At 41.7% G+C, this 144,179-nt stretch overlaps 2 protein-coding genes across 2 annotated transcripts; one reads left to right on the top strand and one right to left on the bottom strand.

Moving 5' to 3' along the window:
• The first annotated feature begins 91,089 nt into the window (after positions 1-91,089).
• Positions 91,090-100,641, top strand: IL12B (interleukin 12B). The gene is made up of 6 exons (XM_052644135.1): positions 91,090-91,177; positions 94,368-94,643; positions 95,234-95,351; positions 97,370-97,587; positions 98,989-99,146; positions 100,516-100,641. The coding sequence occupies exons 1-6, from the start codon at positions 91,090-91,092 to the stop codon at positions 100,639-100,641; spliced, it is 984 nt and encodes a 327-aa protein (XP_052500095.1).
• Positions 100,642-122,282: 21,641 nt separating this feature from the next.
• UBLCP1 (ubiquitin like domain containing CTD phosphatase 1) lies at positions 122,283-141,944 on the bottom strand. The gene is made up of 11 exons (XM_052643933.1): positions 141,900-141,944; positions 138,067-138,264; positions 137,171-137,262; positions 136,468-136,553; positions 136,271-136,386; positions 135,167-135,265; positions 132,830-132,867; positions 132,170-132,268; positions 129,242-129,358; positions 124,740-124,867; positions 122,283-123,215 (listed from the first exon to the last, which is right to left on the bottom strand). Exons 2-11 carry the CDS (start codon positions 138,218-138,220, stop codon positions 123,188-123,190), a joined length of 957 nt encoding a protein of 318 aa, XP_052499893.1. The 5' UTR covers positions 138,221-138,264; positions 141,900-141,944; the 3' UTR covers positions 122,283-123,187.
• Positions 141,945-144,179: the final 2,235 nt, after the last annotated feature.

Here is a 144,179-nt window from a genome sequence, read left to right as displayed (position 1 = left end):
CATCCTGCTGGTCTTGGATGGTAGCTTTTCCCTTGTCATTCCTCCTTCTAAAGTGCTCACAGCTGATTGAATAGTAGCAAAGAGCATGCAGGTTTTCTTCCCTGTGACTCAGCATCTTCCTGGCTCTGCTGATCCTGAGGCCCCAACCGTGGCTCATCCACTCCACAGTAAAGGCTCTGCTATGACATCACCTTAAATCACATCACAGTGACCCCCATCGCTGGCACCTGACTCTGACTTTTTAACTACCTTCCTCTCCTCTATTAAGGGACATTTTCAGATCGCATCCACCCACTCTGTACTCAAAAGAGACTCAGAGGCAAGATGCAGGGGAGATATCACAAGCCTCTGCTACTCAAAAAATGCTGCCATTTCTCCTCTACTGGTGTCACCCCATGTTGGTATCAGGCACCCAGCCAACAAGTGGTTTCTTTCCAAAATTTTGGATCCTTTTTAGATCTCTAACCCTTACCCCTCCCTCATGGATTCAACTTTAAGCAGAAGGTGAGTGAGTGGTTGGGTAAAGGGGGAGATAAAAGATCATTATTTTATCTTCCACCTGTCTCACAGTGCTGTTGTGAATCCTCAGAGGATCCAAGGAGAAAAAGTATGTATGGCATTAAGCATGGGGCTCAGCACAGAGAAAGTGTTGTATCAGTCTTACAAAAATGAAAACAGCCCCATTAGCTTGCACACTCTAATCAAACATTTAATCAGTTCCTTAACTGATTTAATATCTTGTGTTCTTGTCATCTGTGCCAGCATAGTACTTTATACATAACAAGGGCTCAGAAATCAATTGCTGAATTTGTTTTAAGGGATGAAATATAATCTGCTTGAAGAAAAATCCTTTCCCTCACATGGGACCAGGAGAGAGGGGGTTACTGATAGCTCACACAGGGACCCAGAAGAGACCAGGATGTGAGCTGGTAAAAAGGGGCAAGTGTGTATGGGGCTTTCCCACTCACAGCAGTCCTACTTCATGTTCTTCTTTCTCAATTATTTGTCAGGGCTCCCCTTGAAAGCAAGTAGCTGAGTCGAGATTATTAACAGAAAATGGTTTTGAAATTGATGGGATCAGGGAATTCCCCTTGAGTCAAAACCTGAAGGAAGTGAGTACTTCTGAGCAAAGGAGCTCATCCTGCCTCAAGACTGGAAGAAGTTGTATGAAGAGACACAAGATCAAGAGGTTCAAACTTTGCATGGTGCCTAGCAGGCAGTCAGTTGAATGAATGAATACTTGATTCTATGTAGGCATTCTATCCTCACTTTTTACCCTGCTTTTTTCAGAGAGAGACCACAATCCATGTTTACTAGACCATATCTTGGCTATCTCTGCTCGGAAAACCAATGTATACAAAATAGCAGATGACCCAAAGAATGTGATTCACTACTGCACACATGGGGACAAATCTCTGAAGTATCATATCCCCAGCTCTACTAGCAACTTAAACAAAAGCTGGCTGCCTCCCAAACCCTACAATCTATTCAACATGAGCATCTACTCTATGTAAGAACAAGTAACAAAGCTTTGAGGCAGAGATGCAGGAATAAAACATTATTTCTGTCCTCAGTAAATTTTTAATCTTGTTAGGAGAAAAAAATAAACTGCTGAGGTATAAATTAGTCATACCAGCAAACATATGTTACATTACATTTGAGTAATGTAGTAGTTATTTTGTGTTACAGGTTTTCAAAAGAGCAGGTGATGCCTTTGAGGACCAGAGAAGTGAGGAAAGACTTTGTCTAGGAGCTGAGATTGCCTGAGTCATGAGGCATGAGTCAGATTCAGATGAGCAGAAGTTAGGGGGAGTCAAGTCAGTGAGGAGTCTGAGTCTCCACTGGCCACATTACTGGGGGATCCTCCTCAGAGAAGACATTGGAAAGAGTTTCAGCTGCTAATGATAGTTACATGTCAGGCATTGGGCCAAGAACTTGACATTTCTCAGGGAGTCCTCTCAACAACTCCCAAGATTGTGTTGCAGATATGCTGGGGTCTGTCCTTCTTGCTTCCTCACAGGACTTCAGTTATGTTTGAGACAACAGTATGTCCAGTTAAAATACTTGATATCCCAGATTCCTTTGCAGGTAGGGTTGGTCATCCCAGCATAGCTGTGGGCAATGAAGGATAAGATAGAATAAGTAGGGCTCTCCAAAAAGCTCTTCAAAGCTGACCTCTTACCATTTTGCCTGGTGCTGGAATTGCCCCCTTGTGGCCCTGGATGCTGGGGCAGCAAGACCCTGCATCCTTGATGGGTCCCTTGAACAATGGTATCAATTCCAGGTTTCCTACCCCTGAACTACTTGTTCCATGAGAAAAACATGCTTTTATTTGGTGAAGCCACTGCCATCTGATTTCTGTTATTTGCCACAGAAAGCAATCTTAGCACATACAGAGAGGTGATAATACTACCAGTTACAGACTAGGAAATTAACCTCAGAGAGTGTCACTACTCTTAAGCAGTGAATCCCACAGTCAAACCCAGATGGGAGAACAAAGCTGGTTAACTCCAAAACTACTACACAGAATCACATATAAAATAAGTTAGAGAAAGAGAGCAACCTTTAGCAATTTTTCAACCTCTCACACAGCCCTTATCACAGTCTACCTTTTATCAGATCCTGGTAAGCATTTTCTCTCCCCGCAACCCACTCCCTCCCATCACCAGCATATCACTATGGAATCTCTTGGAAGGTAGGACCAGGACATGACCGTGCTGAATGCACCCCGTCTCTTCCGCTCCCTCAACACTTGGTTCAGGCTAACAGGACACTGCCAAAAGGCTGGCTTGGTTGAGTTTTTAAAAAGTCACTCAGGATAACTGTCTGAGAAAATCCACCCCTTTGTGTACATATGTGTATGGTTGTGCTGGTGCGTGCTTGAGGAACACATGTCTGAGTGTCTCAGAGGGAGGGCCAGAGGAGGAATTTTTTATTGCTGTCAAATCCCATTCTACCCCCTCCCAAATCCTACAGCCCTGTAGTGACAGCACAGATGATTGTATTAGTGATAACTAAACTTTTGTGCAGGACTTGAAAATTTAATTTCCTTGTGGGAAGCTATAGAGAACTAAGCTTATTTAGAGCCAAGAACCCATGAACTTTGCAGAAAGAGAAGAGTGAATACCAGATACAGCCACTGGCCTCTAGATTTTCTTGAAAAATTAAAAAGGCACCAACTCATTTTTAATGCTTCCTTTAGAAATAGCTCTCGAACCTTTTTTCTCTATACTTACCCTATTGCAGAGTGGGTGGGAAGACACAAGTAACCCTTGAGAAATGTCTAATTCATTCCAATTTATTCCATGATTGTTACTTTCATTTACCCACTGCTTAAAGAAGTAAAACTCCATCAGTTATTTTTTCTCAAGTTGCTTGAGTGGTCAAGACCCAGATAAAATTTACTGAGTGCTCAACATGTGCCAGGCACATGCTTCTACATGCTTTAACTCATTGAATCCTTGACTGAGGCACAGAGAAGACAAGTAACTTGCCTAATGTCATACAGCTAAGAATTGGAAGAGCTGGAAGTGAAATCAAGCAGTCCAGCTGCCAAGCCCAAGACTGTAAACACATCAGCATATGACCTGATAAGTCTGGTGTCTGAGTGTATCAGTTTTTTTATGCAAGGAGCAAGCACTACCTCTGATCAATCTGAGGGAAAAAAGGTAGAGAGCAAGGAACGGGGTACATTCTCCATCATCAGTGGATTTGAGAGGCTGATTCCCAGGGAAAAACTGATGGTCTCAGCCTTGGTCATGGTTCACTTCTCCACTAGGGATGAGGTGACCATCCCTAGTCTGCTTCCGAGGAAATGGAGTGGATGCTACCAGACCAAGGTTGCATGGATAAAGGGTGAGAGAAGATGACTCATGTATAAGCTCCTAGGCCTCTCAGGAAGGAACAGATTCTGCTAAATTTAACAAATTTGGGGTTGAAATCTTGACATAAACTCGGTACCATGGGGTTTTCTGGGTTCCCTATCCTTAGGATTCATCCAATCACTTAACTACACAGATATTTATTCACCAGAAATCTCCCTTTATGTGCAAGCATTGTGCCAGGAGATTCACTGTTCTCAAAGACATTTATGGCCCATGAAAGGACATCAGACATATCCACCCACTCATTTCCCAAGTACTATTGCACACCATTGCAAACCAGGCACAGCGGCAGGCGCTGGGAATAGAGCAATGAACAAGCCAGACACAACCCTTACCACGTGCTTAGTCTCCCAATGGTGGTGGTTTAGTCATTAAGTCGTATCTGACTCTTTGTGACCCCATGGACTGTAGCCCACCAGGTTCCTCTGTCCATGGGGTTTCCCAGGCAAGAATACTAGAGTGGGTTGCGATTTCCTTCTCCAGGAGATCTTCCCAACCCAGGGATCGAATCTGCATCTCCTGCTTGGCAGGCAGAGTCTTTACCACTGAGCCACCTGGGAAGGCTTAATCTCCCAATAGAAACAATAAATTAGGATGAGCATTATGACGAGGAAATGCAGTCATCTGGAGTGGCAAATAGGAGAGGGACCTAGTTTGGGATGTGCTGGATGTTTTCCATTTGCCTCTCCCAGATTCAATTTCCATCTATCTCCATCCTTTTCCCTCAGGAAGCTAACATATATGGACTGTTTCAACAGCATCTCTTGTCTCCTGGCTTCTAGTTAGATTCAGACAATCAAGGCACTGGCAGGAGTCTGGAGAGGAGGAGAGAGTGAGGCCGAGATATTTACTTTCCCAGCTGCTTCCCTAGTAAGTTAGCTGCCTCTCTGCACCTGAGGCCACAGGTCCCGCCAGGCACCCTCTACACAATCCCTACAACTCTGACCACTTTCTCGACTCCAAAAGCTGCTCCCACACCTACCTATTCAAGTATAGCAGAGGTAAGGCTGCCAGCTTTTGCTAGCTCCAACAATACATTAACTTCCCTGTTAGATTCCCTTAACTCTGCCCTCACCTTTAGGAAAGCGCCCTTCATTAACCTTGCTTGAATTAAGGAAATGCTGTTTCCTCAAGGGATCAAGTAAGGTTTACTGAGGAACTGACATTTAGGCTGATCATTCCATTTTAAGCAACAACACTAGACAATAATGCATCGGGTGGCCTGCAGAGTGGTTGGTCCCAAAAGAAACTACCATGTTGGTCCTGCTAAAGAACTTTTTTTTTTAATTTTTTTAAATTATTATTTTTACTTTATTTTACTTTACAATACTGTATTGGTTTTGCCATACATTGACATGAATCCACCACAGGTGTACATGAGTTCCCAAACATGAACCCCCCTCCCACCTCCCACGCCATATCATCTCTCTGGATCATCCCCGTGCACCAGCCCCAAGCATCCTGTATCCTGCATCAAACAGACTGGCGATTCGTTTCTTACATGATAGTATACAGGTTTCAATGCCATTCTCCCAAATCATCCCACCCTCTCCCTCTCCCTCAGAGTCCAAAAGTCCGCTCTACACATCTGTGTCTCTTTTGCTGTCTCACATACAGGGTCATCATTGCCATCTTTCTAAATTCCATATATATGTGTTAGTATCTTGAAATTTATTGATTCAGTATTTCAAAGGATGTGTTAAATTTGGGGAGTTTGACAAAGAAATACCCTAACATGCCTGTGATAAATCCCTGTGCATGTGCCTTTTGGGGTGGTCTGCCCAACCTTCACAGCTACTTGTCTGAAGACACTTTTCTACTGGCCAGTCGGCCCCTGCGGCTGCTGCCTGAAGCACAGGCAGGTGGACACCTGGCCCAGGCTGGACCAGAGTTTCTCTGGGGTTCAGACTCAAGAATGTTGGTTCTTCTCTGTGGCTGCTTCTGAGGATACCTGGAGGCACCCTTGCAGTCATGGCACACAACACTATAAGCTGTTCATTAAACAGCTCTGGAGTGGATACTTACATCTTCAATCCTCCCTTGTTTATGTATTTTTAATACGGTATTCAGCAGATGGTAATAAAGTGTTTCTGTGAAAGGGCAGCTTTTCCAATTGGTACAAAGCACCATCTGAGCTACAGGCAGGGCTGGGGATCCATATGTCATATGCCCACCATAGCTGCGTGAAAGCCAGTCCCAAGAGAGAGGAGCCAAGTAGACATTCCAAGAGGGGCAGAGATGAGAGAAGGTGGGACCCGTGCAGTGACAATGGTGAGCACACCTTCTTCCAGCTTTTCATGTTCCCTGGCTCCTGAACCCCATCATTTTTGACAACCAGATGTTTCTCCCCATGCCTTGCCTAAGCCTCACTCTTATCATAAACTCCTCTAATTTGCTTAGGCTAGGTTGAAAAAGTTTCTATAATTTGTGCAGTGGGATAACATTTCTAAAATATGCACCAGTATGCTTTTTCATTCTGGCATTTCCTTATAGCCCTGTGTTTCTCTTCTTTTTTATTTAGCCTAGCAGTCTGCATTCCTTCCCTTAAGGAAGCGATGGTACAAAATAAAGCGGAAGAAAAGAAAAAAAAAGTTAATAACTAACTTCGAGCTTCAAAAGCCAAGGCACAGGCAAATAAGAAGGGCTTATGCATAGACAATATATTTGAGAGAATATAAGTAAGGGTGAACTTACATCTCCCCAGAATAGAAAGGTATCCCTAGACTGGGGCCTGAGGTGGGGAGAGAATAGGGGTCAATTAGGAGACAACATGCAGGATTCAAAGACAAGGCAGAAAAGCATCAGGGGTGGCTCAGCTTCTACTTGAGTCAGCACTGCCCTCCAATACTGTCCAGGAGCTACACAAAGAGCCATAGGCATAGCAGAGTCCATTTGCCATTTACCATATGTCACCTAAGCAAAGGCACCTGGTGGAAATGCACTCACGGGAGTTAACATCCCACCACTGACTGCAAAAGGGATGCCCAGTGGGCTCTGGGGTTGGGTTCCATCCACTCTGACCCACCTACCCACGGTGGGGCCCACAGACCACCACCCAGTGACTATCTGAGCAAGTACCACACATAGTTTTGCTAGACGAGTAGGATCCAGCAGTGTGGCCACTTAGAGAAGTTGTAGTTCAGCAAGAAATAAGACATGACAAAAATATCATTTCATCCTTGTGGGCAAGCTGGAAAAATGTGGGTTAGACAGCAGTACATTAAGGGAGCTGGGGAGCCATCTGAACAACAAAAAAGCTTGAAGCCTGATTAATTACACCTGTGTCCTCTTAGAACATAGTCTCTTCGCATTCAGGTGACAGCTGATCAAAGCTAAAGTCACACCCAGACTCAGCAGGAAAAACTCATGATCAACCATAACACCAGCCACAGCATTGGATGTGGCCCATGGCACAGGCTCCCAGGGCTTGCCTTCTGGGCACTCCACCATGCAAGACATCCATGCTACACCTCCTTCCTTCCTACACATGGGCCACCCAGAAGCCAGTCCATCCCTTACTTTTTTGGTTATAAGTAACAGCAAGCCACTCATACGAACTTAAGAAAAAAAGGAGGGTGTATCAGAAACAGCATAGGGGCATTTCCAAGTACCCAGGGAGGAGGAGCTCATCTGGGTTCTTCTACAAACAGCAGATGTCAACAAAACAAAATCTTTTGTAACAAACTAATGATGCCATAGTCGGTTTTGTTATATCTCCACCTGCGTCAGTCCTAGATGGGTAGGAATGCAGCTTGACGTGAGTACCTGTGGTAAGAACGCTTCGGATTTTTACTGCCAACTCAGGATGTCAATGGTATGCTCTGACTGCAAAAAAAAAAAAAAAAAAAACCACACAGCAAAATCTTGGACTGCACTAAAACAAGAGGGTGATGGTGCGGCCTTCAGCTCGGGCATCATGTAATCAAGGCACAGTGGGCAAGGCGGACTCAAAGTTAGGCTCTCCAGGGAATAGTGGAGAAGCTGGAAAATGTCCTGGTCGCATATTGCTGTTCGACCTCCTTTTGGAGGATTGGTAGGAATTTCCGGGACTTGGGCCTACCAGTGTGGAATCAGGAGTTAGACTCCCTGATTTGAAACCCCCTGTTCAGCCATTTCCCAGCTTTTCCAAACTGTCTAGTAATGCCCTAAACACTTCACATGAAATATGTAAATTAATCTTCACCACATCCCTATAAAGGAGTACCATTTCAATCCCTATTTTATAGATGAGAAAACTGAAGCACAGAAAAGTTAAGTAACTTGCCTAAGGTCACACAGCTAGCAAGCTGAAGAGCTAGGCATTGACGGCAAGGAGAACACACTTTCTTTCCTCTGCCCCTAAACAATTATACGTCCCTGAATTCTGTCCCCTCCCCTCACTGTACCTCAGTTTGCTCAGCTAGAGTATGGAGTAAATAACTCTTGTCCTACTCCAGCCTGGAGGTATATGGTATAGCTGAAATGAGATTACTGATATGGAAGTGTTGGGGGAAGTGTAAAATGTTGCACCAAAGGATGTCTTATTCCCTTAGCTTACAGAGGCCTCTCAGGGAAGAGATGAGGGAGAATGCCCCTCCCTCTGCTGCCATATACAGGGCTCTCATCCTGATTGCCCTCATTTGCACAGTCCAAACCTTCTGGTATCAGGCAATCCAATTAGCCTTTATGATTACTCATAAACTCCCAGTCAGTAGGAATTGACACACTTTTTGGACATACTCAAAGGTCTGGGGGCTGGAAGAGCTGAGGCTCTATTTCTGAGGGTTCTCCCCACATGCACTTTCCAGCACAGAGGCCACAGGATAACCAGACAGCTTACATATTGGTTCACGGCTCCCTGGGCACATGTCTCAAGACAGACTGAGACAGCCAGGCAGACACTTTTATAACCTAGTCTCAGAAGTCACCTAGCGTCACTTCCACCCTAGCCTGTTGGCCAGGGTGATTACAAAGGTACCTCCTGGTTCAAGAGGACGGGATCTAAACCCAATGGTCAGTGAAGAAGTGTTACCATCACAGGAGCAAAAGAGCCTATGGGACAGGTACTATTGTGGCCATCTCTGAGTAGAACCATCTGCCACAGGCACTTACTATGTTCCAAGCATGCAGCCAAGTGCTTCACAATCATTATGCCTCATTATCACTACACTCACTCTGAAGTCCCATTCTAGTGGGCATAATGGTCTCATTTTACAAAAAAAGGCAGACTGAGATACAGAGAGGGTAAACAACTGACCCAAGTCACATGCCAGCCCATGGGGTGAGCTAGAAACAAGCCCCAGGAGTGTGTCTGACTCTGAGGCCAGAGAAACAGGGAAGGTGTCCCTTCCATGAAGGAACACACCAGCCAGTAGCTAAGTGACAACATGGGAAGCTTCACATCAGCCTGCTGGGGTTCATGTCCAGGCCCCTCCACTGCAAACTACACAATCTCACCCAAGCTGCTTCCCTCTCCAAGTTTTTGTGTGTTCATTAGAAAGATGGGCACAACCATCTGTGAGGATGGAGTGAGACAGCACAAGAAAAATGCTTCATACATCACCTGGACTCGTGAGGACTCTATACATGTCAGCTGGTATTACTTTAAAAGCAGTCCAAGAAAGACATCTTAAAAAGACAAACCTGCTAAGACTACCAAAACTGTGTGTCATGCATCCTCAAAGTTCAGCAAATACTTTTCCTTCACTGGCATCATTAGTGACGCTGTGTAAATCAGCCATTGGATCTCGCTGGCCGGGGACGTCACACCCCCATGCCTGGTAAAGCAGGTGGTTCTGTCTTGGAGGGCCACTCACAGCCCATCCCAGGAGGGGGCCCTGGGCTAACTCAGCTGCGAGGGCGTCCAGTAACTCATTAAGTCTCAAAAGTTGATTAAACACCCTGTGGGCTTGCGAAGAGAGCTGACACCCAGGAGACCAGAGGATCTCTCCTCACCCTCAGTCTCCAGTGACTCCTCAGACAGAACGTGGGCGTAAAAATTAGCGGGGTTTCGTACCAGCAGAGCACTTGTCATTCTGGGTACACACATCTCCAGCTTTAACAAGAACAGTTTTCAGCTCACTTCTGAATCTTCAAACTCACAGCCAGCACCCTTCCCTCGTCCATTCCCATGGCTTCAATTACCACCCAAGCTAATGAGTCCCAAATCCATTTCTCTATCCAGATTTCTTTCCAGAGCTGGAGATCGGCCCCCACTCAGATGTCCCACTGATCCCTTAAACTCACCATGTCTCCCCACCACCTTGGACCCATCTTCACCCCTTTGCGTGGGCCACACTCTCCTCCAGGACTCGGTTACAGGACTCCACAGTGCACCCAGTAGCCCAAACCAGAAATCTAACTCACTCTGTCAAGCCCCTTGCAGGTGACCCATGACAAGTCGTTGCTTTTGCCCCCTGCATCTCCCCTCTGCCAGGTGCTCTCAGAGAGTACCCCCAGAACTTTCAAACCCATCTCCACCCTCCTCCAAGTCTTTCCCCTCACTGCTTCCATTAGAACTCTGTAAAAATGTAAACATGAGCATCGTCGCTCTGTGTGAGGCTTCAGATGAAATCCATACTCCTCACACAGCTCCCGGGCCTTTCTTCATCTAGCCACTGCCCATCCACTATGGGCTGAACTGGGTCCCCTGCAAAATGCATATGCTGGAGCCCAGCCCCTAGTACCTCAGAATGAGACTGTGGAGCCAAAAGAAAGCCATTCTCTCATAAATCTGTGTTTCTTGGGCCTCCCTGTGGACTGTGAAAATAGAAGATGCTTATGGGCCCTAAATAGAAGGTGACTAATGCTGATTTGGTTCAGGTACCAGAGCCCCATTTAGCATGTAACAACATGGTTGGCCTATAGCCATGTTTGTGTTTATAGTCTCATGTTTAGGAAACTCAAGCCCCAGAATGCCCAGCCATGTTAGCTGCCTGGCCACCTCTCCAGGGCCCAGGACATGCACGCATTCTGGCCTTGCGCACCGAGATCCACTGATAGAAGTGTTCCCACCCCCACCATCCCGGGCTCCTGGGCACGTCCCCTGCACCCTGGCAGCTCAGCTCGGTGTGCCTGGGCCCCGTCTGGAACAGGAGTAGCCTCACTGTTAAGTCCCCTCTTTCACTCTGGGCGCCAGATATTGAACTTGCCTGCATTTTACCTAAATGGAGTGAATCTGAATCTGGCATCTCTGAATAATGACCAGGTTGATTAGAAGAAAAAGAATCTGATTCTAGCTCCACCTGGAACTACAAGGAAGATCCATATATAGATAAACTCCACCTCACCAGCCTTCCATGCCCCCTTCCCAGGCTTGCTTTCCCCCGTGTCACTTGCCACTGTCATCTAATTTACTAGGTATTTGCTTTATTTGCTCACCCCTGCCCCCGCCCATCATCTCCAGGAGAATGGGGTGAGGGCACCTTGAGGGCAAGAATTTTATCTTTTTTTCCTGCTTCAACACTGCTTGGTACAGAATAGGTGCTCAACGTGTACATGTTGGGGCTTCCCAGGTGGCTCAGGGGCAAAGAATCCACCTGCCAATCCAGGAGACACAAGAGACACGAGTTCAATCCCTGGGTCAGGAAGATCCCCTCGAGGAGGAAACAGCAACCCACTCCAGTATTCTTTTCTAAAGAACCCCATGGACAGAGGAGCCTGATGGGCTACAGTCCATAAGGACACAAAGTTAGACACGACTAAGCATGTACGTGTGCGTGCTGAGTGAACGGATGAGTAACTGAACGACAGAATGAGTGCACACGTTCTTCCTCCCTCTGCCAGGAAGACACGGAGGTGAGTCTCCACTCTTCCCACTACCTGGGAAATTCCCCTCAGTCCACAGCTAGAATACCCTCCAGTGCCCCTCACACCTCACCTCCCTCTAAATGAGATTTCTGTCTGTGCCTTGTCCATCTGTGGATACACCCCTGCCCTACAATTGTCCAGAGCCAAGGCAGTTTCTGGTCACAAATGTAAAGCAAGATAGGATTCCATGGATCCTGAAACCCACATAAATAGATCCACCCGTGGCCTGGGGTTCCTGTCCCCTGTAGGCCAAGTTCTCAGGGGACAAGAACCTGAGGCTGAGATCTGTGGTGGTGTTGGGGACACTCGCAGTCCATGGGCAACTGCTGACTGCGGACAGACAGGAAGAAGCAACAGAGGCCCTGAGGGCAGGGGCAATAGAGACAGCCCTGGGCCAAGAAGCAGGCTCCAGTCTCCCAGGCCAGTTCCACAGTCTCCGGCGTAGCAACACAGACTCCTTGAGCTGCAGAGAGATCTCTGGAGCTGTTGTGAGACTAGGAAGAGAACCACCAGGAAGGGGAGCAGGAGAGCGGTCAGCGGCACTGGCTGCTCTTGAACCTTCCACCCACTTCCTAGCTATGACACCCGACCTCCACCCTGTCTTCATTATCTCAGGGTTGACAGGTGGTTAATGAGTTATTATTGTTATTCAATGGAAAAGAATGCAAGATAGTAACTGAATGCCAAGGCAGGAGGAAAAGAAAAGCAAGTATGGTGCAAAGGTACAGTCTTATTATAATTCTCCTTCTCCCTAGTATTCTCCCCTATCCTGGCTCCCACAGACTTCTAGGTGGGGGCACATGGTACGGGGCTTGGGTGTGGCTGGGCTGCTGGACCTGGAATCCTCCCTAAAGCCACCATCTCTTAATGACTGAGTTAAGATCCACAGGTGATCTCCACCTTAAAGATGGTCTAAGAGACATGTGGCGGTTCAAATGCCAACTCTGCCACTTAGCTGTGTGAACTTCCCCAAGTTAGTCACCTTCTCTGAGCTTCATTTTCCTCCTCCATGATGACAGGTAGCACCAACGTCATATGGTGATGCTTTACTGAACATATCCATGTCCCCAGAGCAAACCCATGCTTGCCAGCCTCTCTGCCTTTGCCTTCGTCTGTAAAGGCTTCTTCCTACCTCATCTCTGCCTGCTGGGACCCTCCCTAATCTTTAGGTCACCCCTCAGAAAGCATCACCTCCACCAAGTTTTTCTCAGTCTGTCTCTTACATGTGCCTCTCCTTCCCTTTAACCTCCCGACATGCTACATCTTTCTATGATGTCGACGTGGTAGAGTGCATGAGTGATGCACATATTTTTATTTCCAGTTTCCTTCTCAACAGCAAGCTTTGGAGTCAGACCTGAGTTTGACTCCAGTTTTGCCCACTTAATAGCTGTGTGATCCCAGCCCAAGTTCCCTAAACTCTCTGATCCTCCATTTCCCCATCTGTAAAAAGAACATGATAAAACACCTACCTCACAGAGTTTGTAGTGGGAATTAAAGAAGATAATGCATATAAAACATTTAGCACAGTGCAGACCATATTATATGTGCCAGGAAATGTTCTTATACTCATCATCATCATTAGCACCACGTAGGATTTGATTCTGAAAGGCCACCATTCTTTCCCTCTCCAATTCAGACAAATGCAAATCTTGGGGTGAGTTAGTTGTAACACTAGGGAGGTTACATTCTCACTGAAGATCTGTCTGTGCCCTATGCAAAAGGAGAGAAGGGCAAAGAGCTGAAGCCAGGGGGAGTTCCCAAGGTGACTTGCGCCTACTTCTCGGTCTTGACCGTGCTCCCAAGCAAATGGGAGCATAACGTGAAAGATGGCTCCCATGAGCCGAGGGCTTTGCCTGAGGCTGGAAACTTTCTGGGTCTTCTTTTTGGACGTCATGACAAATTTGAAGAATAACGCTCTCCCTCTTTAGGCAAAGATTGTCACTCTTCAGGTGACAATTCTAACCTCCAAGAACATAAGTGACACAAGCTTATGGCAACATAAGGTCACACAAGCTGTGGCAACATGGCCCAGATTCAAAGCCAGCTCTCTCTTACTCCAGGGCTCACGGAGACGAGCAGGGCAGGTGGAGGAAGAGGAGAGAATGTTCATCCACCAAGAGTACACACCCCCATGATAAGGCAGGAAAAGCGATCTGGGGAAATGTATGGTTTTATTTACGGAAAATTAATTCAGCATGCAACTTCATCATAATACCATTTCTCGAAACATTAACTCCCATCAATGTTGTAAAAGTCTGGGAAACTGCAAAATGTCTTTTCTTTAAAACGCCTATTATCTATAAACATCCACTTTCCAGGCCAACCAAGATGTCCCCCCTCCCCTTGATCTGTTGATTTTAAATCTAGAAAGGTCAGGGGTGGCCCACATGTTCCTGTGGTTTGAAAAAGGTTCTCAGCAGCCTGCAAGCCCAGGGGAAAGCAATGCTCACTTTAATTGCTCTGTGAATTAGAGCCTCCCCTTTTGGTTTAAATCTACATGAGAAATGTATTTTTAATATTTTCTCCAGTCCTGGAAACAACAGTGAAGCATCTTTTTTCCTTTCTCTTGTCCGACATCGCCCTCTAGTGGTCACAACTCTAATTGAAAAATGGAGACAGGAACCCCACCAGAGACACAAGGGTGCCACCCAGACCCCTTCACTCCCTCACCCGCTCACCCAGACAGCTATCCCTATGGCTACTCATTTAGGCATCATTGCTTGAGAACCTACTCTGCACCAGGTGCAAGCAACAAATATTCTAGCTGCTTAGTGAGTTGTTTGCTAATGTGGAACTTCAAGGTCTGAAAGAAATGGGCCAGATCTAGAATCCAGAAACCAAGGTTGCAACGCCAGCTCTGCCCCTTATAGCCTGACTGACCCTAGGGATGGAGGTCAGTTCCCTGCTGGACTTATTTCTTCCCCATGCGGGTAGTAGTACCAACCTGCCCATCCTCAAAACAGCATTACATGCATGCACCTTGTTAATCTTTAATTTTCACAACCACCTTACCCTCTGCTCCTGGAGCAAACAGGTTTTCATTACAAATGAAAGGCAAGGGAGCTAATGGGTAAGCCCAGACCATGGCTTCAGAAGCTCTGGGTTCAAATCCTAGTTCTGCCAGTTACTTACCTTGTTACTTTAGACAAACTATTTAATCTCTCTCAGTGCCTATTTTTCTTGTCTGTAAAATGGGCATAATCATAGCGTTCAACAAGATAATTTACATTTTTAAACTTTAGTGTGAGCAAAATCCCCTGGGAATTTTGTTACCAGAACAACCCCTTCTCAAACTTACTGGTTTCTGAATTTCTGAAGATGGCCCAGGCATCTGAGCAGTAGCCAAGCTACCCAGGTGACTCCAGTGTACAACAGCCTTTAACAACAAATAGCATACACCTGGACCCCTGGTTGTCAACCTTTACCTCACATTGGAATCTTTAAAAATACCTCCCTGTCTAGATTCTGATAGAATGGATGCAGGGACAGCCTGGCACTGGGATTAGTAGGAATTCCTAGAGGGATTCTCATTTGTAGCCAGGGCTGAAAATCACTGCCTTAGCCCCGTGCCTGAAACAGCTGCAGCTGCTATATAGTCACTAATTTGTGTCCAACTCTTTTGTGACTGCATAGACTGTAGCCCACCAGGCTCCTCTGTCCAAGAGAGTTCCAAGGCAAGAATACTGGAATTGGCTGCCATTTCTTTCTCCAGGGGATCTTCTCGACCCAGGGATCGAACCTGCATCTCCTGCTTGGCAGGCAGATTCTTTACCACTGAGCCACCTGGCTTCCCATCTGATACAGAGAAAGTCCTAACACATGTTAAAAGAAGCCCTACTAACACATCCACATCATGACTTGAACACTGAGCCTTTATTCAACAACAACATATCGTGAGCCTCTACCAGGCACCAGGCACTGGCAAAAAAGTGGCCACCCAACCAAAAGAGACAAAACTCTGCCCTCAGGGGAGTCCCGATAATGCAGGGGCCGACTTGTCATTCTGTACGGGGCCCCCAAGATTATGGAGCCCACCCAGGGCATGGAGGTTACATATCATACAGGGCCTTGTGGGTCCAAGTAAGAACTTTTTCTTTTTGAGATGGAACTATTCACACATCCCACAGTTGTCTCTCTTGGTAAAGATTTCAAGATGCCATTTTACCTTCGTGAAAGTGTCAGCCGCTCAGTCGTGTCTGACTCTTTGTGACGCCATGAACTGTAGCTCACCAGGCGCCTCTGTCCATGAAATTCTCCAGCAAGAATACTGGAGTGGGTAGCCTTTCACTTCTCCAAGGGATCTTCCTGACCCAGGAATCAAACGAGGGTCTCCTACAACACAGGCAGATTCTTTACAGTCTGAGCCACCAGGGAAGCCCCAGAGAAGAGATTTTAAGATGCCATTTCACCTTTTAAAAAAGGGCCATCTGATGGCAAGATTTCCATCGGGGGACCTAGGTTGGGGGAGACACATTTGGTGCACTGAGGCCCGTTCTGACTCACTGTGTCCCATGTGTGTCTGTTCCCCCTTGAGAAAGGCTGTCTGAGAAGGAGATAGGTGACCACCGGTTGGAATGTCCTCTGCCTCCGCTGCTCGCTGTCCAGCAGCCAACACCACCTTCCTCCCAGCAGACTCAGCTGGTCAGATGTCTCCAGCTGTACAGGCAAATGGGAATACTTACTCTTAATTAGAATTTCAGCTCTGCACCTGCTCCCCTTTGCAGGGTTGAGCCTACTTCAGAGGCCAGAGCTTGGAGGGAAAACCCTTTTTCAATCCCTGTAGTTAGTCACTCAGCCAACCCCCAGCTGCTCGTTAGCACCCATGAGTGAGGCCAGGGAAGCCCCGTGAAATCTCCTTAAATCACTGAGAGCTTGGGGGAGGGACAGTGGAGAGGCCTCTCTCAGCCTTCCTACTAAAATAACTGCCTCCCTGGCTCTCCTCTCTCTGCGTTATTTTTATTCACAGTGCCTATGTAAACTGACACTTTATGTTTGTTTACTTCTAGTAGTCTGCCCCTCCCACCAGAATGTAAATTCTGTGTTCATCACCCATGGTGTCCACAGCACCAAACGGTGTATAACACCTAGAAGTAGATTTGTTGAATAATTGTTGAATGAATGAATGGATCAATGAATGACTTGTTTTTAGTTGACTCCAGTTAATACCAACTTGGTTGTTATTAAATGCTCCAGCAAGAACAAGAGGTTGGCGGAGAACTGACAACAGCAGTTCCGTGTAAACAAGACGGGAAAGTATGTTTCCCTTGTGAAGAGGGAGGATTCATTCCTTAAGTTTGCAGGGTTTTTTCACTGGAAAGAGGAGGGGGAAGAGGAGGGATCAAATGGGATCACAAACAGGAAACCCAAGTACAGCCATCAGACATGTCCTGCTAGACCTGCAGCTTTTCTGTTTTGTTGGTTGGTTTTTGCTTTTCTGCAAATAGTGTGTTTCCATATCAAAAACCCAGCCTTCCTGGAAAAGCCTCCTGGCAGAGAAGGAGCCCAGTTCCTACAAGGGAACAGCAGCCTGTTGCTGCGGGGCCACTGCCCCCTTTACCCGAGCAGGACTCTCCAGGAGCCCCCTCCTCTGGGCTGCCTCCTCCTTGCATTCCCTCCTTAGCCCGGGCTCTGCATGGCTGGCCTTTCCTGCCTCTGCTCTGCTGCTTTACTCTTGGTCTGGGCCTAGGGACTTCCGTGCCCACTCCCAGCGACTGGCCCCAGACTGTACTGGGCAGTGGACTCCACCTGGTTCTCTGCCCTCCCACGGCTGCCAAGCACTGTGCAGTCTCCCAAACCTGTCCACAGAGCCACAACCCTGAGCAGCCAAGGTCACCTGAGGGACACTCAGCATCACTCCTGTGTAACCACAGGCCCAGCCAAGGTGGGTTTAGTCTTTCTCCTTCCCTCATGTGGGAGTTTGGCCACCAGGGTGATTTCATTCAGGTCACCTTCCCCAGCTCAGAAAATTCAGTACCCTCCTTTTTGCTTAGTCTGATAGACATGAACCCCTGCCTTCATGATCTCTGGTCCCCCTCTCCCTTTTATCCCCTGCTTAAGTATTTCTCAACCAATCTCATTCCTTCTCTGCACCCTCAATCATCCAGCCCTGCAAATCGACTCAGCTATCTCTGGCACACAGCCTGTTCCTCCTTGTTATTAACAAGGTTGAGAAGAGTGGATAATAAATGAGACCTTGCTTTCAAAGGGCTTTCACACCATCAACTCAGAGCCTCCCAAGAACCATACAGGTAGACACTGACAGGTGGAGTTTAACTTTGTCTACGATCAGCAGCTAGATATCAGTGGAGCCAAGTTGGGAACCTATTTTAAGTGTAATTATTTATGTCCTATCAGGAAATTACCATTTTAAAAAATAAGTGAGAGGAAGAGACAGTCCAGATTTTAAAATATGACTTTATTACATGTCAAGGGCAAGATTTATTCCCCCTCCTTAGTATTGTAATTAAAGTAGATGGAATAAGATTTGGTATTATATTTGCCTTTCAAACAACCTTTCAGAAACACCTGCATTGCTCTGCAAAAGGAAAACCATTTGCTTATTTATTCACTGCATTAAACAACCACTCATTCACTCAATCAATTGTGTTGTACTCTTACTACGTGCCAGGTCCTGGGCTTGACACAAGACAAACATTGGTGAGCAAAGCAGGCCGGCCCTGCCCTCATGCATTTAGAGTCTGGTGGTAAAGTGACGCATTAAACCAAGATTCACACCAAGAATGTATAATCAGAAAGAACCACCATATGACTCAGCAGTTCCACTCCTAGGTATATATTTGAAGACAGTGAAAACACTGATTCAAGAACATATGTGCACCTCACTGGTCATAGCAGCAGTATTTACAATAGCCAATACATGGAAGCTATCCAAGTGTCCATCCACAGATGAATGGATAAAGAAGATGTGGTGTGTATATGTATATGCACATACATACAATAGCCTGTTGCTCAGCCATAAAAAGAAGAAGGAAATTCTACCATTTGCAACAACATGGATGAACCTGGAGAGTTAAATGCTTAGTGAAGTAAATCTAACAAATACTGTATGATATCACTCATATGTGGAATCTAAAAAACAAAACATGAATATGATAAAACAGAAACAGACTCATAGCTACAGAGAACAAACTAAAGGTTACCAGTGGGGAGGGATTGGGGAGGGGAGCAAGATAGGGGAAAGGGATTAAGAGGGCCAAACTACTAGATATAAAATAAGATACAAGAATGCAATGTACAATTTAAAATGGATAACCAGCAAGGACCTACTGTACAGCACATGGAAGTCTGCTCAATATTATGTGGCAGCTGGGATGGGTGGGGAGCTTGGGGGAGAACGGATGCATGTATATGTCTGGCTGAGTCCCTTCACTGTTCACCTGAAACTATCACAATGTTGTTAATAGGCTAAACCCCAATACGAAATAAAAACTTTAAGAGAATACAATGTACAGCAAAGGGGATATAAGCAATATTTTACAATAACTTTTAATGGATTATAACCTAGAAAAATATCAAATCAGTAAGTTGTACACCTGAAACTAACATTATACCATAAATCAACTATACTTCTCCAACACTGTGAGTCTGAGCCTCCCTTTGCCTCTCCTAGATTATCGTAGTCGCTTCCTAATTGGTCTTTGGGCTCTACCCTTGCCCCTCCACACAGCAATCAAGGGGCAAGTATGCAGTTTGTGCACATAGAGTCTGACCTGGGTGCAGATCTAGGCTCAACCCTGGGACAAGTCACTTAAACTTTGTTTCCCCATCTCTCAATCAGGAGTGACAAAACTGATGTCAGAGCTGACTGAGCATTCTGATTGAGCATTCAGTGGATGGTGAGTGTATCCCGCTTAGCTTGACTCCTGGTTTATAACGAGTGCTCCATCTCAGTTCAGTTGCTCAGTCATTTCTGACTCTTTGCAACCCCATGCGGCATGCCAGGCTTCCCGGTCCATCACCAACTCTCAGAGCTTGCTCAAACTTCTGTCCAAAGAGTCAGTGATGCCATCCAACCATCTCATCCTCTGTCATCCCCTTTTCCTCCTGCCTTCAATCTTTCCCAGCATCAGGGTCTTTTCAAATGAGTCAGTTCTTCGCATCAGGTAGCCAAAGTTTGGAGTTTCAGCTTCAGCATCAGCCCTACCAATGAATATTCAGGACTGATTTCCTTTAGGATGGCCTGGTTAAATCTCCTTGCAGTCCAAGGGACTCTCAAGAGTCTTCTCCAAGCCACGGAAGATGCTTCTCCTTCAAAACCATCAATTCTTCGGCACTCAGCTTTCTTTACAGTCCAACTCTCACATCCATACATGACTGCTGGAAAAACCATAGCTTTGACTAAATGGACCTTTGTTGGCAAAGTAATGTTCTGCTTTTTAATTTACTGTATAGGTTGATCATACCTTTTCTTCCAAAGAGGAAGCATCTTTTAATTTCATGGCTGCAGTCACCATCTGCAGTGATTTTGGAGCCAAAAAAAACAATAAAGTCTGTCACTGTTTACACTGTTTCCCCATCTATTTGCCATGAAGTGATGGGATCAGATGCCATGATCTTAGTTTTCTGAATGTTGAGTTTTAAGCCAAATTTTTCACTGCCCTCTTTCACTTTCATCAAGAGGCTCTTTAGTTCTTCACTTTCTGCCATAACGGTGGTGTAAAGAGCAATATTGGTTAGGAACCTGGAATATTAGGTCCATGAATCAAGGTAAATTGGAAGTGGTCAAACAGGAGATGGCAAGCATGAACGTTGACAAATTTAGGAACCCAGGAACTAAAATGGACTGGAATGGGTGAATTTAACTCAAATGACCATTATATCTACTGTTGTGGGCAAGAATCCCTTAGAAGAAATGGAGTAGCCATCATAGTCAACAAAAGAGTCTGAAATGCAGTACTTGAATGCAATCTCAAAAATGACAGAATGATCTCTGGTCATTTCCAAGGCAAACCATTCAGTATCATAGTAATCCAGGTCTAGGTCCCAACCAGTAATGCTGAAGATGTTGACCATTTCTATGAAGACCTACAAGACCTGCCAGAACTAACACCCTAAAAAGATGTCCTTTTCATTATAGAGGACTAGAATGCAAAAGGAAGTCAAGAAACACCTGGAGTAACAGGCAAATTTGGCCTTGGGGTACAGAATGAAGCAGGGCAAATGCTAATAGAGTTTTGCCAAGAGAATGCACTGGTCATAATAAACACCATCTTCCAACAACACAAGAGAAGACTCTACACATGTACATCACCAGATGGTCAATACAGAAATCAGATTGATTATATTTTTGCAGCCAAAGATGGAGAAGTTCTAGACAGTCAACAAAAGCAAGGCCAGAAGCTCACTGTGGCTCAGATCATGAACTCCTTACTGCCAAATTCAGATTTAAATTGAAGAAAGTAGAGAAAACCACTAGACCATTCAGGTATGACCTAAATCCAAGGAACAAGCGTCTTTTAATTTCATGGTTGCAGTCACCATCTGCAGTGATTTTGGAGCCCAAGAAAATAAAGTCTCTCACTGTTTCCATTGTTTCCACATCTATTTGCCATGAAGTGATGGGACCAGATGTCATGATCTTCATTTTCTGAATGTTGAATTTTAAGCGAACTTTTTCACTGCCCTCTTTCACTTTCATCAAGAGGCTCTTTAGTTCTTCACTTTCTGCCATAAGGGTGGTGTCATCTGCATATCTGAGGTTATTGACATTTCTCCCGACAATCTTGACTCCAGCCTGTGCTTCATCCAGCCTGGCATTTAGCATGATGTATTCTGCATATAAGTTAAATAAGCAGGGTGACAATATACAGCCTTGACGTACTCCTTTCCCGATTTAGAACCAGTCTGTTGTTCCATGTCCAGTTCTAACTGTTGTTTCTTGACCTGCATACACATTTTTCAGAAGGCCGGTCAGGTGGCCTGGTATTCCCATATCTTTAAGAATTTTCTACAGTTTGTTGTGACTCACACAGTCAAAGGCTTTGGCATAATCAATAAAGCAGAAGTAGATGTTTTTCTGGAACTCTCTTGCTTTTTTGATGATCTAAGCGATGTTGGCAATATGATCTCTGGTTCCTCTGCCTTTTCTAAATCCAGCTTAACCATCTGGAAGTTCACATACTGTTAGAGCCTGGCTTGGAGAATTTTGAGATTACTTTGTTAGCATGTGCTGCTGCTGCTGCTAAGTCACTTCAGTTGTGTCCGACTCTGTGTGACCCCATAGACAGCAGCCCACCAGGCTCCCTCGTCCCTGGGATTCTCCAGGCAAGAACACTGGAGTGGGCTGCCATTTCCTTCTCCAATGCATGAAAGTGAAAAGTGAAAGTGAAGTCGCTCAGTCGTGTCCAACTCCCAGCGACCCCATGGACTCCAGCCTACCAGGCTCCTCTGTCCATGGGATTTTCCAGGCAAGAGTACTGGAGTGGGGTGCCGTTGGATGAGTGCAATTGTGCGGTAGTTTGAATATTCTTTGGCATTGCCTTTCTTTTGGGATTGGAATGAAAACTGACCTTTTCCAGTCCTGTGGCCACTGCTGAGTTTTCCAAATTTGCTGGCATATTGAATGCAGCACTTTCACAGCATCATCGTTTAGGATTTGAAATAGCTCTACTGGAATTCCATCACCTCCATAGCTTTGTTCGTAGCGATGTTTCCTAAGGTCCACTTGACTTTTCATTCCAGGATGTCTGGCTGTAGGTGAGTGATCATACCATTGTGGTTATCTGGGTCATGAAGATCTTTTTTGTACAGTTCTTCTGTATATTCTTGCCACCTCTTCTTAATATCTTCTGCTTCTGTTAGAAACATGCCATTTCTGTCCTTTATTGTGCCCATCTTGTATGAAATGTTCCCTTGGTATCTCTAATTTTCTTGAAGAGATCACTAGATCTCTTTCCCATTCTATTGTTTTCCTCTATTTCTTTGCATTGATCACTGAGGAAGGCTTTTTTTATCTCTTCTTGCCATTCTTTGGAACTCTGCATTCAAATGGGTATACTTTTCTTTTCTCCTTTGCCTTTTGCTTCTCTTCTTTTCTTAGCTATTTGTAAGGCCTCCTCAGATAACCACTTTGCCTTATTTGCACTTCTTTTTCTTGGAGATGGTCTTAATCCCTGCTTCCTGTACAATGTCACAAACCTCCATTCATAGTTCTTCAGGCACTCTGTCTATCAGATCTAATCCCTTATTTGCCACTTCCACTGTATAATCATGAGGGATTTGATTTAGGTCATATCTGGATGGTCTAGTGGTTTTCCCTACTTTCTTCAATTTAAGTCTGAATTTGGCAGTAAGGAGTTCATGATCTGAGCCACAGTCAGCTCTTGGTCTTATTTTTGCTGACTGTCTAGAACTTCTCCATCTTTGGCTGCAAAGAATATTGTCAATCTGATTCCTGTATTGACCATCTGGTCGTGTCCGTGTGTAGAGTCTTCTCTTATGTTGTTGGAAGAGGATGTTTGCTATGACCAGAGGATGTTTGCATTCTCTTGGCAAAACTGTGTTACCCTTTGCCCATAAATGTGAGCTATTGTCACGATGATCCTCATATTCCCTCAAGGCCAGTTCTGTGAGTTGGGCATCAGTTATTGCATATGCTGGTCAGGAAACCAGGCAATGCCTAATTCATTATATGTCAGTCTCTCATTCTTCCCCAGCCTATGATGACTACTGAGCAACAATTGCAGCTCCATCACTGGTGTCTGTCATGCATCAGGGATGGCACCGATACCGTCACCTTGGTGCAAAGTTTTGAAACGTGATGTGAGATAGTGTTTGGACAGCTGTTTTCCTCACTCACAATGAAACCACTTCCTGAAACACCTATTCTCCAGACCCAGAGGGGAGCCCTGACTTTTGCAGGCTCCAACTCTGAGGCAAGATTTTGCCGTAACATCCTGGAAGCAGTCTTGGCCAAGAGAGGAGGCGGGTGTGGCTGGGGCAGAGCTGTTGCTCATGATGTTTATGTCCTACTGTGGGATTTCCAAACTATGAAAATAAAACTCATCTTTTTGAAGAACAAACATCACAGGCTGGGGAACACAGGCCCTCTGGTGAGGGATCCCCAACCAGGCCCCTATACTTACCTTATATCATCTTTTCTCACTCCATCTCCTTCCTGCAAGGCTGCAGGTTCAGACTGCAGAGTCTGAAAGATGTGAGTTCAAGTCCCAGCTCTGCCACTGGCTGGCTGTTTGACCTGGGGCAACTCTGAACCCTCTTTGAACCTCGGTTTCTTCATCTATGAAGTGAGAAACAATAATAGGAGCTGTGTTGCAAAAGTAATAGACATCATACTGAAAATGGGGAAGCAGCAAAGGACAGCAGTTAGGATGGGCTCTGGAGTTTGAATCCCACTGCTTCCGCTCACTGGCTGACCTTGGAACAAGTTACTTAATCTCTCTGTTTGTCTCACCTGCAAAGGAGGGTAACAATTGTTCTTCCCTCGATGGCACACTGTGGGAACTAAAGAGCCTTGGACAGAGGCTGACACTTAGGAAGTGCCCACCCTTGCCTTTATCTCCACCCACTTCCTGTAGCCCTTAGGGAACTGACTGGTGAGGAGCCTGGGCAGAAAGGAGGTCCCAAGATAGGTATAACCAATCATTCCTTCCATAACAAAGAGAATTCATTGCAGTCTTCCTTGCTTTTCAGAATGCTTTACAACCAGTCGTGAACTGACTCCTGAAAGAGAAGCAGCTGGGACCTGCCTAGGACGAGTCTTCCTGCAGAACTGCCAGGGAAGACAGGCAGGCAGTCACAATTTCTGAAGGGACAATAGACTAACACAGACATATGGAAGTCTCCCACAGTGGTGCCAGGATGTGTGATTCCAGGCCTCTCTGTGAGTTCCTGCTCTTCAGGACTCTTTTGAAGACAAAGTCCAGCAGGACATAAAGGGATGTCTCATCAGACAGCATGCTGATGGTCATTGCCATATCACAGGCACAAAGGTGAGCCAGTCAATGGGTGGCTGTCATCTGATACAGAACACGCACAGACAAGACATGGCTGGATGCACAGACAGTACATGCCAGATGGTCTGTGTGCTGCACACAGAAGATAGGTTCTCCAGAACCCTGACAGCTGGGACATTTGCTCTCTGGGGTTGCTCTGGGGCCTCAGAACAGAAGGGACCTGGGGCAGGATCACTTTTGTTTGGGCTAGGGGGACACCAGTCCCCTCCTCCCTATGCTGTATGTTATTATCAGTGTCTTATCAGAAAGACCTGGGTATAAATATGGCTGAGTAATCCTGGGGCCCAGGCATTTCCTTTGTAAGGTTTAATTTCCCCCATCTGTTGAATGGAGTTGATGGTGGGACAATGTCGTAAGATTGTTAGAATTAAATGACTCACTCCACATATGTGCTAAGAACAATGCCAGGCACACTTTTTTGCATTCAATAATTTGCTTTTGGTAAGTGGTTATTGCCATTGTAGTTGGAAATACTCTGTTTTTATTCTCCAAATTCCAGTGTACATCCAGCCTCTCAATTTCCTGACACAAAGCAGCATCCAACTCTCTATAAGCCTCACAGAAATTGAGGGACTGTCCAGAAAGACAAGGCAAGCTAAAAGTGAGGTCCAAGAAAATAATAACAAATGAAACAACAGACAAAGGATTAATTTCCAAAATATCCAAGCAGCTCATATGCCAGAAAAACAAACAGTCCAATCAAAATGTGGGGAAAAGACCTAAACAAACATTTCTCCAAAGAAGACATACAGATGGCTAACAAACACATGAAAAGATGCTCAACATCGCTCATTATTAGAGAAATGCACATCAAAACCACAATGAGATATCACTTCACACCAGTCAGAACAGCCATCATTAAAAAGTCTACAAATAATAAATGCTGGGGAAAGCGTGGAGAAAAGGGAAAGCTCTTGCATTGTTGGTGGGAATGTAAGTTGATACAGCCACTATGGAAATTTGGAGATTCCTTAAAAAACTAGGAACAAAACCACTATATGACCCAGCAATCCCACTCCTAGGTATATACCCTGAGGAAACCAAAATTGGAAAAGACACATGTATCCCATTGCTCATTGCAGCACTATTTACAATAGCAACTTAGATGTCCATCAACAGATGAATGGATAAAGAAGTTGTGGTACATATACACAATGGAATATTACTCAGCCATAAAAAGGAATGCGTTTGAGTCAGTTCTGATGAGCTGGATGAACCTAGAACCGATTATACAGAGTGAAGTGACTCAGAAAGAGAAAGATAAATATCATATTCTAACGCACATATACAGAATCTACAAAAATGGTACTGAAGAATTTATTTACAGGGCAGCGATGGAGAAACAGACACAGAGAGTAGACTTATGGACATGAGGAGAGGGGAGGAGAGGGTGAGATGTATAGAAAGAATAACATGTAAACTTGATAGCCAATGGGAATTTGCTGTATGGCTCAGAAAACTCAAACAGGGGCTCTGTATTAACCTAGAGGGGTGGGATGAGCAGGGAGGTAGGAGCAAGGTTTGAAAGGGAGGGGATATATGTATGCCTATGGCTGATTCATGTCGAGATTTGACAGAAAACAACAAAATTCTATAAAGCAATTATCCTTCAATAAAAAAATAAATTTAAAAAAAAGTGAGGTCCAATCTATGTTTACAGGGAATAGATAAACAGATGCAGGGGAGGATTGGATTTGGTTATTCACGTATTCATTGATTCATTCATTCAATTATCCAATAACTATGTACTGAGAGACTACTGTATGTCAGGCCCTGTTCTGGCTCCTGGGACCTTAAGAAAGGATGAGAGGATAATTTAACTCCCTCAAGTTAGCTCTATCAATTGCTGTGGTGCCCCCAAACTCCTGCATATACAGAGTCTGTAAGGCAGTAAAGGAAAGCAGCCTAGAAGCCAGAAGACCTGGTTCTTTCAGCAATGTTTCTGCCTGCTAGCCGTAGGATATTGGGCAAAGCCCTTACCTTGTCAATTCCTTTAAATAGAAAATTAAGATGAAGACAATGATTCAGCCTCTGGTTTTCTACAGGGCTATTGGAAAAATCAAATAAGTAATACATGAGAACCTGCTTTTCAATATGGGAGCAGTTTACATATGTGAGAAACTTATTATTGTAAAATTTGTAATAAAGACCTTCTTGACAAAAGGACCATATTTTGCAGAAACCTAGAGCTCTCAGGGGAAAATCAAGAGGCAATAGTTCCATGTCTGTGTGATTCTCAGCCACCCACACTGGTCAGCGTCACCCTGCCTTTAGGCTCAGGGCACCAGTAGTCCATTGGCCTCTTAGGCTCAGGGGGGCCACCATCAGCCCAGGTGCACCCTCACTCACACTCCCATCCCCTCTGAGCCCCCAGAAGAGGGTCTGGCCTGTGGGCCTTTCTCCTGGAGGCACTTGGCTCTTCACTAAGAACTAAAGCCCCACCTGAGTTGGAATGTATGAAGCACCCAGGTGTAATCCAAGGGGTACTAGCTAGATACGTTGTTGTTTTTTTTTCCTTTTTATGGAAAGTTTAAATAATGAAACTTGAGAAATGAAAAGAACTACAAAGTGAAATCAGAAAAAAAAAAATACTGTAGTATCTCCTCCCAGGATGTTTCTGTTCTCTCTAGGAAATACCCCAAAATGTAGACTTTTCCTTTCTAACTCTGGATTCATCCTTACACATCATCATTTCTGCCAAGTTAAGTTAGTCAAGACAGTCACCAAAGTCTGCTCGGGTTTGAAGCGGGAGAATACTGACCCTCCCCCAACCGCAACCCATCTTCAATGGAGATGTGTCACATTACAAAAATATCCATCAAAGAGCAGCATCTACAGTGGGGTATACATTGCCATGGCTATCTTTGGAAAATTCTACCTGCCACACTAGCTTTTTAATGAAAGCAGAAAAGCTCTCATTAAAAACTAATGAATCAGGCTGAAAAATAAAATGCAAAGCAATGAATTATTATAGGCATTACTATTGCAAGAAAACAGCATGCTTACCACACCATCCCCCTGGAACATATTTTGACAATAATGACACCAGTGATGTTTCTCACCCTATAAAGTTTCTCTGTATCATGATCTCTAATCCAGCAATGCTGTCAAGCAGGGGTATCCACTTCCCAGGGGGGGAAACAGGTTCCCAGCAGTAGGTGCCCTGCCCTGTGTCACACACTGGTTAATGACAGTATTAGTTTGAACCCAAGGCTTCTGACTTCAATTGTGGTGTCCTTTCCACATCTGACCAGCAACTAGATTGAGTGATATTTAGCTCCTGTTTCAGAGAGCACAAAAGCCCTCTGAAATTTTCAGTCTAGTAATCAGGTTCTAGATATGGCTTTGCCGCAGTTTGAGTTGGAGCAAATCACTTTCCTCTCTGAGACTCAGTCTCTGCATCTACAAATGCAGAGGATTCCACTGGAGGAGTTTAAAGTTCAAAAAAAATTTTTTCTTAAGCAACCACACCCTTTCCCCAAGTGAAACCTTATCAAGATTCCCATTCCAAGAAACATCTATTCAAAAGCAAAGCTGCTCTACCCACCAGAGCTAAACATGCAGCCAAGCTATGCTTCATTCATGAATATACACTCGACACAAATGCATTCATCTGTCCGCCACAAAGATCAAACCAGTCAATCCTAAAGGAATATTCATTGAAAGGACTGATGCTGAAACTGAAGCTGAAGCTCCACTACTTTGGCCACCTGAAGCGAAGAGCTGTTTCGTTGGAAAAGACCCTGATGTTGGGAAAGACTGAGGGAAACAGGAGAAGGGGGCGACAGAGGATGAGATGACTGGATGGCATCATCAACTCAATGGACATGAGTTTGAGCAAATTCCAGGAGACCGTGAAGGACAGGAAAGCCTGGCGTGCTGCAGTCTATGTGGTCACAAAGAGCTGGACACAACTGAACAGCCACAGTCCACCACAAGACTTGTGCTGAATGTTCATGGCAGCTGTGTTCATAATACCAAAACCTGGAAACAACCCAAGGGTTCAAGAGTGAAAAAGATCAACAAATTATGGTGTAGTCACACAACAGAATTCCACACAGCCATGAAAATGAACAGGCTACTTCTGCCTGCAAACACATGGATAAATCTCTCAGATATAATTTTGAGTGAAAGAAGCCAGACATGAAAGAGCATAAACTTTGTAATTCCATTTATTTAAAGGCTCAAAATGGGCAAAATCAGAATGGTGGTTACCTGTGGGGAGGATGTTGTTCTGACAGCATAGAGCCTGCCCAGGGGTGCAAAAAGGGTTCTTTACCTTGATCTGAGTAGCAGCTACACAGATGTATACATATATAAAAATTCATCAAGCTTTATCATTGAAATTCCTATACCTTATGTCATGTAAGTTGTACCTCAAAAAAAAGGTAAAAAAGTGGAGTTCCTATGGCTGAAGTAAGACAGAGGGTTTTGAAGATCCATTAGCTAAGGCTTTACCCCATTATTTCCATCCACCCACCCCTTGGGGGACCCTAAGGGACCACAGAACACAGTATTAAAGATCACCAGACTCGACCATCTCTAAGGAAAGAGCAGAGCCAACAGATTCACTTTGAGAATTCAGCTTTAGTCACTTTGCCTCAACATCACCCTACAGTTGACAGCTGCTTCAAACACCCAACTTTTCATGTGATGTTCTTACCCTTGTTCTCACCACCTTCTTCCCCACCCTGCAATCCCCAAAGCCCATGTGCTGCTCCTGGGACCAAAGCTCCCTGTTCACCCTCCCTAAGCATCACTACCTCCCTCCAACTTCCTAAGAAGGCCCATGCAAGCTTCCCTCCTGGTGGTCAGCACAAGCTTTCCTCCTGGTGGTGAGCATAAGCTCTCAGGCCCATCCACTGAGGTTCAAGTCCTGGCTCCTCTACTTGCAGCTTCTTGTGCTATGAGGTTGTTAATCGTACAGACCTCACTGAATTGTTAGGAGAATGAATGAAGATAATACATGGAGAAGACTTAGTACAGTGTCTAATCTATCCTGGGTGCTCAGTAAGTGTTAGCTATTGTTCTGATCATTATCCGTTCTTTAATTCTGTCCTTGGTTGCTCAAGGCTAGAGAATATATAGCTTTTAAAAACCAAAATAATCTTGTAAAATGCTTACCACATGCTTCGTTGAACTTCATCCTCACATCCTAGCCTCATGAGTAGACTGAGGTTAGGTTTCCAGAGTCACACAGCTGATCAATCAGTGATGGAGTCAAAACTCTAACCCAAACTCTCCTGACCCCAAAGCCCATCACAGTCTGAGCTCTTGGCTACTTGTTTAGTGAACCACATAACAGAATTGACAGAGAAGGTACCCAATCCTAAGAGATTGTATACTGGAGCCATCAGTGTGATCGAGTTTGGAATCAAACAAATCCAGGTTCTAATCCTGGGTTGTGTGGTTTACTAGTTGTGTGAATTTGCACTAATTATTTAGTTTCCCCCAGCCTCAATGAGCTCATCTGTAAACTGAGACACAGTAGTGAAATGCATTAAAGGAGCTTCCTAATTGTAGCCAAAAGGAAAGAAGAGTCAACCCCGGGGATTTCCAGCATCATGGGATACTGAGGAGGAGTGATTTGGGGAAGGGACCTTATACTTCACCCATGTTTGTTCAGTTCAGAACAGAACCTCTTATCCAGGGACAACCCCTTCTAAGATTAGGGAGTTTTTTAAAGATCAAATGATACTGAAGTACAAAATGTTAAATTTGTGTGTGGTTCTGGTCTCTCTTCCCTTGTCAGTTTTAAAAAACAGTTGCTAAAAACTAACCTTCCCTCTCAGCCTATCTTCCTCTTCTTGTTTCTAAGTCAAAGACTATATTAGAATTCAAGTTGGTTTTAGTTTTCAATTAGCCCATCTTTCAAATTCTCTGTTTCTTATCAGTCAGGACATTACTTTCTCTCCCTACCTCCTTCTGGACAGCTATGCCTTAAGTGAGAGGAATTAGGGTTACATCTTAGACCTTGTAAGTTCGGACTCCCAGGTTGCTCTGAGAAGCAAGTGGTTGGAACAGTGACTCAGAGTCAGAAGGGAAGGATTTGGCAATAAATGTGGGTTTAAAAGGTCTGATATCCATACACACTCACTTCAGAAACTTTCACCACCCCCAAGAGGACATTGGGGCAATCATGCTCTCTCTCTCACCTCCACATACATTACTGAGGCTGCAATTCCTTCTGTTGACAGCCCCATCTTCTTTCCCCTGCAGCATTGCCTCTGATGGCCAATGAATCAAGATTGCACCTCTCCAGGCCTGAAAGAACATCATCATGTGAACTGAGCATAGTCAAGCAACTGGGGACAGTCCAGTCTACCTGGAAGGGCAATTTGGCCACCAGAATTGAGTCTTTAAAAGGTTGATACTCAGTGTCTCAAATTATACTCGGTTTATTAAGGAGCCCCAGCTTGCAGGGTATCAAACACAAATTTATCTCCAATTATGTACTCTCAAATCCTCTTTAACAATGCTTAACATCATTTTGGTCCAATTCTATTTAATTCTAGTTATTACAGATTATTCAGTCCCATTTTGTTTCCATAGAACTCTGTAGAATTGGATGTTTTTGCTGATCACAGAGTTATAACGATCAAATGTCAGTGACAAGTAAACCTCCCAAAGGATCTAGAAACCTGGAAAAAGAAAACAGGAAGGTTAGAACGGGAGGCTAAGAAGCGACAAGGATTTCCAAAAAGAGTTCAGTTAGTGCTGTCATCCTGCTGCAGTCCTGACAGCTGAAGGTAGGCAGGCACTGGTTAGGGACACTCTTCCTGTCCTGGGGTATGAATCCCAACTATGCCACTTGGATAAGTTAATTTCCTTTGGACTCAGTTTCCACATTTGGGATGCTGTGGGAATTAAAGAGGCATCACAACTGCAGTGTCTGGTACACAGAGGGATTTCAACAAGTAATAACCAGCATTACTATTTGTGCCCTGAAATTTCTGAATAATTAATTGTGACTGTGAACTCTTGAATGAGTCTGTTATTGCAATTTACACAGAGAAAGTGCTTTATGGTCTAAAAGCAAATCTTTGCAATAAAAATTGAAATGTGTCACCATCTATCTCCCATCAAATTGGAAAATAATACTGCCCAGTGCTAGTGAGAATGTGGGGAAGTAGACATGGCTTTGCTGTTGATGGGAATGTAACTGAGAAGTGCTCTTTGACAATATGTATCAGCTCCCTTGAACATCCACTCTGGGACAAAGCAGGATAGGGAGAAAAGTAATGTAGTGGCAAAGGGTTGAGCAGAGATGGGAGTAGGATGTCTGCTAGAGGCAAAATGCAGAATCTAGGATGAATCCATGGAATTTACAGATCTTTAAAGAGTTCCAGACATTCCAAGGAGCAGATGTAAAATGTGTGGTCCAGCAAATCAAGTCTCACAGGATTATTGCTTGGATGTTAGGAAAAATGCTAATCTCTTAAGACTGGAAACATACAAAAAATACATCTCTAGCTGCCAATTGCATGTCCCCACCCAGAGATCTCAGTCATCTTCGCCTCAGCACACCCAGGTGGGACCAATTGACTGACCACACTCCCCACCCAAAACTATTTGTCTTCCAGCAGAGCCCAGTCTCAACAAGCAGCATAAAAGATACCACAACTTGCTGGTTGTTCCAGCCCCAATCTGAGTGGTCATCCCTGAATTCCATTTTCCCTTCACCAATGAGGCACCTCCCCAAAACCCTACATTCAATCATTCAACAGATCGGGTTTCTTCTCCTTCCAAAATATATCCTGAATCCAGTGACTTCTCTCAGTCTCCTCTGCTACCATCTGATCTAGACCACCATTATTTCCCACCTGGACAAGCCTTGTTGATTATCTTACTTCTACTCTTAATCCCTCTAAGTCATTTTCCAGGTAACAGTCTGAATGTTCTTTTAAAAAGATAAACCAGATTGAGTCACTGGATCAACCAGATGAACATTCATCAATTTCATGCTGTCAATCTCTTCATCTTTGTCTACCATCCACCTTCCCTTCACCCACTACCCTGTAGACACACAGACCTACTTTCTCCCTGTGAACCCCACACACTCATGGCCTTTCCCCTTTGCTCTTCCTTTGGCCTAGGAAACTCCACTGTTAGCTCTTCTCAACCTTCAGATCTTTCCTCAAAGAGGTCTTCCCTTGATAGACCACCCAAAAGAGCCCCTCTAGTCACTATCACAATACCTGTTCAATTTCATTCACAGCAGTAATCTCCAGCTGAAATTTTTTTATTTGTTGACTTGTACACTGCTTGTGTTCCCTACCACCTCATACCACTAGAATGTGAGCTCCACGAAGGTAGAAGCCTGCTTATCTCATTCATTGTTTATCCTCAGCATCCAGGGCATGAAAAGTACTCAATAATTAGGGGGAACAAATTAGTGAATAAATTTAAAATCTGGGTCAAACAAGTTCATGGTGCCTCCCCCTCTAGGGTCCTCTGGCCATTGATGACTTCAAGGTTGGTGGTGGGAGAAGAGGGCAGAGAAGTGGGAGAAGAACAGGCCACCAGTTCTGATGGAGAGACAAGGAAGAGTGCTTCTTGTTTAACCATGGGGAGAGCCACAGGAGAGCTCAAGATGTGGTCCAGGCTTTCACGGCAAGTTGATGGCAGGAGGAGAAGCTAGTTTCTGCCCCTTGGCACTTGTCCAGGTGATTGCTCCAGATGTGTCTTGTCACTGTCTCTACTGGGCTATTTCACAATGGTGTAAAGTGGATGAGAAGTAACTCCATCCCAGAGGAAATTCTCTTGGGACATCTGGTCATGAGGTATGCAGGAAGTTGATTAATGTATAAGCATTAAGATGATGAAATGCTAAAACATCACTGCCTGGCATGCAGCACAACAGAGATCCCTTAACTTAGTACTGAAGGCACACACTCTTTAGCCTCTTTCCAGATCTGAAGTCTCTTAGGACTTCATTTTCTGCAAAAATGGGAAATACAATGAGAAGCAAATAATCAGCAAAGTCCCTTTCAGCCCTGATATATAGAGAGAGAGATATAGAGATATAGATATAGATAGGCTGTGCTGGGTCTTTGTTGCTACATGAGGGCTTTCTCTGGTTACAGAGAGCAGGGGCTACTCTCTAGCTACAATGCATTGACTTCTCACTGTGGTGGCTTCTGTCATTGTAGAGCACAGGCTCTAGAGCATGCTGGCTTCAGCAGCCGAGGCACGTGGGCTCAGTAGTTGTGGTGCATGGGCTTACTGCTCTGCACCATGTGAGATCTTCCTGGACCCGTGTCCCCTCCATTGGCAGGCATATTCTTAACCTCTGGACCACCAGGGAACCCTCAACCTTGATATTTTAGAATGCTCCTCTTAGACATGAGTTCCTTCCCTAAGCCATATTGATGTACTTACTATTCTTCCTGTCCCCTACCTATATATGTGTGCATGCTACGTCCCTTCAGTCATATCCAACTCTTTGTGACTTGATGGACTGTAGCCTGTCAGGCTCCTCTGTCCATGGGATTCTTCTACCAAGAATACTGGAGTGGGTTGCCATGCCCTCCTCCACGGGATCTTCCCAACCCAGGGACCAAACCCATGTCTCTTATATCTCCTGCATTGGCAGACAGGTTCTTTATCACTAGTCTCATCTGGGAAGCCCCACCTACACATAAACCTAAAAATACTTGCTTTTGTTTGTACTGCCCCTCTATTAATAATTCTGTCATGTCCTCTCTGCTCTCTGAAATACTGTATAAGCCTCAATAATCAATGGAATTTCTACTTCCACTCTTCTTCCTTATTTGTCCCAACTGAAAATATTATCCTTTTATAAACAATCAGGCATTTATTGTCTAATCCAGGACTTGGTAAACAGCAGCCTGCAGACCAAATCCAGGTCAAATCTGTTTGTTTTACAAATATAGTTTTATTGGAACACAGACATGTAATTCATTTGCCTGTTGTTTATGGGTGCTCCTGCTGCACTGCAAGACAAGATTAAGTAGTTATAACAGAAACAGTTACAACTGGATTTAGAAAAGGCACAGAACAAGAGACCAAATTGTCAACATTGGTTGGATCATAGAAAAAGCAAAAGAATTCCAGAAAAACAACTACTGCTTTATTGACTATGCCAAAGCCTTTGACTGTGTGGATCACAACAAACTGTGGAAAATTCTGAAAGAGGGGAATACCAGACCACCTTACCTTCCTCCTGAGAAAACTGTATGCAAGTAAGAAGCAACAGTTAGAACTGTACATGGAAAACCGGACTGGTTCCAAACTGAGAAAGGAGTACGTCAAAGCCATATATTGTCATCTTGCTTATTTAATCTCAATGCAGAGTACATCATGTGAAATGCCAGGCTGGACGAAGCACAAGCTGGAATCAAGATTGCTGGGACAAATATCAATAACCTCAGATATGCAGATGACATCACCCTTATGACAGAAAGTGAGGAGGAACTAAAGAGCCTCTTGATGAAAGTGAAACAGGAGAGTGAAAAAGCTGGCTTAAAGCTCAACATTCAAAAAACCAAGATCATGGCATCCAGTCCCATCACTTCATGGCAGATAGATGGGGAAACAATGGAAACAGTGACTGACCTTATTTTCTTAGGCTCCAAGATCATTGCAGATGTTAATTGGAGCCATAAAATTAAAAAATGCTTGCTCCTTGGAAGAAAAGCTATGACCGACCTAGACAGCATATTAAAAAGCAGCGACATTACTTTGCCAACAAATTCCCATCTAGTCAAAGCTATGGTTTTTCCAGTAGTCATGTATGGATGTGAAAGTTGGACCATAAGGAAAACTGAGCGCTGAAGAATTGGTGCTTTTGAACTGCAATGTTGGAGAAGACTCTTGAGAGTCCCTTGGACTGCAAGGAGATTAAACTAGTCCATCCTAAAGGAAATCAGTCCTGAATATTCATTGGAAGGACTGATGCTGAAGCTCAAGCTCAAACTCTAATACTTTGGCCACCTGATGCGAAGAACTGCCTCATTTGAAAAGACCCTGATGCTGGGAAAGATTGAAGGCAGGAGGAGAAGGAGACAATAGAGGATGAAATGGTTGGATGCCGTCACTGACTCAATGGACATAAGTTTGAACAAGCTTCAGGAGTTGGTAATGGACAGTGAAGCCTGGCATGCTTGAGTCCATGGTGTTGAAAAAAGTTGGACATGACTGAGCGACTGAACTGAACTGTACTGGAATGGGTAGCCTATCCCTCCTCCAGCATATTTTCCCAACCCAGGAATCAAACTGGGGTCTCCTGCATTGCAGGTGGATTCTTTACCAGGGAAGCCCTGAACTGAACGGAAACAATATGGCCCACAAAGCCTCAGTGTTTACTGTCTGGCCCATTACAAAAAAAGTTTGCCAACTTCCGACTAATCTGTGCTTCTCAAACTTGAGTACACAAAGATCCAGAATGGGTTCTATACATAAGATACCCAACAAAGTCACTGGGTCAACACAGGGTATCTTGTTGAAGCACAGATTTTACTAGAAGACTAGGGAGAAAAAATGGATAGTAGAATGTAAATGTGGATATTAAAGCAAAACATATTTATATTAAGAAGTGGATTCCAGCATATGCATGAAATATTATGTAAAATCCCAAATGTGACCAAAGCTTGGGAAGGGCTGCTTCACATTATTGCTGCTCCTCCACTGTTACAAATATTTTGCTATAAAATTTTGGGAAATACCTATCCATGCCATTTAATTTGAAATGAAAGTCCATGAATCTTATAGGGTTTTGTATCCTCACCACTTCCGACACAGTGCATGATTATACGAACTCCAGAAGGTCTAGGGTCATTTATCAAGATAAACCCTAAAAGGTCCTCACCTGTCAGGATGGTTAATGGGGTCCTGCCTGATGGCAGAGGAAGGAACCAGAGAACTTAAGCAGCAGTGGTCTCTTTCACTGCAGAGGAGCAGGGCAAGGGGCTTATTAGTGCTGTGACTGTCTCTCTGGCAACAAAATGTCTGAGAGCATTCTGTTACCTTAACAATATCTGCAATAATACCATTATCAGGGCTTCCCAGGTGGCTCAGTGGTAAAGAATCCGCCTGCCGATGCAGGTGACACAGGATTCCATCCCTGGACTGGGAAGATCCCACGTGCCAGGAAACAAATAAGCCCACGGGCCACAACTACTGTTCTCTAAAGGCCAGAAGCCACAACTGCTGAAGCCTGTGCACCCTAGAGCCAGTGCTCCAAAACAAGAGAAGCCTTCACACCGCAATTAGCAAGTACCCCTACTTGCCACCATCAGAGAAAAGCCGGCACGGCGGTGAAGCACAGCCAAAAATAAATAAACAATCAATTAATTAAAAAAAAATACCATCACCAACTCAAACCACTAATTAGTTCCTTCCTGAACTGAAGGTAGAACCTATCTTCGAAGTGAGTGAGTGATGACCTAGTTGTTTTCTATTTATATCTGCCTTTTCTTTTCCTATTTATTTATTTTGGAAGAGAAAAAGGGAGAGGAGATACTAGAAAGTTTACTCCATCCCTGGTGGCCGACACCACCACATTGGCGTTCCCACCAATCATTCCCCTCACCTCAAAGCATCTCCCTCTGACTTCTGAGATCAGAATGACCCCTACTGGATAAAGATACTCTCTATGCTAATATGGGAATTTCTCCAACACATATTAAGTGAAAACAAAAAAAGTGCAGAAAAATGTGTGAGTATACTACATTTTGTGCAGCAGAGGGGAAAATGAGCCTAGTTATCCATTGTTTTCTATATGTGCATAAAGAAACTCTGAAAGTTTACATACAGAAACTAATAATAGTTTGTTGCTGAATGTTGTTGCTTATGTTCGTTCTGTTTTTTGAAGACAGATATTCCTAGGAAAGGATAACACATAAAGTTATCCTGGTAAGAATCGGGAGATGGTTTTGGCTCTGGGCATTGGGGTAGAAGGCAGTCCCAAACTCCTGTCAAGGTGGAAAGATCTAAGGCCAACCCCAATTCTGCCACTGACCTGCCAGACAAATTACTTTCCCTTTCTGCACCTTCAGTTATCTTTCTTGTAATGTGAAAGTTGAGAGCTGGGAAATACCCAGGAGTGTTTGCAGTTGTAAGATTCTACAGTTCAAGGCAGCATAACTAATGGAAAGATTAAGGTCATGACCACGTGGCTAGACCTCAAAAATATAAACCAAACTGGAAAAGGTTAGTTGCAGAATGACATGGACTGTATGACACCACTCTAACTTTCTAATTTAATTTTCTCAAGTAAGTAACATAGTCCATCCACATTGCTCAAAAATCTTTAAAGAATACATTTAATATCTTCCTTCCCATCTCCCACCCTTCTGTCCTCCCACATGCAAAACTGTTATTAGTTTCTGTATGTAAACTTTCAGAGTTTCTTTATGCACATTTTATCTCTTTTAAAAGACAATATGAAGCAAGCATGCTCTACTGTGCTTAGTTGCTCAGTCATGTCTGACTCTTTGCAACCCCATGGACTGTATGTAGCCTGCCAGGCTCCTCTGTCCATGGGGATTCTCCAGACAAGAATACTGGAGTGGGCTGCCATGCCCTTCTCCAGAGGATCTTTCCAACCCAGGGATTGAACCCAGGTCTCCCTCATTGTGGGCAGATTCTTTACCATCTGAGCCACAGGGGAAGCCCAAGAATACTGGATTGGGTAGCCTATCCCTTCTCCAGGGGAACTTCCTGACCCAGGAATTGAACTGGGGTCTCCTGCATCGCAGGCAGATTCTTTACCAGCTGAGCCACCCAGGAAGCCCAGGAAGAAAACATGGCAAAGGGGAAATAAAAGAGGAAGGAAGGAAAAGAAAAAGAAAATAAACTTTAAAATCAATGAACCTGAACTTGAATCTCAGCCCCACCTCAGCCCCAGGCTCTCTTTCTCAACTTCAATATCTGTGTGATACAGATAATGCCTACCTGGCAGAGAGAATTAATGTAATAACTAAAGATAAGCCATGTGAAACCATGATTAGCACATAACTGTGGCTCAACAGCCTAGAGGAGGGTATGGCAACCCACTCCAGTATTCTTGCCTGGAGAATCCCATGAACAGAGGAGCCTGGCAGGCTACAGCCCATAGGCTTGCAAAGAGTCAGACACAACTGAAGCAACTTAGCGTGTGTGTGTGGCTCAACAGTCATATTATAATTCTTAACACTAATTTGCTTATTTTATTCAAATATAAACAATACTTCAAGCCAAAGAAAACTCTAGTAGCTTTTGTCAGCTCCACTGCCTCTTTTTCCTTTGGGTTTCCCAAGGAGTCTTCTTGATGACACCATAGCAACAGTTTCAACCCCTGTAGCACCTTTTCCAAATGTCCTGCTCAGAGTTGCCTCTGTCTGAACAAACCACTTGTGTGACTGGGTGAAAGAAGCTAGGGTGTGGTCAGGGGCAGAGGGGGAGTTTCCTCTGTGTCACAACCTCTGTTCCCAAGAGTTCTGACCTCTACTAACACCCAGTGAGACTCTGGCTTCCCACTGTGTAGCAACTAGAAAGTCCAAGTCCGACACATACCTTCTCTGGGAGCAAACCATGGGCAAGAATCTCCACCCTGACTCTGCCCATCCCTCTGCAGGATGACATGGAGAATTACAACCATGATTTACCTGAAACCTATAACCACTGTGGCCTCAGAAGTGGCCATTTCCTCCCTTGGGCCTGAGTCTGTGTTACATCAACAGGCAGCAAACTGCACACACTCCCCAAGACAGCACTGCTTCAGCCTCTTACCGCTTCACTCTCCCAAAGAGAACCAGGAAATATTTGTCTTTGCTGTAAATTCCTTTTATCAGAACAGAGGAGATTAGAGTAGTCAATTTTGTTTTGTTGGGGACAAATTATGCTCAGAGATTGAGACTGTCTCTGTCAATATTTAACACAGGTTCACTGCAGGAATTAATAATTTCACAAGCAAATAGCATAGGATAATGTCTCTCAATAAACTAGTAAAGAAATAACGTAGCTCAGCTGGTAAAGAATCTGCCTGCAACGCGGGAGACCCTGGTTTGATCCCTGGGTTGGGAAGAACCCCTGGAGGAGGGCATAGCAACCCACTCCAGTATTCTTGCCTGGAGAATCTCCATGGACAGAGGATCCTGGCAGGCCACATACAGTCCTTGGTGTCATGAAGAGTCGGATACAATTGAGCGACTAAGCACACACAAACCAATAATATATTAATCACACTTTTGTTCCAGGTAAGATGAGATGAAAGGAATAAAGTCCCAATTTAGCTGAGGTGTCCCTTTCTTCACGAGCTGGTTCCTGGGAAAGTCAGATTAACCAACCAAGAGCCTGACATCCAGCTCCCAGCAAAACATAAGTCCCCTGTTGCTGGAGCAGGTTGCTAGGGAATCAAGATGCCAGTGTTGACAGACAAGATGACCCCCCATGCAAGGAGCTGCACTGCTTTTCCCCTGTCCTTACCCCATTACCCACACAAGACCTAACGCCTCAAGATCTAGCTGTTTAGATCTGTGAAGGGTTGCCTTGCCCAGACCAAAACTTTCAGATTGTCCTCATAAACTCTGAGTGTTTATAGTCTAAATGTCCCCTCACCATAGATGCTTCTTCATATTATTGCAAAGCCCCCAGGAACCCGTGGACAGCTGAGCTGCTGAGGGCTTATGGGCAACCATAGATGTCAAGAGATGTCTTGATGTAGCTTCTTCATATCAAAATGACTTTCTTATAAAGACAATTTCATTCATCAATCAAAACAACTTCACTCTTAAAAACAATTTCATTTTTGTCATAAGCAAGTGGATTTGACATCATATTAAACCACCACATAACAACTGAGCACATTCCTTCTTACATCTCTGGATTATTTCCAGAGTTGAATTGGTTTCTATTCTTTTTCATTATTTTGACCCTAAAACATCACAAAACTAGAGAGAAAAGAAAAGAGGGAAAGGAGGATGGCAAAGATACAGAAATAAAAAGGCTCAAAGCAGACAGCATCATAGCAACATAACTTACTGGACTCTTTAGGGAGGAAGACCCAGAAATGAAATAAAGATCTGTGTCACCAGGTCCCTGATTCATGGCCGAACCCACTATAGAAACCAATGAGAGAACGCAGAGCCAATGCTACTAGCTGGGTGAGCTGAAGTCATGCCTGCTCTAATACTATCTGGAAGCTTCACCAAGTCAGAAAGAACACGTCCTTCAAATATTGGTAGCAATGAACCAGTAACAACTCATCAATCAACTAATTAAAATCATGGGGAAACATATTATGATTATTCATGGCAGCTGAAGATTACTTTCTCCTTGGCAGAACAGATCAGAATCAGAAAGGAAACTGCAAGATACATAAGCTTAACTTTCTGGAACTTGCAAGTATTTCTTTCTGCTTTTAGGGGCCTGGATTCCATGAAGCCAACATCCTCTTCCTGTCACATCCCTCGCAGGACTGCCAACACATTTACTGCCAATGCCTCAAGTCTCTTCCCTTTATCCAACATTCTCCTTCGCTGGCCTCATTTCCCATAGCTCTTCACTGAGAGACAACTACCTGCTCTGAGAAGCCAATCCTTCCAAAATGATAATGGATGCAGTGGTAGACAGAAAAATAACCCTCCAAATATATTCACGACTCAATCCCCAGGATCTTTCAGTCTTTCAAGGGGATTTCATGAATAGCATTAAGGTTAAGGACCTTGAGATGGGAGGAGTATCCTGCATTACCTGGGTGAACTTAACAATCTAATTACTTGGGTCCTTAAAGGTGGAGGGGCTTCCCTGATGATTCAGACAGTAAATAATCTGCCTGCAATGCAGGAGACCCAGGTTCGATCCCTGGGTCAGGAAGATCCCCTGGAGAAGGGAGTGACAACCCACTCCAGTGTTCTTGCCTGGAGAATTCCATAGACAGAGGAGCCTGGCAGGCTACAGAGTCAGATGCACAAAGAGTCAGACATGACTGAGTGACTAACACTTAGAGGTGGAGAACCTTTCTGTGCTGGGTCAGAGAGATGAGAGGGAAGAAGAAGAAGAGTTGCTAACTTTGAAGATGGAAAAAGTGGACACAAGTCAAGGAATGTAAGTGGCCTCTAGAAGATGGGAATGACCCTCAATGACAACGAGCAAAGAAACAGCATCTCAGTCCTATAACCACAAGGAATTGAATTTTGCAAACAATTCAAGTGTGGAAGGAAACAGATCCTTCCCTAGAACCTCCAGTAATGAATACAGCCCTGCTGATACCTTGATTTTACCCTGCTGAGACACACAGCAAAAGTTTTACCTACAAAACTGGAAGGTAATAAATTGATGTTGTTTAAACCATTATATTTGTGGAATTTTGCTTTTCTAGCAATAGAAAACTAGTAAAGATGCTAATATGAGACCCTGTTGGAAAGGCTTTCAGTTAGTTTGCTTGCTGAAGCAACTATTATGGTACCAGATTTAAAAATCTCACATATATTTTATTTATTTTTTAATATAAATTTATTTATTTTAATTGGAGGCTAATTACAATATTGTATTGGTTTTGCTATACATCAACATGAATCTGCCATAGTGCACGTGTTCCCCATCCTGAACTCACCTCCTACCTCCCTCCCCGGACCATCCCTCTGGGTCATCCCAGTGCACCACCCCCGAGAATCCTGTATCATGCATCGAACCTGGACTCGTGATTCATTTCATATTTGAAATTAGACATGTTTCAATGCCATTCTCCCAAATCATCCCACCCTCTCCCTCTCCCACAGAGTCCAAAAGACTGTTCTATACATCTGTGTCTCTTTTGCTGTCTCGCATACAGGGTTATCGTTACCATCTTTCTAAATTCCATATATATGCGTTAGTATACTGTATTGGTGTTTTTCTTTCTGGCTTGCTTCACCCTGTATAATAGGCTCCAGTTTCATCCATCTCATTAGAACTGATTCAAATGTATTCTTTTTAATGGCTGAGTAATACTCCATTGTGTATATGTACCACAGCTTTCTTATCCATTCATCTGCTAATGGACATCTAGGTTGCTTCCATGTCCTGGCTATTATAAACAGTGCTATGATGAACATTGGGGTCCACGTGTCTCTTTCAATTCTGGTTTCCTTGGTGTGTATGCCCAGCAGTGGGATTGCTGGGTCATAAGGCAGTTCTATTTCCAGTTTTTAAAGGAATCTCCACACTGTTTTCCATAGTGGCTATACTAGTTTGCATTCCCACCAATGGTGTAAGAGGGAGAAAATCTCACATATATTTTAGAACAGGCAGATTGCTTTATGACTCGTGGCTAGATGAGTCATCCACTTTGTTCATTCACCTGTTCCATTACGGAATGCCAACTATGTACCAGTATACAGTTCCCTATCCATATGGCTCCTTCAAGATTATATCTGCTATACAAGCATTTATTTTTTGTTTTTGGCTTATTGCATTTAGCATAGTGTCCATAAGGTTCACTCATATTGTAACAAGTATAAGAATTCCCTTCCTTTTCAAGTCTGAATAATATTCCGTTGTATTTATATACCACATTTTGTTTATCCACTCAACCATTTGGGTTGCTTCCACTTCATGGCTATTGTGAATAATGCTGCTATGAACATGGATATACAAATATCTCTTCAAGATCCCACTTTCAGTTCCTTTGGTTATAGGCCAAAGGAGCTAGAATTGGAACACAATTCACTCTGACTCTGATGTTCATTTTCTTTCCAGGGTGCCACACAGCCTGGGGTGAAGTTATGGCTTTCTGTGCTATAACTAACCAGATACGTGAAGTTTTTTGCTCTCGGTCCACTCTACACAGAACTAGTTTTATTTTACGATTTTTCAGTGATTCGAATACAACCAGATAGTCTGTGCTTAGAATAAAACTCTAACTCCTTGGCCCTATATGATCTGGCCCTTATCTTCAATCTAACCTGATTTCCAACCACTTGATACACTTTAGCCATGCTGGCTCTGTTTCTGTTCTTCAAACATAAACACTTCCTACCTCAGGGCCTTTGCATTTGCTGCACATTATCCCTGGGATTTTGTATAACTGGTTCCTTCCTATCATTCAGGTCTCAACTCTAATGTGACCTCTTCAAAGAGACCTCCCCCCACCACACTTTACAAAGTAGCACCACCTAGCACCATCTGGCACATTGTTCTCATTTGCTTTCTTCATAATGATCTAAAACTTGTTTTGTTGTTGTTGTTTTCTAGTTTATTATCTATCTCCCTCACAAGAATGTATTTTCCATACAGAGATCTTATCTGTCTTGTTCCTCCAGTATCCCCAGAGCATAGAGCCATACCTGGCACATAATAGATGCTTATCAAATACTTGTTGAATAAAGGAAGTATCAAATGCTTGTTGAATACAGGAACTTCATTGCAGTTTATCATATCCAAAAAAATGGAAACGGTGACCTGAATCAAACAGATCTTATAATCTGTCACCTAGTACAACTCACCTGTGGCTTCCCTGGTAGCTCAGACAGTAAGGAATCTGCCTACAATGCAGGAGACCCAGGTTCAATTCCTGGGTTGGGAAGATCCCCTGGAGAAGAAAACAGCAACCCACTCCAGTATTCTTCCCTGGAAAATCCCATGAACAGAGGAGCCTGGAGGGTTGGAGTCCATGGGATCACAAAGAGTTGAACAGGACTGAGCAACTAATGTCATCATGTCACAGATCACTTAGAGAATGAAAGAGGTTATTGTTGATACTTATACTACATCTGTAGGCAAAACCAGGATTGCATGCCCAATCTACCTCAATCATTTATTCCAACCCTCTCAATTTGCCGATGAGGACATTTACGAGACCCAGAGAAGGAAAGTGATCCAGTGAAGGTTGCACAGCAAATTAGGGGAAGAGGTGGAAAAGTCTCAACTACTGACACTCATGCTGGGGCCCTTTATTCCTCACCACTTGGTTGCTCTGAGACTCAGCAAAACATGCCCAAATTTGTCACTGTGCCCTCACATGACTCTGGGGAAAAAAAGAGAGCTCATTTTTCCGTCCCAAGAAACATGCGGTTTGGAGCTCTTCTTTTTCTCTTATTTTTTCTTCCCCCTTTTTGTGGTCATATATGGGCTGGCTAGAGGGGAAGCACTTAGGTATCGTGGGGTTTCACTGCTGTTCCATTACATAAGTGAAAGCTCTACCGAGGGGAGAATGAAATGCAAAGCAGGGCCATCTGACCAGCTCCTTGGCTGGTCCCAGGACTGCTGGGGTCACCCCAGGGCTTGGTTCCAGGAAATGCTCATTTCAGTACATTCCTCATCCAACTATTTCTGGAGCATCTTCTGGGTTCCAGGCACTAAGCTATACGTGTGGTATATAAGAATGGATAAGAAAGACATGATCACTCCCCTCAGGGAGAGACCATTATGGAAAAAAGTGAGGGTTGGATAATAAACATACATACAGATAAATTAATTATAGACATGGTTAGTTCTCAAAAGGAAATACTGATGAACAGTAATAATAGTTGACATCTCCTTAAGTCATCTTTGTCTATACCACTTTGTGAGATAAATATTATAATGATCTTCATCTCATAGATGTGGAAACAGAAGCACCAGGTCACACAGCTGGTATGTGTCAGAGCTGAACTTGAACCCTAGAGACGTGCTTCAGAGCCTGGGTTCTTAACCATGAGCTATCTCGGGCAGCAGTGGCTCAGAGGGGAGTGCATGCTTTCAGTAGGTCAGGGAAGGCCTTTCAGAGGAAGTGGCATATAAGCTTAGATGAACTATAGAAAGAACTGGCAAAAGAGTGTTCTAGGCAGAAAAGGGAGCACACAGGCAAAGATGGGAAAGAGGCCAATGTGTTCTATAACCCATCAGAAGGCCTGGGAGACTGGGGCAGAGGTTGGATTTTTATTAAGGTGCCCCCCAGAAAGAGCCTTTACAGACATATATTTTCTCATTTGATCAAACAGCTTGGTTAGGCCATATTTTCTCATTTGATCAAACAGCTTGGTTAGGCCAATCAAGCAAGTGTTATCATCTATGTTTTACAGAACACTGTACATTGTTTCTAGGAACTTGGGGAGGGAGATGAGACTGGCCCCAAGACTTTGAACTTGGGTCAAATGCTCTTTCTCCTCAATCTCCCTGCAGCTTCCTCTTTGCTGCCCAATGGTCCCTTAACTATAATGTACCCCTGTGTCTCTAGCACCTCCTCCTCATTTCAACTCAGAATTTACCTCTTCAGCTGTGCTAACACCTTAATTTCCAGGGGACCCTGATAAGCCAAACCATTCTCATCCGCTAGTGGGGAATGGAGCCCTGTAGAAACCTAGAAGGAACTTGCTCTTCTATCTCTATGCAAACCTACAACAGCCTTCCCTTCTTCCAGTCATAAAATCAGCCTCCAGCTAACTAGCATTCCCTTCTGTGCCAAAGTGGCCATCATTATATGATTCATGGCCTCTTCCCAGAGGAGCCTGGCAGAGTTTGAGCCTTGGGCCTTTGGTTAACAGGTAGCAGTTGACAGATGGCAACAATCCATGCATTGTTCAAATCAGTTAATTCCTGGTCTGAGAATGTGATTGCATCCACCCTCAGAAACCAGCCTCACGAGATGGGGCTCTGGGCTGTCGTCTCGTCATCATGGCACATGGGCCCTCCAAGTCCCAGACACCACCTTCCTCTCCACCTCAGCCTGTCCTCTTTCCTACCTTGACCTTGGGGACCAGACTCACCAGAAGCTTCTCACCATGGGCTCTGAGTACACATCACAAGCTTTCATACCTACATGTGCTCTGCTTATGACATCCTCCCCACCTTCTTCACCGGCCCCCCACTTTACACCCACAAACACAACCCAGATACCACTGGTCCAGAAAGCCTTCCCTAACTTCACCTCACTGAGTCTTACACTCACCTTCTCCATGCTTCCAATCACAATGAGTAATGTTCTTTGAATACCTACGATATACTCAGCACCCACGGCTGAGCAGAAAGTCCTGTAAGTAGGTTATAAGCCAGGCAGTCTGAGTTCTGGGTCTGGATCATCACCATCTGCTGTGTTTGCCGTCACAGCTAACATTTCTAGGGCACTTACAGTATACCTCCCATAGCTCTAAGATACTGACATACATACTCTCATTAGATTTTCCTAAGTCCTATAAAATTTAGTCACTACAAGATGAGTAGTATTATGCCCATTTTGAAAGTGAGAAAACCAGGGCCCAGAATGTTTTAATTATTTAGCTAAACCACACATTAAGCAGAATGCATGGATTGTACTATCATGCATTGAAATTGCCCAGATGAGTTGAGGCCACTAGTGATCTACCCAGCACGCCTTCTCCTCTTTTTTCATAATATCAAAGAGTGTATTGTCAGAAATAAAAATTGTTCAAATTAAGTTAAAAAAAAAAGATAAACAAAACCTCTCCCAGTCACCTCTGCAGATGGCATAGCCAAAGATACATAAGTCAATACTTTGGTGTATCACTTCCAGGTAACTGATTCAAAGAGGGTATACCCTACTATTACATACCTATTTGCATTTGGCCCTTTCTTTTTCTTCCTGTTTGAGACATGAAGACTGGATCTCCAACAGCCATCTTTTGACCATGAAGCAGTCCTACAGGGAAAAAATAAATCAGAACAAAAAAGGAATCTGTGATCCTGGTGACACCACTAAGCAACCAGACCAGCCTTGGGTTGCCCAGCTCCCAACTTCAAGGAATTTCAAAGAAAAAATAAAAGTCTTGTTTAAATCACTGTTGCCTTGATTCTTTGTTCAGTTCAGTTAGTTCAGTTCAATCATTCAGTCATGTCCGACACTTTGCGACCCCATGAATTGCACCACACCAGGCCTCCCTGTCCATCACCAACTCCCAGAGTCTACCCAAACCTATGTCCATGGAGTCGGTGATGCCACCCAGCCATCTCATCCTCTGTCATCCCCTTCTCCTCCGTCCCCAATCCTTCCCAGCATTAGGGTCTTTTCCAATGAGTCAACTCTTTGCATGAGGTAGCCAAAGTATTGGAGTTTCAGCTTCAACATCGGTCCTTCCAATGAACACCCAGGACTGATCTCCTTTAGTATGGACTGGCTGGATATTCTCGCAGTCCAAGGGACTCTCAAGAGTCTTCTCCAACACCACAGTTCAAAAGCATCAATTCTTCGGCACTCAGCTTTCTTCACAGTCCAACTCTCACATCCATACTTGACTACTGGAAAAACCATAGCCTTGACTAGACGGACCTTAGTCGGCAAAGTAATGTCTCCGCTTTTAAATATGCTATCTAGGTCGGCCATAACTTTCCTTCCAAGGAGTAAGTGTCTTTTAATTTCATGGCTTCAATCACCATCTGCAGTGATTTTGGAGCCCAAAAAAATAAACTCTGTCACTGTTCCCACTGCTTCTTTGTTACTTAAAGCCAAATGCAATTCCTAACTGTCTTATTTTGCTACGTATATGGACCAACCATCCCATTGAACTATGTGGTCCTCAAGGGTGAATTCAAAGTCCCTTTTGCCTCTGTACCAACATCAGGAGCACACCACCTGTATTGACCTCAAACAATTCTAACTTTCTCGCCATCTTATTCGCCCTCCCTGGAGGCAAAGGACATGAAGTTAGGAAACAAACATTTCTGATTTCATGGCACAGAATTAAGGGAAGGGTTAAGAACAGTGTGGAGAGAAGTTGGCTCTAATGTGTGAAGTACACACACTGGGAAGAATTGACCCAGCCTCCAACCTGCTCAGATGTGGGAGGCCAAGGCTGGCTGAGTACCATGTGCTCCACCTGCTCCTCTGCTTCCAGCAGTGGTGGTGTCATTTCCATGCCTGGGAAGCTCAGGGCCAGGAGCCAATTTAAACCTGGAAAGAGAAGTCAGGAGAGTACCTGAACCAGAGCTGGCTGTCAGCCTATGCAAAATAGCCAGCCTCTCCACATATTACAAATTGAGGAATTACCTTACATCTCCACCCTCTGCTCACCACATCTGAAATCCAACCACAAGACAGTTGATGCCAGTAAGGCTTGCCATGCCATGCCCCTGAGACAATGAATGCACTGGATGTTGGGAAAGTCAGCCTCTGGGAACCTTGGTTTCCTCATCTGTACAGTGGAAATAATACTGTCTACCTCTGCTTCCATATGGGGAGTTGGTAAGAAGGTCAAAAATAATGATGAACAGGAAAGTCCTTTTGTAAACAGTAAAGCATTATAAAAACCTGAGATAGTGCGTGTATTCATTTTTCTGGGGCTTCCACTTTCACGATTATGGAAAATTCCTTCTAGATCCCTCATTCTATATTCAGTACAATATTTTCTACATTCAAGTGTATACAGTATTGAAAAGTTGTTAAGAGACAAATCCTAAATTCATCATAAGAATAATTTTTTTCTTTACTCTTTTCTTATTTTCATTTTATTGTATCTATATGAGAAGATAGATGTTAGCTGAACCTACTATGGTAATCATTTCACAATCTATGTAAATTGAACCATCATGGTGGGTACCTTAAACTTACACAGCAATGTATGTCAATTATTTCTCAATAAAACCAAGAGAAAATGACTTTAACATAGTTTCCCCACGCCTGCCATCTCCCACCTCCTGTGGGGCCACCACATAATACAGAAACCAAAATTTTTAGTCCAGTCATTAGGCTTTGGCCATCTTATTGATGCCACAATTGCAGGGAAACAAGTCTAGGTCACATGTTAGTTCCTGCCCAGCCCTGGGCTGGGTGCTGTCCCCAGGGTGTAATTGCAGAGACACTGGGTACGGAAGTGTGAATCCCCATCATTTGTCAATCCCCCAGGTCAAGATCAGAAGGAATGTACTTTAATCCAACTATAGCATTAAGTCATGGGAGGAGTTGCCCATTAGCTAATCTGCCCTAAGAGATGATTTAATCAGGACACCGTAAACCCAAAGGCTCTAGCTTTATTCTGTTCGCCAGTGTAATGGGGGTGTTTTCCTCACATTTGAAAGTCTTTATATGTACTTTTCATTTATAGCTCTCCTCTCCCTGTTATCCTTTTCCTGACTGCCTGCCATCGCCATGTTATCTGCCTGGCCCAATGAGTGGCCCTGCCAGGACTCAGTTCAGTTCAGTTGCTCAGTCATGTCTGATTCTGTGACCCCATGGACTGCGGCACCCCAGGCTTCCCTGTCCATCGCCAACTCTCAGAGCTTGCTCAAACTCATATCCATCGAGTCGGTGATGCCATTCAACCATCTCATCCTCTGTCATCCCCTTCTCCACCCACCTTCAATCTTTCCCAGCATCAAGGTCTTTTCCAATGAGTCAGTTCTCTGCATCAGGTGGCCAAAGTATTGGAGTTTCAGCTTCAGCATCAGTCCTTCCAATGAATATTCAGGACTGATTTCCTTTAGGATTAATTTGGTTTGATCTCCTTGAAGTCCAAAGGCCTCACAAGGGTCTTCTCTAACACCACAGTTCAGAAGCATTCATTCTTCCGTGCTCAGCTTTCTTTATAGTCCAACTATCACATCCATACATGACTACTGGAAAAACCATAGCTTTGATTAGACGGACCTTCCTTTGTTGGCAAAGTAATGTCTCTGCTTTTTAATATGCTGTCTAGGTTGGTCATAGCTTTTCTTCTAAGGAGCAAGCGTCTTTTAATTTCATGGCTGCAGTCACCATCTGCAGTGGTTTTGGAGACTCAAAAAAATAAAGTCTCTCACTATTTCCATTATTTCCCCATCTATTTGTCATGAAGTAATGGGACTGAATCCAGCTCTTTGGGCCCTATCCTGGGGCCCTCTGGTTAGGGCTAAGCATCTATAAGGATATAGGCACTAAAGGAGAAGAGGACAGAAAAAGGAGTGGAAGAACTGGACAAACAACACAATCTCTCCAAATCTCAGAAACCTCTGAATATTTCTTATAAAATGGAGCTAATACTGCCTAATGGAGCTGAAGCTCCAATACTTTGGCCATCTGATGTGAAGAACTGACTCATTGGAAAAGACCCTGATGCTGTGAAAGATTGAAGATGGGACGAGGAGGGGACAACAGAGGAGAGATGGCTGGATGGCATCAGCAACTCGATGGACATGAGTTTGAGCAAGGTCCAGGAGTTGGTGATGGACAGGGAAGCCTGGCATGCTGCAGTCCATGGGGTCACAAAGAGTCAGATACTACTGAGTGACTGAACTGAATACTGCCTATCCTTAAAAGTCTAATTAGAGAAGTCAGGTGAGCTGCCTGGGATACAGCATGTCCTCATTGAATGTTTCTTTCCTTTCCTTCCCAGAAGCTGCAAGATGCTCTCCAACACTCCTGCCTGTGACTCCACATCACAAGTATGACCAGGGTGCTTCAGAGGGGTGAATGGAGGCAAAACATCAGGAAGTGATCTGCCCCTCGCCACTCAAGCAGCCACTTCCACTACAACTGTCGTCCAGTTACCCAGCCACATCCTAACAATGGTTGGAGTTATGCTGCCAACTCTACCCACAACCTGGGTGCTGTATGGTATCAATACAATGATATTGGCCACTGATTCTACACAAGTAAACCAGCCAAAGGCAGAGACCAGTCACAACAAACAAGCCAAGAGGTTTCTCACTGGTTTCTTTCCCTTGCTTTATTATTTTGAAGAACAATGCATCTCACAGATTTTTGTCTTTTGAGTTGTCCCCTGGGTCAGCTCACTATCGGCACACGGATCCCAACCAAGCCAGTCATCTCAGCAACCCAACCAAAACTTCAGTCAACAGGGGCAAAATGATTCTTTGACATCATGGAAAGCCACCACCCAGGGGTTGGGCACTATTTGGCCTTATGACTTGGGTGCCCAAAAAGACTGCCCAGCTCCAGTTGGCTGATCCATTGGTGAGATTCCTGTGCCCTGGGCCAGTCTCCTGATCTGTTTGTTGATGAACATTAACCCCACTTTCAATGACTAAGTCAATCTGATCACAATAGAAACCAAGGGGGTCCAGCCCTGGCTGAAATCCTGGCATTTCTGCCACTAGTAAGCAGTGAACTTACAGCTGAAACCCACCTCTTCTTTCTCTCTCTCCTCCTAGTATTATCTTTCTTTGGATTTTCCATGGAGTTTCATTTCTTAGCAGCTGTTTCCCTGGGTTTTTATTGTTTTACACTAATTTCCTCTTTGTCACTAGTCTTAAGTCCTACTCTCCTTCTGCCTCTGCCCCCTCCACAGTACTCTTTCTTCCTCCTTCTCCTCCTTGTCTCATTTCTGTAAACATTCCTTGAAATGCTTGGGCTCCGATGAGAATTGAATAAATCTGTCAAAGAGGGTGAACTAGGAGAATTTGCTAGTTAAAAGCAGAAGCCTTGGTGCCAGCTTTGAATTTGAAACCAAGATTTGCCACTTAGTAATTGGGTAAACTTTGGGCACATGATCTAGCCACCCTGAGCCTCAGTTTCCTCAACTTAACAACAGGTGTAACAAGACTCATTTCATGGGATCAAGGGGAACACTGTGTATATATAAACTGTTTTCTCAGCAAAGTGCCTAGTATATGGTATACTGTAAATAAAACTTAACTTGGCAGGGGAAGAAAATTTAACTTAGGAGGGGATAAAGGTATTAACACAATCTTTGTTCTCTTTCACAAAGTAAATCAGCAAGGTTCCAGCTGGGTTTGTTGAAGGTCTGAGGCTCTAAGACTTGCCAGGGATGAGGAGACATGTGGTAGGTGGCCAAAGGCTGAGTCCCATTACTCTCCCACATTCAAAACAGATCCTATTTTCTCTCTTTTTCATGTTGGGTTTCTGAAGAATATTCTGAAAAAAAGATTCCATAGCCACGAAAAAAATTCTGGAACTGGCTTAAACTGATTTTTCACCTGTCCTTTTCCTGGTTATTCCTCTTTGCATTCATTCTAAAGAGTAAATCCCTGACACACAGAACCTACTAAATTATTGTTCCAGTCCCTGTCATTTCCTTGAACTTAAACCTTCCTCTCTCCATGAAAAATTGTAACTGACATTTCTATTTTGCAAAGATGTTGAGGAGTTTAACCTATCCAGCAGACTTTCTTGGGAGTTCATTTTCACAGGCCCGACTATCAGACAGTGAAAGACAGTTATAGGTGCTCAGTTTCAAAAGAGTCAATTGTCCATTTTCTTTACCATTTGAGAAATGTGGTTACACTCAGAATTTCACATGAGAGCCTGTGGTTGCGAATTGAATTTGAAAAAGTGTTCTCCATCCTAGGCAATGCTGTTTCACTACCCTAAAAAATATTCTCTAAAAATAAACAAGCATGACCTTATTGAAAACAGACCAGAAACAAAGGTCATCTTTATGATCTGTAATTCCCTCAATGATCCCCTGGAAGTAGAGGCCCCATCATCCCATGTTCACAAATGTATTCAGGCTTCCACAGGCTCTAGGCTTCTGGTAGGTAAGTTCAGAGGCCTCTTTCTCCCCCCACCCCGACCCTGCACCATATCCATTTTGCATCCCCACATTTATTTGCATCCCGTGTGTTTTGTTGAGGGAGGTAGGACACTGCAAGTGCCTAGGGAGGAAAGAATCCTATGGGGTTACTCGTCCCGGGAGTGAGCCCACATTAAGGTGCATGTGGTTCAGGTAAACCACTGTAGGATTAATGTTCATGAAAGATGGTGTGTACAGACAGAACTATTTGAAGATCTAGGAAACCAAGAGGGACATTTGACTGAAAATTCAATGGTAGCAAAGCTCAGGCCAATATCATATATCAGTGTAGTCCAAGGGCCTAACACATTGCTGGCACACAACAGACACTCAAGAGAGAGCCATTGAATGATGAATGAATCAATGAAAGAAAAAGGAAAAAGAGCTTAGGAAAGAGTCATTCTCCCTTACCTCCCCTACCCATTCCACAATAGTTCATAGTGGGGCTGATGGCCTTTCTGCTTCCCCTCATGTTACCCTTCCATGCCGCAGGAAGAATGAACCATTTGAAACTTAAATCAAGTCTGCCAGGCCTATGGCAGGTATGGTCCTGGCTAGCTCAGTGGCCTCATCCTCTTTCCTATCCCTTTAATTTCTCTACTCCAGCCCCTCTGACCTATTGTCCATTCCCTGGACAAGTGAAGCTCATTCCTGCCTCAGGGTCCTTTCACTTACTGTTTCATTAGCCTAAGACACTATTTCTCTAGATTTTTAAATGAAAAAATACTTTCTTATCATTCAAGCAAGTTAAGTCGCTCAGTCGTGTCCGACTCATTGTGACTCCATGGACAGTAGCCTACCAGGCTCCTCTGTCCATGGGATTTTCCAGGCAAGAGTACTGGAGTGGGTTGCCATTTCAAACCTCATGTCAAATGATACCTCCTCAGAGTGTCCTTCCTTGAGCACTCAATCTAAAGTAGCCACCTGTTCAGTCTCTATCATCCCATCATTTTCTTTTTCCTCACAACAGTAAGCACTTGGGAAATTATTTTGCTCATTTTTTTGTTTTCACAATTATTGTCAGTCTTGGGTTCTAGAATGCAAGCTCCTTCTATCGTATTCACTGTCTAATCCTCCAGAGCCTGGAACAGAGTGGCACATGCAGGCCTCTATAAATATTTTGAATGAATTAATAAAAGCAGCCTTGGCATCCTAAGGGCTCTGGGAAACAAGTGAATTCACCCCGGAGGCTAATGCATCAGAAACAGAAAATAGATGCCTCAAATAGAAGTGCCAAGAAGGAAGAAATATGAATGATAATAGCTAACATTTGTAGAGAACTTACTATATGCCAGATATTTTTCCGAGCCCTTAATATTTATCATCCATAATTCTCACAGCCATCCTTGGAGGTAAGTCAAATTATCCCTATTTTTTAGATAAGTTGATGCTTTTGAACTGTGGTATTGGAGAAGACTCTTGAGGGTCCCTTGGACTGAAAGGAGATCAAACCAGTCAATTCTAAAGGAAATCAGTCCTGAATATTCATTGGAAGGACTGCCATTGAAGCTCCAGTACTTTGGCCATCTGATGCAAAGAACTGACTCCTTAGAAAAGACCCTGATTCTGGGGAAGATTGAAGGCAGGAGGATAAGGGGATGACAAGATGAGATGGTTGGATGACATCACCAACTCGATGGACATGAGTTTGAGCCAGCTCTGGGAGATGGTGATGGACAGGAAAGCCTGGGGTGCTGCAGTCCATGGGGTCACAAAGGGTCACACACGACTGAGCAGCTGAACTGAACTGAACTGATACAAAGAGAGTAAACAACATATCCTCTGACAAAAGTGGAAAATAGAAAAGCAAAGAAACAAACCAGACTATGAACCGCTACGCTACAGTGCTTCCTTCGCAGTGTCTTACTCAGAGCATACATGGGCTAACAGCCACTCCTGGGGAAGGACTATAGGAGGCAAGTAGAAATATGAAGCAAGTCATAACAACACCAAGTATTAGAGGAATGTAAATCAATGGTCAGAATGAAATATCACCTAACATGGTCAGAATGGCCATCATCAAAAAGTCTACAAATTTGATTATGCTGGAGAGGGTGTAGAGAAAACCAAACCCTCCTACACTGTCGGTAGGAATGTAAATTGGTGTAGCCACTATCAAAAACAGCATGGAGATTCTTCAAAAAACTAAAACTACAGTTACCATATGATCCAGCAATCCTATTCCTGGGCATATATCCAGAAAAGATGAAAACTACAATTCAGAAAGATACATGTACTCCAATGTTCACAGCAGCATTATTTACAATAGTCAAGATATGGAAGCAATCTAAGAATTCATCAATAGATGAACAGATAAAGAAGACGTGGTATGTATATGTATATTATACACACATGCATACATATATATATATATATGCACACATGTATACACACACACACACAATGGAATATTGCTCAGCCATAAAAAAAGAATGAAACAATGCTATTTGCAGCAACAAAGATGAATCCAGAGATTATCATACTAAGTGAAATAAATTAGACAAAAAATGACAAATACCAAATGATATCACTTATATGTGGAATCTAAAAAAATGATACAAATTAACTTATTCACAAAACAGAAACGGACTCCTACACACAGAAAACAAACACCTAGTTACCAAAGGGGAAAGGCAGGGGAGGGATACATTTGGAGTTTGGGATTAATAGATATACACTATTATATATAAAATACATAACCAACAAGGACCCACTGCATATAGCACAGGGAACAATACTCAATATCTTGTAATAGCCTATAACAGAAGAGAATCTGGAAAAAAAGAATATAAATGCATAATTGAATGGTCTCATGTTAATAGAAAATATCCTGGAGTCTGCCATTTAGCCTTTTGGCCAAAAACATTCCTGGTAAAACTCCATGCCCACAGCTGCAGCAGTACCTGGTGGCAGGCAGTTCCTCCGCCCCCATCCAGGTTTGTGTGACCTATAGCCTGAGAGCCTAAAGACATGTTTTGCTGAACCTTCACGGTACAGCCTACATAAACATTCTTTAAAATTATACCTGTGGCCAACCCTTAAAATTAGGATACTGCACATTTAAGTTCAGATTTCTGGCTTCCATCAAAACACAAAAACTTATAGTACTCATCTTGGTTTAACACCTAGCACAGTCAGTCAGAACTGAGTCACATAAGTCCTCCTGGAAAGGAGCATGTGCATCCAGTTCATCATGGTCTCCATCACTCCCTAGTTTGTCTTTAATACTGAGTCTTCTCCTTCTGTCTGTGTGTATTCACTTGCATGAGCTGTGTATGTTTTGAGTGTTTGAGTTAATGATCAGTGGCGGGCATTTACCACTGTACCCTGCACTGCTGGGACAGCTCTAACTGCCTCTCAGCCTCCAGTCTTTATCAACCCTATCAACCCACAGCCATTATTCCCAGTGTTTCCAGATCCCAGCTAACGGTGAGGGAAGGGATCAGCCACATAGCCAGGATTCAAACCTGAATTCATCCCTGGCACTACCACCTGTTGTGTTGCTGTCCTCCCCTCCCTACACTTTGCTCATCTTTAAAATGGGAGAATAATAATACCCGCTTTGAGTGGCCAAAGAAAATTTTTAAAATAGGAACAAATTCCATGGCACATATGCCATTCTGGGCATCATATACTATTTATATCTGTCTCCACTGTTCTTTTACCCAGAATCTTCATCATTTGATTAAAAATAATAAGATACACAAAGAAGCAAGGAAAAAATACCCTCCTGCCAAGAGAGAAAATATACAACAGAACCAGACCCACAAATAACCTAGATTTAGAAGTATCAGACAGGGACATTGTAAATACTATAATGAATAAGTTAAAGGACTTAGTATTAAAAAGGAAATGTATGGATGATGGGGAGTTTCAGCTATTAAAAAGGGGTCAGATGAAAATTCTAAACATGAAAACACAACATCAGAGATGAAGAAGTCTGTCTGGGTCAAGCAGAAGAAAGGATAAGTGAATTTGAAGATAGAAAATTTTTATACAAAAATGAAACGAGAAGAACAATCAGTGAAAAAAACCCAAGAGCTGTGAGACAATATCAAATTGCCTGACATAAATGAAACTGAGTGCCCGAAGGAGAAGAGAGAGAATGGGGCAGATGGAGTGTGTGAACAGATCACGGTCAATGAGAGAAACAGACAAAGCAACAAGTATAGCTGGAGATTTCAACTTTTTTCTTGTCAGTAGTTGGTAGAAAACTTAATAGCAACTCAACCTAATGCATAGAAAACTGCATCTCAGACACTTTACTTTTCAAATGTTCATGAAATATCCAAAAGTAGACCATATTCTAGGCCATAAAACCAATCTTAAAAAATTTAATAATAAAAAAATTAAAAACACAGAAAGATATATTTTCTGATGACAGTGATGTTCAATTATAAATCATCAACAGAATGATACTGAGAAAATTCTCAAATATGTGGGTAATAAACAGAACACTTCTAAATAATCTACAGGTCAAAGAAATAACAAGGAGGATTAGAACATACTTTTCAACTAAATTGAAATGATAGGAAGTCTTATAAATTTGTAGGATTCAGAGATTTCTCTGGTGGTCCATTTCCCAGTGCAAGAAGTTCAGGTTCAATCCCTGGTCAGGGAACTAGATCCCACGTGCCACAGCTAAGAATTCACATGCTACAACTGAAACATCCCATGTGCTGCAACTAAGACCTGGCACAGCCAAATAATTTTTTTAATGTGTGGGATACAGTTAAAGCAGAGCTTAAACAGAAACAGATGGTATTAAATTTTCATATTAGAAAAGAAGAAAGGTCTAAAACCAATTACCAAAGTTTCCACTTTACTAAACTAAAAACTTTAGAGCAAATTAAAACCAAAGTAAGGAAACATAAAGAGCAGAAAACATTGAAATAGAAAACAGAAATATAGTAAGCAAAACAGAAATATAGAAAGTTGATGCTTTGAAAAGATCAATAAAATTGGCAAACCCAATCAAGAAAAAAGGACAGAGACCCAAATTACCAATGTTGTAAATGAAAGAAGGACTGTCATAGAAGATCTATCAGATATTAGAAATGATAATGAAATTTTATGAACAAGTTCCTGACAATTAATTTGACAACTTAGATGAAATAAACAAATCCCTGACCAAAACTCATTCAAGAAAGAGAAAACTTGGGTGGCCTTATATCTATTAAAGAGTTTGTATTCATAGTTAAAGTCCTTCCCACAAAGAAAAATTTCAGTTTTACTAGGGAATTTTACCTAAAGAAGATACAATATCAATTCTACATGAACTCTTTCCAAAAATAAAAGAAAAGAATACTTTCTGGGGACTTCTCTGGTGGTCCATGGTTAGGACTTCAAGCTTCCAGTGTAAGGGACACAGGTTCTATCCCTGGTCAGGGAATTAAGATCCTGTATGCAACATGGCTTGCCCCCCTGTCAGGGTCCAGCCTGTGCCTATTAGGGTCTTTTGTGTGTTCAGGTTCTTTATGCTGTTTATGATTAAAGTGTTGTGAATAGTCATGTGTATTATTGTAGAGTGTGGATACACCTGCCAAGCAGGCTAGAATGCCAAAAGAGGGGATTGAACTGGAATACCCCCTTCATGCCTGGTAGCCTTACAGGATACCATCATCCAGGGGGCTTATTGATTAGCACCCTAAGTTGACCTTATTCAGAAAGAGGTGGATGGGGAATAGCCTTCTACTAGTGTCAAGAGGGAGAAGGCAATGGCAACCCACTCCAGTACTCTTGCCTGGAAAATCCCATGGACAGAGGAGCCTGGTAGGCTGCAGTCCATGAGGTCGCTAACAGTCGGGCATGACTGAGCGACTTCACTTTCACTTTTCACTATCATGCATTGGAGAAGGAAATGGCAACCCACTCCAGTGTTCTTGCCTGGAAAATCCCAGGGACGGCAGAGCCTGGTGGGCTGCCGTCTATGGAGTCGCACAGAGTCGGACATGACTGAAGCGACTTAGCAGTAGCAGTGTCAAGAGATTAGATGAAAGGCATAGCATAGTGAGCAGCAGACAGATAGACATTGGTTTCGGGGTTGATGTTCGAGGAGATCCAGGGAGTCCCTCGAGTCCTGATCTGCCTTGCTCGTCAGGTCTTTTCCGCATGACCTTGTCATGGATGGGATCTCCAGTGCTGGCTCCCGGCATCTCCCTCTTTTTTATTTTTTAAGACAACCAGGTGAATCTCAGTCTCGAGTCTCTGAGTGCTCTGCCAAAGAGTTCTGACAATACAAGGAAGAATAATGATGAGAAGTAGGACTAAGGCTGCTATAGCAACATAACTGAAGACAGCTGATAGGATACTTTTTCCAGTAATACAGTTAGAAAAGGTACAAAAAAAATCATTAGCAGCCCCTGCAGCAGTAAAATCCAGATGGGAATGTTACAGGGTTTTTATTTGGCCGTGAAGCTTTTTTAGATCTAAACTAATGCTGGAGCTATTCCATACACCCAAAATATGATTTTTAATCCTTTTTCAATTATAATCTGTATCATTTACTTTTAGGGGTGTTACACAGATCCACCAATAGTTGGCATGACAGGATAATGTTAGCTTTACTTTTAAAGCCTATAATTCAGTTCCAATATGCATAACTGTTTCTTCTAGGAAGTCTACTTCTATTTCTAATTTCCTATCTATAATCTCTTGCATTCAGTTCAGTTCAGTTCAGTAGCTCAGTCATGTCTGACTCTTTGTGATCCAATGAATCACAGCACACCAGGCTTCCCTGTCCATCACCAACTCCCGGAGTTCACTCAGACTCACGTCCATTGAGTCAGTGATGCCATCCATCCTCGGTCGTCCCCTTCTCCTCCTGCCCCCAATCCCTCCCAGCATCAGAGTCTTTTCCAATGAGTCAACTCTTCGCATGAGGTGGCCAAAGTACTGGAGTTTCAGCTTTAGCATCATTCCTTCCAAAGAAATCCCAGGGCTGATCTCCTTCAGAATGGACTGGTTGGATCTCCTTGAAGTCCAAGGGACCCTCAAGAGTCTTCTCCAACACCACAGTTCAAACGCATCAATTCTTCAGTGCTCTGCCTTCTTCACAGTCCAACTCTCACATCCATACATGACCACAGGAAAAACCATAGCCTTGACTAGATGGACCTTAGTTGGCAAAGTATTGTCTCTGCTTTTGAATATGGTATCTAGGTTGGTCATAACTTTTCTTCCTAGGAGGAAGCGCCTTTTAATTTCATGGCTGCAGTCCCCATCTGCAGTGATTTTGAAGCCCAGAAAAATAAAGTGTGACACTGTTTCCACTGTTTCCCCATCTATTTTCCATGAAGTGATGGGACCGGATGCCATGATCTTCGTTTTCTGAATGTTGAGCTTTAAGCCAACTTTTTCACTCTCCTCTTTCACTTTCATCAAGAGGCTTTTTAGTTCCTCTTCACTTTCTGCCATAAGGGTGGTGTCATCTGCATATCTGAGGTTATTGATATTTCTCCTGGCAATCTTGATTCCAGCTAGTGTTTCTTCCAGTCCAGCATTTCTCTTTAGCTCTTGCATAGCTAGAGCTAAAGAAACATTTTTGGACATAGTATTGACATATTGAGCAGTATGTACCTGTTGAGTCAATGATATTGCTGCCAAAATAACAGAAGTAATTGCTGTTATTAAAGCTCAAATCCCTAAGATAAGTAGCCCTACAAATCGTCGGGATTGCATTAAATCTTGCAGTTGTTGTAAAACGGCTAGACCATAATTGTCATACCAATAGGTACTTACTGTGACGGGCACCACAAGGTAAGATGGGTGTCGCAACACCACAAATTAACAAATATTATATTGAGGGGTTAGGCAGGACGAAAGCATGCATTGTTCACAGTAGACTATATTCGATCCTCCTGAGTAGTTCATCTGTATATGAAGCCTTTCGGAGTCATTAGTGAATAGGAAACGTAAAGGGAGGGTAAGCAGGCAAGTACAGAATAGGTAGAGTCGTTTTCTGGCTGGGATCCAAATTGGCGACTCAGCACCCTGGGGAAAAATACAAGCATACCCTCGGCCGCTGGTTAACAATGGGTCAGGACCCTTCCATTGTCCTGAAAGAAAGTCTTTCCATTTAACCAAGGGTTTTGTATTCTGTTGTTCTAGACTCCAATGTCGGAGTATTGCAGTAACCCCAGATGAATCAGTGTTTAGATTGTTTATTACAAAAAGAGCGTGTTGCAGAATCTGGTGAGAGGAATTATATCTAAATATAGTTTAGATATAGTAAAATTTTTGTAAAATATAAATTATATATATACATATATATTATATATATAATAAATTTATATATTTATTATATATTAATGACCATGTTTATATAAATATAAATCATATCCATAAATGTTTTCCATTACCATTATATATATAAAATCATTATATTATATATACACATATATATGCAATTATATAATATGCATACACATATACATATATATACACATATGTATACATATAAACATAAACTATAGTCATATTATATATATAATTATACACATAAGCATATATACAATTACCATTGGATATCATGGATTCAAATATAAATTTATATTTGTATTATACTTATATATTATGACATATTATGATATATATATCAATTATAAAATATATATTATAGAATTATATATCACAATGCTGCTGCTGCTGCTAAGTCGCTTCAGTCATGTCCAAATCTGTGCGACCCCATAGATGGCAGCCCATCAGGCTCCCCCGTCCCTGGGATTCTCCAGGCAAGAACACTGGAATGGTTGCCATTTCCTTCTCCAATGCATAAAGGTGAAAAGTGAAAGTGAAGTCACTCACTCTTAGAGACACCATGGACTGCAGCCTACCAGGCTCCTCTGTCCATGGATTTTCCAGGCAAGAGTACTGGAGTGGAGTGCCATTGCCTTCTCCGATATATCACAATATACAATACAATATATAATATACAATATTATAAGAAAGTAAAATATAAATTTTACTATATATTTCTGTAAATATAAATTTTACAGAAGGCCTAATTGGAGATGTATCTCTTAGACTTTTAGGAGCATTTTTAGCAAAAAAAGGACCAATCTTCATCCGAATAATAAACAAGCTGCTGTTTCTTCTAAATCTTTTTCATCTTGGGGCAAAAGCTGTTCTTCCTTTTCATCTCCGCTTTTTAAATGACTACTGGTGTTCATGGCAGCCAGCATCTCCCTTAGCTGTTGATAACTTGGTTTGGAATCAATATCTTCTTCCTCCTCTTTAACTTTTATTCTTTCAGATTCATGAAGTGGGTCTAAAGCATCTCTAATCAAGTTCCATAAAGAAAAGTTTTCATTAGGAATTTTTTCTGATCCATGCAAGGTATAATAAGCTTTTAACTCCTTTCTAACCTTCTCCCAACTATCTAAGTTAACAGTGCCCTCTTCCAGGAACCAAGGACATTGCTCCCGTACAAACGTGAAAAAAGATTGAACACTAACCTTTTTTACTTTAATACCTCTTTTATTTAACAACTGTAATATAACCCAAATAAAAAGCTGTCTTTCCTTTGATTCACTGTTGCCCATCTTAGCTGTCTCCTAAACGTGAAAAGAAGTTTCAATCCTACCCACTCTTCTTCCCTTACCTTTCTTATGCAGGGGGGCCTGCAGGACCTAGTGGGGTCCTAGCCGTTCCAAAAACTGGACAATGGGGGGCTTACCTTCGGGTCCCTGTTTCGAGCGCCACTTGCTGAGGTCCAGCCTCAACAGGATCCAGGGGTACCCTCAGGATGAACGGCGTCGGCGAGAGCAGAGAAAAAGAGAGAGAGACCAGACTAGGGTGTGCAGCAGGATCTGCTGTTCTGCTGCCGCCGCTTTATTTTTCACAGTAATTTTTAATACCCTAAGTTAGTACATTTCTAAAGGGAAATGAGAGATAAGCATACAGAGCTAGTCCAACATTACATCATTTTGTCCTTTACGAAACCCAGGATGTTTTCTGCATACTTCTTTGTTTATGAGAGTCTTTTCCATAGTAGATCTTTGTGCATTATCTTCTGGCCTTGAGCTTAACAGAAAACAGAAAAGTTGCAGTCTCATAGGGTAAAGGTACAGCAGGTTGCAACATAGTAGAAATGTAACATAAAGGTCAGTTCTTTTGCAGAAGCCACCAACTAAATTTATACAATTGTCTTATTGTTTTCACGCTAGGGCTAAACTCTTATTTTTTTAATTCCTAACTATATTAACAATAGTTTTTATTGTACAACCTCAGCACATTAAAAGCAAAAACACAGCAAGCAAGCACTGATCCAGTAACAACTTTATAGAATAATCTTTTTATGTTCTCTAACAGGGCTTCCTCAGCCCCCGAAGGGCTCTGTGCCTATTAGGGCCTTTTGTGTGTTTAGGTGAAAGGCATAGCATAGTGAGCAGCAGACAGATAAACACTGGTTTTGAGGTTGATGTTCGAGGAGATCCAGGGAGTCCCTCGAGAACTGATCCGCCTTGCTCGTCAGGTCTTCTCCGCATGACCTTATCATGGGTGGGATCTCCAGTGCTGGCTCCCAACACACCGCCCCCTCCCCCTCAACCAAAAAAAGACACTTTCCAACTTGTTTTACCAGGTTGCCATTATCCTGACTTTAACCACACAACCCAGTGATTCTATTCCAAGAAATTTACCTGAGAGAAATGAAAACATATGTCCTCCCAAAGATTTATACAGGAATGCTTATTGTATATTTATTGCTAATAGCCGAAAACCAGAAACAACACAAATGTCCATCAATTGGTGAATGGATAAACAAATTATGGCATATAGTGGAGTACTACTCAGTAATAAAAAGGAAAAAACTGCTCAGAAACGTGGATGAATCTCAAAAGCAATATGCTAAGTGAATAAAAAGACACAAAAGACCACATAGTGTATGATTCCATTCAAAAGACAGTCTGCTGCTGCTGTTGCTTAAGTCACTTCAGTCATGTCCGACTCCGTGCGACCCCATAGACAGCAGCCCACCAGGCTCCTCTGTCTCTGGGATTCTCCAGGCAAGAATACTGGAGCAGGTTGCCATTTCCTTCTCCAATGCATGCATGCCTGCTAAGCTGCCTCAGTCATGTCTGACTCTGTACAACCCTATGGACAGCAGCCCACCAGGCTTCTCTGTCCATGGGATTCTCTAGGCAAGAATACTGGAGTGGGTTACCATATCCTTCTCCAAGACAGTCTAGAAAAGGCAAAAGTATAGCAACAGAAAACAGGTAAGTGGTTTCTAGGTACTAGGAATGGGGAGAGGGGTTAACAGCAAAGAAGCATGAAAGAACTTCTGGGGATGATGAAAATGTTCTATATTTTGACTGTTATAGCATTTATACATTTATACATTCCTGTATAAATTTATATATTCCTGTTGTTGGAGAAGACTCTTAAGAGTCCCTTGGACAGCAAGGAAATCTAACCACTCCATCTTAAAGAAAATCAGTCCTGAATATTCATTAGAAAGACTGATGCTGAAGCTGAAACTCCAATACTTTGGCACCTGATGGGAAGAATTGACTTATTTGAAAATATCCTGATGCTAGGAAAGATTGAAGGCAGGAGGAGAAGGGGATGACAGAGGATGAGATGGTTGGATGGCATCACCAACTCAATGGACATGAGTTTGAACAAACTGCAGGAGTTGGTGGTGGACAGGGAGGCCTGGCATGCTGCAGTCCATGGGGTCACAAAGAGTTGGACACGACTGAGTGACTGAACTGACTGATAACTGATTCACTCTGTTGTACATAAGAAACTAACCCAACATTATAAAGCAATTATATTACAATAAAAAAGTGATTTTTATCATATATAAATTATATCTCAGCAAATTTTAAATCTCTTTAAGAATGTTACCATTAGGGGAGATTGGGTAAAAAGTACCCAGGATTTTTCTGTAGCATTTCATACAGATGCATGTGAATCTACAATTATATCAAAACTTAAAATTTTTAAATAATAAAAAAATTTAATTATAAAACACTTTAAAATCTCTTTAAGAGAAGGATAGAGCAGAAAATGTTACTTCTATTTACTAAAAAAAAAAAAGGAAGAAAAAGGTTTATCCTATAAATCAAAGCTCAGAAATAATGTAGATCACACCCCTGGGTAGAAGTTCAAGGTAATTTACCCAGTGTTGTATTCATGTGAGACAAAGTAATGACTTCTCCTCTGAGTTTGCTCAAGATGCCATCAGAAAGCCACTGCCAATTATGATTCAAAACGGTTCTAAAGTTTAGAAGGAATTCTGCAATCTTCAGCAACAAACTTCAGCTTGAGATCTTACCAAAAAGGCTCATAGTAACAGTTGTGCTAAGAATAAAAGTCAAACAGCAACTATTCCAAATCTCCGAGCTGTACTTTCCACTAGCAGAAAAGGACAACCCAGGACAAGTGGCCCTTGCCTAACGAGAGACTGATGAGCCACAAAAATACTTCCCCAAAAGTCCACGGGGACATAAAGGGCTAGAGCTGTCCACAGCAGTTGGTGAAGTTCCTCTTTTGGGCTCCACATCTGCCTGGCAGACTTCCTCCCTTTGGTCTGGCAGACCGGGTTCCAATAACCACAGGCTGGCATCACTATGGACTAAGCAGGGGGTGAGGCATTCTGGGAGGAAGCAAAGGGGCAAATAGTTAGACAGGGCCTGAACTCTGATCTGAGCAAAAGGCCCTCCATGCATTCATCTAGAAGCTAGAACCTAACTTTCATCAAAAGACTTGAGGTTTGTCCTGGCTCAGTTTTTGTGGGACCTTGTGCAAATTCTTTGACCTCAGTTTTCTCAACACTGATGGTCATAAATACATCATAAGAAAGATATTAAAACATAATGAGGTCATGGTTATTCAAATGTTGGATTTCTCTTTTTCCCTAAGTCAGTGTTTTCCACAGTGTAGCACCAAGCAGGTATGTTAGAAAATTTTAGGTTAGACTTTTTTATTTTAATACTTATAAACTAATTTAAAGGGCGTTAGAAGAACAGAACTAGTTCATCTACCTTGCTAAAATGAAATTTAGTTTAAAATGGAATCCAAGTGAAACCTATGTTAAAAATATATTAGGTTAAAAATTTTTTAACATAGTAAGTAGATATGACAATATAATAAAGAAGATTAAAATTTGAGATATAATACTGCCAGCTATGAGAACCAGGACTGTGAATTTCATCATTGGGTCTCCTGGAAGGAGCACTTGAGGCCTTTTACATTATATAACAGAATACTCTCTTTAAAAACCCAGGGACACATTATTTTTGGTCATAGGATCAGATATAGCTGTCCTTCTCTCAAGTATTTGGTTTATCTAATGGACAGTGCAAACTGTATAATTGATTGTTTCCTTGTTTACACTGAGAAGAAAGCTTAAAGCCTAAATTGGGGACCAATTACCACATATATATAGGACTGTGTTATATTCATTGTTTATGAGCCTCACTACTAACTCTTAGTATCATTTTTTAAAATTTCTCTTCTATGTTTAACTTGTCTTCCTGTATTTTATATCTTTTTAAACCACCTTAAGTCTGATTTGAAATTAAAAAGGAGATAAACCGTTAGATGTTCTAAGTTTTCTTTTCTTTTTTTAAACACAGCATAGGCATAATGTGTCAAACTGCAGGGATTGTTCTTTCTGAACCTTTTAGTGTCCCTAGGTTAATACAGATTCGAGTGGGCTTTGATAAGAGTGAGACAATCAAATCAGTTTCATTTTGAAATTAGTTCTTGTCAAAAGTTATCCTTTTCAGTATTACATCACTGAGGTACAGAGTTTTGACCGATATCATACCTGGGTAACCCCATGGACCTTAAGTAAAATGGGAAGTGGGTGCTGGGCGGAATTGGGCTTCCTCCTTTTTCCTCAAAAGCCAAACTTGCTGAAAAAAAAAAAAAAAAAAAAGGTAAAATGATACCAAAATCTGGCGTCAGAGCACTCAGAATACCTGCAACAATGGGAAGCTATTTTATTCACAGTTTATACACTGAGTCTCCTAAACTAGCAGACTTTTGCTGACTGCATCTCCCTGCATCTTTCCCAGTGTGCAAAGGGTGGGTATTTGTTTTGTATCTACCACTCATATTTTTCAATATTTTGGTTACATTTTACTTTCTGAGCCTCATTTTCTTCTCTGTAAAATAACCTCTATTCTATTTCAACATGAAGTTACAATAAACTATTCATCAGGACTCTTTTAGTTGCATGTGACAAAAATTCAACTAGAACTAGCTAAGAGCAAAAGATAGATTGGGGTGGGGTGGGGGAGGGAATTATTACAAATTATTCATGTGAAGATTGAACAACCAAATCAATGCACAAAGTGGATCTCAGAGACCTCTGGAATCAGAAACTTAAATGCCACCAAGACCCTCTCTGTGCCTGTCATCTGTTTCATTCTGTAAGGTCAACTTTATTCTTCTTTGGATTAGCCAGAAACATGGCTACTCATAGCTTCAGTATCTCAAATCTCACAATGCACATACCCACAGAAGAACCCAGACTTACTTTCACTAGAATCTCAAAAATGCTACAAATGGATCCAACTGGCTAATTCTGGGTCAGCTACCCATTACTGAAATCATCAATGGTAGCTCTAAGTTTAGGTATTAGGACTGCTACTTTGCCAACAAAGGTCCGTCTAGTCAAGGCTATGGTTTTTCCAGTGGTCACATATGGATGTGAGAGTTGGACTGTGAAGAAAGCTGAGCGCCGAATAATTGATGCTTTTGAACTGTGGTGTTGGAGAAAACTCTTGAGAGTTCCTTGGACTTCAAGGAGACCCAACCAGTCCATTCTGAAGGAGATCAGCCCTGGGATTTCCTTGGAAGGACTGATGCTGGGGCTGAAACTCCAGTACTTTGGCCACCTCATGCAAAGAGTTGACTCATTGGAAAAGACTCTGATGCTGGGAGGGATTGGGGGCAGGAAGAGAAGGGGACGACAGAGGATGAGATGGCTGGATGGCATCACTGACTCAATGGATGTGAGTCTGAGTGAACTCCAGGAGTTGGTGATGGACAGGGAGGCCTGGCATGCTGCAATTCATTGGGTCGCAAAGAGTCAGACACGACTGAGCAACTGAACTGAACTGAAATTAGATCAAGTGCCGATCTGCAAGCCATTGAACACTATATACGAGGGAAGTCTTTAAGAAGATAAAGCCCTCACTCAAGTCACATTTTTTAAAATTAGAGAAAGAAGAAAGATGGAGAAAGATAGACTGTTATAGGCAGAAAAAAAATACTATAGAGTGTTTTAGGAAATCAGAATTATTAGACAAACATACAGTTTTCATGTCAAGCAGGATTTCAAGACACATAACAAGTGCCACCTACCCCAAGAAAACTTTCCTGCTTGTTATTGTCAATTATTAAACCCTTCCGTCACTGGCCTACCCAGTATGTTTATGTGAACTATAGAAAAGCAAAGTGAAAGTGGTAGTCAGTCAGTCATGCCTGACTCTTTGCGACCCCATGGACTGTAACCTGCCAGGCTCCTCTGACCATGGAATTCTACAAGTAAGAACACTGGAGTGGGTGGCCATTCCCTTCTCCAGGGCATCTTTCCAACCCAGTGATCAAAGTTGGGTCTCTTGAACTGCAGGCAGATTCTTTACCATCTGAGCCACCAGGGAAACCCAGGTAGCTGCCAAGGAAGCTACCAGGGAAGTGAACTATACTTTCCACTAATTATATTTAATTTCTCATTTGAGTATAGAAAGTGAAGTCACTCAGTCATGGCCGACTCTTTGCTACCCTGTGGAGTATAGCCCACCAGGCTCCTCTGTCCATGGGATTTTCCAGGCAAGAATACTGGAGTTGGTTGCCATTTCCTTCATCCAGGGGATCCTCCCAACCCAGGGATTGAACCTAGCTCTCCTGAATTCAGGCAGATGCTTTAACCTCTGAACTACCAGGGAAGCAAATTGCCTTCTAGCATACTATTTCAAATTTTTTCTTCTCTACTTGATTAGAGTAGATCATCACTTCCCTAATGATAAAAACTGGCCATTTCTTGCTTATGTAGTCACAATGATTGGTATTAATTTATTATTGCTCCTAAGAAAGATACTGCATTTTAACTGGGGTCTACCACACACAAAGTCTGAACCCAAGGGAGTAATTATAATTTGGGGACATCTTTGGTAGACAACCCAAATACTGTCAAATCAAACATAACCCCCACCATAGTACTCCATTATTATCATCACTGCTGTCATCATCAATTTGGGTCAGACTCAGAGCAATTATCCTTCCGGGGGTACTATCTGGAGCTAGAGAGGGGAGGACTGCATCACATTATGGTTAAGATTGTGGCCAAGCAGACCTGAATTTGGTCTAAGTTCTGCCATTTAGTTATGTGACTAAAGTCATATTACTTCACACTTCTGAACATCAGTTCCCTCACTATAAAGTGAGTGCAACAAGAATACCTACTTCAGGAACCTGTTTTCAGGATTAAATGAAATAAGATGTCTGAAGCCTCTGATACCTGGGAGTGTACCTAACACAGGAAGTGTTACTGAAACACAAGTCCTTGTGCCTGACACCATGCCCAGTAAAGCCAAAAAATACCAAACTGTCAGAGTGTGGAACAGAGAAAGATTTATTGAGGGTCATGCAAAGAGATGGTTGGCTCATGCCTTAAAAACCCCCAACTCCCTGAAAACTTTCAGCAAAGCCCTTTTCTAGGAAAACTGACGGAGGGGCATGGTTAGTTGTTGTAAACTTCTTGGTGTCAGATCCTTTGTTCTTGAGGTCAGGTCATGGTCAAGTAACCATGTTCCTGTAAATCGCTACTGCTGCAGCTGCTGCTGTCTCTTCAGTCGTGTCTGACTCTGTGCGACCCCATAGACAGCAGCCCACCAGGCTCCCCTCTCCCTGGGATTCTCCAGGCAAGAACACTGGAGTGGGTTGTAAATCGCTACCAAACGAATATTATTCTCTGCCCTGACAAGAAAGGGTGAGGTCCCGGGTGCAACTTTCACCCTCTGAGGTCCAGGTCCTGGCGGAGAGGAGGCAGAGCTCAGTTGGCGGCTCCCTCAGGGCCAGGTCCCCAGGCCCTGCCCAGCTGTCATCACTGAGGGAGCCAGCACCTGGGACCCAGCTGGCCCTCATGTTTCTCAGGCCACCTGTACGGCGGAGGCAGGTCCCGCAAACTGTGCCCCAGGCAGACGGCCACTGCTTTTAGGTCGCAGAGACAGGGACTGGGGAGAGGTTCACCACCTCCTCAAGCGCTGGGCCTGGCCAGTGCGTGACCTTGGCAAGGTCTCTGGAGACATACAAGACACAGTCCCTAGCTTGTTCTCTGGGACCCCTCGCTTACCCACTGATCCAAGCCTGGGTGAGCTGAAGGGCCCTGGCGACGCCTGAATCTGCCTCTTACCTCACTCTCTGGCTGACAACCACCACTCCTCTGACCACTGGCTGAATGGGCCACTAACGGTCGCTTACTGACAGTTGGTTGCTTGTGGGAGGGGCCGACTGCACCACCAACCAATGGCTGAGCAGGACCACTAACGGTCACTCATTGACAGTTGGTAGCTTGGGGGAGGGGCCCACTGTGGCATTGACCAATGGCTGAACAGGACCGATACCGGTCCCAGGTAACCGTTCCTTGCCTACCCGACAGGGTAGGGGGTAATGGCACAGCAACTAAGTGCACAGTGCTAAGGGCTGCACTTCACTGAACTCTATTACATAAGTGCTCAATAAATCATAGCATTTTGTTAAAGTTCTAATTCAAATAATGTGTCCCATTCCCCCATAAACATGTGTATTCATCACGATACATGACATACGTGCACACAAAAGGTATGTGACACAACTTTTAGTTGGAGAATACAATAATTATGTCTAAACTCTATGCTGTTGCTGCTGCTGAGTCGCTTCAGTCGTGTCCGACTCTGTGCGACCCCATAGACGGCAGCCCACCAGGCTCCCCCGTCCCTGGGATTCTCCAGGCAAGAACACTGGAGTGGGTTGCCATTTCCTTCTCCAATGCATGAAAGTGAAAAATGAAAGTGAAATCGCTCAGTCGTGTCTGACTCTTAGTGACCCCATGGACTGCAGCCCACTAGGCTTCTCCGTCCCTGGGATTTTCCACGCAAGAGTACTGGAGTGGGTTGCCATTGCCTTCTCCGCTAAACTCTATGGAAGGGGCTAAAAAATCACAATAGTATATTCAAGTGTGAGCATGCTAAGTCGCTTCAGCTGTGTCTGACTCTGCAAACCTATGGACCATAGCTCACCAGGCTCCTCTGTCTATGTGATTCTCCAGGCAAGAATATTGGAGTGGGTTGCCATGCCCCACTCCTGGGCATCTTCCTGACCCAGAGATTGAACCTGCATCTCATATCTTCTGCATTGGCAGGCAGGTTCTTTACCACTTGCACCACCTGGGAAGCCCTGGAGACCTTATACAAAAGACTTAAACTCTCTGTGCCTCAATTTCCTTATTCATGATGAGGCAGTTATAATAGAATTGACCTCATAGGGCTGTGGCAAGGATTAAATGAGATAATGGCTTTAGAGACTTTAGCATATGAACCTTAGCTCTTACTATAAATGTTAGGTCTTACTATCAAGGAACACCCTGGGTATTACTGAACAGTCATCATCTCAAAAAACTCTAACAGAAACTTTTAAAATATTTTACTATCATAAACTTATTTTTAGAACTAAAAGGGATCTTAGAAACTACCACAGCTAAGAACTGCCAACTGCCATCTTGCAGAATTATTGTTTAGATGGAAAAGATTTCGATGCTGGGAGGGATTGGGGGCAGGAGGACAAGGGGACGACAGAGGATGAGATGGCTGGATGGCATCACTGACTCGATGGACGTGAATCTGAGTGAACTCCGGGAGCTGGTGATGGACAGGGAGGCCCGGCGTGCTGCGATTCATGGGGTAGCAAAGAGTCGGACACGACTGAGCGACTGAACTGAACTGAACTGATGGTTTTTAGAAATTGAATCTGAATATCTTTATTGTGAGACTGTGCTCTCCACTTGACCACAGGCTTGCCCACTTCCAGTTCCCTTGGCAGAGCCTCACATTTGGGTTACCTCTTTGATGTGGAAGGCATTTGGGTTTGGGCTTCATCTGAAACTGGTCCAAGCCCCTCATTTTCCTGCTGAAGAAACAGGGGCCCTTGAAAGCAGACACTCAGCTTGTAGGTGCAGAACCAGGACTGTGTTTCAGTCTACAGACAGCCAGGCCAGCACTTCCTCCGTGCACACCAACATCTAGAAGATGCTGGCTGAGAGGATGGGAACACAAGATGTTCAGCTACTGTTAGAACATGTAACCCTTAGAGGCCTTGGTGGGACTTTGAGTTGCTCTTTATTTTACCACTGGAGCATATCAATCATTACTGGAGGCTATGATAACTTTAGTGAAGACCAGTGGGTCACCCTGGCAGGGAGAGAAAGAAGATAATACCTAGAAATCAGTATTTCCAAAGAACCTGGTCTAAGATGCCCCAAGGCTTCCCTCATGTCTCAGCGGTAAAGAATTTGCCTGCCAATGCAGGAAATGTGGGTTCAATCCTTAGGTCTGGACGATTCCCTAGAGAAGGAAATGACAACCCACTCCAGTGTGCTTGCCTGGGAAATCTCATGGACAGAGGAGCCTGGTGGACTATAGCTCATGGGGTCGAAAAGAGTCAGACACAACTTAATGACTAAACAAGATGCCGCAAATCCAGTCCTGAGTAAATCTGCCAGCTAGCCCTCCCTGCAGCCTTATTTCCTTCCTCACATTTGTTTAGCAAACCAAAGTTAACAAAGCTCGATCATTTGATTCCTAGCATAAACCCACTGAGAAGAAGGTGACCTGGGGTAATTATTTCCATTTTATTTTTGAGGAGACTGGACCAACAAGAGGTCAGAAATTAAAGTTTGCTCAATGCACATTTTGTTTTTGCCATATTCAAATGGTACCTGCACTATTATTTTTTTTTAATGGGTGCTTACCAATTTTCTTAAGTCAATTGATATTTAGTAGAAACTTTACTTCACTACCTGAAACAGAAAACCAGCATCCCTTGCCATAAACAGATTAATAAATACAATGTAAAATTCTAATTAGAAACTGCTGCTTGGAGAGCTTTTAAAAGTCCCAATGCCCAGGCCATACCCCAGATCTACTAAAACAGAATTCCAGCAGGGTAAGCAGGGAGGAGGAGAACAGAAAAAAGTGATTTTTAAAGCTCTCTTCAGGAAATAGTAGTGTGAGCCAAGGATGAGATCCTCTAGTATTGATATGCCTGCCTTGTAAAACCTCGGCATCTGTTGAAAAGAGAAATCAACAAGTAGTGGAGGGACTTCCCTGGTGGTTCAGGGGCAAAGACCCTAAAGTCCCAATGCAAGGGCCCAGGTTCAATCCCTGGTCAGGGAACGAGATCCCACATGCCACAAAGAAGATCCTACAAGCTGTAATGAAGATTGAAGATCCTGAGTTCGCAACTGAGACCCGGTACAGACAAACAAGTAAATAAAGGTGTTTTGTTTTTTTTTTTTTAAAAAGGGAAAAACAAGAAGTGTGGAAAGGTATTAAAGACACACTAACCCCAAACTGAGACCTCCTCCTTAACTGCATCAGAAAAACTTTGAAATGGAAAAAAGTTCTCATTTGAGATCTGTAACTGTTAAACAAGTTGTTCCCTTATAGTCTAAAATCACCTCACCTCGCGCTTGCCCTTTGGAAAAAACGGGAACAGAAGATCCTAGGTGGCCAGGTTTCTATTTCTGTGCCCTTTCCACTCCCACTTCCCAACCAAAGCCTCCACCAAGGTGATTCTGGAGAACCCCTACTCACCTCTATGTGTTCTCCAGGAGAGACTCCAAACGCCTGCACTTACATCACACTTTCAGTCCTATCTTTCTATTTCAAAATGAAAGGCCCATTTTTCAATTTCAAAAAATCCAGCTGTTCACATCAGAAAACTTTAAGGCAAAACCACATCTCTGTCTTCTTTCATTTCCTCTCAAGAAGCCCCTCTTTTTCACCCAGGAATATCTGGCCCTCGAGGTGGTTAAAGTCAGTGATGTCCTTTTGGATCTTAGAAGGAAGTATCAGCAGAAAAGAGAGAACCAGGGGAGATGGTGCAGAAAATCACATGACTGGTAGAGGGGTTTCGGCTATTCAGTTTCACTTTCTCCCCTCACCTCTGAGCACACACAAGCACACAGTGACTGTCCATCCCAATCTAAGGACAAGTCTAGAATGAAAGCTGGATTTCTGAGTGGAGACTCCTGATTGCCAAGACATCATTCCCTCTTCTGGTCTGGACTGGATCCCTCTAGAGCTGGATCCCTGCACTGACTCAGGTTTGCAGAGCTTCCCCCTGGAAAACAGTATGGCCTCAAAAGTAGGCAGCTTGGCTCACTAAACAGAAAGCTGAGCAAAGCTCTGATCTCCTCACTTCCTGTATTTAAAACCTCAAATGCTGACACTGGCTATCACCAGACATCCAGGCCATTTTACTGCCTTGTCAGCTGAACCCTTATCTCCTGCTTCCCTTCTGCTTTATTGGCTACACCAAAGCCTTTGATTGTGTAGACACAACAAACTGTGGAAAATTCTTAAAGAGATGAGACTACCAGACCACCTTACCTGCCTTCTGAAAAAATCTGTATGCAGGTCAAGAACCAACAGTTAGAACAGGACATGGAACAACAGACTGGTTCCAATTCAGGAAAGGAGTGCGTCAAGGCTATATATTGTCACCCTGCTTATTTAACTTATATGCAGAGTACATCATATGAAATGCTGGGCTGGATGAAGCACAAGCTGGAATCAAGATTGCTGGGACAAATGTCAATAACCTCAGATACGCAGATGACACCACCCTTAAGGCAGAAAGTGAAGAGGAACTAAAGGGCCTCTTGATGAAAGTGAAAGAGGAGAGTGAAAAGCTGGCCTAAAACTTAACATTCAAAAAAACTAAGATCATGGCATCTGGTCCCGTCACTCCATGGCAAATAGATGGAGAAACAAAGGAAACAGTGAGAGACTTTGTTTTCTTGGGCTCCAAGATCACTGCAGGTGGTGACTGCAGCCATGAAATTAAAAGACACTTGCTCCTTGGAAGAAAAACTAGGATCAACCTTGACACATTAATAAGCAGAACATTGCTTTGCGAACAAAGGGCCATCTAGTCAAAGTTATGGTTTTTCCAGTAGTCAGTATGGATGTGAGAGTTGGACTATAAAGAAAGCTGAGCACTGAAGAATTGATGCTTTGGAACTGTGGTGTTGGAAAAGACTCTTGAGAGTTCCTTGGACTGCAGGTATATCAAACCAGTCCATCCTAAAGGTAATCAGTCCTGAATATTCATTGGAAGGACTGATGCTAAAGCTGAAACTCCAATACTTTGGCCATCTGATGCGAAAAACTGACTCATTGGAAAAGAGTCATTGGAAAAGAACTGACTCGCTGGGCAAGATTGAAGGCCGGAGGAGAAGGGGACAATAGAGGAGGAGATGATTGGATGGCATCTCTGACTCGATAGACATGAGTTTGAGCAAGCTCTGGGAATTGGTGATGGACAGGGAACCCTGGCGTGCTGAAGTCCATGAGGTCACAAAGAGTTGGATACAACTGAGTGACTGAACTGAACTGGTCCTACTTGGGCTTTACTCAATGTGCTCAACAGTTCTTATCAGTTATTTGTATATCTGTCTGCTGTTATCTTTCTAGCTTCATTTTTTCACTTTTTCTTTTGTCAACACTAGACTCCATGGTAGAAGAAACTGGTGTCTTCTGGACACTCAGCCCCTGCATTGTCCTAGCTCAATACCCCCTCCCTGACAGTCGTTCTCTCCTTGTAACAATACAGCCTCCCCTTCAAATCTACTGTGATAACGCCTCCTTCGTGTAATCTACCTTCAACCTCCCAAGTAGGCATGGTCTCTACATGCCTTACCTTCCCCTAGCAGTTCTTTTGAACTTTGAGCCCTTCTCTCATCCCGTCCTGTTTAATAGCCATCTGAGCACTTGGTTTATTTCCGCTAGACTGTAAACTTCTTATGAAAACGAATTTGCTCTCAACCAAACAATACACTAGGCATTCAATAAAAGTGTGATGGATGAAAGAATGGCCAAATAAATAAAATGTGTTTGTTTTGATGCTTCCTTGGAGAGGATCCCTGGCTTCCTGGGTGTGTTTGGTATCTGCATTGCACTGAAAGCACTTTTGTCCTGAGCATTTTGAAGGGGAGATAACTGTTCATTCATCATATTTATCTAGTCCTGGATGACAGGAGTCTCCAAAAAAAAAAAAAAGAAACTTTAACCCTTAACAGGTACCGAGTGTCTGTTGTAAGCTATGAAGGTCCTGTTCATAGAGCATATGAACTCTCCTCTGTGCACACCATTTCCTTCAATTTTCATGACAGCCCTTTGTGGCAGGCACTAGAAAAGCCATTTCGATTTTAACACAAGGAAAGTACAGCACAGAAAGACTAAGTATCTGTTCCAGTGCCATATAAACAATAAATGGTAGTCAGTGTTTAAGCTTCTGGGCTCATAGAGACCATTACATTTAACTATGCACCATATTCCATCTCAAAAGGTAGCAGGAGCTTACTCTAATGTAATATGTAGTGAAGTATGGATGTATCTTTTCATCCATTATGAAAGGCTATAGCACTGTTTTCCATCCCCACTCTCAGTGACCAATAAAGCCATGCTTTTTCTGCATAAATTAATCACTGGAACCACTCTCCATGTGGCAAACCATGACAAGTCACTGGATCCAGGAGGGAACTCAGATGACTACACCTTGGGAGAAGAACATGGACCCTTCAATATGACAACTACAAGTGCAAATTTTCCAAGGCGAGGATTTTCCCTGGGTAAGTATTTCTCTCTGATCATCTACCAGATAGAAGGAGATAGCCTAAGCCAGCTTTTTCATCCAGAGTAGATTTTTCTCATGTCTAAAGTGTGGACCAATGAGAATACATTTTGCCTCTGAGTGATACTGTGGATTCTGTACAGCCATCACAAAGATGATGTAAGGTTATCTCCCTGTTGCCACAGGAACTGGTTTCATCAGTGTCTCAATCTGCCTTGAAAATTTGCATACATGATGTCATGCCGAAAGAGAAAGTTAAACTGCCTTAAAGTCGACAGGTTCTACTGGCTACTATTGATTGAAACAAGACAGTACTCGTATTGCATCAAGGTTCTGGGGGGCATTCCAAAGGCAGGGCTGCTCTTCTGCTCACTAATCCTCTCGCTTTCTCTCAGTCACCAAGGATGGCCTCCAACTAAAGAAACAGATGAGAGCAACCAGAGGAGTGTGTTGCTGGAGCTGCGTGTCGAATTCCTTTTCTGCACATTCCAGAACCGCGTTCTCGCAGGGTGGTCCTGTTTACAAGGGACTATGCTTAGCCAGCTTAACTGCAGGTTCTGACAACAGCCAACCCTTCAGAATCTTGGCATTCATTGCTTCATCAGGGACCGCCACATCACTACTACACATCGCATACTCATTTATACTCAGCACATGCTTTCATGCTATTGCTGAAGTTCTATATGCACTTCTCACCTTTTCTCTCTTCTCCTTTATCCAAAGTAGCCAGACTGGGTTAGCATTCTGGGGCCACCCCTATTCTTTTATGTGCAAATAGGACACAAATTCCAGAAAAGGTGGTGATTTTCCTTCCTAGAATCCTCACATATCATGTTACTATGTGCTCAAATATGGCTTTGAGAAAGGATTTAGTGGCAAAGGAATAGCTTCATTCCATAGTCTGAAAGTAATATGTCTACTTCTGTGGTCCCCCAACTGTATACCATGTCACCCCAGGGCACCATATAAATTTACAGAAGAGCTGGAAGAGAATTGAAATTCTCCAAAGGAAATGGGAAATACTGAACATCTGCTGAACACTTCAGTAACTCAGGGTTATTCAGTATCAGGCTTATTCATGAGATCAGGCAGCATTCCTTTCAATGATGGCCTATCTTTGCAAAGTCATGTTTTCTGCAGTAACTGCGATAAAAAGCAAGTACCAAAGGAAATTTGTGGAACAGGAAATGAAGGTGGCAATGTCCAATCTGATTCCAAAGTCTGAGTAGTTGTGCAGTACCCATCAGGCACACGCATCCCATTAGTAACTGGGTGATTTAAGATTGCAATAAAAATACTATATTTTTCTTTCAATTTGTGGGTATCATATTCTTTTAAATGACTGCTAAAACGTTGCTAGGACAAAGATATTACAGGACTTCCCAGGTGGCACCAGTGGTAAAGAATCCACCTGCCAATGCAGGAGACATGAGATGCAGTTCTGCCCCTCCAGAAGGAAATGGCAACCCACTCCAATATTCTTGCTTGGATATTACATTGCTTGGAACTAACTATTTAACAAATGGAACCATTATGTATTTCTTCTGGTCTAAAAAAAAAAAATCGCTGGGGCACTGAAGGTTCCATGAACCTCTGGTTCAGTCAGTGATCCTTTGCAGTTCCTAGGGACCTCATTTGTACTTGACCATGGTTTCGATGTTGGGGCCACTTCAGCTAAGTGAATTTTCCACGTTTTGGTGCTCAAAGTACACAAAGTCTTTCTGATACAGCATCTAGCCCAGGGCAGTGTCTCAGCCTCGCCAGGGCACCTCTGCTGTCTGTCCTCCATGCTAGGCTCACACTGCCCTCCTCCCAGTTCCAAGCCCTTTCCCATGATGGGAACTTCGTACTGGCTCTTACCCTGATTTATTCTCAAGTCCTATCTTAACTGCCACCTTAACAGAAAAGCCTCCCCTGGGACTTCCCTGGTGGTTCAGTGGCTAAGACTCCATGCTCCCAATGCAAGCTGTCCAAGTTTGATCCCTAATCAGGGAACTAAGATCCTGCAAGCTGAAACCTGCCTGTTAAAGGGTTGTTAGCTGGACTAACTGCAAAGCTCTTAACTGGTGTCTGGCAAGTAGCTAGTGTTCAAGTTCTCTGCCATTATGAGGACAGCATTCAAGGATTTCCCCACCAAGGCCCACATATTCTTAGGGGAAGCTTCTGCCTTCCAAACTGATGGGTCCAAATGACTCTTGCTCACTTTAGAGTACACAGTTCACTGCAAAAAGTGATACGTGACCAATTAAATCCCAGACCCATTGGTGTTCCTGGATCAACTCACAGTTGGAACCAAAATGAATTTGTATGGTACTTTGATTATCTAGTTGGATGACAGAAATGGAAAGTCTTAGCTGGGTTATTGCTAATTTGTCTAGACTTGGCCTGCACTGTGGCCCCATGCATTGAGTGTGTTGGCTTTTATTTTTTAAATTAATTTTTAATGGAGTATAGCTTCTTTACAATGTTGTGTTAGTTACTACTGTACAGCAAAGTGAATCAGCTATACATACACATATATCCACTCTTTACTGGGTTTCCTTTCCATTTAGGTTACCAAACAGTACTGAGTACACTTCCCTCATGCAGTACTACCAAATACAGTAGGTCGTCACTGAGTGTGTTTGCGTGATCCTCTCAACCCTTTGCTCACTCCCTCTTAACCAGCTTTATTCATGTTCTTAAAAGTAAGCCCAATGCACCCCAGTATTTGCCCAGTAGTACCTGGGGAGCCCACATTTCCAGAGCAGATGTGCCACGTGGCTCCCCTCCATGCAGGGAGAGGAAGCATGAGTGCTGTCTGCATCCACTCAAACCAGTTTGCTGTGGACTCTCCTTCCTGGGCCTTCTGCCCCAGCCTCTCCCCACCAGATCCTCATATCTGGATGCATCATTCTCAGAAACCACTGGAATCATACCATGGTCCTCCTCCAAAGCTCTCCACACTTCCTATTTCACGTGTACCCATCTCTCAGAAAACCATTTATCCCTTTAGCCTTCTCTATATGTATGACTGAGGTGAGGATGGGCTTCCCAGGAGGCGCTAGCAGTAAAGAACTCGCCTGAAAATGCAGGAGATGTAAGAGACGAGGGTTCGATCCCTGGATAGGGAGGACCCCCTGAAGGAGGGTATAGCAATACACTCCAGTATTCTTGCTTGGAGAATCCTGTGGACAGAGGAGCCTGGCGGGCTACCATCCATAGAGTCGCAAAGCATCAGACATGACTGAAGTGATTTAGCACACACAAGGAGAGGATGATGTCTTTCCTGCTAATCTGAGTTGCCCTCACTGTATAAACATAGTGGAGGCCTTTCAAGATGATACCAACCCTGGGTTGCGAAAATCCCCTGGAGAAGGAAATGGCAGCCCACTCCAGTATTCTTGCCTGGAAAATCCCATGGACCGCAGAGCCTGGTAGATCCATGAGGTCGCAAAAAGTCATGAGTGAGCGACTTCACTTTCATTTTCTATGGTATGGTCCTACGAAACATCACTAGTTAGGATAGTGTTCCTCCTACACTAACATAGCACCTGGCACAAAGTAGGTGCCCAGTAAAAGTGTGGCCAAATAAAAAGCAATGAATTAAATAAACAAAGACAAAATAATTGTTCAGTTCAGTTCAGTCGCTCAGTTGTGTCTGACTCTTTGCAACCCCATGAATTGTAGCACGCCAGGCCTCCGTGTCCATCACCAACTCCTGGAGTTCACTCAGACTCACATCCATCGAGTCAGTGATGCCATCCAGCCATCTCATCCTCGGTCGTCCCCTTCTCCTCCTGCCCCCAATCTCTCCCAGCATCAGAGTTTTTTCCAATGAGTCAACTCTTCGCATGAGGTGGCCAGAATACTGGAGTTTCAGCTTTAGCATCATTCCTTTCAAAGAAATCCCAGGGCTGATCTCCTTCAGAATGGACTGGTTAGATCTCCTTCCAGTCCAAGGGACTCTCAAGAGTCTTCTCCAACACCACAGTTCAAAAGCATCAGTTCTTCAGCGCTCAGCCTTCTTCACAGTCCAACTTTCACATCCACCTTTGCTATGTCATCTAACCTAACAGTCTCTCCATTGTAAGACCAGATGCTTGTTTGGCAACCAACCACATCCCTCTTTCATAGTATTTAATTGTAATAAGAGTTATCATCGACTGATCCATCTTCTACACAAAATGTAATTTGATCCTGATAATTCCTCAAAGGTAGGTACTGTGAGCAGTGCCATCTTCCTCAGATGAGGACACCGAGGCTCACAGAATTGTAGGAATTTGCCCAATATCATCCAGCTAGTGGAACAGAGCTGAAGCCAAAATCCAAAACTATTCAACCGCAGGATCTGTTTGTTATGCTGCTTCTTGCTATACTTGAAGATGCTGCTCTTCCTTTTTGCTAAATTTCTCTGGCATCCCAAATCCTACAGAGTGGTGTTTCATCACCACTGGTGCTCATACCATAAACATGATAATGCCTCAGGCATAAACTCACTTGGTTACCAATCACCCACTCAGTGCCTTGCCACATTTTTGTCTTGGCATCATTTAACTTTCATGCCTTATCAGGTCTCCCCAGAGTAAGCACAACCTGTTGATGGCAGTGCCCAAGTCTGACAGCTTTAGCCCCCAAAGCCTAAAGAAACATCTTCCACCTGGTAAAAACATAGGTAAAATTAAGTTCCATATATTTGGTTGTTCCATATTCAAATATATGACATACAAAAAATGACTAAAAGATTATCACCAAATGTGAATGGTAAGTTTAGAACAGCCTGACTTGGCTATGGTAAAAAACAATTTTTCAATGGGGAGTCCAGGAGCTACTTCAAGAAAGAAACACGTTTAATAACCTTAGTACTGTTTTATTTTTTTAAGCCAGAATCATGAGTTATTTTTTAAAGCACCATCAATCATAAAAATAAATAGATAGGAGTTTTAAACCCCCAAATTAGAACGAAAATGACAGGGCAAGAGACTGGGGTCAATAGTTATCTTCCTGAGCAGACTTCCAGAGCGAGATATAAAAAAAGCCCAGAATACAAACTCCTGTGAACAAAGAAATGAATGTAGCCTCAAATGTGAGTTCCAAATCATCAGTCACAATGGAAGATGCACCAAATCACAGACCCTGTTTTTTGGTCAAGTTACTTCTTATTTACTATGTGTACCAGCATGAGCAGCAGAAATATTCTTTACTAAATGGTAGTTTAACAATTCATCCTGCAAATGCAGGGTGGCCAGTTGATAGGCAATCATCATCTTTTTGGTTTGAGTTGATGTAGAAAGGGACCATCAGACAGCAGATGGTAGGGCTTCGCCCCAGATGCCTACCCTCTCACCTGTGTCCCACTTTGCCTTGTTCTATCTGTCTCTGCTAGTTACAAAACCAGACCAACTGTTTCCACACGTTTCCAGCATAAGCATTTAAACACCTGGGCAATTCTACAGTCCAAGACACACCCACTTCCTTCTGGTTGTCCACACACACACATTCCTTTCACTGGGATTAACATAAAATTGCATTTAGAGATGAAGAGAAAAGTATTTCCATATGCAAATTGAAAAATCCATTTCCGACTGGAATATCTGACTTACTCTGCAGTCAGTCCAGTAGAGCAGGTCAAAGATGCCCTCTTGGTTGATGAACTTCAGAAGTGACTACATCCAACACCTGCTGCCTACATAGCACAAGCCCAGGAGAGAAGGATGACATAGAAATGTGATCAGAGCCATGGCTGAAGGGGAAGAGGCTGGTGAAAACATCTTAGTTTCGGTAAAAATGAAGCTGACTTTAGGGATCTTTTACAAAGTACTAAGACAAAAAATAGGCATCTGAAGGACACTTGAAGTAATTGAATGAGCTCACTTCAGGCAAGTCTTCTGCCTCAAGGGAACATCATAGCTAGGATAGACACCTCTCCATCACTATCCATAAAATACAGCACTTCACAGTAACTTGGCAACTTTCATCCCCAGAGAAGTTTATAATCCAGGAACACATTCAGTTATATTTGACATATAGATTATGTTCAAACACAGGACTGTCTGGTTACAGAATGCAAATTCCTAACCACTAAACATTCTGCCCTTTTTGTATATTTCATTCATCCCTTTTTCAATGACATTTTCCAATTAGGAAAGCAATACAAGTTCATTTTAGACATACTGGAATATTTAGGAAATTTTAAAAAAGAGAAAAATAACCTACTATTGTACCACTCCGATATACACTGTTAAATTTTTGTCTATAGAATTCCAGCGACTTCTCTGGTGATCCAGTGCTTAAGACTTTGCTTTCTAATGCCAGGGGTGTGGGTTCCATCCCGGGTTGGGAAGCTAAGATCCCACGTGCTTAGTAGACAAAAAGCCAAAACATAAAACAGAAGCAATATTGTAACAAATTAAATAAAGACTTTAAAAATGATCCACATAAAAACATCTTAAAAAACAAAAAACTTCCAATATTTTTTTCTGCAAGAGCACACTTCTGAGAGGGTAGGTGGGAATTACTGCCAATGCCTTTAAACTGCAGGTTTTCCTTCAAAAGCAGCTGACCAATTCGGGGAAGAAGCCTTGGTCCTCATGAGCCACAAAACTGCCATATTGCTTCACTCTGTTGGCACTACTAACCAGTCAGGCGCACCTAAAAGGCACATCCTCGGGGACCTGCCATTTCCATCTGGTTGGAGTATTCACTCCTATGGGATCCTGATCCTCTAGCAGTTCAGGGGCAAACCTAACTTGGCTAACACTTTCATTGCAAAGACAGGTGGAGGCTGCTGGACACAAAACAGACTATCACAAAGAAAGAGCAATTTGCAGAAGAATATGTATAGTATGATTCCATTCTGATAGATAGATATAAATACATAGAAAAGGGCTAAGAGCAGTCTCTGGTGGAATACACATCGACGTATTGGCACTGGTGACCTATGGGAGCCACATGAATCAGCACCTCAACTTTTTATTCTATCTTTATTTGTATGGTTTGAAGTCTTTACAATAGCATGCATACATGTATTGATTGGGTAATTTTTTTTAATATTTCAATTTTATAGAGTACACAGCTTCCCCTTTATTTGAAACTTGTATTAGAAATTCAGAGCATTCTTTTAAAAAAAAAGTTTGTGGTCAAAAATTCTTCAAGTTATTTTCAGTTTCTTGGGGAATCCTCTCTATCTTACAGGTCAGCATGCCTGCTGTCTGTCAGCAGAACTGCCTTTCCCAGAGGAAAAGCCACAGGGAGATGGCGAGCTCTGGTTCAGTTTGCCTGGGGTCAGGCTCGGCCTGAATGGTGAAGTGGGACAGGGTGATAAACCTCTTCTTTGAAATCAGGACATAGGCTGACATCGCCAGAGTGCTGGCCGGCCTTGTGGGGTGACCAGAGATGAGTAAGGAGTGGATGTTATCTCCAGGAGGCAGAGCACCGGGGCTGTGTAGCATGCATCAAACTGGGCAACATTCCCCACATCAGTAACACCTGCAAACTTGTTAAAAAGGAAATTCCTGAGCCCCACTCCAGATCTCAGGAGTCACAAGCTCTGAGGCTTGGGCCCCAAAACCTGAATTTTTTTCTTATCTGTCCATAAAGTATGAGAACTACTTTCCTAAGTGGGTGAAGCAGCTTCGTCAAAATAGGTAGTCAGTCCTCTGGGCAGAGGTCAGACAAGTACAGGTTCTTCTTTCTCATCTTGGCTACCTGAATGGTCAGAGCCAAATTAATGGCCCAACTATAGTCACGTGGTTTCATGGCATGAAGACAATGAGGAGCCCTCTTCTTGGTTCCTCACATTAATTCCCCGACTTCTTTCATTCCTCTTGCCATCTTCAATGCCCTCATTTGAGCTAACAAGAGTCTTCCTGGGATAAGCAGGACAAAATGAATAAATGAGTAAAAGCAGCCATTTATTAAGCACTTAGCCAGATACTGTACTAAATGCATTACATCATATCTCATTTAATCTTCACAACAAACCTAAGACCAGGTACTATTATTAGTCCCATTTTATAGATGTGTGAACTGAGGCTTAGAGATGTTAATACTTTGCAGAGCAGGTGCTGGAATCCAGATCTCTACTTTCAGAGCCTATGTTCTTAAACACACAGTATTTGCCCTTGGCATAGGTGAACAGTAGTGGCCCCACACTTTCCATATAAGACTTGCCCTGAGGCTGCAATCTGAGTGGAAAAGGGGGTGGTGATGGGAAAGGCTTACCTTGAAGCTTTTATTTTTTGCATAACAATCACACTATTTTTACTTAGATTTTATGCTTCAGATCAATTTTTTAAAATTTTGAAGAAGATTTTATGAACATTTTTCAATGTTTTGTCTTATTTTATGTATCTATATATTTTCAAAGGGTCACAAAAGGTCTCATCTGTTTTGGTGCAGCCATTGTAAGTGATTTAGTAAAAACCATGTCAAATTCATTTCCAATTTTCTGTTCAGTAGCCACTGATGACTTGCAAGGGGAAATGAATGTCTTTTTACAGGAAGGACTCCTCGACCTGGTACATATTTTAATACATATTTAATATACGTGTATATTATATAAAAACAACAAAAAAGTCAAACTGTGAAAAGGCCCCATCACTGCCTAGCTATACGCCTCAAGGGATGCCCACTGTAAAAAGCGCATGCATACACGCGCGCGCACACACACACACACACACACACACTATCATATCACCAACATACAACACAACCTACTTTGTTCATATAACCATATATCTCAAACATACGACGTTTTGCTTTGTTGTTTAACCTGAGAACTCCATTCACCTTCAAGCCTGGAGGGCAGAGGAGCCCGGAGATGCCCCTCTGAGCTGGAGGTACCGTCTCCGCCCAAGTCAGAGCACAAGGCTGGATAACCAGTGGGACTGCCTGCTAAGCGCCCCCGCCCTCCCGCGGCCGGGACAGCGGCGGGAGGGAGGAAGTGCGGCTGGGAAGCTCCACCGCTCTCGCCTGGGTTCCCCGTTTTCCCTGACTGAGACTGCGAGGAAACTTAGTGCGGAAATCTGCACCCACCTTAAACCCGGCCAGCCCCAGGAACTTCCCTCGCGGCCGGGACGTGAGGCTTGGATGGAGAAGTCACTACAGCGTGCGCGGACCCGGGGCGCCGCGCGCGAACCGTTTCGCAGCAGCGCCCTCTGTCGGCGGTGTACGTATTTGAGCACGGCCTGCACTTGGTCGCTGTAGTACTTGGTGTAGGTGTTTTTAATATTTCTGTTCGTGTGCAGATGCAAGTCGGGGTGTCTAAAACCGATGTATACCGTTGCACCTCTCTTAGTTAAACTCTGCTGAAAATCTCCAGATAGTTCTGCTACCTCTGTGCATTTGTGTAGAGCATCTAGGGTCATAGATTTGTGTGAAAATGAGTGTGAAGTCTGGGTGCCCAAAGGAGTGTACCTTGAGTGTGGCATTGGCTGTATACATGCCTGTGGATATTTCACTTTCTGCTCACATCCGTCTATCAGTAAGTACCTATGAGCGTAGACAGTATTCCTACATATTTTGAGTGTTATTAGTAATATACATGTTTATCATCTTCCCAGGGCTGTGTCTTTATGAATGTGCACAGTGTGTTGGAGGGTGGGGAGGGACACAATGGTAGTAAGAGTATGTTTCTGAAATCCACACGTTAAAGGCGTAATATGGGGAAGGGCGGTCAGGACATACTAAACCTTTGCCCTCGTCTCATCCTCTTTGACTTCAGGAGGACTGTAGATTTTGCTTTCCAACCTGAAGCGACTTAGCAGCAGCAGCATACAATTGCTGGATCCTAACCTGAACTCATCCTCCTGCTCGACGTCTCCTTGTTCTTCCTTCTTCTTTTGTCTGCGGAGTCCAAGGAGGTTGCCTCTTACTGTCTCTAATCTCTTCGGCCATGATGTCAACTCAAAGAAGTGAGCATCCCATCTCCTTCCTTTTTCTCCACCCGAAAGTTATTTCCTCTTAGTTCACTACCTGGGATTTTGATGCCTGTGTTCCCTCTGCGTTATTGATACACATAGAGAAAAAAAGGAACTACTTAAAATTCCCCAGAAGGTTGTGAGAGTTGTTTTCAGTGTTGCAATTTGGCACAAGTCAGTTTCTAGTTTAAGTTTCCATCAGAAAGCTTGTTAGGAGTAGGGTATATAAGCTCCAATAGTAGCAACAGCAGCATCAGAAGAAGAAACAACTGTTTCAGACCCAGCGAGCTCTGCAGCCGGAGCAGAAGCAAGGTAAGCATTTCCCTGCCCCTGCCGCCCCTTCCACGGGCCCACAGGCTGTCCAGGGGTATAAAATATTCATTTAAAAAGTCAACTAATAATAATTATTTACTAAAGTTTATGAAGAAATGCCTATTTTTTAGAAAGGTTTGTCTTGTTTTAAAGTAGTATGTGTATAAAAATGTTTTCTTCAATATTAACATTCATCAGTTAAAGGATTGTATAGAATTAAAGTGAGTGGTGCTTCCCTTGTTATTGTAAACGTACTAAAAAGCCTTTCATTCAATAAGTAATAATAAATTCAATAAATAATTGAATTCATGCTTATACCTCATAACTGTATATTGTTAGCATAGTTAGTCCTATATTTGTGGTGGGCTTGTGACAATCAACTAGATTAATAGCTGGGTTATCTAGATCTTTTGGATTAACTAATCACTTAAACAATGGAAAGCAACTCCAGTGTTTAAAATTACTTTGTGAAGTTTTTAAATTTGTAAGAAGAGGGAAAAATGATCATCTTTACTATACTGGCATCTGATAGTTGCCCAGGTTAATCATGCACAATAATTTTCAGGTTAAAAAAATAATCATTAGCTTAAAATATCATTTTTAAACAGAGATTACTAAACCTGAGCTGATGGCCCATTTTGTTTTCAAATGAGGAATTTCAAAGTATTAGAAAGAATTTGGGCAGCCTCTTAGACTTCATTTTATTGGGGTCTGAAATGTTATGGTTTCTGTCCATTCATTCATTCTTCTAATAATGAGATCCCTCTAAGATAGATTCTCTCTGCTAGACTCTGGGGACAAAGTATAGAATAAGACAGATGTGGGGAAGACAAACATGAAAGAAGTAGCAATCTGATTGCAGTTGTCTTAAGTAAGTGCTGTCAAAGGAGGAATGGAGCTGAGAGTAAACAGCCGGGAGTCCTGCCTTCATCAGGACACCGGGCTGAATACTTTATGTGAATTACTTCATTAGCATTTTATCACAACAGGGTGACCATTTTACAGATTAGGAGTGTGAGGCTCAAAGAGAGTAAGTGACTTGACCAGAGTCATACACCTAACAAGGGGCAGAGCTGGGATGCCAACATAGAGCTGCCTATCTCTAGAACTAGGACCATTTGCATTTGCTACACATGCCTTCTGTGACTATGTCTTTTTATCTTTAAATGATAATTCTCTTTTCTGATTAAAAAGTAATGAACAAAATAAAACTTGAAAGAGAGACGCTCAGCCAAATGTCACTGGCATGCCCATGTTAACACCAGAGTTAGGGAGCCTTAACACACTACAGTATCTGGGGATCTTACATCCCTCATATAAAGGTTTCAAGAGTTTAGAAAACCTGTGAAATTGCATTTTCAAACATTTAATCCTTAAAACTCTCAAACTGAGCGTGCTGAGAAAATGTGGTCTGTGGGATACAGCCCAACAACCCTTTGAGATGGGTATTACCTCCATTTTACAGCTGAGGAAAATGAGGCTTAGAGAGTAATTTGGCCCATATCATATGACTAGTGAGTGGTAGAACCAGAAGTTAAGCCCATGGTATCAGGTGATAGAGAGAACAGCAGAGTAACTGCAGGCAGCCTCTTTGTGGTTTCCCGTGGGTTTGATTAAGAGAGTTGCCCAGCACCATCTCCACCTTCTGCCACTGTCTTGTGGTTTAAAACGTAGATGATACAAAAATGGGAGTTGCTTCTTAGAACCATCACCAAGGCTCTCTTGACCGTGAAGTATGGTTCACCTGATATTCTCAGATGCATCTGAGGCCCAGAGAGGAAGTGCTGGGCACCTAGCTAAAGGGAAAACCCCAGTGTTAAGAGAGCATAAAGGACTCACCAGAAGGTACCAGGAATCTCTGTTTTTTCATTCCCAGAGTGCTGACATCTGGGTTTTATAAGCCTGTATAATTGCAGCGCCTCTATGGGCATTTCCCTATAGCCAGGCATGACTTTTATTTCATTTTTATTTTATTGTATTATTGGAGTATAGTTGCTTTACACTGCTGTGTCAGTTTCTGCTGTACAGCAAAGCGAATCAGCCATATGTTTACATATATCCCCTCTTTTTTGGATTTCCTTCCCATTTAGGTCACTACAGAGCACAAGCAGAGTTCCCTGTGCTATACAGTAGGTTCTCATTAGTTACCTGTTTTATACACAGTAGTATACATATACAGGCAGGACTTTTTAATTTATCCATCATGGACAAGAGAGAAATTAAACTCCTTATTTCTTCCTCTGGGTACAAGCTAATATGTTTGGTTGGCTTCTATAATATGTCATCTCATTGCATTCTCTCAACAATGCTTTGAAATGGGTCTTATACCCATTTTATAGATGAGGAAACTGAGGCTCAGAGAGTAATTTGGCCAATATAAAACAACTAGTGAGTGCTCAAACCAGAATTCAAGCCCATGCTGCTGTACTCCGTGCCTGCAAATGTAATAACTGGTCCTCTGTGGCAACTAGAACTTCACTACAGTCACAGCTTGAACTAAACTGATAGATGTGCCCCTGAAAGTTCCATGCTTCAGCGACAAGAGTGCTGACGGTGCTCGGGAAGGGCTGACTTCTAGTCCTGACTCTGCCTCTCATAACCTTTATAATATAAGGAAATAAAGTAGGTGGCAAAGTGCCCCCAGGATTAGCATCATTCTGACAGCCATGATTTGTCAATATTTCATCACCCTGACCAAGGGGTGCTTATTTTTAAGGTATTTTGCCAAAAACTTTTTGAGTCTGGTCTTCATATAGCCCATTGGTTTTTGAAACTATATTCCTACAGGAACATTGGAGAGCCAAGATGGATAGAGGTGTGTCCGACTGAAAATAAATAACAATCTCCATCTAATTTTCAGTCTGAAAATTTTCATAAACCCTGAATACTAACCTTGACTGAGTTTCACTGTAACATGGCGAATTCACTATAACATGGCTAATTTAGCACAAAAGTATGCATTTAATTACTCTGTGGTGAATATTCAGTATTTTATGGTCTTCTCCCAAGGAACATCTTGATTTTCAGGGGCTCTGGACCCTGGACATGTGTTAAATCAATGGACCTTGAAGAGTAGTCTTCAGCCCAGCAATATCAGCCTCCCCTGGAAGCTTATAGGAATGCAGATTCCCACACCCAGACTGCTGAATTAGTTATTTTAGGGTTAAGGTAGTGGGTGGGGTCACCAGTCTGTGCTTTAGCAAGGATTCTAGGTTATTCCGACATACACTGAAGTTTGAGAACCACTGGTTACCTTACATGGGAGGAAATAATCTTTGTGTTTGGAACAATTACAGCCTAAACAGGAGAGAAAGGAAACTTCTTTAACAAGCGCTGAACTCATTGCCAGAACTTGAAAGGTCACTTCAAATCTGACTCCCCCGCCCCACAACGTAGATCCTATAGTCCTGGGTGTCCCTGCACATTCTGCCTTGTGCTACAGTAATATGGATATGTAGCTTATTTCCCCAACTGGAGGATAGGCATTTAACAAAGTGACTTAAGAAATACTTGTTGAATGAAACTATTTGCTCCTGGAAGTCAGGATCCAGGTAAAAATCCTTTTCAGTTTCAGCTGTTCTAGCTCAGTACCCTCTACATAGGGAGCAAATAATGACTGAATGTCAATCCAGACAAGTCACGCTCCTTCTCTGAGCCTTAGGTTTCTCATCTTAAAAATAAGAGGATTGTATCAGGTGGCTGGCCTTAGGTCTCATTCAGCTCCAGATCATCTGTGGTTCTCTGTTTGGAGATGTTCTTACCTGGAGACTGGCAGAGGGCTCCTGGAATTCACTGCAAATTAACCTGACAGCAGAGAAGGAAGCGGAAGATAAAGATTAAAGACAAATGGAATACACAGAATGTGAATATGCTTTCCAAATGTGACTGTGTAACTACTGACATTTTGTCTTCTCCTACCCCTGCTCTTCTTTTTTCTTTTCTTCCTTCTCCTTCTCTGTTTCTGCCCCTCATGCAGATGCACCCTCAGCAGTTGGTCGTTTCCTGGTTTTCCCTGGTTTTGCTGGCATCTCCCATCGTGGCCATATGGGAACTGGAGAAAAATGGTAACCAGCCTTTCCTGATTCTCTCTGAAGGTCCCAGGGCCTAAGCCAGAACTGTCAGTTAGTCCTGTTGAGAAATTAGACTGAAATGGGCAGGCACTGGGGCTTCACTCTGGGATAACAGCGGCCCTCTGTCCTTGTTCCACCTTTGAGGATATCTGTATTGTGTGGCTTGAGGGTATCTATATTGTTTGGCTCTCACATTAAATGTCAGAGAAGGAGATTTTGGTGGACTATGGTAGGAAAAGAGATACAGACTTTACCAGTATTACTAAAAATCAGCTGTATCATATGATTAAAATTCCAAAGTGAGGGATTTGAAAAGTATAAGAACTATGTCTTCCACTACACCATGCAATATCAGCCCCTCAGTTGGCACTGAGATCACTTACCTCTGACCAAGCACTTTGGGGAAAGCATGGGATTTTAGACCCACATTGACTTCTGTTCAGGGCTGATTCTGCCGCTTATTAGTTATGTGACCTTGAGCTGGGTCACCTCTGAGCCTGAGTTCCCTCAAGTAGACTGAAAATTATGAAGTTATATCTACTACAAAGATTATTAAATATACTAGTGAATACAGAAGACAACTCAACAGATGATGAAGTGACAGTGAATGTTAGCTAGTATTATTGTTTTGGTTGTTTAAAATAATGTGTCTGGTGATTGAAGGCCATCTATTTATTATCCCAGTGATCAATAAAAATTATTAGTAGAATAATAGGTACTTATTATTAGAATAAGGGATTCCCTCTATCCTTCTAATATCTCACATACAACAAATATGTATTAACAGATTGTTAGCTGTTTCTGAAAAGCCCTCAGATATTTCTCTTTGATGTCAATGTAATAACATAGACAATTACTGTCTTTAATTGTATAATAATAATGTTTATTGAAAACAGCATCTCATTTAATTCTCACAACAACCATAAGAGATAGGAACTGTTTATACTCCATTTTACAGATGTTAAAAGTAGAGGCTGTAGAGATTAAGTAACTTACCAAATTTCACCCCATAAGGGTGGAACAGAAACTTAACCCCAATTCTGTCTCACTTCAATGCTTATGCGCTAAAGTATTTGAAGAAGGTTTTACCCGAAGGACATGAAGCAATTGTTTCCTCTGTCCTCAGACAGCTGAGCAAGAGGAAATAGGCTTGCATTTAAAATGAAGACATTGCAGCTGATCATGAGAAACCATCTTTCAGTAGTGAGGAGAACACACTACAATGGATCCCTGAAAGAAATCTGGGGCTCTTCCTCTGTTCTTAAGAATTTATGGAAGACAAGGATCCAACCATCCCTACTCTGCCTCAGGAGAGTCTGAGAGTTTTAGACCCTCCCCTGAATAAAGAGAAAGGTCTGAGCCAGATGACTGTTCCAAACCCTTCCAGCTCTGGGATTTTGAGCGAGCTCAGGAGGTATGGCCCTTGCATAGCCTGCCCTTAGTTACTTCTGATTTGGTAAACCACAGAAATTCCAGAAAGTCAAAGTGAGAAACAGTGAGAGGGCATGCGACTCTGGCAATGAGACAAGATGCCGCCGGGCGCTAGGTTCTAGACACATCTCCTCATGCAGCTGTTTCCCCTGCCCTTGGACAGGTATCTTTGTCTTCTGAGTCATAACTGTGACAGGAAAATAGCTCTGCTGTTTGGTCACCAGTGTGACAGAGAAAGTCAAAGGTGCCATGTAGTTTTATATCGGCACAGCTGACCATTTTCAGAGCTGGGCCCCAGGTACTTTTACATCAGGTCTGTGTTACCCATTCAGTAATTATAAATCCCTTTGATGTCAAGTGGGAACTTTATATTCCACAATGATTCACATTGGGATGCCAATCACAAGAGCCAGCAGTGACAGAGCATTTAAGGGCACTGGGTCAAGCTCTTAGATGAATTAACTCTTGTAATCCACACCTCCACCTTCTGGAACAAATTCTAATATGTTGCTTATTTTGAAGATGATGACACTCAAAAGCTTAGAGTAATTGAATGCTTTGCCCAAGGCCACAGGCCAGTGTAAAAGATAGAGCTGAGTCCTAACCCAGACATGTGTTGACTCCAATATCCGGGCTTTTAACTACCATATCTCTCTAGAGTGGGTTTCAGAATCATCTGCAGAGATTACAAATAGGTCACTGGACCCAGCTCAAAGTTCTTGATTCAGTAACTGAAAATTTGTAGTTCTAACAGAGTCCAACGTGCTGCTGCTGCTAATAGTTGGATGATCATGCATTGAGAACCACTGCATTAAACAATTCTATTTAATTAATAATTGATGCATGAATGAATGAAGTTTTGATATGAAATACTCTTCAAAATGCGATATTAGGCCATTCCACAAGTGCCAGTTTAGATGCTGGTATTAAAGCTTCAGGGCAAAGGCCTAAGATAGAACTCTTGTGGTTCTAACTTGATGTAACCGTGCTTAACCTCTTGGCCTCAGTACCCTTCTCTATAAGATGGGAAGACTGAGATCTACCAAACTGCCTTGTAAGAGTGTAAAGTAGCTTTTAAAAACACAGAGGGAATGAAAATCTCCATTGGTGAGTTTCATGCAGGAGGAAACAAATCCTTCAATCCCTGTGGAAAATTGGAAAGCAGTTTCTGGCACAGTTGTTTAACCTTTGGTCTGTGAATAACAATAACAACTAATTCTGAGTGACAGATTCTGTGCTAAGTGTTTTACATGCTTTTATCATTTAATCCTCACAGCCAAACCTACAAGGCAGATACTATTATTATTGTTATTTTACAGACAAGGAAACTGAGGCACGTGGTGATTAAGTATCTTTCTCAAAATTCCCCAGCCAGCTAGTGGGGACAGGATCTCAGTCCTCATCAGTCTTTTTCAGCACTTAACCTCTATGTACGTGAATTGTGCTGGAAGTTTCCTGTGTCCACCAAGACTTTGAGAAAGTATTGTGCTGATTGCAATTTTTGGTATATCAAGGTCTTCCTCATCTGCCAGCTAATCAGAAGTTAACTATTAATGGCAGCCTGACAATCAGTCAGTGGCAGCTATTACACTTAGCTTCTCTCTTCCACAATTTTGAACCCAAGTGAAGCCTGATAACCTGAGGTCATCTTCAGCAAGCATTTGCTGTTATTAGCAAGGTTGTGCTTCAGCCATTCAGATGCCCAGGTGATACAAAAAACACAGTCCAGTTCTCCAATCCCTGTGCTCTCCAGTTTATGTTGTAGAATTGGATTGGTATCCTAATGCTCCTGGAGAAACAGTGGTCCTCACGTGTGACACTCCTGAAGAAGACGGCATCACCTGGACCTCAGACCAGAGCAGTGAGGTCCTGGGCTCTGGCAAAACCTTGACCATCCAAGTCAAAGAGTTTGGAGATGCTGGGCAGTACACCTGTCACAAAGGAGGCGAGGTTCTGAGTCGTTCACTCCTCCTGCTGCACAAAAAGGAAGATGGAATTTGGTCCACTGATATTTTAAAGGATCAGAAAGGTAATCCCATCCCCTTGGGTGGTGTCAGTTTTCTCTTTGGCTCCATAAGAGATAAAGAAAAAAAATTAGAATTTAAAAGGCAAGACATGCTTAATGTGGTTAATGAAGTCATACCAAGTCCCTTACTGAAACCACCCCAAACCTATATTTTCCTTTGCTTTGTTTTTCCTTTGCTGGACACTTTGGATTATCAACCATCAAAATCTCCTGTTGAGAGAGTTTCAGAGGGAATCTAGATGCTTTTCCTCAGGTTCTTTTCAAATAGCAGTAATATGATTGGATGACTAATGGAAGTTAATTAACATGCAGTGTGCACAACTCAACTCTGGGCTGATAGCCTTGAAAGAAATTAATACCTCCCTCTGATATGTTAGGTGCGTAGTATAATCTATAGAATCAACATCCTCTTGGGACCTTCCCAGTCCTCACTGAACTGCCTGCCAGGGGAACAGGAGCATTTTCCAAGGACATAAATGGAAAATCTTCACTCTTATACCATACGGTGGTCTGTAATTTATGGCAATAAAAATCAGCAATTTTAAAAGAAAGAAAGTCCCTAAATATTGAATTTTTGTTCTTTTCAAATCCAGAACCCAAAGCTAAGAGTTTTTTTAAATGTGAGGCAAAGGATTATTCTGGACACTTCACCTGCTCGTGGCTGACAGCAATCAGTACTAATCTGAAATTCAGTGTCAAAAGCAGCAGAGGGTAAGTGAAACCACTGGGGTTTCTCAGCACTTCTCTTAAACTTTCTCATTAAGAAAATAAGGGCAACCTAGCAATAGCCTATCGGTTAATGAGAAGGGAGAAAATAAAATCAACCCTGTGTTTTTAATCCTCCCCTCCACATACACACACCCTTGCCTAAATTAGGGAAAGAACATGAAGGTTTACGCTAATTGCCTGAATAAATGTAAGCATTAGAACAGGATATTATTGGGGCTTGGAGTAGCCTCTGCTATGTATGAACCCACACAACCAAATTGCCTGGCAATGCTTCATTAAGGCTCATAGCACCACAGGGAGAGAATAAAAGGAGAAATCAAAGCTATGAAGGACTTGTCAAAATTGCACCTTGAGTCAAAAATAGAAACAAGAGCCCTAGGGCATGGATCTTGTAAGCCCTGAGACCAACTCCAAAAGCTCTGTGAAGCTTCTAGAAATTTTCCCAGGGCCACTTCAACTCCTTTTTATTCTGCTGACACTACTAATCTGAAGTTCACTGTTTGTTCAATGCACTTGGACTTACCCCAGGAAATCAATTCCCTTGGTACGGAACCCACGTTAGCCCTCTATGTGACTTCCTTCCCTCTCATCTAAGTTCCAAAACTTGATAGGCTAGCGGAACAAACCCTAAGTGATCACCCTGGCCTGGCCACTATTTAACTGAGTAAACCATTGGAGTCTTACTATTCCATCTTTAAAATGAAAATGCTTATTAAAGAAATGCGTATACAAGTTCACAGAGACATAGATGCAAGGGTTCATCGTGGTGTTCTTGGTAATCTGCAGGGCAAAGGTTAAACAGTGAGGTACATTATCCCCCCTCTTATTGTGCAGTCTTCAAAATGAATAACCCAATCCATGTGGTGTGTCATGGAGTACTCCATATGTTCAGAAGGGGGAAAGATGGTTGCAGAATTATATATATACATACATATGTGTGTAAATATGGGTGTCCCTGGTGGCTCAGTGGTAGTCTGCCTCCCAAACAGGAAATGCGGATTTGATCCCTGGGTCAGGAAGATTCCCTGGAGAAGGAAATGGCAACCCACTCCAGTATTCTGGCCTGGAAAATTCCATGGATAGAGGAGCCTGGCAGGCTACAGTCCATGGGGTCACAAGAGAGTCAAGCACAACTTAGCAACTAAACAACAACATATATAATATAATAATATGTTAGAATTTTAAAACTTATAAAATACATATTTTATATGTATATATAATTTGATCCTTTTTCATAAAAATAAAACCGATGTATGTGTATATAGACAAATACATGTATATGCATATATGTGTGTGTGTGCTAAGTCACTTCAGTCATGTCCAACTCTTTGCAACCCCATAAACTGTAGCCCACCAGGCTCCTCTGTCCATGTCATTCTCCAGGCAAGAATACTGGAGTGGGTTGCCATGCCCTTCTCCAGGGGATCTTCCCAACCCAGGGATTGAACCTGCATCTCTTACGTCTCCTGCATTGGCAGACAGGTTCTTTACCACTAGCACCACCTGGAAAGTCCTTATGTATACATACATGTGGATAAATGATTGCTTTGAATATTCATAGAATAATGTCTGAAGGGATACAACAAGCCAGGAAAAGTATTTGTATTTATATCTAGGGGATGAGATTATGGTTAAAAGGGGGACTAGAGTTAAAAGAGGCATACACATTTCATTTATACACCATCTTTAACGTCTTAATAATAGGTATGTATTGATTTTTGTTCAGGAAAATGAATTAAAATGTTTGATAAGGAGATTTAACCAGGAGCTTTGGATCCAAAAATTTTCAGATTCATTTAGGCCAGAGGCATATAAGTGCAGAGTTGTTTCTAATCACTTGTACTACTTTTCGAAGCAACACTTGGTCTCGTGGGGAGAGCAGTTGCTATCCCCTTGAGAGAAATCGAACCAATTGGAGAAATTGCATCCTTGGACAGATGTCTGGCTACAATGGCTAGTGACTCGCCTACAGTCATGTGATAACTTGTCTTTGATTTCAGCTCCTCTGACCCCCGAGGGGTGACGTGCGGAGCAGCGTCACTCTCAGCAGAGAAGGTCAGCATGGACCACAGGGAGTATAACAAGTACACAGTGGAGTGTCAGGAGGGCAGTGCCTGCCCGGCCGCCGAGGAGAGCCTGCCCATTGAGGTCGTGATGGAAGCTGTGCACAAGCTCAAGTATGAAAACTACACCAGCAGCTTCTTCATCAGGGACATCAGTGAGTCTGCTTGATTGTATGTTACTTAATCAGGATGATGCCGTTCATCACATGTTCACAGTGCCCCATGCGGTGGGGTGGGGGCTTACACTTGCATTATCTCTTACTCTTCACCTCCACCCCAAAATAATTACAACGTAGATACAATTACTGCTTTTAAGGAAGAGGAAACTGAGTCCTGGCTAGGTTAAACAACTTGCCCCAGATCTCACAGCTAGCAATTCAGACCTAGACTGCCTCAGAAAAAGCAGGCTCCTGGTTATGCTTCTCTTCTACTACCCAAGCACCTTCCATGATGAATCCAAGAGCAGTCCCGCAAGCATAATATTCATATGCAGAACCAGAGCTTTCCCTCCTAATTGCAATTATTCCCAACTAGTCTTTCTTAGCATTTGAAAGAGACTTCTTTATAAATTGGCAGGTGGAGATTTTGCCATTTGTCATATCCTTCACCGTTTATCCAGTGAACATGCATCGTGACGTAAAATGTGATAGAATCACGGAACCTACTCTAGCATTCGTGGAGGGACTGCCTTTGGTGGGAAGGAGAGGGTGGGGTCTTGTTCATGTGAGGTGGCCAGGGAAGGTCTCTGTGACGAGGTGGCATTATCTGAGTCCTAAGGAAAACAAGATGTCATTGTGTTAAGAAAGAGGAAAGAGTATTTGTGGAACATCTAGGAGCCTTTTGTCTTTGTGTGGAGAGGTGCTGAGTCCAGATGTTTCAAGCCCATTCTATGGACTCCCTCTCCCCGCTACACCCTTCTAGAAGAAGGCATATTATTTGAGGACAGAGTCTTTCTGACACTCAGGGATGTGCCTTCTGTGCACAGTCCAGTGGCTGGCACATAACAAAGGCTTTTTATTGAATGAATGTGTGACTGAGCATAGAGACAAGTTGGCTTAACTGCCACAGGATAAGTCAGTGTCAGCTTCCATGAAAAGGTGAAAGAGAGAGCACTAGGTGGGAATCTCTCATCTAGTCCCCAGCAAGAGGCTCTGCCCTTTCTGAGTTTGGTGCAGAGAAGAATGACTGTAGAGAGGGTGGTCCTTCCCTCCCAGCCCAGATGTAAGTCTTGTTGTCTCTAAGATCTTTTCTCTGAGCACCACACAGAGGTGGTTCCACTCCCCCAAGGCCTGTATAACTGCACAGTGATGAGAAGGATTCTGAGTCTCTCTTAGGTTCAGCCAAAGCAGCAGTTGGTGAGGACTGCCTCCCTCAGGCATCAGCATGAGCGTCACCTGCAGGGGTGACTCATGTCTGTCAACCAGATCAGAGAAGTTCAGCAACTATTATATGGACCTAGGCTCAGAGCTGGTCAACAGTGAAAGTGGGGTCAGAAGCCAAAACTACCTTACCCCAAAGCCCCATTAGGAAAATAACTGTTTCTCTCTCTTCTACAGTCAAACCAGACCCACCCAAGAACCTGCAACTGAGACCACTAAAGAATTCTCGGCAGGTGGAGGTCAGCTGGGAGTACCCTGACACATGGAGCACCCCACATTCCTACTTCTCCCTGACGTTCTGTGTTCAGGTCCAGGGAAAGAACAAGAGAGAAAAGGTAAGATGTGGTTCAGGTGCCATCTGTTCTGTAGTCAGGTTTACGTAGGCCCACATCAAGAAGATTAATAATGCTAGTAACAGCTAATGTTTAGTTGGTACTTTCTATGTGCCTGAAACTCTGCTGAGGGTTTTCCTTGCATATCTCATCTAATTCTCACAGTAACCCCAGAAAGGCAGGCAGTATTATGTGTACCACTTCACTAGTGAAGACTTTGAAGCTCAGAGAGGTGGAGTGACATGCCCAAGGTCACCCAGTTAGGAAGTGGCAGAACCGGGACACAAACTCAGTCTCCAGGACACAAAGGCCACGCACTTAAGACCCTACTGCCACCAGTATGGTTGATCATTAATGTTTGCTCTCAGAATTGGCCTCAGTATAGAATACCTGGGCTCCAGGAGCCTAAAATAATTGTTTCTAATGAATGAATATAATGGGTGATAAAACATCCATGCTGTGTTTCACTTAAAGTGTTAGATAATTCCTAGCTTGTGAAATTGTCTTATTGCACAGAATGTTGTCTCAGACATTGGCTTTCAAACTTCCTTGCCTGAGCATCATAATCTCAAGTTCCTAGAGGCCCTTTTATAGATCCAAAGACTCCTTGGACCCCAGTTTTAGAAATCACTAGATAAAGAAAGGCCTTATTCAGTATAGTATTTAAATGTGGTAGAAATTCGATGATTCAGGAACTCCCTGAGAATTTTTTTCTGGAAAGGAAGGGCTATTCAGGAGTATATTTTACCTAGATCTTATTTAAAATCTTGCTATGTGCTTCTCAATATATTATTAATATATAGTATTAATAGGTAGTAGTATTTACAGAGCATTTTCTACATGATTAAATACTTTGCTACTTTAACTTTTATAAAATTCTATAATGGAGTGATTATTATGATTATCTCTCTTATAAATAAGGAACGGAGATACAGAGAGACTGAGACATTTTCCTGTGGCTACATAGCTAATAAACAGCAATGCCTGGGTTTGAACAAAGATATTTCTGATAAAAGGATAAGACTATAGTATTTCAGAATATCCAGGGAACAGCTAGAGGAAATCTTTCTCAGCCTGCCACTGGCCTAGTACTAGAGTGAGTGCACATGGGGCGTTCAAGCAAGGCAACTGTGCTGAAGAAATGAAGCCTAGACCAATTTCTTCCTCCAGGCTTTGGGCTTACAAGGTAGAAAAATCGTGTCTATGCTGAGAGCTTCTGTCAGTAGGTGGCGCAAGTTCTACATACGCCCTGTGAATTCCGAGAGTAGTGCCCTGAGACTAAGGTGTGGGTGTTTTGGGAGACTTGTACTTGCCAAAATATGCCCAGCCCACCTTGTGATTGCATTGTCAAAAAGTTCCCTCTCCTTTGCAGAAACTCTTCACGGACCAAACCTCAGCCAAAGTCACATGCCACAAGGATGCCAACATCCGCGTGCAAGCCCGGGACCGCTACTACAGCTCATTCTGGAGTGAATGGGCATCTGTGTCCTGCAGTTAGGTGAGCAAGCCAGCAAAGCCCAGCCCAGACTTGTGCACTCAGTGTACCCACGGTCAGGACAATGGTGGGGATGGTGTGGGGCAGGAAGGGGGGATGGTGCCCAACACACAGTCGCCAGAGATAGAAACGTACATTTGTTCATTAATGGGTGTTTGTTGGATGCCCATGGTATTCCAAGCACAGTGCTGGGCACAGGGACACTACAGTAAAGAAAGCAGGCACAGGTCCCACCCTTCCAGAAGGGAAGGCAAAGAGACAGAAGTAGCAGAAAGTCAGATAACAGGTGGCCTGCAAGCTGTTTCCAGGAATTAAAATCTTATCTGGTAACCCTTGGGGCCACTGAAGGGCTTTAAGCAAGGAAATGACATGATCAGATAGATGGTCTTTTAAGAAAACTCACAAGAGAACCTCTGGCAAGTACAGTACCAGCAAAATCTTAGGCCACATAAGGAAGAGGAGGACCCTTCTGACATGGAATCCCCAAAACCCAACTGCTCAAATAATGTGTTGTGTGAAATAAGGGTTTGCTACTGAATTTTGAATCCAGATAGATGCTCAGCGTTCTTTTCCAGGTTCTAACCTCAGGATGAAACCTCAGAGGAAAAGTGGAAGACATTATGCTAAATTTTTAAGACATGACGGAACAGACCTCCCCAAAGATATTTTCTACCAGTTTGCTTTTTTTTTAAGATTATAAAGATGTCTTTGCTGTATTTTTATATTTAAAGCTAAATGCCCACTGAAACAATCAGCTAATTTATTTATAGTGTTTCCAGCTAGCAGGTCACAGCTGACTTTTATGTTATTTAAATATTTAAGTAATTTATATATTTATTAATTTATTACTGTTATTTAACATTTGTGTGCCAAGATATGTTTCATACACTCATGACCTGATACAAGGAATGGGCCTTATTATGCAAAATGTGAATTTATGTGTTATTTATACTGACAACTTTTCAATTGAGGCTGCAAGTGCTTCAGTTTTATGACAACCAGTAAGAACACAATGTTCTGATGCCAGCACCATAATATATTTGTGATGGATGGGAACACAAGAGATAGTTAAACAGAGACATGAACACACAAACTGAGAAGATCCTAGACAGCAGATATTAGTTCTCGTGTCCATGAAGACTTTCTTGAAGTGGTGGTGATAACTCAGGGTTTTCTGCACCTCTAAGCAAGTTTAGTCTTTGGATACCTGAACTTAGAATTTTAAAAGATGATTGAAATTGAAATTCAGCTTCAGCCTTTCTGGCAGCCCCTGCCACCTTCTATCTGTAAGACATAGGAGAGTGATACGGAGAAATCGTTAGTGTCTGGAAAATACAAAGAACTTACAATTCAAGAGAGAAGACAAGTGTAGTTATGGCTAAGGACATAAAATTGTCAGAATTGCCAGTTGTTCCTTAATAGCCACACAAAGAAGCAGACAGATGCAAAGAAAACAGCCAAGAATCTCTTACTTGTCAGCATGAGGGAATATGACAAGCGGATATAACCAGAAAGTGCCAAGCCATTAAAATGATACTTTTAAGTAATGAATGTGCTTTCTGTAAAATGACTCCATTTGTTTTCTGTTTACTCATTTATTTTTATATTCTGATGGTGAACTAATAAAAATATAATTCTTTGCAATAATATTTTGGACTTTCTCAGTTGACTGGGTATGCCATTCTGTTGATCAGGGCTGCATTATTTTTCCCCTGTTGTTGAAGATTCACCCCACCTTGGAGCAATTTCGTTTCTGGTTTTGCAGAATGGACCCTTTCCCCTTATAGGAAAGTCAGTGTCTTGCTGAGCTCAGGAAGTGTCCCTGGGGCCTGACGACAGGGGACTCTGTGAGAGCACTCAACTGCATCATGCCCCTTCAGGGATGGGATATTCTTGCTTCACCTTCTAACCTGGAATCAATCCTACTGGTTTCCAAAGCATCATGAAAAAAATTTCCCAACTGGTAGAGCCATGGGCAGCCCATCCCATAAGTCCAGCTCGAATGTTTATTGAGGGTTTACAGTGTGTCTGACCAACTGCTTGGGCCCTGGGGTTGAGCAGTTCCAAAAATCCTTGTGTTGCTGCCCCCAAACAGTGCCCACTCCTGGCAAAGCTTATAAGACTAAGATGAAAAGTTAACTTCAACACCACTAAGTGCTAATATGTTCACTGTATATGGCACCCTGGGGTGAGAATGAAGATGGATTGGTATAATATGGAGTCACCCAAGAAGGCTTGATAGAGAAGGGGATGTGCCTACTCTGGGCTCAAAGAATGGCCAGGGCCTGCCAGTTCCTCTTTGGTTCCTCCCATGGAAAGAACAAGTGGTGGAGTGGTGTAGTTAAAGATAATGGTGTATTTTCTCTATCTTCAAAAGCCACATGTACACATCTGGCTCCCTTATAATGGCAAGGTAATTATAATAGGGATGTTTATTTACATTCCTTATTCTAAGTGTCCCCTGAACCCCCAACTTCACTACTCTCCTGGTCTGGACAAATGTTGTGAAGTTTCTGTCATCTTAATTCAACATTTGAAACATATCATCTTGTGTGATAAGCCCACTCTTGATAGCACATGTTTGGTTAATAGTAACTATATGTATCCTCCTGAGTACATTTCATCTAGAGATACCAAAATACTTACTGGGCACTTAATGAACAACACTAACCAAGAAAAATATAATTACACCTCATCAGCACAGAGACATGGGGACCTTTCCCAAAACTTCCGGCCAGCCTGGGGCACCGCTCAGGTGTCCTGGCTCCACCAATGCCCAGTGCTTTCCTAACGCAACTTCTTAGCAGTTGATTAATTTTAGTTACGTATAAGCTATGGAGAGTTTTCCTCTTTGAAAGATACTCTCCAGGACAGTCCTTTTTATTCGGAAAATAGCCACTACAAATTCATCAAATGTCCCAGCAAAAAGCTCAGGATGGGGAACCCAGAGCCTGGGTCCTAGGCCTGGCCAGTCCTGCTGTGTGACCATGTGACCTTTGGCAGAGCACCAAACATAATCAGTTCTCACTCCCAGAGGCCTTCTTCCCTCATGCACCTCCTCAGCTCAAAGGTTGGGAAGCTAAGTAATCACTTTTCCAGTTGCCCTTGCTTCTGAGCAAGGCTGTGAGACCCAGTTCTGGCTCATGAAGTAGAAGAAAACTCTTCCGAGGGTTTACCTGATTTAAGAAACCAGAGCCATGGGTAGTATCTCCCTTCCCCTCCTTCCTCCTCTCTTGAGCAGATGAAATTTAAGACGTTTCAGAGGATACCTTGAACGCAGGATAGAAACCATCATGCTAAGACAGTAAATAGAAAAAGACTCTGAGACCCTAGTGACGTCATCAAGGAGCTGAACCAACCCAGACTTACTGTTGTGTTAGAAAAGCAGACCCGTATGTGTGGTTTTTTAATTCTGGTAAAATACATACAACATAAAATTTACCATTTTAACCATTTTTAGGTGCAGAGTTCAATAATATTAACTACAGTCACACTGTCTTGCAACCATCACCGCCATTCAGCTCCAGAACTTACTCTTCTTCTGAGGCTCTGTACCCATTAAACAGCTCTGTTTTTAAAACAGAAAATGAATAAACTGAAAATTAAATAAAGACATCCTCCTACATATTCATCCCCATCTACAGGAGGCTGTTGGCCAAGTCAGATAAAGGAGCCAGGTGAGCACAGGAAGGAACTGGTATCAGAAAATCTGGTTCTACTCCTTACAGTTGGCACAACCCTGGGAAGGCCCTGGAGGACTTGATCCTAATAATGCCAGGTAGGATCCTGGTAATACCCTACCTAGCCTGGTAGGGTTGCCATAGTCAGGAAGCCTGCTTCAAGGGCAGCCTGAGTGTCAGCAGGATTCACATGGTGGGGTCCAAGAGGAGGAGATGAGGGGTTACCTCTTGAGGGTTAAAAGCACTATGAAATGAGATCATCAGTTTATCATGATCAGTACAGTACCCGGTCGACCATAAGCACCCAGAAAATGGAAGTTATTTCCACTGACTAGCTCTGTGATCTTGAGCAAGTTACTTAAGCACCTCAAGCCTCAGTAAAATGAGATAATAATGGTTCCTATCTCACAAGGAAGTTGTGAGGATTAAATGGAATAACACTCAGAAAATGCTTAGAAAAATACCTGATCCATAGAAGTACTCAATAAAAGCTTGTTGTTAATATTCTTACCATATTACTTATCACCTGAAAGAAGCATAATTTATCACCCATGCTTTTGGGAGGTGGTAAGATGGAGGAGTCATTGTTAGGAGGCCCTGATGTCTATAAGAACTAGGTTGGGATGGAGGCAGTATTAGTCAGTGGAGAAGAGGCAGTTCAGCCCCTTGAGACTGAAAACAGTCTTCAGTGTAGAATCCCTTTCTCATAAATAAAGTTGCAAAAACATCCCCATGGGGGATACCAAGATGCAATGAAAGCAGTTGCTGCCCGCAGGGATCGTACTCTAGTGAAAGAGAAATGGGCCAAATACAGCGACAATATTAAAATACAAGCTAGCTAGCATAAGAGCATGTGTACCCTAAAAATTTCTTTTTATAAAGGGTTACAGCTTCTAGGAAGAGCCTGTCATTCCTTTTCACCTTCCTGGATGCAATAATTTGGCATAAACCTATCAATTCACTTTACCTATAAATCAGACTGTAATCATTTCTTTCCATTTCATTTCAGTACAGCCCATCTTCCAGGACAGAACCTGTGAGCAAAATATATTTGGACAAGACTTTCTCCAGAGGGTCATATTATACCAAGGAAATGAATTCCCTCTCTCAAGCTCATAAAATGCAAAAATAAAATCAGCTTTCGGGCTGAAGGCGGAAGAGACCAAGCGTGAATACTGAAAAGCCTCCTTATGCGGGAAGCAGAATTGACTCACATTTTCCTTCACGCAGGCCTGGGTGCCAGGGCAGCGGTTGTGCCCAGCCTCTCACCAGGTGGATGCCCGTGTGTGATGGGCTGCAAGGCTCAGCAGCTGCTCACTAGTCTCCCATTTCCCTTTTTCTTTTTATATAACTTCTTTTTTATTGGAGTTTAGTTGCTTTACAACATTGGGTTCATTTCTGCTGTACAGCCAAGTAAACCAGCTATACATATACATATATGCATATACCCCCTCCTTGTCACCGCAGAGCATTGAATAGAGTTCCCTGTGCTATACAGCAGGTTCTCATTAGTTACCTATTTTATCCATAGTAGTGTATACATGTCATTCCCAAGCTCCCAATTCATCCCACCCTTTCTGACCCTCCTTGGTGTCCATACATTTGTTCTCTATGTTTGTGTCTCTATTTCTGCTTTGCCAACAGGTTCATCTGTATCATTTTTCTAGATTCCACATATATGTGTTAGTATACAGTATTTGTTTTTCTCCTACTTTGCTCTGTGTGACAGTCTCTAGGTCCATCCACTTCTCTGCAAGGGGCACAATTTCATTCTTTTTCAGGGATGAGTAATATTCCACTGTATATATGCACCATATCTTCTCCATCCATTCCTCTCTTGATGGAAAATTAGGCTGCTTCCATGTCCTGACTGTTGTTAAGTAGTGCTGCAATGAACACTGGGGTGCAGGTATCTTGAATTATGGTTTTCTCTGGGTATATGCCTAGCCTGAGACTCCTATCTCCTTTCATAAGGAGCACAAACTGACTCTCCCCTGCCCTCTATCCCAGTCTACCTGGCATCTTCCCTGACTGCTTGCTAACTTGAGCAAGGGGGGCTCTAGGGAAGTGAGCATTCTTCGTGTGGTCCTGGAATTTGAGGGAGTAGGAAAGTTGGGGGACAAATCTTAGACAAACTACAGTGTCCAGCCAGCTTTATTCTCCTCACACCTACCAGCTGACATTCATACAGGAGGGAGGGAGTTAAAGTGGTGGCAGGGAGTGTGTGGGAGGATTGCCAATGGGGTGTGCACATCTGACTCAGGGCTCAAATCCCCACACCTTGCTTACCAGTGATGTGCTTCTAGGCATTTACTTAATCTCTTTTGGCCTCAGTGTCCTCACCTCTAAAACAAGTATGCTGGCAGGGCCATCACCTCCCAGGGTAACTATGAGGGTTACCCAAGACCAGGCTCAGAGCACCCAGCACTCAAGTACACAACAAATGTTAGGTACACTTGCTGTTTTTCTAAAGTCAGGCCAAAAAGAACCAACACTAATGCCACCTCATCTTCCCTCCCTATGGCAGTGAGGGCGGGTTCGGGACATGTACACAAGTCTTCCCATTCTAATTTGTAAATGTATGTCCTCCTGCCCATGAGCCCTCTCCTGGGTACATTGCCAGCTCATAGCAGTGACACCACCCCCAAATTACAGCACCCAGAGCAATGCTCCATTTCAGTAAACCATTGCATGGGTTTCCATTCAACCTTGTGGAATCAGTGGTGGCTTGCCCTTTTCTCTGAAATCCCTCTTTTTTGTGTTTTTAGGGTCCTTGGAGGCTAATCAGACCAATGGTCCCCTAGCTTGTTTGAGCCAGGATCTCTGTGGTCAAATTGAAATCTTAAATGAATTTCCAACATATACAGGGACTGGGGAGGATGGGTACCAGAGGGGCCTTAATTGTGTCTGCAGTATTCTAATTCCTTACAAGAAGGATATATTAGTAGATTTCCTGCAAAATTAAAAATTAATTTTTTATAAAGTCCTATATGTAGACAAAAGCAGAACTTCTGGCTGAAGCTTCCCACCCACTCAGTCTCACCTCCCTGCTCACCACTGAGAGCCCAGGGTGTCACCTCAACACCCCTAAACTCTGCAGGGCACCGTGTGAGAACCTCTAGTTTTATAGGTGAGGGAATTTGAAGGGCAGAGAAGGTCACTGCCTGCCCAAGCACTGATTAATGTCAGGGCTCACACTTGAACTTGGGTCTCTTGACTCCCATTTGGGCAGTTCTTGTTATATTAGGTTATAATTTCCAGAAGACTGCTATTAGAATGGCCAACCTATTGCTAAAGAGGGGAGGCACATTAAAACCTAGGAGCTCCCACAAGCACTTTAGGACTAATGAGTTTCTTGAAATAGTCACCATGCTCCTTGGAATATGGTGTCTAGGACCTAAAGATCATCTACTCCACTCTCTGGGAGGGCAGAAAACAAACAACAGGGCATGTACCCTATCAGACAAGAAAAGTCAGAATTTTGGGCTGTCCTAGCACTGCTACCAGTCCTGAAGTACCTTACTGCTAATACAATAAAGTGCCCTCTCCTCTGGGCTGGCGTACCAAGTAGAGAGTAGGCTAGATTTCAGCCCCAACATGCTCCTTCCACCAGGGACTCGTGTGCAGTATGCAACCTGCCCAACCATACATAGCAATTCTGGTCACAGTAAGAGGAATAGGTGCTTGGTGTAGAGGAAACTGAAGGAGAGGGAGAGCTTTCACTCATTCACTTATGTAGCCAATAGTTGCTAAATGTTTACTGTGCCGGGTACATAGGTGCAGGAGAAAGTACATTAGTAAGGTGGACAGGTCAATTGCCCTCCAAGATCTTATTGAGAGAGATGAAGATGAGGCCATGGACAACAGTGATGTGCTAAGTGTTAGCACAGGAAAGAAAAAGGGTTCTCTGGCATTACAAATTAGGATTCCTCAGGCTGCAAGTAAGACAGACTCTACTAAAAAGTGGCTTGGGCAATAAGGAACAACAAGGGCAACCTAATAAGAGCCGTGGAGGTAGGTTGTAGTGGGATGCAATTCAGAGATTTTATGACGTCATCAAGAACAAGGACTCTTGTGAACCCTCCTCCACTGGTTCCTGTGTGCTAGCTTTCGTCCTCACATGTGTCCCTCACGATGGCTGCTGCAGCCCCCAGCATCATGTCCTCACTCTGCCATGCCCAAAGATCAGAAAGGCAGTTTTTCTCTAAATTTTTGTTTTTGTTTTTAAATCAGAGAAGACAGTCTTTCCCAGAGTCCTCCAGCAGAAGCACCCATACCCTACCTACTTGAGAGGCTGGGGAAGCAAAAATATGGCATTTTCACCCTCAAGTGGGAAGCAGTCTCTGACAGCAGGAAAGTACTGAGGATGGGAAATGATTATTGGCGAAGCAACCCCAGTGCCTGCCACTGGAGCACAAGGGAGGGACATAGACCCTAGAGTTGAAGGTGGGCACCTGGGATAGGCAAAACACCACCGCCACCCCCACAAAATATGTCCACTCTATTCCTCAGAACCTGTGACCGTGATGAGATTATCCCAAATTCTCCAGGTGGAACAAGTGTAATCACATGAGCCCTTAAGAGTCAAAGAGTTGGAGAAATGTCTATTTAGATCTCCCACCCCCGCCTTTTTTTTTTTTTTGGATTGTTTGTTGTTTTGATATTGAGTTGTATGAGCTGTTTGTATATTTTGCAGATTAATTCCTGGTCAGTTGCTTCATTTGCAAATGTTTTCTCTCATTCTGAGGGCTGGCTTTTCATCTTGTTTATGGTTTCCTTTGCTGTGCAGAAGCTTTTAAGTTTTATTAGGTCCCAATTGTTTATTTTTGTGTTTATTTTCATTACTCTAGCAGATGTGTCCAGATGAAACTATTTGCAGGGTAGGAATGGAGACACAGACGTAGAAAACAGATATATGGACAGAGGCTGGGAAGGGGAGGGTGGGACAAACTGGAAGATTGGGATTGACATATATACACTACCATGTGTGAAATAGGTAGCTAGTGGGCACCTGCTTTATAGCACAAGGAGCTCAGCTCAGTGCTCTGTGATAACCTAGAGGGGGTTGAGGTGGCAGGAGGTCCAAGATGGCAGGGATATATGTATACATATAACTGATTCACTTCCGTTGTATAGCAGAAACTAACGCAACACTGTAAAGCAATTATACTCCAACTTTAAAAAAAAAAAAAAAAAAACAGTCAAAAGACAGCAGTAGAGGGAGAAGTCAAAGACTTTTGAAGCATGAGAAGGGTTTGACCTGCCATCACTGGCTTAAATATAGAAGGGCCACATTTCCAGGAAATGGGGATTTCACTTCCACAACCACAAGGAACTAAATTCTGCCAAAATCCTGAATGAGTTTGGGAGCATATTGCTCCTCAGAATTTCCACAAAGGAATGCAGCCCTGACTTGTGAGACACTAAGCAGAGAACCCAGCCAAGCCCATCTAGACCTGTGACTTCCGAAATCCGTAAGATAATAAATGGGTATTACTGCAAGCAGCTAAATACAGGCATTTTGTTGCAGAAGCAATAGAAACTAAAGCAAGATCCCAAATGAGAATGCACACATACTGTGACTTTATGAATTAAGAATTGCCAGGTGAAAGGGCTAACATGAGCACAAGTCTAGAAAAGGGAAAGACATGTTTGGAAACTGGCAGAAAACTCATTTCAACTGAAGCCTAGGAGCTTCAGTTGCACAGAACCGTGAAAGCATAGGGGCTAAGAGGAGAAGGGAAGGAGAAAGATGAAAAATAAAGATAAGCAGATATTTAGGAACTAAACCAGGTAGGTCCTCAAATATCAAGCGTGGGCTGCATCATGATGACAACAGAAAGTCACTGAAGGGTTTTAAGCAGACAAGTGATGAGATCCAATTTCTGTATTTACCAGTGCATTGAAGTTGCTACATGGAGAACAGATTGGGAGATGGCATGAGAGAAGGCAAGTGAACCAGGTAAAGGTCACAGCTGTCATCTGGGTGAGAGAGTATGACAATTTGGACTGGGAAATGAGAAGAGAGGACTACTTTGAAAGAAACGATGGAGAGAATTGACAGGGCTTATTGCTTGGTGTGGTGAGAGGCAGAGAATGAAAGGATGAAAGGATGAAGCCATTCATTCATCCACTCATCAGGTCATTATTTGCACTTTTCACAGTGAATGGTCCAAGACTGAGCTAGCTAGACACAGAATGTTGGCTCAGCATAAACGAACAGTCCTTCTTTACACGGAACTGAGAGGTTTCTGATTTGGTCAATTGGGTCACTGTTGATACCATTCACTGAGAAGGGAGGAGAAGGATTGAATTGGGAAGGAACTGAGAAGAGGGAATAAAAATGATGAGTTCCAGTTTATATCTGAGAACATATATAAGGGACAAGTAATTGGAGCATCCAATAAGCTTTGGATATATGGGTCCAGGGACTTCCCAGTTGGCTCAGTGGTAAAGAATCTGCCTGCCAGTAAAGGAGACATGGATTCGATCCCTGGTCTGAGAAGACTTGCTGGAGAAGAAAATGGCAGCCCACTCCAGTATTCTTGCCTGGAGAATCCCATGGACAAAGGAGGCTGGTGGGCTATAATCTATGGCATCACAAAGTGTCAGACACAACTTAGCGAGTGAACAACAACATATGAGTCTGGAACCTGTAAGTGAAATTTGGGCTGGAGATAGGGAGCTGGGGATCATCAGCATATACAAGAAAATTACCTTCAGTAGCCCAAAAGACAATGCCTATGAGGAGAAGGGTTAAGAATTAGAAAATGGGGATTTGCTTTCAAAAGCTTTCGTCTCCACCTATTTTTTTTTTTTTTTTTTTTTTTTTTTTTGCCTTGGGACCAACCCTGAATGAGAGACTAACTGAAACCTGGGACTATCTTCTTCATCAATTTATACTGGCTAAGCCTGGCACTAAAAAGCCCAGGGGTGCTCAATAAAGGTTAACTGAATGAAGGAATGACTCAAGAAGGCAAACAAATGAAACCCAGTGGACTATTCTCTCTCAGATTCTTTGCTCTAAAATAGATGAAACATTTGCTCTCCACTTTTTAAAGTAGCTCCACTGCCCTAGAATGCAGTCTCCCATGTATTTGAATAACTGAATTTAATTCCAAATATTCCCTTAAATTAGTTGCTCACTTTTAAAATGAAATCTCTCCTTGAAGACTAACACTTCTTTCTTGGGAGACTAAAACACAGGAAATAAAGTGTCTCCAAGGAGGCAGCTATTTGATTTCACCAGGCTGGGGTGGTTGTGGGGGAATGGGCAATAAGGAAACAGGAGGGGGCATCCAGCTGACTATTCTTCACCCTTGGAATTTATATATGATATATAGAGAGAAACTGGACTTCCCTGGTGGCTCATTGGTAAATAATCTGCTTGCAGTACAAGAGGTGTGGGAGGAGCCTCAGGTTCGATTCCTGGGTCGGGAAGATCCTGCGGAGAAGGAAACAGCACCCCACTCCAGTATTCCTGCCTAGAAAATCCCAACAACAGAGGGGCCTGGTGGGCTACAGTCTATGGGGTTGCAAAGAGTTGGACACAACTGAGTGACTAAACAACAAATAGAGAGAAATTGATCAAAGGTAACCATTTCACATCCTGTAGAAAATCTTTGGCATTGACATCCAGAAGTGTGTGTAGTGGATAGGAATATGGTGGTATCAGAATATAGAGGTTTTAACCCACCCAGCATATACTAGCTGTGTAAGCCAGGGAAAGCTACTTATCTACTCTGTCCATCAATTCTCTCAGCTATAAACTGGAAGCAATGATAACACCTCCTGCAAAGTGATGGGGTGAATTTAAAATGAGATAATGCAAAAGAGCTCAATGTTCTAAGTTCTCAGTAAATGTTAACTAGTGTATGGGTTTGTTACGACTAATGTAACAAAGTACTACAATCCAAGTGGCTACAAAAACAGAAACTTACTGTCTCACTGTTCTAGAGGCTGGAAGTCCAAGATGAAGCTATTGGCAGTGCTGATTTCTTCTGGGGGCTGCCAGGGAGGATCTGCTCCATGTCTCTCCCCTAGCTTCTGCTGCTTTGCTGACAATCTCTGGAGTTCCCTGACTTCTGCTACATCATCCCCATCTCTGCCTTCATCTTCACATGGGGTTTGATCTCCCTGTGTGTCTGTGACCAAATTTCCCATTTTCATAAGGACAAGCTAAACTAGGGGGATACCCAACTCCAGTATGGCGTCATCTTGACTTAATTACATCTGCAGGGACCCTGTTTCTAAAAAAGGTGACACTCCTGAGGGTATTAGAACTTCAACATGTAAATCGGGGTGGGAGGCAAATCCAACTGATAACAGCTAGTATTATTACTGTTAACTTTAATACTATGCTCAGTTCAGTTACCAAATAAATATATCTATCTTTCAAGTTTTTATTTTGATTTCATTTCAGACAGAAAAAAAACTTCAAGAATAGTATGTTGCCTTCTATTACCCAGCTTCTCCTAATGTTAACATCATCCATAATCTTAGTACAAGAACCTAAATCAGGAAATTAATGCTGATACAGTACTGTTAACTAGTTCATAGACCTTATTAAAATTTTTCTAATTGTCCCACTAGTGTCTTTTCTCTGTCCAAGAATCTAATCCAGGATCCAATACTGCATGCAATTTCATATCCCCATGCTGCTGCTGCTGCTAAGTCGCTTCAGTCATGTCCGACTCTGTGCGACCCCATAGACGGCAGCCCACCAAGCTCCCCCATCCCTGGGATTCTCTAGGCAAGAACAGTGGAGTGGGTTGCCATTTCCTTCTCCAACGCATGCAAGTTTAAAGTGAAAGTGAAGTCGCTCAGTCGTGTCCGACTCTTAGCGACCCCATGGACTGCAGCCTACCAGGCTCCTCCATCCATGGGATTTTCCAGGCAAGAGTACTGGAGTGGGGTGCCATTGCCCTCTCCTCATATCCTCATAATCCAATCTAAACTCTTTGGCCTTCCCTAATGATTTGCTATTGCTACAGTTTGAAGAGCAATGACCAGTTAGTTTGTAAAACGCCTCTCAATTTGGGTTTACCTGATATTTCCTTGTGGTTAAATGTGGATTCTGCATTTTTGCCAAGAATCCCACACAACCAATATTGTGCCTTCTCAGTGATCTTGTCAGGCAATTCAACATCACTCAGGGTTGATGTATTGGAGCCATAGGACTGCTCAACACTCGGTGTTGGTGGTGTCCGCCAAGCTTCTCCACTGTGGGGGTTCTATTGTTCCCTGGGAATTAATATAGCTATCTTGTGGAGACATACTGGGAGGCTATGTTAACATCCTCCTTTTCATCACACTTTCACCCACTAATTTTAGAATATAGTGATGATACTTGCCTGCAGCAATAGTTTTGCCTAACGGTGATTATCTATTTCCATCATTCTTTCTACATTTACTGACTATAATTTTACCATAAAGGAGGCTTTCCCTTCTTCCTATTTTCTTTTTAATAACACATTCCTACATTTGAGGTTATCAGAGGCCACCAAGTTAGTTCCTTAGGGTTCCTTAGTATCTTATTCTTGAGTCTGCCTATTACTGAGGTATTCACTTATGTGCTAGAATAAAGAAAAAAATCTCCTTTGTTTTGCATTTAAACCTCATGGTTTCAGTTCCCATTAATAGAATCTTTGAGGGAAGAGTATGCTAAAAGCTTTTCAGGGTGAAGAGGATGTTTAAATTATTCAAGAGAACTGCCTTTAAACAATTTGGATGTACCCATTTACACATAAAAATTAATGCTAACTAGATATAATTTTCATCTACTCATTAAAAGAAATCCCAAAGCATTCCAGACATCCCTGGTTAGCCTAGTGTTATTCTAGGTCCTTGAAAACAAAATCACTTTCCTTAAAAAAAGAAAAATCATGACTTTGCCTTTTATGAAAATATTTATAAGCACTAACGGTGAAGCTGCTTGCTCCTCTTTCCAAGCACCCACTTCTTTCGCTTTTCCTAATCCATCAGGCATCAGAGTCTTTTTCCAATGAGTCAACTCTTCGCATGAGGTGGATTGGGGGCAGGAGGAGAAAGGGACGACAGAGGATGAGATGGCTGGATGGCATCACCGACTCGATGGACCTGAGTTTGAGTCAGCTCCGGGAGTTGGTGATGCTGCCTGTGCTGAGATTCATGGGGTCGCAGAGTCAGACACGACTGAGCGACTGAACTGAACTGAACTGAATCTATGAATCAGGCATTCATTCAACAATCACTCACTGAGGACCTACTGTGTGCCAACCTCTTCTCTAAGTGCTGAGACCAAAGACCTGCCCTGAATACCTGCCCAGTGGAGCTTCCAATTTCACGAGGAGCTAAACTACAAACAAAACAAAAAATCCCACTGCTTTGAAGAAACATGAAGTGAGCTCGAGTGAGGGAATAGAGAACAATACGGCAAGAAAGCCTCCATTCAGGCAGGGTCAACCAATGGGATGACCCCTCAGACAAGGTCAGATGTGAGAGAGACTGAAAAGAAGGGAGGGGGAAGCCCACGGTGGGGGGTGGGGGCAGAGAGGATCCCGGCAAGTGCCCCGGGTTTCACTTCTGTCTGGGAGCTAGCATTTGAGAAATGTTGGTGGTCAGTGGTCCTAGCGACTTCCTACAGGCAGGGCCCCCCATGCACATTTCCTGCGCTCCACAGTGGGGCTGGATGTGGGGATGCTTAGTTAGCTGCTCAGTAAACTGGATGGTGACAGGCAAATGGCAGCACTTTGTTTTTGATGATTTGCTGCTCAGTGGCATCTACATGATACCTATCAGTGTCCTCTTAGTCAAAAGAATCATCTAACCTTGAGCTCCCAGAATCCTCTAAGAATATCAGTTTATGGGAAAGAATTATAGTGTTTAGATATGGTGCTGTGCCCTTTTATTATTGTTTGGTAAAGGCATTTGTAAACTATATGAATCAATTTACTACAAAGAAGGTACCTAAGAAATAGATGATAATCTCTCCTGTGCATCATGAGACATGAATGTATAGCAGAGGAGCCATTCAACATTACATCAGTAACTAGAACTTATAAATTTCATCTTTACAATAAGCTTTCATGAAAATATTTTCCTTATTTCAATACATACTCCTCAAAGGTAGATGGAAAAAATCAACATACAGGGATGCAAAAAGGAAAATACATATATTATAGTCATGAGTCTCATTATGGTTGGAAGCATTTAAAGCAAATGTTTCAAATAATGACATTACATAGGTGTATATTTTATGGCTTGTTTATATATTCATTAGTTAACTCGCATTTGTATCCACCTAGTTCAGAGGCCTACTATGTACCTAGAAAGAATTCAAAAGGAAAAGAAATACAGTCTCTTCTTCCAGGGGCTTTCCAACCATCAGTTCAATTCAGTTTAGTTGCTCAGTCGTGTCCGACTCTTTGCAACCCCATGAACCTCAGCATGCCAGGCCTCCCTGTCCATCACCAACTCCCGGAGTTTACCCAAACTCATGTCCATTGAGTCGGTGATGCCATCCAGCCATCTCATCCTCTGTCATCCCCTTCTCTTCCTGCCTTCAATTTTTCCCAACATCAGGGTCTTTTCAAATGAGTCAGCTCTTTGCATCAGGTGGCCAAAGGATTGGAGTTTCAGCTTCAACATCATTCCAACTATATGGATCTGAAAATAACCATATGGGCTAATTCAAGCACACAGAGCCCCTAGGACATATTTTGACATTCTTGTACACGTATTCCACCAGCACACATGAACACTGACAAAAACCTGGAAGTACATCACAGTGTTAATCATGGCTACCTTTAGGTGGTGAGATTTTATGTAATCTTTAAAATTTATATGTGTTTCTTAAATAAAATAGCCCTTAAAATGAAAACAATCATGCATTGCCATTAAAAATCTTTTAAACCACTAGGTCTAGAAAGTTCCCTGCTGGTCTAACGGTTAGGACTTAGTGCCTTCATTGCAGTGACCTGGGTTCAATCCCTAGTCAGGCAAATAAGGTTCTGCAAGCCTCATGGCCTAAAAAAAAAAAGAAAAAAAATTAACGACTAGGTCTAATGTTAACTAAACAAACCCACCAAACAATGCACATCTATTCCTCCTGAGCAAAGAGCCACTTAAGGGAAAATGAAGAATATTAACAGTCCCACATTCTTTTTAAAAAAATATATCTATATGTGTCTTGGGAATTCCTTGGCAGTCCAGTGGTTAGGACTCTCTACTCTCACTGCTGAGGGTAAATACAAAACAAAACAAACAAAAATGTCTTCTTAAAGTTGAGTGATATCTACAATAGTGTTTAAGTGTTCCTTCATCCTCCCCCACTAGAGGGGAGTAAGTTCAGGCTTATTTTTTGTTTTTGCTTTGACTAAAATTTCAAAAACTTTACAGCTGTGCCTGTTCTTAAAAATCTGATTGATTTGAATCCGTTTGCAGATGAGACTCCAGAAGGCTATAAGAGGGGGTTTCAAGAATTTGAAGAAATACCTGGCAGAATTTAGCTACAGGCTTATACCACACACTGTAACCCCATTAGATGGTGCAGAAGTGGCAGTATATTGAGCATAAGTGCAAAATACTCTGTAAATGGCATTTTTGGCTGTTTGTGTATGAAATGGTTCGAAGGGGATGTTCTCACTGCAACTCCACAGAAAAAGAGGAGGCAGCCTTTGACCCACCTTCCTGAGTACTCTCTTGTCACAGGCCAAGCATGCTCATGCAGGACACTCCATCCTAGGTCTAATTCTGGACAGCACTGAGGCCTTCTTCACTGCGGGTAGTGGGTAAAGTGAGAAAGGCTCTTTATATGTTGACTTTGACATGTTGAGTTCTCTATTCTTCAAATGAAATTTCTTACCAAGTGGTAAAGCCCAGAGGGCTGAGTTTGCTGCAGGTTATCTTATGTTGAATCTGCATAACCACCTGTGAAGTAGGTTATTTTTATACCAATTTTACAGATTAGGCTCAGGGACTGTGGCTGAGAGGCCATAAAATAACTCGATGATTCCCCACCCCCAACCCCTCCCAATGTTCACACATTTGTTTAATCTCCAAATGTGGGAGGAATCTGTTGCTTGACTCTAACAGAGCGTGGCAAGAGTGGTGGGCCGTCACTGCCACGATAACTCCATGGCACAGAGAGAAGGCTGTTTCAGCAGGTGTAGTCAGAGACTCTCCCTGCAGGTTTGATGGAACATCCTCGTCAAACCTGCGAGGAGATGCACAGTCCGTACACTGCTGTGTGCTCCACACAGATCACGTCTAATATCATCTCCATCACTGGAGACCTGGCTCCTGGCACCGGGCCTAGCACAGAACACGGGCTCAATAGGTAGTTGGCAACTGATGCAATGAAAGAGTGAAAAAATGCCAATTTTCCTTTGCTCACTTTGAAAATCTTTCACCTGGGTAACATCAGTAGCCTCCTGATACTATCCTTTTATCCTTTCCCCCCTCTATAATCCGTTCTCCACACAAGAGCCAAGATGATCTTTTAAACAACAAATCAGGTTCTAAAATTAGATCATAGTGATGATTGCACAACTCTATAAATATGCTAGAGAACACTGAATTGCACATTGAAACGGGTGAATCTTAAAGAGTACGTAAATCATATCTCAATAAGGTTGTTTAAAAATTGTCATTGCCTTGCCATATGACTCAGGCAACTCAAATCAGGGCTGGGTAACAACCTAGAAGGGTGGAGTGGGGAGGGAAGTGGGAGGAAGGTTCAAGCCGGAGGGGACATGGGTAAGCCTATGGCTGACTCATGTTGATGTTTGGTAGAAATGAACACAATACTGCAAAGCAATCAGCCTTCAATTAAAAATAAACAAATTTTTAAAAATTGTCATTCCCTTAAAATCTTTCACTTATTCCCATTTCACTAAGAATTGTCACTGGGAATTCACCAGGTTACTTATAGTGACCTACACAATCCAACTTATCCCATGGGCTCTGCCTCCCTCACCATCCTCAGCTCTCCTCAGCCACCACTTGCCTCCCACCAGTCCCTGAATCTGCTCACCTAATTCCTGCCTTAAGGTCTCTCACTTGCTCTTAGCTTTGCCCACAATACTCTTCTTCGTAATATTCTGAGTAATACCTCTTATCATTCAGGTGATCCCACATTAGCCCCTGCTACTGTCAGTCACTACTCTACAACCCCACCACCCCACACACTTTTTATCACATTACTATATTTTTATAGCACTTCTTATTCTTTGAAAAAAGAAAAAAAGTTTAAATTGTTTTCCTTACTGGAATATAAACTCTTTGGGAGTAGAGAATCTTGTTTACCTTTGAAGAACACATCTGAAACACACAATAGTTACTAACAAATTCATGCTAAATGTTGATTTCCTGGTCCCTGCACAGACAGTTTATTCTGCCAAAACTAACATGTACCTTAGTATCCTTGTGTAAGAAAAAAAAAATTGTTTTAAAAAATTCAGTGCTTTGGAATGATTATTTTTTTACATGGCATGGCAAAATTAGCAAGCTTCTATCTGGGAACAGCTGGGTTCAGTGAAAAGATTAAAATAATGTTAATATTCCTCTACACAAGATGTATTATAACACTGTGAAAGTTTCAAACATATCCAGCAGATCATCCATTCAAACCATTATTAAGTGGCATTTGCAGACTAAAAGCATTTGGATATCTACAAAAACATCTGGATCATAAGAAGAGTTTCCTCATTCTACTTTGCTTGATTATTTAGAACTCTCAGAAAGCCAAGGTAATATTGTAAAAAATAAACCTGAATAAAGTTTTCCTTTTAATACTACATTCTTGTTAATTATAATTTCAAGAATGAGATAGTTCAGTCACAGCCATATGTTCTGAACTACTTTTAATAATATCTGATTCACACAAGCCTTTGCTACTTGAAAAGTACTTACACGTTGTCTCATTTGACCTTTGCAACAGCCTATGGGGTCACATCATTAAAATTTTTGTGAAGAAAGGAAAGCTCAAGGAATTAAGAGACACTTGCCCAAGGTACCAGTAAGGAGGAATTCTTTTCTGACATACCCCTTGCCCTTTCTTCTTAAGGTTGGGAAACCATCACTGTTCTCCTCATAAATTATGCAACAAAAAGTGATAGCTATCAAAAGTACTCCAGGAAATCAAGAACTGGGAATAGTAAATAACACTGCTATGAATATTGGGCTGCATGTACCTTTTCAAAGCAATCTAAGTGTCCATCAACAGATGAATGGATAAAGACTATGCAATGAATGATGAACGAATATACAATGGACTACTACTCTGTCACTAAAAAAGGAAATTTTGCCATTTGCAACAAAATGGATGGGCTTGGAGGACACTATGCTAAGGGAAATATGCCAGACAGAGACAATACTTTATGATACCACTTATATGTGTAATCTAAAAAATACAACAAACTAGTGAATAAAACAAAAACAAATAAAAAAATTCAGATTCACAGATATAAAGAACTAGTAGGTAACAGCAGACAGAAGGAAGGGGTGTGGGGCAACATAAGTGCAGGGGAGACAGAGGTACAATTAGCTATAAAATAAGCTCTTATACAAAGATATACTGTACAACATGGGGAAGACAGCCAATATTTTATAACTATAAATGGAGTATAACCCTTAAAAATTGTGAATCACTTTATTATATACCTGTAACTCATAAAATACTGTACAGCAACTATACTGCAATTTTAAAAAATCTCAAAGGCATAATGAGTAAAGAAAAAAAAAACCTGTGAACAGAACTGAGAGAACTGCATTCAATCAAAAATTGTTACTTTAATAACCTATGCGTTCATCGGTTTGGTCTTTAGCATCACAGATTGGACACATACACAATCTGTGTTTCTTGTGGCTATATTGACTTATACAGTATCTCTGGTTTTGGTATTTTTAAAGACTGTTTTCCCACAGTTTATACAAACTGTAAGTTCAACTTTTCAAAAGGAAATCAGTGTTTTAATAAGTAACACTGTGTATCAGGAAATATCCTTAAACTCGCATTTAAGAAGTGCTTACTTACATCCAGTTTTGGGAATTCCCTCTTGGTCCAGTGGTTAGGACTCCATAATGTTACTGCCAAGGGTGTGAATTCAATTCCTGGTTGGGGAACTAACATCCCACAGGCCATGTGGCACGGCCAAAACTCAGAAAAAAAGAAACATCCAGCATTTTAAAAAATCACTAGAGTGGGAGGTTTTAAAGATCTTCTGTTCTACATGGAACCTCACTGACCTTAAGTAACTGACACCCTTTTGTAAACCTACAGGATGCCTGATACTAATTTCTGTTCCAATTCTTAAAGTGCGTTAGTTTCTCAGTCTTTGATAAATCTATCCAACTAATCATCAAGGATTTCTCCTTAAGTGCTATATATTTAGCATTCCCACAAGACCCATACAGCTTTTTCCAAAGTTAATTCTAAAAACTAATATATCCTTACATAAATACCTATGCATTTCTCTAGAGATACCACTTGGGCTGCTACTCCAGCTAAAAACATTAATAAATTTTGATGTACCAATACTTAAGGGGAAATTAACAATCTGTCCCTATGAGAAAATTCTGTTTGGGATGAGAAAATTCCTCAACCAGTTTATTTACTTTTTTATGTTTTACTACTATTCTTGGCAATTGTCATCTAAAAACCAAGCAACATCCTAAATGAGCTGCCTTTTCCCATGTTGGTGTTTTGCATATTCTTCTTCTTTCCCAGTCCCGTACAGCTTCACCTCCTCCCCACAAGACAACCATCTTCCTTTCTATGAATGAAGAACAAGATGCGGTTCCTTAGTATTTTGACTTGCTTATCTATTGTCTTTATACAACTGAGTAACTCCTACAGATAATATTAACCCAATAACTTGATTTTCATAAAGGACCTGAGGGGCTACCAGGTCTCAAACAGCCCTATAAACCAAAGATTTAATGATGTTCTGCAGTTTTTAGATTAAATATACTTTGTTAGGCACTAATGTCTTAAAGTTTGGGAAATTTGCATATGTAAAACTTTCTATTTCACTAGAATATGCATCTAAATTAAGTCATCTCTTGGTTCTGTTGTGTACACCACATACACAGATATATATAGACACATCTGTTCAATAAATCATGAGATGCTGACGACAAACTAAAATTCTCAAACTATGAATGTATAACCACACAAGCACATGTGAATCCAATAAGCTGACAATGACAAGGTTCACTCAGGACTGCTTAATTTAGCATATCCACTAATAAACTTTGGTTCAGGGCACCACCTAACGGCAGAAAAAAATTTTTCTTGAATTCTATTCTGCTTTGCTTCCTTTGCTAAGTTTTATATTTTAGTTTACATTGATTTAGAAAATGTTTGCTCTTTATCAACCTATATAAACAGTTTGAAGTTTTCAACTTTCTTAAAAAGATCAAGCCCTTTCCATGCCTACCTTAGAATAAAAAGCTTTTTACAGTGGGAAAATGTGCCAAAGAAATACTCTAAAAGATTATATTCTATCTTTAAATATTTAAATTTAGCCTAATTAAAACGCTCTCATTGAATCATTTTAATTAAGGGTTCTCGAAGGCTTCTATACTCTGTATCTTTATAATAACCACCCAAAATAGTTTATCTTTCTGAAAACATGGTGCTTATTAGAAATATGTAAGCTAACATATCTAATTAGTTGCTAAAATCAACTCCAAATGCATGAATAGTGATAAACACTTTTAAAACTTTACACACTTAATTTTTGTCAAGAAGTGCCTACCTGAACCTAGTGTTTGTTTCATGATTCAACAGAGGCAAAATATCTGGGATAATATAGAGCAGATAAACAATGTCTTAAGAAAAGAAAATTTATTATTTACACCACTGAAATAGTCCCCCATAAGAACAATACATACCATGTTTATTTGAAAGAATCTGATTCCTTTCAAAGAGAAGAACTGTATAAACCAATACTGTCAACACAAAACAGTGGTCACATGACATGTCTGCAGGCACAAGCATTGCAAATAAATTTTTTTTCATCTTATGGCTAGGTATTTTCACTGAAACACAGTGTCTGCACTTCTACAAGACAGAGCTGGAACAGAACAAAAACTTTTTGTTCATGCTTTTCAGGGTTGAACCAGTGATACATCCCACTTGAAAATGTACTGCTTTTCGGACAATGGTTTGAGGCAGGAGTGCTTCTACTTGGCCACCACAAGGAAACACACTCTAGTTCTGTACTTTCATTCCTCAGTCTTATGTTTACTACTTGTCATACTATGACGTATGTGTATCACAGCACACGTTTTCCAGTTTTACTCAAAGAACACTGACACACATACAGACCCAACTGAGACAGGCCAAAATTTAGAAATGTAAGTAGTGGAGTAAGAAGAGAAATTGTGTTTACGACAAAGGAATGAAAAAAAAAAATCTTGGTGATTTTAAGCAAACCAAATTAGGTTCCTTACTAAAAACATTTCTTTTCTTGGTTTTAAACAGAAAAACAGTAGTTTCCAGATGGGTTTGGGCTTAGACAACACATTGAGACAAAAACACGAGACATATTTGTTTCCAAAGTCACAAAATGACATTGTTAAGTATACATTTCTGCCACTTTGTGTCTGTGTGTGGGCAGGGGTACTCACTACTCTATGCTGGAGAAAATATTTTTTAAGAGTTACAGTATAGTCATATGGGGGGAGCTTTTTTCTTCTTTTTTGGCGTATTGCTATGATCTTCAAAAAATATAAAATTAAATTTACAAAAAAACTGGAAGACCAAGTATAAGCAGTTGGTATTTGCTGCAGTGTCCAGCACTATCATAATGATCTTTAGCATAAAAGCGAGAAGTTGTTCCTGGATATCAAGTATCTTCAATAATTGCTAGTACAGCTTATAACTACTGACCTTGCTTCTTTGAGAGATACCTGCAAAAAATCAAAATAAAGATGTCTAAGCTGTATTACACTGAATTCAAGTTAACAATCTAACACTCCTCCCCAAAGAGAGTTGATTATTTTAATAACAAACCTTTTCAAGATAATTAACAGCTGTTAATAATCCCTAACATGCATTAATTATGTGCCAAGTACTATTCTAAATACATGCATTAATTCATTTAGTCCTCACAATATTCTATGAGGAGTTTTCAATGATAATTTATTTCTATTTTACAGTCACAAGAGGTTAAGCAATTTGTCCAAGTTCATACAGCAAGAAAGTGGTAGAGTTCAGATTGAAAACAAGACTCTGGAGGCTGCACCTTGTCACTACATACTGTCTTACTTCCAAATGTGAAACCAATGTATTAGCTAATATTAAAAATTTCTCCCAATTTATCTTCCTGCATAAAGGTAGTGAGCCAAAGCTGCTAAAGAACTCTGATCAAGAGTGTAAAGATGTTAATTAACTAAACAAACAAATTTTTCTTCATATTATTTTATAGGAGTGTGCAAACAAACTAAAATTTTTACATCTCTATTTCTCCCATTTATGAATTACTATACTCAGAGCTATGAGGGTGGAGAAAGAGTTCTTAAAATCAGGAGAGCTAGGTAAGTCTTGATGGTAAAACTTGCTCACACTGGCATCTATTATTCCCATGACTTAGTTATTACACCATTTACAGGAACTGGGGATAAAAGTGACAGTCCTAATATTATGAGACTCTAGTAAGAAGCATATTACAAGTTTATGCAAGTATATATCTAAGTACATAAGTGTACAAGTGATCTGAAAAGCCAAAAGTGTAATTCAGCCAGAGTGTTATATTACATGAAGTTTCTTTTGTTGCTGTATTAATGAAACTCAATCTTTAAAGATCTACTTTGAAAAGAATATTTGCAGTACATAATCCTGTCCACTTCTCCAGAGGTTTTTCCTGCAAAATCTTGATGTTTACAAGCAATCTCTGTGTAGATTTGTATTTAAATTTGTGCTCAGAAAAAAAGACTAGAAGACAAGACACCAAGCTAGTATCTTTCATAATCACAACTGTTTGCCTAAAGGAATTAATTTTCTAATTTCTCCGCTACATAGAGAGGTTACTTGTCATTTTTAACAAAAAAACATTTTAGCATATTTTATTTTATCCTGACATTATTTTACAGTATGAGAACAGGGATTACATTTTCATATGATTCATAAAAGAGTGACCCAATGAATGTTACAAAATAGTTAACAGGTAGCATTAAAAACATGCACTAGCTTCTGAGATCCTCTCTACTAAAGAAGTATCGAAGGTCTTAAGAGATGTGGGTTTATGAACAAGTTAGAGGTTAAGACGAAAGAGAAAAACACTTCCAGGGGAGATGTCACTAGATTACAAAACAGCTTTAGAATTTACCCATTTTAAATAAAAAATAAGAATTACGTGTATACCAGAGTTACCAGACAATTTTTTCATTCATTAATGTACAGACGAAATAAATGAATAAGCAAATGACACTTACCTTTCCCAATATTTGTGATTCAGGTCCAAAAAATCATCTAGTTTTGCTATTTCCTTGAGGTATTGGGTTAATTTTAAAAGTTCTTTGTCTTTATCTCGATTTAGGTGTGCTTTCATAAAAGGTCTTATCTATTAGAAAACAGACATTATCCAACAATTCACACTGCAGTAAGAAAAATAGTACAAACTTGTACATTTAAGTTACAGTCAATGAAATTAATATCACCACGGATGTCAATACTAAGAATTACTTTTATATTATCTCACTGACAGTCACGGTGTGTTTATAATAGAAGACCCCTTCCACCTAATTTGCCTTCTATTAGCCTTTCAGTCTGAACTTGACAACAGCAGCTATCTTACAGCACTTCAACCCTACGTGGATTCTCTACTTTGCAGAACTACTTAAGACTTTTCCCCCTTCTACCTAGTTGCTTCTTACTAATTAAATAATCTCATTCGCATCACTTCATTTATTAAAAAAGTACACAATACAAGCTTGATTTATAGTAGAGTGAGATAAAAGTTTTTAAACCATAAATTTACTATTATAAATAATTTCAAAAGATCAAAACTAATAAAAAATTATCAGACCATAAAATGCAATATTACATATGCATTTAACCCCAGAAGTCCTCCACATAGTTGTTTTATTTTAAAAAAAGAAAAGAAAAAACATTTAAATAAATTTAAAAAATCAACTCTGTATTATAGTACTACAGAATAAAACATCATTATCATATATTAGTATGGAAGAACAAACTAATGCTGAAAGATAAATGCCTGATTATTTTCACATCAGTATTTTTCTATTAAATTTTTATATAACTAAGATATTATGCATTGGTATAACCTGTTTTCACTCATATTTTACTGTATTTTTATTATTAAAGTTTCCATTAAAATATTTTTAATTGTATGAGTTTTCCCATAAAAAGTGGTCATAGTTTCTGAATTTTTAAGTTCAATAAATTTTATTATGATAAAAAGTTCATTTCAAAAGCATGAAAATCAGGATGATGGACAGGGTTGAAGACTATAATTAGTACAGAATTTTATATCTTGACTTGAATGGCAGTTACACAAGTTCTTTGTAAAACAATGTTAAACTCTACATTTTATGTACTTTTCTTTATGTTACAGTTCCAATAGAGTTCTACTTTTTTAAAGAACCTGCTCATCTACATACCACTCAAGATAGCATTTCATAAAACTTTAACTAATTTTAGATGAAATAATGTCTAGGATTTGCTGCAAAATATCAAAGAGAGGAAAACAGTTAAGATATAGAGCAAACATTCATGAATTAACAAGTTGTTTAAACAGGATGATGCATACATGGGGGTTAATTCATACAATTCCAAGCAGTTCTATTTTATGTTTGAACTTCTCCATTAAAAAAAAATTTTTTTTAATCAAACATACTCCTGTAAGAACTGAAAAAATCATTTTAGTAAAATATTAATATATCCTTATTGTGACTGAAAGAAAATGCAAACTGGTCAATTTTACATAGGGACATTTAAAAACATGACATTTGATCATTGTTACAAATTGAGAACAATGAGCCCATGGGAGTGTTACCGTGTCAATCAAGAGTAGAGGTTTAATAAGAATTTTTATATACTTCTGTGTCACGGGAAAAACACAACAACAGCTTGAAATAAACAGAAGAAAATACTGCCATACATCCCAGGTTCTACTTGCATCAAAACAGCTTAGGGCCAAGGACCTCCACAGCTGTGAGTCAGCGGGTGGCTGACTGGCACCAGGAAGAGCTGTCAGAGTCTGCACAGATGCAAGCTCTTGTAGGAGATCCTACTTCCAAACAGGCAGTGCTGCTTCACAGCAGCAGCAGTGACTGCAGGAGATCAAGACTCTCCGCAGGGGCTTGCGTAAGCTCTGCAGCTAGGTATAAACAGGCATGATATCAAAATGTGGTGACATGAGTTTTTGCACAATCCTGGGCAGTACTGTAATATTTTGAGGTATTCCCTCACGTAACCAAAGATTGTAAAAGCAACATATTAACTTCTAAACTATTAATATACAATGTACCAAAGTGATTTCCAGTGTAAAACCAGGAAGAGATTTAGACTGAAAGAGAAAGTACAGTCAATGCCTAGTAAATAAGACTTTCAACCCAAGGCCCTGCTAAGCAACTTTTACTTTCTAAACAATTGGTCTTAAGCACTACTAACAAAACTAAAACCCAAAGATTCTAGATCTAAAAGTTAAACCAGTAAAGTGCAAAAACTGACCTAATTGACTTCAACTGTTTCAGTATAATCACTGCTCCATTCTCAAGAATAATCTAAGTGATCAACATATATTACCCCTATTGCTGCATAACCAAAAAAACATTTTTAGGAACTTAAGAATACTTACATGATCTACATTCCACTTCCTTATATAGATAATAAAAGTGAAGTTCAGAGAAACTACTGTTTATGCATGACCAAAACTCAACTTCCTTAAGTTCAGTACTATATTTGTAACTGACAAAGCCTCCTATGTTATATTTCAAACCTTAAGATCAACAAACTTGTATTATAAGAAGTTAACTACTTCAAAAATAAGCAGTCTTTAAGATCTCTGTGAAATCTTTGAGATTTCTACCAGAAGTATTATGAAACAGTGGTAACAAACACAGAGTTTAAGAGTATTTCTCAATTTCAAAACCACTTCTATGTCAATGTGGGCAGAACATTAATTACTACCTTCTTAAAAGGGGTTTTCAAAAGGAGACATGAGAGAGATTACCTGTAAAATGCTTAAAAATACCTCTCCTGAATTAGAATTTTTGGAGGTGGAAACTAATATATTTTTAGGAACTGCTTCAGTGATTCTACTGAGTACTCTGGTTTAAAAAAAAGAAAATACTGCTCTAAAGTACTAGAAATTTGTATCATCATCTTGCTGTATCCAGAGATGAGGAGGGCCCAAATGTTGGCTGGGAAAATGTTTCTTCTAAAAACACACATGAAAGTAATATTTTTTTTAAAATTTAAGCTCTTCTCAAAAGTCATTCCCTGTCTTACTTACATGCAGAATCCAAGAAAAAACAAAAACAAAACACACACACAAAAACCAAGCTCATACACAACAGAACAGAAAGAACAGATTGGTGGCTGCCAGAAATGGGTAGGTGGGAGAAATGAAGAAGTCAAAAGGTACAAACCTCTACGTATAAAATAAGTCATGGGGATATAAGGTAGAGCATAATAACTATAGTTAATAATACCTTACTGCATATTTGAAAGCTGCTAAGAAGGTAGATCTTAAACGTTCTCATCACAAAAAAAAAAAAAAAAACTCTGTATGGTGACAGATCTGTGGTGATCATTTCACAATATATACAAATATCAAATCATAAATTATATTGTACACCTGAAACTAATATTATACCTCAACCAAAAAAAAAATTTTAATCATTCCCTGAATACCATGATTTTACCTCCTTTCCAGTACAGATACCTTTGGTTTCATACAAGATTCAGCTTAGATCAACTGAATCTTTGCTCAAGACTGAAGAATGTACTTTTGTGTCTTATACCTGGTAAACCACATAGGGGAAAAGCACTTCTCCTAAAGCCTCAAACAGAAATCATTTTTAAAGGGGAACATAACCACCAATCTACCCCTAGAACTTCTCTTCCAAGTCAACAGTTTTTATATTTGTGACAATTCACTGCCTAGATTAATAAAAATTCCCTCAACTATCCTCCTTATACACCAAAGACCACATCAATAGTCTACAAGGATAGCTTCAAAAATGTATCTGCTTCAAGTTTTTCTCTTGTTTTTTAAAGTCATCAAGAATTCAGCTTGTGGAAAAGTTTAGGACTGAGATTAAAAATATCTTAGTGTCAGGATTTACACTTCAAATGGAGATTTCATTTGCATTAGTACCATAATATAAAGCTCTCTTTTCCGTTTTCATATTGTACTGACACATAGGCAGCCACAGGTACCAAAATTTTAAGTTTCAATTTCTCTCTTACCAATTTTACACTGCTCAGACAGTAAAGAACCTGCCTGCAATGAGGGAGAGCTGCTTCGATCCCTGGATTGGAAAGATCCCCTGGAGGGCATGGCAACCCACTCCAGTATTCTTGCCTGGAGAATCATTATGGACAGAGGAGCCTGGCAGGTTACAGTCCATGGGATCACATAGAGTAAGACATGACTTAAAGACTTAACAACAACAATCTTTAAATCCTTAATCCAACAATGTCTGATGCTTTCACTTTTGCTGCTGAAAGTCAATGTCAGTAAGCTCATGTTGTTCCTCAGAGCTAACTGAAAATAAAACATCTAGATGAGTTGGTTAACCAAGGAGATACCATGTGAGAGAGAAAATGTTCAATTTTATATGAATTTTTCTAAACATATGTTTTTCTTGCCAACACATTACCTGAAAAAATTTATGAAATTCAATAGTGCTAAAGTTCTACTGCATATACCAGCATATATGAGAATAGCAAGTAAATTATGTCTTACCTTTAGTCCATTCTGTGGGTTCATAAGAAAATTTCGTCCTATGTCATCAAACATGATGGTGTTTTTCTTGCTGTAAAACTCCGAAAACTTTCCCCATATAACACCAAGAGGCTTTACCTTAGAATAAAAACTTAGATTTAACTCAAATTTCATAAATAGTTCATCCTTTCTTAGAAGCAAAAATACTGCAAAATGCCTACAGAACTATGCCAGAGTGTTCCTTTACCACAAGACAGTGATGGCTGGCTCTGTGAACAGACCAGAACTGAGAGGCAACACACTTTAAGAGACAATGTATCTCCCAATGTTAACTTCTGAAAGGTCTGCTTATGTCTAATGGAACTAAGCCCATTATAACACTTTCAATAATTTTAACCAGAAGATTTGGGATCAAAATAAGAGTATTTAATTTAAAAAATAAGAATCTAGTAATTATTTAGAGTCTGCTGAGCAGTCTTATGTCCCCAGGTTTCACTTGGTGTCTGTTTTCAAAACTAGCAAACCTTAACAACAATGTATCTTGCTCTTTTACTACAATATTTAAATATTTTATAAAGCAAAAATTGACTTTCTCTTTAGTTCAGTAGTACAGAGGCACAATTTCTAGAGCATTTGACTGCTTAACTTCAAGAATACCATAATTTGTAAATTCTTGCTTGTATTTCTGAATTCTTAAAATGAGCCTTCAAAAAGATAATCCCTCAGATATTTATATCTGTAGATACTTGCATAAATTCTCTGTAAGACCACATGAGAAGTAATAGTGATTGCCTATAGGAAGAAGAGTTAAATGGCTGGAAGGTTCAGGACGGAGGAAGACTTTTCACTACATATTTGTGAATCATGTGAACATTTTATACATTCAAAAAAAAGTTTTAATACACAAACTTTTAGAAGTTAAAAGTTTTTTCTTTTAGAAGAAAAAGTACTTTTTGCTGAATGCAAGAGTCTCATTTGTGATACGAGATTACATGCTATTAATAATAACTGAAATTAAATGGTAATAAATAAATGGTGATTAAGAGTCGTCATTTTAAAATGTTTTCTTTTTTTCCTTCTATAATTTATTTTAATATGGAGAAAGTCTCTTTTCCTATCTTAGTGTTCTTGCTACTACAAAAAATGTTATTGAAATATTTTAATTTCACTAAAATTTTATTTGCTGTATGTGTTTGCACTATCTGTTTGCTACTGAAACAAATCCCCCGAATACTTGAAGACAAATATATTGGAACTAAAACAATAAACCAGATTTTTGGTTTTCTTAGCCAACATAAAGTCTCATGAAATAAAACAAGAGCTTTATGACAGCCAGGGTTAGCAATCCCACATCCTCTTAAATAGAGCTGTCATTTTGTAATTAAGTCAAGCACTATATGTTCCCCAAAACATGTGCTACTTTGTTCTCAATTAGAGAAGTAACATTGCTGACCACAGGGGAAAAAATTGTGAAAACACAAAAAAGGACAAAGAAAAAATTTTAAATATCTATAATCCAGTTAGTACCAAAGATTACAACTAGATATTCCAGTATATTTACCTCCAGTCTTTCTGATAAACAGCGGCAGCCTCAAAGAGTTCACAGATCTTTTGTTAAGCTAAGGGAAACCCTGAACCAAACAAAGGTTAAAAAACTATTTTCTAACAGTTTGAAAATATCGCTAAAATATTTCTTTCACTTTAATAATATATCATGAAAAAATTTTAAAGCACTAAATACTACATCAAATAGTTAGCTGCATTCCATTAAATGGGTGAACAAAAATCTATACAATCAACTATTTACTATGGTGGGGATTTGTTTATTGAGGATTTCTTTTTATTCCTTTTTCATTATTAGAAACATTCCTATGCTTAACATTTGCCACACTTCTTTTCCCTGTTTAGATTTAGTAAATGTACCACTTCAGCAGATAATAAATTACATTTTCTCCTGATGTGTATTTAATTTCCTTTACTGAAAAATCCCCATGCACATAATTTGACTTATGATGGACAATACTGTCTCTTAAAATTTTCCTAGTTTGCTAAGTTCTCCCCAATTCCAATTACTCTGTGTTTCCAAAAGGCATGGAACCAAGTGTTCTCATCTCTTTATTCCCAACAGTGCCCACTGTAGGGTTTTGCAGATACTAGAAGTTCATAATATGACTAGTTACTTGATGCGTAAACAAAGTGAAGAACCTTAATCTTTTTAAGCATAAATCTTTTTTGATTGTTCTTATTTTCTTTAGGCCTTCACATGTCACCCCAAAGACATGCATCATGATGTATCTGCTTTTATTTATCAGTTTCATATAGGCCAAGACAAGTATGTTCTGGTCTGTTTCTACTATCCTCCCTGAAGATATCCAGTATTTTTTCTCATCTACTCTGTCTCCTCTACATTGTCAGAGAAGGCAATGACAAGCCACTCCAGTACTCTTGCCTAGAAAAATCTCATGGACAGAGGAGCCTGGTAGGCTGCAGTCCATGGGGTCGCTAGGAGTCAGACAGGACTGAGAGACTTCACTTTCACTTTTCACTTTCATGCATTGGAGAAGGAAATGGCAACCATTCCAGTGTTCTTGCCTGGAGAATCCCAGGGACGGGGGAGCCTGGTGGGCTGCCGTCTATGGGGTCACACAGAGTCGGACACGACTGAAGCGACTTAGCAGCAGCACTCTGTCTTTGGCAACACTGTGCTGCTATCATCATGGGACAATTAACCATGACTTTTCCTGACAGCCCTTCCTTAAGCTTCTTAATTTTGTCACTAAAATTCAAATCTATAACCTGAAATACAGCTTCCTCCATCAAAACTCAACTGACACTTTATTATCCACTTGGATTTCTAAACTCTTTGTGTAGTTTATTCCATCAATATAAACGCAAATAGTATATCAGAAAACAAGCAAGTCTTTAAATAGAAGAAAAATGACTTCTTACATCTATTAATCCTCTCCTCGGAGTATGCACTGTTATCATAGCAGCACTGTCCAACATGAAGGTAATCTTGTAGTTTGCATTTGTACTCACTCCCAGCTCCTATAAATATAAATGTTCACATAGTTAAAATATAATAATGTGGACAATCCCACGCTTTATGAATAGTCCAGCATAATTTCCCATTACACCATTTTTCTATCCCCCTGGCTACCACATCTTGATCAACAACTGGCAAGCATTTTAGTTTCACTAAGCAGATTGAGTAAATGGTAGTCCAAAGAACCCTAGTCTATTTAGCTTCCAAATGAGGGGCCCTTTTCAATGTATTACCAGAAACAGGTTACTTCCTAATTCACTATTTTAGAAGAGCATCACTCCTTTAAGCATCACACACCAGACAAAAGAGGAAAATAACGTGTTAGCGTAAAATGAGGGAAAGAGGAACAGGAGCTTTGCTGTATTTTATCTTGAAAAAGACATAGGTAGGTAATCAAAGCAAATCACCACTAAGCAGACTTCAAAAACACCTCTAACTCCGGATATTGGCATTTGTTTTGCTACTAAATTTCCTCCAATGACAATGAAATTAATTCAGAACTTTCTAAAAAGACAAAATGCAGTTTCAAAATGTTCTTAAATGGATTGTTTTCTAACACTTACTTTCATTTTAGCTTCAATCCACTTCATATTTGTTGCAGCTAAAACATGAGGAATGATAACACAATATATATGAAAAGTTTGAACTTAATTTAAAAAATCTTTCTTCTGTATAAATTAGTTTCTAAGCAATACTAAAAGTTCAAATACACCACAAATAATCCCTAGCATAATTTATGGTTAATTTTCATTTAATTACTTATAAAAACAAACTTATTTTACTGTGTCTTCAAGACAACAATTTTTAACTTTTCTCTAAAAGATACCAGTCACCAATGCTCAAAGGAACTCTGAACCTAGGAAATCCATAAATCAAGCCCTAATCACCCTTTTAAAAACAGCCCTGCTACTATCCTCCATCAATTCTAAACTGGAATTTAGGGTGCCTGGATCTCCGTTTTTTTTTTTTCTATGTTCCCCCTGCCAGGTAACATACAGGTGGGGGCAGGGGGGGGGGGTTGTGTGGGCGTGTATATGTATGTATGTCAATATAAGCAGATGAATATCTATGCATGTCAATATAAGCTTATGAAAATTAGAATTTTTCCAGGTCCAGCAAACTTAGTGATCACTGAGTCCAGCAGCTTTTAACAAGTCTGAGACAACTAAATTCATAAACTGCATCTATGTCATGTACCTGCTCACTATCAGTCACCAACCACTTGAGATCACTGACATTAAAATTCAACCTTCAGCTTCAGGTGCATTACTCATCTCAAGTTGCTGGACTTAAACTACATAGGTATTACAGAGTAAAATATTTCAAAAGGGAAAAAGGAGTTCAATTATTTAAAGTGTGTATACACATGCATGTATGTTATTTTTTAAGGGCAAATGAGGTACCTAAGTTCTCGGAATAAAAGTCTTTAGCACACATAAAAGAACCAAAATCACCTTACATGCAAAACTGGTCAGCTGAACTAAAATTTTAGAGAATGATGTGTCTACAATGACAACAAACCATGTGATAGGGAAAAATAATATTTTAACTCAGTGTATATTTTGAATCTGTAATTCCCAGATGAAAAACAGAAATATTCTCAGCTAATAAAAAGGATTTCTAACTATTAAGCAATTATTACATCTCAGACACATTACTAGTTGCTATATTAATATTTTATTCTTGTAACTATCCTGTAATATAGGTTTCCTTATATTCATTTCTCAGATGAGGAAGCTAAGGCTCAGAGCAATTAACTGACCTCCCCAGAATCAGTAAGGTCAGAGCAAGAATTAAAACCTTAGTCTACTTAGCTATAAAATGAGATGCTCTTTTCAATGTACTACTATGAAATTTATAAAAATAGCCTATTTTAAACATATGATTGTAAAAAGTTCTCAAAATCCCTAAGTCTACTCTAATAACATTTAGAGGATAAATGTTTTACTCAAATGTCATCTCAGAAGTCAGAATTGCTGAACACAAAACTGTTTTTCAGGAAGCTTTCTCCTCTGTATCTTAAAAATCAGAAAATTATATATTTAACTATATATTTAGTTATAATGGATATGTACTCATGTTAGTACTAAACTATTGAAATACTCTGATTATAAGAGAAAATACAAAGGAAATTTACAGACTAGAGAAGTATGTAGCCTCTATAATCAGTAACCTAGTACAGTTAAATGTACCATCTTTAGCTGATGGGAGTTTATTTAATTCACAATTAGGATAGCTCTTCTCTGACATTGCCAAGAGAAAACTTAAAATGTTTATGGGAAAGTGAGATGTAAATCAATACACCACTCCCCTTTCCTTTTCAGAAAATCATGCCACAAAAATGCAATGTCACCTCAACTGAACAGTGTGCTCAGTAATGCAGTAAATTTACTTTTCTGGAGAAAACTCACTCTTATCACAGACCTGTACGTTCCTGGAATGGCAGACCACAACTTGAGTCATACTGCTTTAGCACACTTATTAATTTTCCCTAAGTAAATTCACATTGCCTTTATTTCTGAACTATATCACTGTAAATTTTTTTTAATACGTATGTTTCTCCAGTGTTCTGAGACTAGAATAATGAAGAAAAGAGAAAGCAACAGCATACTAAAACATCAGAGTCTATAGTAAATATCAGAAAGAAAAGATCCTTATCAAAGTGTGGTCTTGTAAAAACAGGCCTTTTTATTTCACACTATAAACTACTCTCTTCCTATATTTAAGTATTTCAGTGGTATTGGCAAATACATGTATACGTTTACACTGTGATGAATGAAAGTATCAAACATGCTTCATCAGAAATTTGCAAAATAAAATTTAAGTCACATTTTATAAAGCAAAGTAATATAAGCAACAACCTTATTTTCATGAAAATCTAAACAAGAAATACAGCTTACACCAAATAACAATGTCATAATCCTCATATGCAGATGTTAGGAATTCATGAAGATATGGCCGCATTAATTCTACCCCAGTCTCTGCACAAGACCTATGGTCTAAAATAAAATCAATTAGAGAGGATGATTAGTTTATTATCATGGACAAGTATCTAATATAGATTAAACTTCTGAAATATAACAGAAACACTCAAAATACTAAGTACTTCAGACTAACTTCTACCAGCTGACAGAGGGACATCTTCAAAGCACACAATTCAGTATTCTTGCAATCCAACTTTAACTGATCAATTCTGTTCAATTTGCAAAGAGCCAATACCTAGAATTCAGGCTTATATAATAAACAGTAAGTTTTCTTCTCTTCTAATCTCTAAAACATAGATCTTATTTTAGGACATGAAAAACAAACTAGGGCCAGATATACTCACTTTTTAGCCATTCACCTTCCAAATACAATCATATCTCACCAAAATAACAGATTCAATTAATTTACTAATCAAATTTTAAAATAAATGTACACTAACTTATGACATGTACTTAAAGGTTAGGATTAGAGGTAAATATGCTCATTTTAATGTCAGGAGTTATCCAATTATTTCTGGCAATATTAAAGGATGAAATGAACATCTTTTTTTGTTGACATGAAATATCAAATGTCAAATTCTTAAATTCAAGAATCTGTCTTGAACATAATAGAAAACCAGGAATAAACTATCAAAAATGATTTTTAAATAATCCTCATAAAATGTTAATAAATAGGTAATGGCTTTATTAAATTATCACATATTCATAAAATCATAGAAAATCACCAGACCAAAAAATACATATATTTAACTCACAATGAATACAAAATGACTAAAATGTTGACTGTATCATTAAGTAAACATGAAAAGGATATACATATAAACATCCAGGAAATTAACACATAAAAAAAGATCTCTGGATCTTGGGATTACATATGACTTCTTTTTTTGCTTGCAATAAATGATTTACTTTTAAAATAAAAAGAAATGCTTTAAGTAATTCATAGTGCAAGGAAAAAACAAAAGGGGAAAATGCTGTTAACGGGTAACAGATGATGAAGCACAGTTTCAGCTGACTTACCAAATAATGTATAGTCAACATCTAGTACCAAAAGTTTTTTCCCTTCCCTGGGAGGATTCAAAATTTCCACTTTGTACTCTTTTACTCTGCGGGAAATTTTCAGTAGGTTTTCCTCCCTAATGAAAAATAAAATCAGATGAAAGATTTACTTTCTCTTGTATTACAACCAATTCCCTTTGATGATGAAAAGCACTCACCTATTTTCTACTTCAACTACTTCATCTTCAATATCAAAGTCATTAACAACGTCATCATTGTCAGGAGGTGGACCTAAGACATCTTCCTATTAAAACGAAAAACAGTATTGCTTTACCATATTCTCTTCAACATAACAAATAAATGCATAGCATAAAAAATTAAGAGGTACAAATTGAGTCCAAAAGTCTTGCAAGCACACGCTATGGGAAAACATCCACATTTTATGTATGTTCACTGGGCAGACATACCACGTTAAATTTCACCATTATCACTACTACTATACTAAAAGCTGCCTGTGTACACTGTCAAGTTGCCCAGTGTTTGCTTTCTGCTGAGTTAATACCACATTCACTGTGCAGTTTTTACTTTCTATTGACTATTAAACTGACAGTTTTACCACAATTAAAACTATGATGTAACAATGTGATATAAATCATAATATCTTCAAAGGGAGAGCTTCCTCGGTGGCTCAGTGGTAAAGAATCCACCTGTAATGAAGGAAACGTGGGCTTGATCCCTGGGTCGGGAAGATCCCCTGGAGGAAGAACTGGCAACCCACTCCGGTATTCTTGCCGGAAAAATCCCACGGACAGAGGAGTCTGGAGGGCTATAGTCGTAGGGTCGCAAAGAGTCGGACATGACTGAGCGACTAAGCATGCACGCATCTTCAATGGGACAAATGTAACAAAAGTAAACATTTACCAAGCTCTCCTCACGAGTTCCCATCATCATGATTTTAGTATTTGGTTTCAGTTTGAGAGCTCCAAGCTTAACATCATTTTCTGCAGGTTTGCCTACAATACAAGCAAATGACTGTTTTCTCACTAAAGTTCACGTGCTGGTTTCACTATCCCATTATATAAAATCCTAACATTAAAAGATTCCACAGCAGGTTCTTTTCCCTGAAATTAATAAACTATCACTGCTGAATTAGCAGTTTCTAACACACTATGAAGAGCGATTAATACAAGGTTGGGTTTTTTTCCCCCAACTACATCTTCAAGGAACATATTTAATTCAACTAACTAAATAAACTCATGTTTTATTCTTATTCTGTTGTTCAAGATGAAGATAACTGTTTTCCAGAAAGTCCTGAAAACTGAGTGCCTAGGATAACTGTAGTTTTACTGCTTTTCAGAACTCACTCTTCAATGATAAAACAAACACAAACACCTTAAAAGTACCTTTTAACTGAATATGAACATTGCTGATAATTTCTAAATTGTTATTACTTTCAAAAGAGAAAAGTTAATTTGGAGAGAGTAAAAGGCCCAAGCTGTAATGAAAAGACTGTACTAGAAGACAGATATTACAAATTACACTCTTTACCTAGGACTTTCATGTCCAAGGTTTAACAAGCAAACATCAACTGTCAGAGGAAATCAAAAGTAATCTTAATAGTGGTGTTATTTCCAAGTATCCTTAAATATTCTTACTTGTATCACTAAAATAATTTAAGGGATATCAAAGAAACCTCCAAAAAAACAAAAAACAAAGAAACCTCCGGGGGAAAGATTTATTAAGGTGAACTGATAATAGCTAATGTAAAGATTTATAAATATATCAATGCAATAAATTTGAAGAAGGGAGAAAATTACCTTTAACTTTGAGCCCAAGTAACTTCTGGCGTTCTGGTAGCACTCCCGTAAGGGTCTTGAGAAACTGTTTGAGATCCAGCACAGTATCATCTTCCGAAAGTGTGGTCACTGAATATTCCTGTCCACCCCATTTTACAATGATAGGAAGAGCCATCCTTGAAACATATGATAAGGCAGCTTTCCTTCTGAAAAAGATACCTAGAAAGAAAGCCATAAACATGTTGAAACAGACATACCAAAGATGGTCATACAGCAGAAACTAACACAATGTTGCAAAGCAACTATATTCAACAAAAAATTTTAAAAAGATGTATCGAAGCTCTAAGCTTTATAAACTGCATCCTTTGAGTCCTATTTTACAACTTGATAGTAGAGAAACAGGATTTTCTACTTATAGAAATGTTATCAGAACACCAAAAGTTATTAGGAGTCAAAGTTAAAATTCCTCCACGTTCCCAAATTTTAGCTTAGTTACAACCCTCTAATATTCTATCAGATTATTCCTGTTTGGAAAGCTGCAATCATGAGCTACATATTTCTCCCTCTCTGATCAGGTTTATGCTACAGGCAAGTTCCTCCATGATGGACCATTCATGTTCATTTACCATTTGCAAGGTAGGACAGGGAGTTGTTAAGAGCACAAATTCTTGAGTCAGATTACCTGGGGTTGGAGTTCAGGAATCCCACTTATTAGCTATTTAACCTTAGAAAGTTAATTGACTCTTAATGCCTAGGTTTCCTCATCAGTAAAATAGGGATGCTAATACTACCTACTTCTCAAGGTTCATGAGAAGTTAATTTTTGTAAGTCACATACTACCTGGCACATAGGTAGCACTATGCAAGTAAGTAATTGGTTAAATAGTTTCAAAAACTAGAACTGAAGTGTTTTAGGCACAGCATTAAACAAATGGTAAGTGGCCATTATTTATTTCAGATTTAATAAACAAGGCTTCCCTAATAGCTCATTTGGTAAAGAATCCGCCTGCAATGCAGGAGACCCCCGTTTGATTCCTGGGTCGGGAAGATCCACTGGAGAAGGCATAGGCTACCCACTCCAGTATTCTTGGGCTTCCCTTGTGGCTCAGCTGGTAAAGAAACTGCCTGCAATGCAGGAGACCTGGATTCGATCCCTGGGTTGGGAAGATCCCCTGGAGAAAGGAAAGGCCACCCACTCCAGTATTCTGGCATAGAGAATTCCATAGACTGTATAGTCAGACACAACTGAGCGATTTTCACTTTCAGTTTTTCACAGGGGATGAGATGGTTGCATGGCATCACTGACTGGATGGATATGAGTTTGAGCAAGCTCCGGGAGTTGGTGATGGACAGGGAAGCCTAGCGTGCTGCAGTTCATGGGGGTCACAAAGAGTCAGATACAACTGAGTGACTGAACTGAACTGAATACACAGAACAGTTTTTACACAATCTCATTTAACAAGGTTGTTTGGTAAGAACTGTCTCTCTTTCACTGTGAAGGAAACAGGAGTTTAGAAGTGAAATGAAAGTCGCTCAGTTGTGTCTGACTTTTTTCGATCCCACAGACTATACAGTCCATGGAATTCTCTAGGAGTTCAGAGAAGTTATGTAATTGGCTCATGCGCAAACAGCTGATAAATGAACAGGTCTTCTGACTAAATCTCAAGTTTCTTGCCCTTGTGTCTCTCTTGAATTGAACTTAAGGTACCAAAGATCAGTAAATACAAAACCCGCAGGCACAGATAAAGTACACAAAGATTATACAGCAGCTGCCACTCATCAAGGATAGCAGGTAGGTCTTCCCCGCCATAAAGCTTTCTACCAGTTTTCGTGTTTGTTCCCCCAACAGGTCAGAGAACTAGATTTTTTTCATCTCAAAGTAGTGGTATTTACAAATGCCGTCATAATATATTTAACACAACATTTGACTGCACTCTTCAAGTATTACAACCAACAACAAGAAAGAAGGCAAATTCTGAATCTTAACATGCAAATGTAATTTGGAAACTCAAGATGTCTTCAGCATGCCCATTAGAAAAGAGCACCATAAATTCACTTACATTCATTCTATGTTTATAACCTGCTCTACTAAAACTTTAAAGAAGGTATGCTACTTTAGAGCAATGTATTCTATTTGGCAAGAACGTGCTCTAACAAATGCTATACTCCTCAAAAAAAAAAAAAGCCAAATAAGCCTTTTGTGTCAAACAGAAATACCATTTAAATATTATTTTTCTGTGAGAAGTGGAAATAAAAATGAAAACTTACAAGAGCTAGGAATGCAAATAGCGCTAATACAGCACGTTGCATTGGGCAGAACAAAACATTTGAAGCGAGATCACCTCAACTCTAGGTGGATGCAGACAAATCACTGTGCCTCTAGATGAGTGTTCTCAAAGTGTGGTCCCCAGACCATTCAACAGCACTGACCCCACTTGGTAACTTGTTAGAAATATAACTGGGCCTGGAGAGAAGAGACCTAGCAATTTGTGTTTTAACAATCCCTGTTCCCACCCTCCCCCCATCTTTGAGGCACGTTAAAGTTAGAGAGGCTCTTCAATTTTCTCAGACTTAAAAAAGAAAATGTGCCAGATGGCATGGGCTCTGCGTGCTTAGTAAAGCAGTATACAAATGTTACATATCACCCATGCCACAAGGGGATTTCCAAACTGACAACTGCTCTAAAGGACTAGGCACAACAAAACAAATACCATAAAAAAGTTTAATGCAAAAGCCCTTAAAACTGTTTTTCAAAGTTATACTGAACTTTACTCCTTGAATAGTTAGATCATTCACAAGAATGGAGCAATGCAATGCAAATGCATGAGTCATTTTCTGTTTTCACACTTGGCCTTTTCTTACACAATTCTAATGTTTTGTGTCATTCCAGATATCAGATTTATAAAGCAAAAAACGAGTTTGAGGGTAGGGACGGCGATCAAACCCAAATAAGTTAGCAAGGAACATACCTTTAAGGTGGTGAAACTACGGCCAAGAACGGCTGTTTGGATAAATTCTTCCAACCTAACATACAGTGGTGACTTGTCTAGCCAAGGTAGTAATGTTTACCACGACAACAGCATTAAGCCGCGCACTAACAGCCATGACAGCACTTATAAGCAATACAAATGGTGGTGAAAATAGAAAAATTATAATATGCTCGACAATTTTATTCATTTAATCTTCACAATCCTAAACTGACAACTATTGTCTTCACTATACAGACTAGAAATTTGAAAAAGAAGAAAAACAAGCTGCTCCAGACCACACAACTAAAAAGTAGCAAAGGCAGTCAATTTGAAAGGACCTTCAGCCTAAGTTAACACCTTAGGAATTGAGGGGAATTAACTTTTCAAGCTGCCTAGTAAAGCGTAACAACTGAAGTACTGTCAACTCGTTCTCTGGACAGCACGGCTGCAGCAACTGCGAGCGAGTGCAGAGGAGAGAGCTGTGGGCTTCGAAGCGGCAGCTAGGGGACAGCACAGAAGGCAGGCAGAGACCCCCAAAACCCAAAAGGGCTGGGATACGTTCAACAGGGAGGGGTAAGAAATGGACAAAGCCCAGTCGAGGGAGGAATGAGACGGGAGGACGCAAAAACCCAAAGAGGTGCGGAAAGCCCTCCAACCAGGCGAGGAGGCTGGATGCGAGGGTGGCGGCCCCTGTGATGAGCGGGCCGGGGCCGGAGGCCTGGGTCGCGTACGGACCAGGGCAGCCGCGGGCGGGACGCCCTAATGCAGCCCCAGCCGGCCTGCCAGGCCACAGTGAAGGTCGCGCAGCGAGGACAGCAAAGGTGCGGTCCTCCAGCCCAACCGTGTTTCGGCGGGCAGTGGGCAAGGATGCCCAGAGTCCCCTCACCTGGAGCACAGCGGAACCGACAACAGCGGATGCAAGAACCGACCGCAGAGAAACCCACGGCGACCGGAAGTGAGAGGCGGGGACCGGAACCGGCTAACGAACCGGAAGTTAGGGTTTGAAACGGAAGCGCGCCAGAGACGGGACAATCTCTTCCTTTGTTTCTCTTCGGGTAGTGATACTACATAGTCGCCGCCAAGAACTGCCTCACCGCGACGAGGGAAGCAGGCCTTTCGGAGAATGTGACCGCTGTACACACGCCTGCGACGCCTGGCTGGCTGCGGGCCCTCGCCAGTTCTGCGCATGCGTCCCGCTGGCGGGCTCTTGAGTTAGGCGGGAGTCGCGGGAGTATGACGTCTGTGGTATTATTTCGACAAAGTCGAAGCTGGTTCGGAGGCAGTGCGCTGGCTTACTCAGGTGAACGGAGATCCTCGTGGGAGACGGGCCTGGGACTCGTGTGGCTTTGTCATGTTCCGAATGAGGCCTGAAAGGTGATGTTTGAGGACTGAGGACTTGAGAACTCGACCTGTCACCAGGGGCCACCAACACTAGTAATTTCAGGAGTTTAGAATTCTACCCGTTTTACCCAATCCCAGAAGAAACAGGATCGTCAGGAAAGGGGCAAGCCCAAGTCTCAGAGAACCATGCAAGCAGATCTCATTATAAGAGCTGCCATCGAGATTACTGTGGTCTTGTATCGAAATATGTCTACCTGCCCATTGCCACCTCCATTACGTTTTCCCTCATAATGCTAAGAAAGCCAATTACAAACCCTAACAAAAGAATTACAGACTTTAATGAAAATTTGGAGCAACCGCTGTCTGGTACAGCGAACTCCCAACGTGCATCCTTTTAAGTAGGAAAATAATAGTAATTGCTCACTAGATTATTGTCTGTGGCGGCATATGTATTAGGCTTTGAAAAGGAAGGAAAAGGTGAAAATAATATTGGCCCCTAAGTATGCACTAGTCGGGGCTTCCCTTGTGGCTCAGCTGATAAAAGAATCCGCCCACAGTGTGGCAGACCTGGGTTGGGAAGATTGCCCCGGAGAAGGGAAAGGTTACTCACGCCAGTATTCTGGCCTGGAGAATCCCATGGACTATACAGTCGCAAAGAGTCGGACAGGACTGAGCGACTTTCACTCACATGCACTAGTCGAATTACTTGTATTTTTCTTTCTTCTTCATAGCTTGTAACTGATCCGTGTTTCCCTTTTGGCTGTTGGAAAGGGAACAAAGAGCCAGGTTTTGTGTCTTAACAGTTTTTAATGAAGATACACAAACTCTGTTTTCCTCCCCTTTTTTGGTAATTCTTATAGCACTAGGAATGATATCTGTCCATTTTTTTAAAATGAAGCATATTTGCAATAAGAAGTATTCCCTCTAATTTTCAAAAAATAGGAAAGGGAAAACTCAAAAGAACTTGTACAAAAGTCACTTATTAGCAATCTAGCTAAAGAGAGGGTCAAAAGACAAAAGGCCTAGGCAATGAATTACAGTTTCTTTCACCCCAATGTATTTTGCTTTATTCACGTTCTAAACAGCTCCTTAAGCTATAGTTTTTGCAGTAGTCATATGTGGTTGTAAGAGTTGGACTGTGAAGAAAGCTGAGCGCCGAAGAATTGATGCTTTTGAACTGTGGTATTGGAGAAGACTCTTGAGAGTCCCTTGGACTACAAGGAGATCAGTCCTGGGTGTTCTTTGGAAGGAATGATGCTAAAGCTGAAACTCCAGTACTTTGGCCACCTCATGTGAAGAGTTGACTCATTGGAAAAGACTCTGATGCTGGGAGGGATTGAGGGCAGAAGGAAAAGGGGATGACAGAGGATGGGATGGCTGCATGGCATCACTGACTCGATAGACGTGAGTTTGAGTGAATTCCGGGAGTTGGTGATGGACGGAGGCCTGGCATACTGTGATTCATGGGGTTGCAAAGAGTCGGACAGGACTAAGCGACTGAAATGAACTGAACTGAAACAGCTTCTTGGCAACTTAATATTTTTGCCATTGCAGTTAGAGAAGATTGTTTCTGTTAACATCAGTTAAAAACATTTCTAACTTTTACTATTTCTAAGCAACAAAATGCGCATGGAGGTTCTTTTTAATCACAGAATAGCCATTGTACAAAGGGTCTGATAAGTCTCATTACTAAATGTAAATAATTTAATAATTACAAATTATCTAACCAAGTGTTGAACAATAGTATTTCTCAGAGAATAATGGTTGTGGAGTATTTTACAAGTGGTTCCTGTAGCAGATGATTTTTAATTATGCCCATACCTCA

The sequence above is a fragment of the Budorcas taxicolor genome, chromosome 7 (assembly GCF_023091745.1).
Source record: "Budorcas taxicolor isolate Tak-1 chromosome 7, Takin1.1, whole genome shotgun sequence".
Taxonomy (NCBI): domain Eukaryota; kingdom Metazoa; phylum Chordata; class Mammalia; order Artiodactyla; family Bovidae; genus Budorcas; species Budorcas taxicolor.
This window is presented reverse-complemented; position numbering and strand designations above follow the sequence as displayed.

Bases quoted from the DNA above. Each gene is read 5' to 3' on its own strand.
- IL12B (XM_052644135.1), top strand. From the start codon at position 91,090: ATGCACCCTCAGCAGTTGGTCGTTTCCTGGTTTTCCCTGGTTTTGCTG. The intron at 94,644-95,233 runs GTAATCCCATCC...TTTCAAATCCAG, and splicing joins TATTTTAAAGGATCAGAAAG to AACCCAAAGCTAAGAGTTTT. The intron at 97,588-98,988 runs GTGAGTCTGCTT...TCTCTTCTACAG, and splicing joins CTTCTTCATCAGGGACATCA to TCAAACCAGACCCACCCAAG.
- UBLCP1 (XM_052643933.1), bottom strand. From the start codon at position 138,220: ATGGCTCTTCCTATCATTGTAAAATGGGGTGGACAGGAATATTCAGTG. The intron at 136,387-136,467 runs GTGAGTGCTTTT...ATTTTTCATTAG, and splicing joins GTAGTTGAAGTAGAAAATAG to GGAGGAAAACCTACTGAAAA. The intron at 135,266-136,270 runs GTAAGTCAGCTG...ATTTTATTTTAG, and splicing joins TGTTGACTATACATTATTTG to ACCATAGGTCTTGTGCAGAG.